The following is a 128881-nucleotide window of genomic DNA, read 5'->3' on the forward strand; positions in this document are numbered from 1 at the left end:
CTATACATTTACATCTCTAAAGTTGAAGTCTTGATTTCCCACACATACCTCTCCACATTTTAACAATGATATTGGGTCAAAACACATTAAGGGGGATTCAAAATTGTTCAATTCCCTTCATTTTAATATGCTTGTTGCCCTTTGCTGTCTCACTTTATATGCACATTATTCACATGAAATTCTGTAAAACAAACCTGTGGTGGCTGGGGCGTGGTTAGGCTCAGCTGCAGGGGGGGAGCGGGGAAGCCACCACAAAACCAACTCATTCTTCTTGGAAAACACTAATTGTAATTCCACTTTGTTTTCGATGGGTTTTAAAAAACCAAAATACACAATACGAGCTACAATGTATCGTTACATAACACATATTCATATTGACCGTATATTTTTGGCCACATGGATTACATTTAATTCAGAATTAAGTAGCACTGTGCAGCTTCAAATACACTAGCCCACTTTCATTTCTTTTATGGTCATTCAGACACAATCATGAGGTTTATATGTGGCTCCTCAGTGGATCCCCATGCCTCCTTTGAAAACATCTGCCACTGATTTGACATGGCGTCAAAGGCTTAATGAAAACGTCTCCATGCATTTGGTTTTGCCACTTCGTTTACAAAAAGACGTCTGGCACAGAATCTCGAAAAATACACATTTCTATGTGGCACACTTCTCAAAATTGCTCTCAGTCACAGCACAGCCTGTTGGCACACACCACCTCAAACATATGGAGGTGGCCAACTGCGTCATCAGAGAGCTGGATAATATCATCGTAGACCAGCAAGACCCTCACAGCCCACGGACCTTTATGATTAGGTTAACCGTGCAATAACAGAGCCATGAAATATCAAAAGTCGTCATTTGTGAACGCATTCTTTTATTTCTGGATCTGCTGAAACACAGTGAGGCTGAACACAAGACAATCCTCAGCGTCTCAGACATCATCTGAATGTTGGCATTTTAAGGTCATCAATAGCTCAGAGTGAAAACTCTGATCATATCCAGTCAACGTGTTTTATGTCCTGATTTTCTGTTGACAATGTTTTGCAACTTTGTCCTTAATTGCGACCTACCCTGTTTAGTTTATACCCTGCCTTGTTAAAGCAAAACAGTTTATTTCTTATGGCATGTTTCTAGCGGGCAGTTATAAATGAAAAATCACTTCCTGTCTGCCACAGTTGATGTGGTTCCTGCTTCCTCGTTCAGCTGCGTCGTGCTTTATGAAGACTGGTCTGTTGACTTTGCGGTGGGACACAGAGACTGGGTTTGATGTGGAGGCAGCGTTGCTCCAACACCACGTCCAGGTACTTTACCCAGCCCTGCTGAGTGTGCTGGGCCTTGCAGTTATTCTGGGAAACGCTTTGTTTTTATACCCCACTAAACTCTCACAGCAGTTTATTTTGGCTTTCCAATAAGTTTGTATTATTTCTGGTTATTCTATGTTGTTCACTTCATTATCACAATTACAGTGAAAAAGCAATTCACGACATGTCTCATGTATTGTCTCCAAATATTTGTTTGTATATATATATATATAATTTGTTATTAGACACTATGCTTGTGGGTGAAACTGGCACACAAACATCTTCAGAACGCAACAAAACAAAATGTATTGCAGCCCAAACAAAACCTGGTCAAAACAAGCAATTGCTAGGGTGGAAACCATGTTGTGCCTCCAGGCCCTCGAGTGTCACTCATATAACAGCTTGTCTGTAATGAGTCACAAGTCAGCATGATAAGTAATACAGAAATAATCCCAAGAACAAGCTCTAAACAGTTGCCATTAAGTAATGTACAGTCATCTGAATGGAACCGTAGGAGCACAAAAGGCCACAGCTTTGACTCATGTCTCCCTGGAGGATTACTTCTGCTTCACCAAACACTTCATCAAAATCTAGACTATTAGTCACCTATGGGAATATGTATTGTTTACTGTGCACACACCTCTTCATACGATATGTCAATGTAACAATGTAATAATCTGCTATAAAGATTGTGATATCGAAAAGATACGAATAACATGTGTATGCAATTATATGCTTCACAGTAATTTCAGATGCTGAAAAGGCATTAATAGTGATACTAATGATTATCATAGTGATGTGTCAGGCATACAGCCCAAGATGAACAATGCTGGGTTACAATTATACTGGGTTAGGTTTAAGTAGGTCACTCCAAAACTACATGTAGATAAAAGTTGTTCTCATCTTATTGTCTTCAAACCTTGTTTGAACACTTAATCTCAGCAGACAACAACTTTTCTCGATCTTGATTTGGGGAAATGAAGTTCCGCCACACTTCCAGCAATCAAGGTGTCAAGGTGATCGAAGCTGTTAAAAGATGCTTGTCATATTAACCATCACTGCTTATCGCTGTTTTTTTCCCATTGCTCTGGTACCGACTGTTTGGTAGCAAGCGCTTCTTCTCATGTACTCTACAGGATTGGGACACTCTGCTGCTGATGAGTGAAACAGGATAAGACAGGAAGTCCTGAAGGCATTTGTACTGATGTTTTGCAATGAATGGATGGATACATATGTGGTTATGGCACTTCGTTGACTAACTTGTGGCTTTATGAGAACACAACATCTTAGTTGTGCACATGGTTCATCTGTGTGATAAATTATCATGACAAGTGATTGATGGCTAAATACACATACTGTAATTACAAACTGGAACCCAACAGCACGACTCCGAGACAGGGGTAACAAAGATGAACATCTTTACTCTGTACAGGCAGGGTCAAAACCGGGAGATCAGTCCGTGAGGCAAACAAGTCCGAAAAGGGGCAGGAAATCGAAGGTCAGAACAGGCAGATCAGGAATAGAGACTAAAGTAATGCTGGAGCCCTAAGCACGAAAACACAAGACAATCTGTCAGAAGACAAGTAGTGAGTGACTAACGAGGGAATGGACTGCAGGTGAGATGGGCGTGAGAACCAGGTGAAGGGAATGAAGGACGATCAGGTGTGAATGACCGGGTCTGAAATGACAAGTTAATTAAACCAGAAAACAGAATGAAAACAACTAATAAGACGGGGAATTTGTGACACATACGCACATATATTTGGACGTCCACTGCCCTCTTCAGATCGTGACAGTAGATGCCAGGAAATGAGAAGAGTGGTTCATGGTCGCAGCTCAACCCAGATTAAGCCACTAGGCCCCCGCAGGTTGGAGGTATAATACTGTTGTGATACTGTAATGTAGACAATTTGTAATTATATAATATCACTATAAGCGGCAGGCGGGTTTGGCGGGGAGCCATACATTAGGCGTGGGCTGCAGAGCAAATCCAGGCAGGCGGAGTTGTGTTGACTTTATGGACAGCCATCTTTCACCACCACCGTTAAAAGCTAATTACTGCCAGTCATAAGCAGTGGCCTTTATGGGCGTTCCATCCTCTGCCATCCAAAGCACAGCCACAAGGGAGTGACAGCATGGGCCACGAGGGGAGCTCTGATTGCACCAAATATTATTATTGCTTTTCAACTGCATATGGAGCAACGCCTCCATAACTCTTTTAAAGAGTTGTTTTCCAAATCTGCGTCCTGTAAACCAAAACAAAACCGTACTCTTTTTTTACATTTTGTGTTATAATAAAGAGTCATGTATTTGGAAGTCTATTCAGCAGGTTTTTAAAACCAACATCCCAGAAAATGGGGAAAAGAATGGGAATTTCCCTTTCCTGATGAAGGAAAAGCAGCTGATAGCGTGCGGGAAGTGAGTCAGAATCAGCACTTCAGCGGCCTCGGCACACTTTGGTTCAGACTTGTTGAGGCAGGCAGTTATCCCTCCTTCTGATGTGTGTTTGCTGCCATTTGAGCTCTCTGTTACAGCATGTGCGGTTGCCGGAGTTTGAACTTGTGTGGCCTAAGATAAATACAACATTTCCCTCCTGTACCAAAACCCAGATCGTGGTGCACACGCTGTGTCACTTTTTCGGTAATGCAGCAAAATAACCTTCCTGACAAGACTGTTAGTGGTTATACATTTGCTGATGATGGTTAGCAATAGATCCAGCGTCATATTATCTCGGGGGAAGCGTTTTTACCAACCTGTTTAAAAGGCCCGAGGAACGCACAATGAAAAGAAAACTGAATTATCTTCAGTACATTTTCTCAAGCAATTTTGAGATACTTTTACTTTACTTGAGTATTTACGTCATATGTATTTAATATTTACTTCTTACTTCTGCTCCACTAAGTTTTGAAAGCAAATATTGTACTTTTTACTCCACTACATCCTTTTGAAAGATTTAGTTACTTTATGGATGTATACTATAAATAAAAAAAGGCTAATAGGTTATGATGTACTATTACAGGGTAAACTACCCAGCAGTACATCAAATAATAAAACAAATTGCCCCATCTTAAGCAGCTGAAACATTAAAGCCATCAAGACCTGTGGGAGAAGCTTAATGAAGGAACCAGATGTGACCTTGGTACCCTTCCCCAGACAGACGGATCAGCAGTGAGCGCTCCAACTGCTCAGTTTTAATCAGACATATCCAATTATTATTTACCAGCAGGTGGCAGTCTGTCATAAGGACTGTCAATGACACCAAAAGAGGGTTAGCCATAGGGCTCTCATGGGGAGAAATACAGCATCAAGCGTTAACAACCAGCACTGTAAGGGAAACCTCTCTTTTTAGGGGAAGTGAATAATGCTACAAACTATCTCCGCTCTACAAAAATGTATTTTTTCAAGTGAAATTCTATTAACCATTTTTTGCATCCTCTCTTAACTCTGGGTTCACACAGGAGCCAATATACCCAATATATGTTACTGCTTTGCTTCAAGCTGTTTTTCTAAATACCTCCTGAGGCAGAGATTTGATTAAAAAAAAGGAGATAACATATTTATGTTGTTCTAATTGTGTAAGCCTGTTTGGTGAATAATTGATTGTTAGGGGAAATTAGTTGGTTTAATTAGCAGATAGCCTAATGTCGTTTTATTGAAGGGTTTTCACACATGCTGTGAGCTGTTGGATGAAATCGTTTCTGACATTTGATTGATCTCATAGGTTTTTTTCCGTTATAGCACCTTTAGGTTCAATTCACAGCGAACGATAATGGCAGTTTATCTGCTCTGTGTAATCACTTTGCTATATTGCAGCTGTTTAACTAAAATATGTTTCATATTATTACATCCTAATAGACCATGTTCAGTTGTTACAGCATGCAAATATTCCATCTGCTGCCAATGTGCATCCACTCATTTGTTTTTGCATTTTCTCATTTTTATGCATATCAGTTTGGACGAGGCCTCTGAAGAGCTGTGAGGCCAACTGTGAACCGATGTCCCCACATTATATATCATAAAACAGATTCTGACACAGATGCTCTTCAGCAAAGGCACAACTGGTGGCCTTGTTTTTATGACTGATTGCTTTCCAACTGATTGTGGCAACAGTCAACTGTATACGATGGTGTACTGTACAGCTTCTTTTATGGACACATTATCCTTTAAAGCGCTTCATTGGAGCTGTGTTACAGCTGTTCCCAAACAGATGTTGTGATGGTACATAAAGCGTTCTGACAAGAAGCCTTGTTTCCTGTTGAGCAGCAGCACCGAGGGCACAACACGCTTGCTTATTCATGAAGCCCGATCAGAGCCCAGGTAGATCAAACCACTCTTCCATTTTGAATGAAAGAAGTCTTTTACTGGGACATAAATATCATGCGTTGCACTTTCCACTCAGCCTGCCCTGGAAGTGCAGAGTCTTTGGAGGATTGGAGGTTCAGTGTCGGTTAGATCTGCAGCTAATGTACAGAGCTACATTTTGACTTGAAAGATGGTTGAAACAAACCATTCTGAAGAAATATTGATCCAGGAGGATTTCACCAGAAGTGACAATGACAGGTACAGAGGTGTGGAGGTCACATGCTCTCTTGTTATTAAAATACTTAATTTCCCTTGCATGCATTTACAGAATCTAATGAACATGTAATAGTAAATGTAACATAAAATACAAGGTTACTACACCTTGAACCTGGTTTTACTGCAGAATGTGAATATAAAGTGATGGAAATAGAGGCCACTCTCCTCTCAGGATCTGCGGTTAGCACCCACATTAGCCCCAAGGACAGTAGGTCGCTGCAGGTGAAGGTTACCTCCGTTGTTTGGAAATACAAAACAGCGGTATTTCCTTTCCTCTTATTTGTAGTTATTATCTGAAGTCTCCTTCGACTTGATATTTAATCCTTCCCTGAAACTCAGCATTTTAGTGGTGAAACCAAGCAAACATGATAAAAATAGCCTCCAAGATTCAATAAAAAGTGTTACTCTGTATGTAAAACATGTCCAACATTGAACCAAACTATTGATTTACAAGATTTTTTTTTAGCGTGCCAATGTCTTGTTTAATTTCTACTTTATGGATTCTGGACAAATTATATCTGAAAGATGAGATTGAAGTGAATCTGATGTCAGATTGAAAGATGGAGACCGCAAGAGTAAGCAGTCCTCGGTAGGATTAATTAGTCTTTCCAGGGACTTTATACCTCGCAAAATATCAAAGGAACTCAGACACAGAGAGAAGAAAAATGGGTCGTCAGAGCTGTGACAACTCTCGACTGTTATCTAGAGCCACTGCATTATTGTGGCAGTAATGAGAACTCTGACAGCACTGCCAAACAAGGTACCAATGGAAAGTTGAGATATCTCGGGCTTAAAGTGTGTTTTGCAGTGAAACAATTACAAGGAATTGGTGACTCGCAGAGAGCATGGAATAGGTAGAAACAACTTTACTATCATTATTATATTTTAAAATATAAGAGTCGGTTGGTGTCTTTACTTGAGTGGATCCCCAGTTAGCATATAGACCTTATGTGAGAAAGAACAGATTGATAACAGGTATTGATGCAGGTTTAAACCAGATTTTCTTTTCTTTTTTTAGCCACTTCTGGGAAGCTGAAACAAACTGTAAGCACAACACTGCAATATCATATCCTTATCGGTTAATATGCAAAACAGCTGCTCGTTTACACAACCAGCTGATACGCAGCAACAATAGCATTCATTTGGAGTATGGCTACCTGAGAACTGTAAGTCCAATAATCTCTTCTTTAACAGCTGCAACATATAACTTGCTATAGAATGAAAAAATATTATATATCCAATATTATATATTGGATATATATTTTCTGGTCTTGTTTTCACATTCCTAACTGTCTGAAATAGCGGCCTGCTTCTGCTGGAAACAAAGATGAGAGCAGTGACACTGAAAAACTCAACAATGAGTTGAAAGACGCAATAAACCTCAATATAGCTCAGCGGATAAGTGGATTTGGGTGGGTTCGTCATTTGTAACGAAAATATAATCGCTACCTTGATAATGTTGAGAGGCAACAGTGTTTGAAGCTAATGAAGCGCTACATTCAGATACCAAAGCAGTGGGCATACACCATTTTGAAACCAAGGTCTGGAGTTCACATCCAAACACAGACTAGCTGTGGTTATAGGTTTAGGCAAGACGTCCCTTTGGGTCAGGTTAAGGAATAACTGCATGGCGAAAAGAATCCACGTTGACAATATTATCACGATTTCAGTAGAAAACTTTGTTTATTCACTCTTTTTTGGCAAATGAATTACACTCAAAATGTGAGTGAAGGGAGATGGAGAGAGTCTGTAATCATAACTGTGTTAACGTTACCACCGGTATATTGTGAAACCCCTTGTTCACTATTGACCTTATTGTGACTTGCCATGTACTGCTTATGTTAATATAAAGAGTATTTTTTTGTGGCATTAGGTTTTCTTCAAAACATATTTATGTTGCACATTAGTTGTATTTCAACATATTTCTTGGAGATAGGGAGAGACTGTGCTCAGGAGAACCATTTGCTCCAGAGGTTATTCATCAAGCTATAAATAATATATCACAACTATTAATATTTCACTATTCTATTGGAATCAATACTGTAAACACATCTTGAAACTAGCATTAAGCACATGATATCATACGTTTATTCATCCTCTTTTTTTCCTTAAGTGTGTGTTATATACAGTACATCTGGCCTATACACTTTGGTGTGGATTGCATTAAGGTTTCTGTCTTCTCGGCCATCCGAGCATCAAAATATTGAGTGACTGCCTGCTCGTGCCCCAGATGTTTTTTCTCAAGACTGCAATAGAAAATACATAAGAGATTGTCAACCACTCAGGAGAACATCAGTAAACTGTCTTGACCCCGAGCTCTGAGTCTTTACAAGAGACAAAACTGAATTACTTTACATTCATATACAGTATTTTGTCATTGGCATTAAACATAAGTTCTAGTCTACAGATGCCCCAAGTTGACATTTTGCAAAGTGATGATCTTACAGTTTAGTTAAGATACTCACAATCTTCAGGTTGCCTTTCCATCCCAGTCCATACTAATTACAATACTGAATAAGGCCATGGAAGCCACTGTTCCCCGTGGTATGTTATGATAATGTTATCAGTCCATGTAGTGTAAAAAAGGAAAAAACACAGCTCTCACCACCAGCTGGCGTGGAGGCTGGATAAACACAAGCTTTAAGTGCATCTCTGTCTTTCTCCCCCATGAGCTGCGAGGCTCCTGCACGCAGCTTCTAAAAGGTTCAAACCAGCCGTTCTCTCCAGATGCTTGTTTCTTATAGCTGTCCATCTCTTCAATAATGGACCAGTACTGCTGGATCTATTGAGGGACTCAGCTCCTGCTGAGAAGGGTAAGGGATTACAAAACCCTCCAGTCTGCACAGACAGCTCCTTGCTGTAAAAAGCTCTCCCATAGTGCCACTTGCTCTACCACTGTTGTGCAATCAAGACCCTGAAGAAGAGATGAGCGTTCAAAGCTGTGCTGCTGTCGTCCCTTATTTACATTATTACATTCATATTCTTTAGCTACAGTCCGTTTAAACATACACACGGTAATAAAATGAACCTGTTCGTACAAACTTTCATTCTATAGCAAATTATAACATTTGATAATCTGACACTGACCAACCACAATAACTTATATTGCACATTTTGTAATGTTCACACCAACTGTTTGACCATAATGAACAACAGTTCAAGCTGAACGTCTTCAGTCTGTTACTAAGATAGTCACTGTCAAAAAGACTTCCATTATTGCAAGAAATATATCCTTTTTTTTTGTGCTCTGACCAAACTTTCATAAAATCCACTCCTCTTGAGTAAAGATAAATTATCTTCCAGTATTAAGTCACCTTCATCCCTACAGCATCGTAGCACTTCATGCTCCTCATGAGACTAAATTAAAATGAGGAGAGAACCAATGCTCGTGCACTGATCATTATCTTTCAAGCCATCCATCCGCTTCATTCCTCGGATTAGACGGAGTTCTGCTCCAGTAAGGGCGGATGCTCTGTAGGTTGTTGAGGTGGTTTGGTCCTCTGGTCCTGCTGCTGCTCAGGTGAAGGTGGCTGATGTGGTGGTGGATCAGATGCAAGGCTTTCCTTCTGAGGGGGCTGTGGTGGGCTCGCTGGCTGTGACTCTGGATTGGGCATCTCTTTCCTGTCACTGGGCTGAATCTCCAGAGCCGGTGTGTCCTTGCAGCAGAAGTACTGCTGCCAGATTTTCCTGAAGGCCGTGCGGAACTTCTTAATACGGAAAGCGTAGATAATTGGGTTGACAGCAGAGTTGCCATGGGTGAGCAGGATGGCGACGTAGAGGAGGACTATAGGCTTCTTGCACTCAGGGCAGAAGAGCGTGATGCAGTTAATGATGTGGAGGGGAAGCCAGCTGATCGCGAAGAGAAAAAGAACCAGAGCCAGCGATTTTGCAAGATTCAGCTCCTTGTTATAGTACTTGTTGGGGTCTGCGTGGCTGGTGGTGAACTTCTTGTTGTTAAGTTGCTTGTGGATAACATAGAAGATCTCTGCATAGATGACCAGCATAAACAGCAGCGGCGGCAGCACCCAGCCAAAAAAGTTGAAATAGACCATGTAGTCCATGCTGATGACATTTTCGAACTGGCAGGTGATAATGAGGTCAGAGCTGATGGAGCCGTTCTGCTGTAGGCGCTTCAGGTTGTTCCAACCTAACATGGGGGTGAGCCCCACGATGAAGGCCACCGTCCAGCATATCACCACTGCCAGCCCTGCTCGCCGAGGGGTCACCACCCGCTTGTACCTGCAAACAACACACAAAGGTCAGCACTTTCTCTCACAGCGCTGTCAGGACTTGCATGGTTTCATATATGCAACATCTTTGTCTTTCTGTCGGTGCCCTTGGGCTGACAAAAGGTGTAATTCACAAGAAAGAGTTAGCATTCAGACCACACGCTCCTGGACACATTACACACTTGCAGCACCTATTTCCACTTGAACAGGACCGTGCCTGCAAACCTTTATCCGTAGATCTTTTCTTTTGCAGAACTGCTGCTTTTCATACTTCCTTTGGTTCAGGGCAACACCAAATCAGCCCATAGTTCATACAATTAGATTAATATGATCTAATAATTTATTACAGCAGACACAAGCTGCAGGACTTGGCAAGCTACAACCAGCTTTAACATATATGGCTTTGTCATTGTATCCAGTGTTTTATGGTTAAGAGACAGAAGGTAGAATAAGAAGGTGCAGAGGCTGTAAAATCTTATCACTGCTCTCCTTTGAACAAGAAATGGCACAGAGAGACAGACTGATAGTTGCCTTGAGGCAGGGAAACAGATCTGATCCCACTCATGTTGAAAAGTTTATGGAGCAACCAATGCTCCCTTTCGGATTACTAATGATGGATATTTACAACATGTAGAGCCTGAAGCAAAACAAAACCCTGCAATTTAGCCCATATCTTGGATTAGTATGGACCAAGAATTGTTGTGTTGAGCCAGTTCTGTGTCTGAAGCATGGCAAGGTGATCATCATTCACACACTGAGCCTGGGAACCGGTCTGCTCAGAAAAGATCATATGCTAATCTACCAGCAGGGAGAGTGGGAGAAACAATCCTCCCTCTTAATCGAAGCTGTGAGAAAGGAATGGCAGTAGCACTCCCTAGTGACAGCATTTATGATTTAAATAACTCAAGGACTGTATATTTAGGATGGAAACGTTGGAAGGTTTTAACAGACTATCTGGTAAAAAGCTAAAAACCCTAATAAACTGCTATCATAACCCACAAGACTGTGATAGCTTTGATTGTTAATCTATTGTCAGACTCCACTGACATTCTCAGACAATGAACAACTCTCTTCTACTAAGCTGATCTGTTCAGCCTTTCAGCACCACTGCTCAGTCTTTTGTTCCAGCCTGCCATGATAAACTACTTGTGGCATTAAAACTGAGAGGGATACCGAACATATTGACGGCAAATATTACCTTTTTTTGTGCCCTCAAGAAACACAGAACACATATTTCACCTGAACCCAACCCCATTCTGTCAGTGTGCTACTCTGCCACATGTTAGCATCAGGACAAAGGAACTAATTCAAGCTGTTGGTTGATCAGAAACGCCCTGGTTAGCTGTCATGTCAACTATATGCAAATAAAGGGACTGGGAGGATGGAGGCTGTGAAACGAAACAAGACCCATGAGGAAATAAATGCCCACAGCTCTGGAGCTAATATAAACAGTTCCTATGGTGTTGATAGTGCCATCCATTCCTATCACCGTCACTGTCACGTGTCCACGTGGCACAGATAGAGAGAATAACGCCTGTCCGTATTGGGTATTGAACACCTCATTACCTGGTCGGGATCTTGACCCTGAGATAGCGGTCAATTGCAATAGCCAGTAGGGCCAGGATGGAACTTTGCGTCAGCACCAGCACCGTGCACGCGACGAGCAGGCAGCTGTAAAAGTGAGTTTGGAGTCCGATACTGATAGTAATGGCCAAAGGAATGACCAGAGCTCCCACTGCAATGTCCGCCAGCGCGAGGGAGACGATGAAACAAAACGTGTTATCGCGCAACGATTTGTTAATTTTCACCGCCCAAACCACCATCACGTTTCCGATTACAGACGCGACTGCGATCACCACCTCCATCCCTATGTAGAGCGACTCCGCTGATAGAAGTGCTCCGGGCATCCTTGCAGATGATTATGTCCTTGATAAGAACAAGATTGATTTCAGAGAAGCCAGAACAGCAGTCCTTGATCTTTTCTGTCACACAGTATTTTCCAAATGAGCTGTGCGTCCATCCGTTTCATGGTGTCCACATTTCCTGGTTAAGAGATATAAATAGCAACACGATAATCCAGTTATTTTGAGGAAAGAAGTGCGTTAACCAGCAGCATATCTAAAGATGAGGGGGTTTCCTTTGGAGCAGGTGTTGTGGTCCGGTGGTCGCTGTGCGTCGCTTCCGCGCAGTGCCCTGCGCATCCACTTGGCTAAATACACCTGCTCCTGGTGAGAGCAGCATCCTTCCCGTGCGCTCCGAGTTATCCAAGAGGGCGCTTCATCTTCATCGGTCACCGTTTTTAATTCAACAAAGCCGGTTTTAACAAGGCAATAAGCTATCTCCTGGACGGAGGCGCGCACAGTGGCAGCTCCTGCGCAGGCGGGTCCCTCTATCTCTCCCCCTCACTGTGCTTTCGGTAAGACCAATAATGCCGTTGCCCAATATAGCTGCGGTTTTCTCAGCTTTTTTTTTGTTCCATTCAGATGTTTTGTCTTTGTTTCTGTAAAGTCAATATTCTTGGTTTCACTCGGAGTCTATCATTCCCTTTGGCGCGTGCGTCTGCTTCTTTATACATGCAGAAATACATAAATGCGCTGTTGCCTTCTGCGGGACCGTCCCAAGGAAGTCAGGTCGTGCAGAGCTGATTTGAACTCACTCTCGTTATAAAATGCCATGCACGCCTTCCCCCAACGCCTTTTCAAATGCTAATGGACTTGTTGGTTACCTATTGTTCTGATAAGAGGAGAAGCAGTGAACTGCCACAGCTGCCACATAATAACATAGATAACGCTATTGAAAAGGGCAGAGATCATATACACAATTCCTTTGTGACAAAAGAGAGAGTTGAAAGATGGAATCAATATGAATCCCACTGTTTCCTCATTTTACAGCAAAGACTTAATTTAATTCACAACACCTCAGAGAAACATCAATCTGATATACAAATAGATATTCAGGTCATTCTAAATATATGCGTCAGACTTCAAAGACCTCCACTCTGAGCCCAGCCTCCAAACTAAATATATAACAAGACTGGAAATGGTATGACTGATTTCGAAATATTGAAAATAATATTTCCTGCCTCTGACCATTCAAAAGCATGTTTTCAGTGACACAAGAACCCTTCCTGCCGCTAGAAACACGAGATATCCCCTGAGCAGCCGAAAAAACACAGGTGTGAACCACAGCGTAGGCATCTTGTGCTCCCTCGCTTTGGGTCAAAGGTTTACAGCCGCGAGCCCTCTGACTGGCAAGAGCTCTGTTATTACATCAGTGCAGGAAAGACAATGTAGACTTCATGTGAAGGCGTCCCAGATGGTGCACTGCGCTAACTCGCCGTAACGCACGTAGCCTGATATGGAAGAAAGCAGAATGATACAAAAACAGAAAGGCACTACTGTGGTCAACATACACACCAGGTGACCGTGTGTGATGGTATGACTGCCAACAGTCAGCAGGCACTCCGCTCTAACCAGCTTCCCTGAGTGACCAGCGTCATGGTCAGAGACATCAGCGTGGGGTATAGAGGTCAGCCAGCATACGCTAATGAAGGAAGCAGCCATATGGTCTACTGGAGGTGATTGGCACAAGACACATTTCTTTCATTATCATTTTAATCAGCACAAGTGTGGTGGTAATGTATGAGAAATCAATCTTTACACAGCAAAAGGTGTGAAATAACACATTTGGGCTGATATGGTTGACAAGCCAGAGCAATTCTGAATGCTTTTTAAAATTATTTGTTTCACCATCAAGGTTGTATTTTCTTCTATGCGTTCAATCAAGTGTCATTCAGCATACAACTTCCAATGTTATGTCAAGCCGTGAGAGTAGCAAAGGGATCCTGAACGTGGCATACATATTTCAGGCTGTTTCCTCACTGTGCTTTATCCTTTGAGCAGCTTAGCGACAAGCTCAACATCGACAGAGGTGACCAGCACAGACCTCGTAATGCTGCGTTTTCTTCTTCAGTCAGTGTGTTCACTGCGGGCGACTGTGGCTCGCTGGTAGAGCAGGGTCGTCCTTCAATCAGAGGGATCGGGGGTTCGAACCCCGTCTCCGCTAGTCCATGTCGATGTGTCCTTGGGCAAGACACTTGCCCCAAATTGCTCCCGTAGGTGCCAATGGTGTGTGAATGTTGTATGAATGTTAGTTAGTGGCACCTTGCACGGTATCCCCTACCATCACTGATGTGTTGTGATGACAAGTAGTGTAAAAGCGCTTTGAGTGGTCGGAAGACTAGAAAAGTGCTACACAAGTACAGACTATGTACCATTTACTAAGGACTGCACCATGGCGATGTGGGAACATTCTCTGTATCACACAAAGACTTCCTTAAATCTACTTTTCTCACTATCAAGGCCTTTCAGGGATGAGTTGGAATGAACAATTCCGCCATATCCACACAGTCAGGAAATAAGGGAACGCTTCAGTAAACGATTGTCATATTTTTGCCATTTGGGGACGTGTGACCAGTGAAGCGCAAGGTGCTTCAGTTTTCTGAGGCGGTTCAGAGTTCTTTTCTTGATGAGTCCCGATTCAAAAGATATCTCAGCAGTTACAAAATGTCTAAAATATGTATGTGTTCTTCACCCAGCTCAGAGTTTTTTGATTGGTGAAAGTAAAACAGCTTTGAACAAAAACCTCTTCATCAAACGCAGATCATCCTGGTAGATGACAGAAAGGCCCGTAATGGGCACAGGCACAGTGTGACGCCTTCACAAGCTTGTACAGTGTGTCAACCTTTTTATTCTGACACAGCATCATTTAAACGAGAGCTTCAACTGCCTGGATAAAGAACCAAGCACTGAGCATGTCCATATTCAAATGAGAAAAGATCACAGAGCGTCTTCCTCCCCTGTGTCTTGTCGGCTGAACTCGGTTCAAAAACAATATTGCTCAGTCATTTAAAAAAAAAAGCACAAGCCATGAACTGCAGTGGTGTTCCCAGCAGACCGCTGACCCAGACGGAAACAACATTATTAAAACTGACAAAAAGACTTGGGATCTTGGCCTATTGGCCAGGACTCAGTTTAGCCATTTCAAACAAAGCCGGGGCCATTGAGGAATAAAACTAAGGGCCATGCAGGAAAAACAAGACAAGATGGATAGCCTGGGCTTCGTCGCTCAAAAGACCTTCAATGAAATTCTCAGATATAAAAACAATATAAAAACATTCGAGCATTCACATGTATCCCCCTGAACAGTTGAACAAGCACACAAACAGCCTGTAAAGTATCATGGCCGCTGGGAATAGACCCTTGTAATTTCCATGGAAATTCTCCAGAAAGTGGTGCATCACAGAGAGAAAAAGAAAAACAGATGTTAGATTAGATGTACGTACTAATTACTTCCATGAAAGCTATTTGTTTATACACAAACACAGCAATCAAGTGTGCTTGTTTCCTCTACAATTAATATAAAGAAACAAACAGAGAGTAAAAGCATCTGCACAAGGCAGAATGTGTTGCTTCAGGAATAATAGATTTAATAGCATTGAACAGGTGACTTTATGGATAGAAATACTGCACATCTGACTGCTGGTGCCTTTGTTGCTTATACTGTAGATTAAAAATACTTTGGCGTACTTTAATTTTCTTCCTTAATCAGAGGAAACAACCTGTGGACCTAATTGTTGCGTACGAGCTGCCAGCTGACCCACAGCATTCTGCTTGCTCATCGTCCACAATGTACCCGTCAAATTAACCACTTGAAGCTCGAGCTGACAGGGTGAAAATAAGAAATGTCAAGGGCTAGGAAGCAATCATTGATCATGACTGGGATATTTTAAATGTGTGAATCTTTCCATTTGGCCTGCTGATGAGGTCCTGGCAGGGATGGAGCCATGAGATTTAGAAATACTGGACTATCCCGCACCTGTGCATCAAATACATAGAGATTGTTCAACTCATTCATTAAACCATTCAACCATGCATTTTTCTTCAAAGCACAATAAGCCTTAAAAATGTGGGAAATTGTGATCAGGTGATTAAAATCCGTAAATCCTCAGAAACAGAAACAAGTAGTTATTAAGTTAAAGAAGTGCTTTGACAATATGAGAAATGTACTTATTAGTTTACTAGCTCATCACCTCTTGTTGTTTTAACATTTTGGTTTAGTACCAATTAAACAAACAAGATATAGCATGCTAATTATTGCGCTCTAAAAAGGGACTGGGGGAGATTGTGTTGCCTTTGGACAGACCCAGCTCGCTCTTTCCATTTGTTGAAGAGAAACTTCTTTCAGGTCCAATTCTGTAGCTGTTTCAGATGAGTTTGATTCATTTTATTCTATTAAACTCCAAATTGTTAACATATTCTTTTGACAATATCCTACTCTTTAGAAATCTGTATGGAAAAGTATAGGCTACCAGGTAAAATAATCATGTCTTTATGTTGTCAGCTATTGCTCTTCAGATTTAATATTGTCCTTTCAGTGGAGAAAGTTAGAGCATAATAGGGGATTCCCCATGTGTTTGTATGTGTGTATGTTGGTAGGTGTGCTAAAATGAAAGGGCGAGGACCATTAAAACAGAAAAGCTAAACCCAAAACCGCGGTCTCTGTAATGCCGCTCTGTGGGGAGAGCGTCATCCAACACCAACCCCCAAATAAGATTACCGCGCAGAAAATACTGAGCCTCTCAAATGTTCCGTTGCATCTCCCACCGCTCTTCCCTCCATCTGTCTACACACAGAAAACCAGCAGACACTAGTGCCACTCACTGCCTCTCACAAAATATCAAGGTTAAATATATAATTCACACCTTGCATGTTAACATTTATATTGTTCATTCTGCATTGCCCGCCCTGCTCACTGATGAGCAGCTGATCAGGGTAAAAACATTTTAGATTCTCCCACAGACGGCTTAACAATAAAAAACGCTTTCCAGCAGCCTTCATACCAATCATATAATTAAATACAGAGCTATTTGTAGGCAAATGTGTCAATGTAAGTGAGGAACCCACATCCTGTTTTCGTAAAGGTGGGCGAGTTGACTTCGTATTGTGCTATTTTTGACATCATTTAAATTGGACTCTGTGAGCGCAATATAGCTGATGTCAACAATGTAGAAAAACTAGTTATGATTAGTCTTGACTTCTTCTCATGGTTACTCACTGTTACACACATATCGAAAGGCCTCGCATAATAAGAGGCCATATTTAATGTCTTTTTCCCAACATCTATTAATGCTGCACACCACTAATTGGAATAATTTTGACAGCAGGATGTACAGTAAGAGGATCACAGCTTGGACATGAAATATTGATGCGCGATATTATATCAGCCGGCAATTGCACATTTGTGTAATGTAAAGTTCTGCATAAACAAGGCTCACACTATATAATTAGATCACGAAGTGAGAGGGAATAAAGATGAAAAATTATGGCTTTCAAAACACAAGTTAGCACCTCCCTCTGAAATCTGCCTCTTGTTCGGCGCTACAGTAGTGAACTCTCTCTCTTGCATATAAAACAACATGGAGGAAACTGGTGGAGAACCAGCGAAAGGGAGAGAGAATATAATTTGATAGGAGTAGGAGAGAGGGATCGGTTAGGGCTGTGCACAGCGCATAGATAGATGAGAGAGGAGATGAAGGGAAATGAAGGGAGAGGTGGAACAATGTGTGGGTTAATGACAACTCTAATTCTAATCTATTTAAGAGGGGTGGTCAATCCCAAATTAAAGGTCTTGATGTGGCCTTTTGTGAATTGATTGCTCCAGAGTGTGTCTTTTAAAGTCACGGCTGTTGTCGGCCCACTTTGCTGCGATGTTCCTTTTGAAAAAGGCGCGTCCCGACGAGTAAAAGGAAACTGGGTCAAACGTGTAGTTTTGTCTCTCTGTGGATGAAGACGTTGTGCTCGTCGTCTTTGATGTTGGCTCGGTGATTTTGGAGGCTGTCAGGATCCAGTGTTGTAAAAGAAAGAATTCATAAATAAAGCCTCATAGGAGGATACATTGAGACGCTCCATATTCAGTGTGCGAGCGAAAGACTTACATCACGTATCGCCATACGACACAATGATATTGGGCTGGGACTGTGCACTGGTCCTGGTCTATCATGCACAACAGTTTGGATGCCACTAATCAGAGTGGCAGACTGGGGAATGATGCATCATTCACAAACATATTATGTATGCTGCTGATTAGATAGGTAGGGGGCATTTCATCTGTTAATTTATTCTGATGCCTCTGTGTTTGTCTAACTGCTTATTGCCTGTGTCACGCACACGAATGCTGTTCTCTATATTCGGACAAAAAGGTGAATTAGGCCAAACTCCGTATTTTAATGCTTGTATTCCCTGACCAGATAGCCATCAAGTTACATTATTATTTGTGTACATTAATCCTCCCAGAAAAAAGAATATTCAGATTTTGGTGATTTTATGGTCTCATAGAACTATTTTTTAAAGATTATTAATCCCTGGTTTATGAGCATCAATGTCTTTGGTGGATTCTCCTATCCTCCTTTCTATACCATGAACAATCCCAGAATGTTTTATACTTATGCCACTATCACGTGTGTGTGTGTGTGTGTGTGTGTGTGTGTGTGTGTGTGTGTGTGTGTGTGTGTGTGTGTGTGTGTGTGTGTGTGTGTGTGTAGATGGCACATGCGTTATTGAATTGGTCTTTACAATATGTGTCACCAGGAAGATATGTTCCCCAACACCACCACCAACAACTTGTGTGTTACTGTATAGAAGACTAACATCTGCTCTTCCCACAGAATAAATGAGGCAGAGTCCTTGTGCTACATTCACTTGCATGCCAGCCTGCACAATTATTCCTTTTCACCACCTCTCGATTGTAAGAATCCCCGGACTAAAACGTGATAAAGAGGGAGTTATGTGGGTCCTCTGAAGCTTTTAGAATATCCAACATTGTAAACACTGTGGGCAAGACAGCATCTTCTCCTTCACCGTTACTGCCTCCAGCAGTGACACATCTCTACGAATAAGACACTGATTTGTGCAAAAAGCAGTCCAACTGACTTATTTTCCTGTTCCTGTTATCCAGATGAAACTGGAGAAAATATAAATAGCTGCAGGGTTAGATGGAGTACAGAATGTACTCAGCTCGGAAGTCACACTTTAAATTAAGCACTTCAAAAACCATACTCTCTTTGGCTTCTCTATTACATTTGAACAGCCTTGTTATCAAGTATGTGTAATACTTGTAAAACAAACAATGACTCAAGTCAGAAAGAGGTTTGTCTGAATTGCTTCACCCGCAGACACAGTTCTTGTCAAATGTTTGACAGCATGTTCACCCTCTTTGCACTCCCCAGAAGAGAAACTGAAACTGAATGTTAAAGGGTCCCCTCCCTCTTCCTTTCAAACCATCTATGGCTGAGAGGAGGCATGATAGCTTATTAATGAGATCAATCCCTGCACTCTGTGGCCACTTGCCATTTCAATTCAGGAGTATTATTGCAAATTAAGGAAATTGTTTGCAGATCTGGAATTATTAAGCACCATTTGGAGAGTGGTGTGTGGGTTTACACAAATGGGACATCTACATATTGGTGCTATAGGCAGGAAATAATTACAGAAATGTGAAATGCATTATGCTTGCTTCTGTGTGGATGCTGGAAAGCGCTTCGGTCACAGTGGGAGGGAATAAAATCCCTATAAAAATATGTGGATGCATTAACATTCAGAAGCTAATGAGAGGCACCATTTTAGTCTGCCATTTGCATCGTCATGATTTAATTATAAAGGCAATCAGTGTAGTGTGTCCAACATCTTGAAAATGAAATAGACTTCATTGGGTTTAGCATCGATTGATTTAATGTAAGCAGTTTTCCATAGGCTTTTAAATCACAGGACAGTTTAATTGAAGAGACTGGAAGTTAATGAGTTTTAATGTAAGAGACAAGAGCGCAGTTTGGGAGATGAGGATGTAAACAATCTTGTTGTCGATCAACTGGTCTTGAATCTAATTTCCATAATTGTTCAGTTTTGACTTACTTTGCATCCATCCATCAATCCCCCCATCCTTTTAAACAATACACCCATCCATCCTGTCAAAGAATCATCCATCCATCCACTCAAACAATACATCCCTCCATCCATCCCTTCAAACTATATTTATCAATCCTAACAAGCAATCTAGCCTTTCAAACAGCGTTTACATACAGTATGTGTTTCCATATGCAGATTGGTTGATGACTTTGCATGTTCATAAGAAATGTCTTCTTGACCCAGTGACCCTAAAAGTGTATGTGACAGCCATGCAGAAGCTCTTGATTGAATGCTTTGTTCAGAGCTAAACCCATTCCTTCTGCACTGATTTATGCACCCTCCATCATCCACCAGCCTCCATATGGGAATTAATGTGTGTTGTTATGGCAACAGATAGCAATGCCGGAATTAATGCATTCTACAATTTTCAGAGGAGGGAACATATTCAGTGTTTAGTGATATAATATATAACCAACACAGATACACACACACTGAGCTCTTGTGGTGAAGTCAAGCAGAATGTTTTAGTTTTTGGTGGAAAGGGGCAGGGGAGGTAAACACTTCGAACAACAGATGAGACTGCTTTTGCAAAACCACTCAGTGAGCATTTTCCTCATTTGCCTTCCTTTTGCTTTTAACCCAGACAGCTGGACCATGGCTGCAAACAACTTAAATGTTCAACGCATGGGCAATTCAAGTCGTCACACACACACACACACACACACACACACACACACACACACACACACACACACACACACACACACACACACACACACACACACACACACACACACACACACACACACACACACACACACACGTAATAGATTAGGTGAAAAAGAGGTTGGGGATCATGTGAGGACTGCTTTTAGTTGTTGTTTTGTTGTTTATTAGTAGTGCAAGAGAAGTGATTAACAACTATGCACATGAGTAGGTGTGTGTGTAGGGGAGCTGTGTGAGTACGGATAAAGAGGGAAAAGAGAGTAGAGCGAAGAAGACAAAAAGCTGTGTGAAAAGTGGGCTGGTCGGTGGGGTGGAAGTTTTATTCATTACCCATTTCTAACATATATTCTCCTTTGTTTACATATATTTTTATAAATTAGTTTTGATTAGCTTGTTTTCCCCCTTGTTTCTTCCTCCTGCGTCCTCGTTAGTCGTAGGAAGTTGCTGGCCTGTTGGCGGTGTGTGGCACATGGTGATGTCTGTGTATTACTGTGCCATGCGGTGGAAGGACTGTGTGCTGCTGCAATAGAAAAAAAATGTAGAACATTTCAGTAAATAACATTAAATTGATGTGGAAAGACAAGTAAGCGTTAACATCAGGGTTTAAAATATTGTCCCTTAGAAGAACACCTTCAGGATTTCCTTCAACAGTTTCTTTTCCAGGGGCTGACTGAAAACCAAATTGTTGTCAATGCTGGCAGCATACCGAGTGCTGACAGTGTTTTCTAAAGCTGAGGTGTTACAAGACTGTGAAACAGCCAGTGGCATCGTCCTCCTTTATTAGCATATTCATGTGCAAGAGTTGATTCTGTCTGACACAACTGAACACACACAAGCTGCAGCTGCAATCTGAGGCTTAATGCTGCCTCCTTCAATTATGTTTTAAATGATTAAAACACAAATAATTTAATTCTGCACCTCAGCAGAAATCTTTCTATGACAATTGCTTGTCTCACTTTTACAGTGCATTAAACACCATTAGCCTGGCGAGCTGGTTTCCTCTGTGCCAATCTGAAATTCCTTCTTGACATGAGCTCACCCATGCCATACTTAGTATTCTTATCAAGATAAAGACTTGGCTGGCTAAAAGTGACCTATCAGATCAGCCAGGTCACCGCACATTACTTATATCAGGCCAGTGGGATAGACTGTCGTGGGAGAATTGTGTTTTAAAATCTATCCACTCTTTGTTCTAATAGCCAAGAAGCTTGTAATAATAAGTTATATTTCAAGCATCTTACAAAACAAGGTTACACAATACTGTTACACAATACAACAAGCAAAGGCTCATTAAAGGAAAACACATTGTTACCCTGAAAATGTCCTAAACTCTAAATCCTTTAGTACATGTTTAGTACAGAGTTTGGTCAGTGGAACGGAGATTACATCTTTGTTCATATTGGCATGCAATTTAAGCAGTAGAATAATTTTTCTTTGCTGTAATATTATACACATTTTAAAGTCGCTTCAAAAATGTTTTAGTCAGTCTGAACTAACTGCAGGTACTAAAGAGATCAGAATTTAGAAAGATATATCATCTTTCTGTATTCTGATCTCAGAGAAAAAACAAAACTTTTTCCACTTCCAGAGATGTATAGCTGCATTTGGAATAAGAGGGTCAGTGCTGTCCTTCTGAACCCAGCAGCATACAGACAGCAGTTTACAGATGTTGTATCACAACGGCTGAAAGGTCACGAACCACAAGTCCAGATAACTAACGTGTATATAAGTTGTAACGGTTTGACCCCGACCTGTGTCATTTTTCATCCTACCAGGTGTCTATAAGCAGCCTGTGATAAATGTACTTCAGAAGTGTGCAGTATTTCCTGTTTGGATTCCTTATGATGCAAATAAAAAAAATGCACAACAGGAAGGTACTATTGTTTTTGTTTTGTTTGTCTGTTTGTTTGTCTGTTGTGTTACAAATGGGCTACGACTGAATTTTGTTGTGCATCTGTGTTGCATAAAGAAAATAAATGATCCCTGTATGTTTAATGTTTCTGAATTCACAACAGAGAGATTTAATATTTTATACAGATGTTTTAGTCACATACACTATGGTTAACAGTCAGGAAGGAACATTCCTACAATGTGCATTGCAATAACTATTCATGGCAGAAGCTGTTGTTCAGTTATCTCCTTTCTTTGCTTCCCATTGAGTCTATCCCGTTTGCATAATGCAAGTCAACCCTACTTGCACCATGGCTCTGGAAATGAGTTGCAGGGGATTATGTGAACAGACACAGATTAATAAACATTTTAAAAACCTTAATTTTCTCAAGAGGATTGGGACTAGAACATGTCAGACAGCTGAAAGTAAAACTCCATGCTGTAGGGAACATGGCTGACTGAAGTGATATGATGGTAATAATTGCATAATGTCCAATTATTTGTGGTCATCCATATTCTGCAATAATTCACTATATTCCAGTAAAAAGCTTTATGGAAAATGTTAATGTTAAGTTGTCCGAGAGGTGTTGACTATACAGGCTGTTTGGATACATTGAAAAACAGTGAACAGGTGTTAATATTTTGTTCTGTTCAGTCTGTAGCTCAACAACGACAGGGCAGGTGGTGACGGAAGTGTCTCCTGAGGATGAATCCTAATGGTTTTGCTGATCCCTGATCTACTTCTGGTCTAGGCAGAATTTCAACTTGTACACAAAAAGTATTAAAGTAATCAGATTGACATTAAAGGAACACATTCATCCTCCACAGAGGACAAACCACTTACCATTAAGGGGGATCCATGAGCTTTTTTATGCCCGACCCGGTTTGTATTGTGGTAAACACGATTTAAATTTTAGTGTTGATTTTTGTCTGTCAGCTGGTAACTTTACAATGAAAGGGGACCCAGTCAGTGCCCCTGTGGAGGAGGAGTTGAATGTAGGCTGCAGTGTCATTTACATTACTTCTTAAAACCTAGAAAGCCTTTTATTACATTAGCCCAAGATTTTACTTAGTTCCACTAGGCGTTGTGTGTTTTATTCTGGGTTTTTTTCAATCTTATTTTATTGCATTTAGTTTATTGTATTCGATTCTCTGGTCAAAAACGTTGTAACGTTGTTTTAAAGTTTATCATTATATTTACATTTCACTTTCTATGAAGCATTAGATTTCTGAACTTGTTCACTTACAATAGATGCAAAACAAGTGTTTCTTTTTAGTTTGTTTTTGGTATCCAGATCTTTTGGAACCATATTTTGTGATTATCAATCGTAAACTCAACAGTAATAAAGAATGCGTGTTAACATTTTTTAGAATGAACAGAATTGAAGTTGGAAGGCACGTGACCAAATATTTACATTTATATTTCTGTGTATTTTCCTACCATTTGCCATTTCTACATGCTATATTAAAAATAATCTGTCCATCAAAAAGTTGTGCATTTATTGAGTTTTAGAAGTGTTTCTTCATTACCTTGTTGTAAATGCACATGAATAATACATGCCAAGGCCAAGGTCATCTATCAATTTTCCTTCAAGATCTATGAAGTGTCCCTGTCCTTTTCCAAGGGCAGGACATCAGGATCATGCTTCTGTGCATACCAAGTGCTTACAGGAAATTATCTTTCACAAACAAATCCGGTGAGATGAAATAGCAATTCATACCAGGCTATGTCTGATGGGTAGATACTGGGTTGGTGCCGACATGTCACTGTACAAAAATACATTGTTAGATTGCCTAACAGAGTTGTCTGCACAACCTTAGAAAATGTTAGCAGGCTAATGAGCTACATTAAAATAGTGAACATGGTAAACATTATTTGCTAAATATCAGCATTTAGCATTGCCACTCGTGTTTTCATTCAATTGTCGTGCAACTTTTGAAACAATTCAACCAATTCACACAATTCAACCTTGGCCTGTAGCGTAACTTCTGACCAAACTATGCTGGTTTGGTAAGCATAGTTTAGTCAGAAGTTACGCTACAGGCCAAGGTTGAATTGTTTTTCTTGGTTTCAGCTACCGTTGGCCATGTTTCATGTTGCCATGTGATGAAGACAAGCATTCAAGCGTTATGGCAGTTTCCAAGAAGACGACAACAGCGGATTGATAGAGTTAAATATTTGCTATATCAGAATTATTAGGCAAAGGTGTTTCCATAATCCATTTGAACTCTGTTTCATAGCAGTGTCAGAAAACAATTTTGGGAAGCAGTAACAAATGGTATTGTCCTGCCAATAGAGATGACATAAGAAAAGCCGGTATGTGTCACTCTGGAGGGAAACAATGCCCGTGGGCCAGATGTCAAGTGAATCTGCATAAAATAAGTTGTGTGCAACCCTCCACACAAAAGCCAAGCAGTATTTAACATGTAACCCCTTTTAACCGGTGGTAGTGAGCACAGCTGTGAATCCAGTTCTGTTCATCTGCATTGACCCAAACGCTATTTTTTATGTTGCATCAGTGTGTAAGATTCACCTGTCACTCGTCATTTTACAGATGCAGTCCTAATGAATTAGGACAGCAGTGCAGTTTGATCAGCATTTATTTTTCAATATACACTTCATAGCTTTCCAAGAAAACAGTTCATCTAAGAATCTAATGTGGTTGAACACACAAGTTTGACTTGGACACCCAAAGGTCAAATTGAGTTAATTAGACATTGCACCACAGAGCACTTGAGGGAACAACTGATCTAAAATCAAATCAACAGCACTTAACAGGACCACTCCTGGTTGAACCACAGACAAAGAGACCGGAGAGAGCACACAAACGCTCTAAAGTAAGCAACAGGACAAACCTGCTACATTATAGATGACCTGCATGACAACTGGAAGTGCAAGTTCTCTTAATGGAAAACTTTTTAAAAGAGAGAGCGAGAGAGAGAGAGCAAAGCTCTGTATCTCAGTGGAGAGCAGTGGGTTTGGAATTAATATTTCATCCCTCTCTCCCTCCGTCTCCACTCACTCTTTTACTTTATCACTTTCTGTTTCTGACAAGACAAGTTCTGCTCGAAAGTGTCTGCCTTTTGCCGAGGCATTTCACGGCCTTGGCCAAAGCCTCAATCGCAGCCATCCGCTCACAGCGAGCCAATCACAGGTCACGCCTGCCTTCAGGTCATGGCAGCTCTGTTGAATTTAAGATGTAGCACGGTAGAGATTCTCTTCCCATCCAGCAGTACAGTCTCTTTGTATCACGCTATGGAATTCAAAATTCTCTTAATTTTTTGGTTCTTATTTTCTCTGCTGTAACTTCTTTTTGTGTTTCACCTGTGTGATGTTTCTGCTCCGGATTCTCCACTTCAGTGAGCCTTCTTTTCGTTTGCTCTTATCTTTTATTTTCTCCATTTGTACCACATAGTAATGCTATTACTAGTCCTCCACCTCCCACACCAGCCACCCACAGGCACACATTTTTACACTTGTAATCCTGTTTTTCATATTTCACCAGCTGCCACCACGCAGTGTAGGCATTACGCTCACGCTGGCACGAGGGCGTTGTCAATTAGAAGAAGGCTGTACTGTAAAACTCTGGTGTGCTCACAACGGGAGGCTAAGCGCCATCTCAATCAGAAAATAATCAGGGATGACACTTAGCTGCACCACAAATCTGACAGTTAACATGCTATCAGAGAAATGACAATTTAATGGTGATGGTGGAATTTATTCTCCACAACTTTAGAGATCCCCCCCCATTTCCAATTGCCACATTATTTTGTGTGCTATTATGTTGTGTGTCTGTGTATGATCATGGATGTTTTATTCATTTCCTCTGTGCCCATATTTGCCCATCATGTCATGTCACCTGCTGACAGCCTTTAGAGAGCTAGCATTTTCCACCTTGCCATGCTGGCAGGCTGTAATGAGCAGCAGTCTTCCTCGGGGAGCTTTCACCTTACCTGTCTCACTAACCTGGAGGAACCTTGTGTTACAAAACCATCGCTCTCTCTAGAGAGGGATGGAGACGTTTCAGGGCTGACTGACAGCATGTCATCACTTCTTTTCTGCAGCTCTTTTCACCTGCGCAAGTTATCCGCTGGAGGATGAGGTGACCAGCGGTTGCAGAAAAGGTTTGAAAGGTTTCTATACTTAGAAAGTAGGTGAACTGAATAAGAAATGTGCTGAAAGAGGAGAAGAAGTCAGCAAAGTAAGAAGTGGTGAAAGCGTGTCAAATACTTTTTCGCTTCTTAAACAATAGTAACTGCGTTTACAAAATCCAAATCATGCTGCACAGCTACAGACATGAAATGTACATACAATGCATACATACAGCGTCACATGAATTATGAATGGCCACTCATGCTGCTCTCGAAATAGTCAACATGGCAGCTTGGCATGAGGATACAAAATATTGGATTGCATCTCTCATTGCTGCAATCAATAGCTGGCAGGTCAACGTTGTTTCAGTGTAAAGATCTGACGCACTAAAATAAAGGACACACACTTTCGGACCCATGCAGTGAAACTATCAACAACAGTGACAAAAATAAACTATCTTAACGTTAGTGAAAGAAAACAACGTAATAGTGTTTCTGCTACCTCACTACTCCCCTCTAGCTTTTATTCAATGAGAAAATCTGGCCTTAGAGAAAACATTAAATCAAAGGCAGATTTTTGTTTAAGTATGATTGCGGTCCCCCTTGTGGCCTTGCCATTCTGTGACGTTAATTGTGAAAGGGCTACTTATTAAGTCAAATGGTGTGAGTAGATATGAGAATGTGGGGAGTTGTTTCGGAAAGAGATGACGATATTGTTGAAGATCTGCTCCACACAGGTCATATTTGAAAATGTTGCCTCTGCAGAACTTTTCATGTCAGCCTCCTAAAGCGCTTATCTTCCATTACTCATGTTTGCATACAACTCTCGACCTCTGTCTGTCTGCATAAAAAGAGCTCAGTGAATGTCAAACGATCCAGCGACTGTCTTGAACACAGAGATACGGTTAACAGCCCTTTAAAAGTGCTGTGGTGCTGACCTTTCCAGCAATCATTTTCCCTTTAGTCTTTCCCTCTCGGTTTTTCTTTTCAGTTGTCTTGTTTTTTTCTTGCAAGATGAACAAGCATTTCTCCCAGTTTACTATATAGACTGATCGTTCAAATATCCCCGGCATGAGTTGTCTCATTGATGTCAGTAATTGATCCAAGTAGACAATATGATGACAAAGACTCATATATTTTAATAGTGTGTAGCAGCACAGCAACACTTGTTGGTTGCCTGATTAAAATATATTGTTGCTTCTAGTAATTTAGTTTTACACTGAGCTGTTGCATTTAAAATGGGCTTCAGTTTCCCACTTGCATTGATTTTTCTTGCTGCAATCAATACACACGTTAGAGGTCTCTCGAGAGGGAAAAAGATGTTGTGAATTTATAGTTTGGCTTGCCTAAAATGTACCTACCTGAGGGGAGAATGGCAATAAGGTAAAACTCTAATTATCTCCCAAATAGGCTCTCAGGTTCTTGATCCTGAGCCGTTATCAGCTCTGCAGGAAAGGTTGCAGCACAGATTTGGCCTTTTACTGACTGATCTCTGGACATTCAGTGCCTGCATTCGCAGCCTGAGAAGATACTAACAATAACTAGGGCAAATGTCTGAATCCTGTTTTAAGTTAATTCACTCCAACTGAGTTGGAGACGCACAGCACTCTGCCAACTGGGCCTCATAAAACGATAATGAGAAGGCTGCTGTCTGCTGACAATGTGATAGACGCAGCTAACGCAGATGCATTGGCAGCAGTTCGAGATTGGCTGCTTATTTCACAGTTTTGAAAAATTCCACATACTAGAAAATATGATAGTTTTTCTCTTTTGCTCAATGTCTACAAAAGAAAAAAACAATCACTCCGATCTGAGTGGTTTCTTCTGCTGACACTGAGCGCCACAGTATGGTGATGATAGCAGAAGTTGGGTACACGGGTCTGTCATATTTGACAAAGAGCAAAACTCAAAGCAGCAAATTAAATGATCATAACCTGAGTATGAAGGGATAGCTTTGTAAAATCTCCAGAGAAAGTGATCCGTTGGCTCTGATGAAGGGAGCTCCAGAGCGTAATCTAGCTGTCTCTGGCTGCAGTCCCCAGTGAATAGCAAACAAATCTTAAAACTTTTGAGACCTTAACTCTCTGGGGGCTTCTGAAGGTATTAATATTTCACTCACTGTAAATAAGAAGAAAGACCTTCCAACTGACAGTGTGTTTATCTAAAAGGTCAGCTCACACAGCATATGGATGTGGATAAATATGGATCCAAATCTGTTCAATCTCAGTGGAGGAGAATATGAAAATCTGCTTCCTTCCTTTTGAAGCAAGACGCAAATAATGAAATGCCTCCTACTCTGTAACCTAGAATCAGGATGCTACTGTGTCTGAGCAGAGCAAGGGCAGTATTTGATAACATTGATTCCTGCTCAGTTGAATTCAATAATTAGGGCTCTATAATCAATATTTTTAAACAATAGATCACATGACTAAGTATTTGTAAAAGGAGTCCCACGTAGAGACGCCTGATGTCTGCAGTTCCCCTCAGCAGCTAAAGAGCCAGATATGTAAAGTGTCTTTGAGTACCTTGAAAAGGGCTGTATAAATAAAATGCATTATTATTATTAGATATCCTCCACAGGAGTTGGTGTCTACAAAAACACAGCTCAAAAGAAAGTTAATGTTGGCCTTACATTCATCAGGTGTACACAACATGACTTCAATTGAATGAGGATGTTTCTGTTGGTCTGTTAGATCTGCCATATCAACTTAAAGGTGAACAATAGCTGTTTGTCACAGTTATGTTTCCAGCCCCCCCCCCCAAAAAAAATCTGAGTCTCTCAGTGTGTGTTGTTATCCAGATAACAATACACACTGATTTGTTTTCGGCCTTACGTGCTTTTAGTGCATGTTCATGCATGTGAGGCTGATCCACTGGCTAGCTCACGCCAGCTGCTCTGAACTGCAGTATGTATGTATGTATGTGTATGTATATATATATATATATATATATATATATATATATATATATATATATATAGCCCCCTTTTTCATTATTTTTAATGGGGTATGGAATACGATTATTTTCCTTTTAGAGTATTTATATAAAGCATGTATCACCCATTTACTGCAATATTCTACTTTAAACTTAATGACTTCAGTACTTAATTGAAACCCATACATACTATATATGACCTTTGATTTGACATGTTTAAACCTTGTCAAAACATTGGGTTCTTATCCTAATAGAAATTGTTTATTGAAGCTACTGTATAAGTGTGTGAGGCCTCTATTACTTAACCTGCTGTCCTGCTATCACATCGCTGAACGCTGCACTGCACTAAGTGGATTGCTAACTTCAGTTTAGTCTTTGAAGTCTGTTAACCAGACAAGAGGTAATAAAGACAAACAAAGGCGTGTTGTTTCGCCTCATTATCGGAAATCTCTCTCCTAAATAAATGATGATTTCAGTTCATCTGAATGACAGACTCACTTACATGTTTATTAGATATAAACAGTCTAATGCAATAAAAAACTATTAAACACAACTTGAATTTGTAATATTCTGCTTTTTTTTAATAACATGTAAGAGGGGAGGGTGAGTCCCTATGGTGTTGAAATGCATCATATTTAAAGATATTGTTGATGTGTTGTCCACTCCTGTTTATATTAGTGGTGGACGAGGGTCACAGAGCAGTAGACAGGCGTTGCAAACTAGCTTAGCCTATAAATGCTGTGGTATGTGGCATAGGTCAATGTCAATAAACATTAAATAAATTGGAAACACTTTTTAATACAGTGCAGTGCAGAACAACACCAATAAGCTTTAAAAATGACCATAGAGTTCGATAATCTCGTCTTTGCACACTGCCAACAAAGACTGAACGTTATAATCTCCACATATATAATACAGATTTACCCAATACACTGGTCATTGGTATCTGATTCAGTAGGTTTAAGGACAACTGCAGTAACTGTACAGTACTTCTACACCGTGTCAGATGAATACCTCACTGCATGACCTTTAAAACGGCTGTATCAGCGGTCTCAGTCCGTCATGGAGCCCTAACATGTGCACTGATTCACCTCAGTTTACAGTGGCTGTAATTGATGCTGAGTAGGCCATACATAAGCTTTACGTATTGGCATCTGGCTGGTGACCAGGGAAAGGGAGAGAGATGAGATAAACAAGCATTTTTCATTCACTCCCATCTCTGTGGTAGAAGCACTCTCCAGATGTTTACTTGAGCATTTTATTTTCTTCTTTTCCCTGTGTGTACATCTGGCTCTTTCAAAATCCATGCAAATGTTGTCAATTGTGGGCACTTCCCTTTGAGTTTTACAATCATTTTAAATGAATAAATACAAACAAACCGATCATATATTCATGCAGCTTTTCAGATTTATGAAACACTGTACTGTACATATACAGAAAATAACTTTTCTCTTTCATATAATCTACTATGTTTAAGGCGATACGAGATTTAAGCCAGTTGGATATGCAGTATGTGTTTTTGTGTAATCAATTAATGCTGCCGCTATCATGATGGGATTGTAATGTATTGTGTTTGTCAGGATGCTGGAATATTAAAATGTAAATTCAGAAACACTGTGAAGCCAGATGGAAAAGACAACACAGGCATCAGAAAAAAAAGAGAGCATGAAAAGAGGCATCTTGGGGGGAAAAGATAGGGAGAGATGCCATAAAAGTGTCTTTTATGTCATCCCAACTGGAGCTGCATGAATAATTTGAACTATTTTCTATTGCACTGTGTGAATCCACCGTTTTGTAAATTAGAACTACAGCATAACAAAAAGTGGGTTAGCCAGAAAGCCAGAGGTATCATCCTGTTATTTTGACTATTGGTGCCATCACTTACTTTAGTTTGCCTTCAGCCATCTCGTCACCAAAAAGAAAAACAGCCACTTATCCGCTAAGAAGCCGCAGCACTATTCTTCTATTGTATACAGAGATGGACTACATGAAACCTGCTCCCACTGAAACCATAAAGGACTTGTTCTCTTTCTCTCCCTTTCTGTGCAAGTATACTCAGCTACCTAATCTTGCTGGGGTGAGAAAAGTTAAACTGCTATCAAAGTGAGTGGTGCTGAGCTCATATTTGATATTTACATTTAAGTGAAAACCCCCGCAGGCACAAGGTCATGCTGAATACTGTCAGGACATTTGCAATAAAAGGCTGTGAATCTCCAGAGCCTCAAGGGCCTGCTGACAAGTCAAACATCCTGCGCCTTTAACTCATTGTTGCTGTAAAATGTTCTGTCATTGATAATATTATTATTTGTATACAGTAACTTATTAAATCCAGAGACTGTGCCTTGATTGTCTTGCAACCCCGCAAGAATACCGTTTAATTAACTGCAAATCCATTTGTAGTAGCAGGTTAATGGGAGCATCATTTAGAGTAGTGGTATTTGTACATATAGAGTTGTACAGATTGACATGTTGATACCTGGGTTCTCACCAACCGGTTGTTTTGCAGGATAGTCGCATCAAGTTAGTACACTCAGAGTGGGCTTCAGGCTTGCTGTGTCCATGTGTGTGTATGTGTGTGTGTGTGTGTGTGGGGGGGTGGGGTGGGATGGGGGATATCATTCTGACGGCCTTAAGACTGTAATAGGCCTGAACAAGGTTATCGATATTACTGCCAGCTACTCAGTGCCAGCCCCTTGAAGGTTGCTGTCAGCAACTAATATGCCCAGCTATTTTATTTTATTGTAAAAAAAGTTTTGCTGCTGCTTCAAGAAATTTCCCCCTGGGGATGAATAAAGTTAAATCTAATCTAATAACCAACTAAACACACCACACTCTCATAACTACTCCCATTGGCCAATCATACAGGGAACGTGTGAAACGAGAACGGAAGCAGCCAGACAAGTTTTCTTGCCGCTTCATGAGTGCTGCAACAGTGTCGGGAAACAATCGAACAGTTCTGAATGCAGATCCTGTTCCGTAAGGGTGCACGTGGGGAGCACTTTGTTAAATCATGAGCAAACGTATAATTCGTCATGCACATTGACACACCAACGCATTTTGCCGCCTTGCGAGTGCAGTTTCTCTGGGGCCGCAACGATCAATTATTCATCATATATTTTATTACAGTTTAATGTACCGGGTACCACTGGCACGAATAAGCACTTCTTTAGATCAGTGGCGTTTGTTCAGAGTAAAAGTACAATTCCATAATAAAATTTTAATTACAACTCTGAACATTGGTCTTTCAAATTCCCTTTGACACTAATGTTCTTCAACATGATTACCTCACATGATGATTTGCCATGAGCACAGTAATAGAGCCTTTTTTGTTTGTGTTCACCCATGTTGGACTTTCCCTCGAGCAGAAGTAAAGCTATTGATAAGACATTTTTCATTGTCTTTCAAGCGAATGATGCTTTTACTGCAGATTATCATTTGGCCAAACATCATATAGCCATCTCACTAAGGCACCTGCAATATTAATTATTTTTTGTAGAAAAAAAAGAGTTGTGTTTCTGCTTTGCACCTGTGAGACATTACATCTAAATGCAAAACCACTTCTATGGAATCCTGTCATGGTCTGGATGAGAAAGGAAATGGAAGGACGTCAACAGATCTCACGTTACAGCAGAAAAACATGCACAGACTGAAGCGATGTATTAATCTGATCACTGGATGAAAATGTTTCTCCTCGCTCATGTGGAAACACAAAGGATACACAGCTGGATGTTGTTGTTGACAGTACATTTTTGAGGACTCAGCTTGTTGTCATGTGAGGGACAACAACAAGAGCTATCTTTAACAAACAAATATGTCTACTTCTCAGGCAAAATCTTCTTTTTTTAGCATGGAAGCTTTTACCTTTTGCTCAGAGCAGAACTATTAGTTATGCCTGTGCCAGAGAGAAATGGAGTATTACACACAACATTACACAAACTCATTACAGCAGAAGAAACTGTGTCAGTGTAGTAAACATTGCTTGAATAACCTTTATACATTACCGCCCTTCACCACACAAGTTAGGCCAGAGCACATCAAAATGATTTGTGTATTTTTTGACATTTTAATACAACCAATATATAAAATTTAAATATATTACACGTTTCTTGTGCAATTTTCATACAGTTTTTCTTTAACGTGAGGCTGAGGATCAATACCAATATGTACACTTGTCTCTTCAGGAGCACAGGTTACATGCGTTTTGATTAAAGGCTGATATGACCAGGGCTTAGCTTCCACTCGAGGGAGAGAGAATAAATGACCGTATTCAGCCCCCCTCAGCTTGTATTATGGCACAATCTAAGAGAGCTTTCAGCCCTCCTAGGCTAGGATTTTCCCCACACCTACCAAGAGAAATTAAAAATTACTTGGAGCCCTCCAGGAAGACAATTAAAGAGTCATCTTCCTCTCCGTATGTAGCTGTGGCCTGCCTGACAGCAAGCTACGTGCACATTATGCATAATGCAGCCCTTAAAACTGCACACGTCACTGGTCGGTGGGGGATCCTCAGCAGGCGAACAGTGTGCCGCACCAGCCAGCCCGCTGCTGAAAGTCTAATGAACTGAGCTAATCAAATCCGATGAGTGGGGGAATCAACTGGCTCTCATAACCCACAGTATATTGTGGAACGTTACTGCTTGAAGCCTGGCCACAAATAGAAGCTCCTCCACCTCTGACACAAGGTGTTACAGCAGTGAGGAAAGGAAGACAATCACAAACACCGGCTGTAGAGAGGTTTAGACAGCAGTTGTGCGGCTCTGCTGTGAGTGTGTGCGTCAGTGTGTCGAAATCACAAACTACAATAGCACAAATAGAGTCCTTGTGAAAACCTTATTGTGGAAGGGGATGAAGTCAAGAAAATGTAAAAAAATGAGAATATGTGTACTCACTCCTTCTGTCCAGCAACTTGCTCTTTGCCCCCAAGAGACATCTTCTCACACGTGAACATCCATTCCTCTGCAGGAGTGTGTGTATAGCACCACTGCATCCTCCCTGGAGGGTTGTTAGAAATAAAGCTGCTACTGCTTTTGACTGTACTCATCTGTTGACTCAGATAAATGGGTGAAGTGTAGACAGCTCTCATTGCTCATCATTCATGTGCGATCAATAAGTAGTGATGCAAGAGATAAATGAATCCACAGTCTCACATGGGACAATTTTTTGATTTAAGGGACAATTTGGTAGTCACCCAAATTAATTTAGTCTTCAATGAAACTAATGAGAATATCACAGAAGTGTATACCCAAAGTACTTATAACTTGTTTTAGTAACATAGAAAAAAAGAATGAACGAGGTCACAGCGACTTACTTACAATAAAAGTGTATATGGAGGATTCAAAGGATTCAGTGGCAGATCACAGACTGTGCAGCCATCTGCCTTCGCAGCACCACTGCTGCTGTCTGACAGCACTTTTGTTTTTCTCTGCACAACAACATGACAAATAAGACAACTCATCCTCCTGACCTCAGCAACCTTTGCCTGGACGAATGTAAACAATTATGCTATTTTTATTCTTACCACTGCATTATTAATATAATTTGAATGCACTGCACCTTGTTTATGTGTCTATAATGTAGAGGGAACAAAGAACATTAGCTGGGACTGATAATTTAAGTCTTAATGAAGATACTTAATGATTTGCAGAAGTGTTCAAATCAAATGTTTCTGTTTATATGCTTACATATTGTTTTCCTGGGTTCAGTACTATTCAAGTATTACTGTACTCACTGTTCATATGCCAAAGACAAAATATGTGTGAGGATAAAAGTAGGGTTCAAATGATAAAAATCAACCTAAGTATCATGCAGTTAGGGTAACATTGTAATCAATCACTTGCCGACTTGTCTCTTGACGGTATAAAGTGTCCTCACAGTGTGCAATAATCTAAAGGGCATCCAGCTGTGTAACGTACCACAAAGCCTGTGAATAGTAACAGGACCACTCTGACTGTGCTCGACACTCTTGTTCAGTTAATCACCCTTTCATCTCTAGCATAAGGTTTCCACAGTGTGTGTGCGTGTGTGTGTGTGCGTGCGCGTGTGTGGGTATGTGTGTGTGTGTGTGTGTGTGTGTGTGTGTGTGTTGGGAAGATAGATAATTAACTGTAAGGCAGAGCACGATTAATGTGCTTGTGGATATGAGGAGAGGTTGCACGCTGTGTGATAAGAGGGGAAAGGGAATAAGCAGCAATCCCAGACTCCTGGAATGGTCGTGTGCAAACGTTGGAGTAGGAAGGGCTACAATGGATTGCTGTCACTATAGCAACGCCCACATTTAGCAGTAACATCCCCTTAGTATATTGAAAATGTACAAACATACAAATGTTACAAATAGCTGGATATGATGATGTTCAGGAACATTACATACAGGATTATAGTAGTTTATAATCCAACGTTTGAGAGAGGAAGCGATCCATCATCCAGCAGATGAGAACTATTTTGTACATTGTATTGATTTTTCTTTTCTTTTCTGTAATAGAAGAAAATACCCTTGCATATACAGTAAGAAATATTCAAAACATGTTTTCATATCAGCCATTAATTAAAAGCATATATGGCCTGTTGTTTTCTGAAATTAATCAAAGTATAAATCAAGAGGAACATGAATTGATGAATATGTAGCTTTTCCTAGATTTGCGGAACAAATAATATTGACATGCTTTCTGAATCTCATAATGTGGGCCGCTTGCAAATAAAGTAGTGTCGAGTAATTTTCTTTTTCAATCGGATCAAATCCGTTTCCCATCTCTTGGCGCCATCTTCTGGAGAATAAACCACAATTCAACCATTTGAGGGAGACGCTCCTTCCTTTACCTTTATTAATTAACCACCTCTTTGTAGATCAATAAAGTGCTTTAGGAGTGTTTGAATTGGTGGGATTGTGGATTATTAGTTCTGACAATTGTCTTTTACTAGTTTAAGAAGAGTGACAAATAGAGTTTTATCTAAAACAGCTTTAAAAACTGTAAATCTTTAAAAATTAGAAGCCCGATTAATTAAGATGCAATATGTGGTCGTCCATCTCTTGTGTGCTTAACTGTGTTTACATTCATGCAGCATTATTTTAGGTTTATCATTTCTTGCAAAGATATTTTTGAGTTTTTGAGAATTCTGAAAGATACAGATGACATTATTATATATATATAAAGAAATGTAAATATAAAGAAATAGCCACCATGGTATCACCTCTAGGTGGCAGTATGACACAACAGTTACAGTTTAACCCCGTAGAAGAAGAAGGAAAGGGAAAAGGAAGCGTGGCCTCCGTCCTACATGCATGAAGGGGCTTTGCGCGTTAACTTGAAAACAAAAATGGCGGGTCCATAACCTGCTGTCAGCACCGTGACGACGGCCCGCTGCTTGTGATGTCGAAGGTTGGACAGGAGGTTTTCTCATGGCACAATAATGTAACTAACTACAGCGAGCCGCCGTGTGTCCGTAGTTCACTCAGTTGTGTCTGTAATGTTTATTGTCAACGCTGCTTCCAGCTATCTCCGGTATGAAGGCAGTATGTTAACTGCCGCGCAACCTCCAGCCGTTAAAAAGACAAGCTATCAACTCACCTGTGTCTGGTTGCAGGACATCCAGGGGCACCTCAGACAATGCCAGTCAACGGGAAAGTCATCCCCAACACCCCGCTGGCCGTGGACTTCTGGCATGTGCGGAAGTGTCCGGGCACCCGGCTGTTTTTCCTGTCCCACATGCACAGCGACCACACGGTGGGGTTGACCTCCACCTGGAGCAACCGGCCCATCTACTGCTCTCTAACCACCGCCGCTCTGCTCAGGCTCAAGTTGCAGGTGAGGGCGACACACACGTGTGTTCCGTGATCAAATTAACATACCACCCAGTTAACATGTCACGTTATCAGAATCAGAATCAAGTAGGTTTACACCTACAAGGAACTTAGCGTGGTGGGTGGTGCAACATTGGACATCAGACATAACAAACAACAACAGTAGACAACAAATACACAATCAACAAAGTGCAGACGAGACATATAATACAATGTAGAATGTACAGTGTAAGATAAAGTGCAATTATAAAGTGTATGTAATGTTTAAGTTAAAGTGACGTGTGTTATTTAAGTGTGCTGGTATGTGCCTTATCTGCCTCATCCAGTGTGTTGGATGAGCTGAATGGAGGGGCTGTTTCATGAGGATGGGATCGGTGCAGGCAACTGGGCACGCTTCTGTGTCGTTGACTATTTGTAAAACAATATCTTCTGACTGTTTTTGCATCCATGTTTGGTTTAAATTGTGCTCATACCTCTTTTTCATTGCTAACATTAACTTGTGTTTTTGTGACTCCTCAAAGCCATACTGGGGTGAAATCAATATTAACTGAACTGTCCTTGGGCTCAATAATAATTTTCACTACACACAATGGATGGCAGTCCTCTTTTACTTTCTCAACATAGTGGACAAGCCCTTGTTGTGTTGCTTGTTATTTCCCAAGGAAATTAGGATAAAGGAGTGAAAAAAAAAATATATATATATATTGCTGTCTTGAGATTTCTTCTGCTGATCATTTCTATTTTTGATCAGGTGAAAGAAGAGTGGATCCATCCATTAGAGCTGGATGAGCCTTACCTGTTGCCACTGGATGACATCGGCAAGGAGAGGCTGACAGTCACACTGATAAACGCCAACCATTGTCCAGGGGCTGTCATGTTTCTCTTTGAAGGCTACTTTGGCTCCATACTTTACACTGGTCAGTGTCTAAAAGCACAATGAACATATTTTATCTGAAGCTTCCAAGATGTAGAAAAACATTGTTAATTGTTTGCTTTCCAACATTATAATTGGTATCATGTGACATACAAATATGTGCAGGTACTTTTTTAATTATGGAATCAAGTAACGATATTGACATTAATTAATTTCAGGTGACTTCAGATATACTCCCTCCATGTTGCGTGAGCCGTGCCTAAGGAGCAACGCAACTATAGATGTCCTGTACCTAGACAACACCAACTGCGACCCCAATCGCACCCTCCCCTCCAGACAGCGAGCCACTCAACAAATCAAAGAGATCATCCGCAGACACCTCGACCACAATGTTGTCATAGGTAATGTTATTGTATTAGACCTTTTCTTAACATGCCTTCTATACTTTCTTCTCATCTCAGCAGGATGAACAAATTGTTTCTCAACACTGACAGAAATCATAAACTGTCAGCGCTGTTAATGTCTGCAAGTCTTTGACTTTATTAAAAAAAAAAAAAGTCTATCCTTGTGACTATGTTGCTGTTGCTCCGCACACTCTGCTGAGACGGGCCCTCATGCTCTCCTGCGCTGCCTTGCAGGCCTCTACGCACTTGGGAAGGAGTCCCTGCTGTTGGAGCTGGCGATGGAGTTTAAAACCTGGATCGAGGTGAGCTTTGAGAGGATGGAGACCCTCAAAGTGCTGGAGCTGCCTGACGTCTTCACCACTGAACCAGGAGCCGGTCGTATCCGAGCTGTGGAACAGTCAGTGATTTGCTCTGCCACTTTAAACCAGTGGAACAAAGAACAACCCACTTTGGCCATAATTCCCACCAGCAGGCCCCTGGTCTCTTTTCACCCCAACGTTCATGTTGTGCCATACTCTGACCACTCCTCTTACCAAGAGCTGGAGGATTTTGTCTCTGCACTTAAACCTACTTCCCTTGTACCCATTGTAGGAAACCATGTACCTGGAAGTTTCTCTGCCTTACTGCCCAGCAAAAAGCACCATGAAATCCTGGTGCCTGAGTCAGTCCGACACTACATGTTGAGACGGCCTGAGAGCCAACTCTGCTCTTCCCCATACACCAGCCTTCGACGCAGAGGTTTCCAACCTCTTGTTCCCAAAGGGGTGGTATTTGAGTCTCCTGAAAGGGGATCCAAGAAGTCATGCGAAGAAGCCTGGGAGGCAGAGTGCCGAGAGCAGGACGCTTCTGGGGTAGAGATGGACACAGAAAGTAGTGAAAAGGACTCTGACTGCATCCTTGTTGACCTGAGCAAGGACCTCACCCCTAACAAAAACAGAAAAGGGACTGGAGATATGTGGAGCCTCGATATTATCCAAACAGTGTCTGAAGATGTGGTAATGGCTGAGTCGGTGCCTTTCAGTCAACTTAGCCAGAGTAACTTTGCTCCGATGGAGATCCTGACAAACACCAAGGCCTGCTTGAAGTCTGTCAGAAAGACAAGAGGGCCTTTTAAAAGCAATGCCAAAATAATCAACAACACAATTTCAAATGAAAAGTACAGCAGCCAGGGTAGCAGACTCGGTAATGTTCAGAACAACTACACATTGTCAGTGAGTGGTGGCATGAGTCAGCACAGTGGGCATGCTATTGATCAGGACGGTGACATAATGTCAAATGACCAAATGAACAACATCGTGACAACATTGCAGAGCAGCCTCCAGAATGATTCCTGTTCTTCATCAAGCTCAGAGACTGAGCTGAAGCAGGAGTATTTAGAGGAGCTTGAAAGCCATATTTTAAAGGCTCTCTCCTTCACAGAGGAGGACATGAAGGTGTGTGGCCTCTTGCAGCAGAGCTTTGTGCAGCAGTTTCCTCTCTCTCCTGTCTGTGATGCACAAGATGATCACATCTCGGCTGAATAGTGTGTGTGTGTGTGTGTGTGTGTGTGTGTGTGTGTGTGTGTGTGTGTGTGTGTGTGTGTGTGTGTGTGTGTGTGTGTGTGTGTGTGTGTGTGTGTGTGTGTGTGTGTGTGTGTGTGTGTGTGTGTGTGTGTGTGTGTGTGTGTGTGTGTGTGTGTGTGTGTGTGTGTGTGTGTGTGTGTGTGTGTGTGTGTGTGTGTGTGTGTGTGTGTGTGTGTGTGTGTGTGTGTGTGTGTTAAAGAAGAGCACTTTAAAGGCAACACATAATGTATGTGTGGCCTGGAGTTTAGAAAAGCAGGCTTGTGATCAGTGTTTAGAGCTGACCTGTGAAGTGAATAACCTTTGCTCCCACCTTTCAACATGGTAACCTTGGCTTTGTATGCCAGGGCTGCTTTCTTTGGTTAGAAAAAAGAGAATTATTTATTTTGTTCTAATGGAAGACACTAACCAGTGACCTTTAGTGACCGGTATATGTGGTCAGGGCTGATGCACAGCTTATATCTGTAATGGATGTTTGTAAAGTCACATTTCCACAAAGATAGACCAGTAAGCTAGTTACTCTTGTTCTTTTGTTTTTAGCCTTGAGAACCACCGGTTTCGTAACAGCGGCTGTTTTTACATTCTTTATTTTGAGGAGTTGAAAATTAGTCTTTATGTTCGATCTGCCTTTTCCACCTTCATTTGTATATTTCCTGTGTTTCAGTAATGGCATTGTTTAAGTCAATTGTGAACCCTTAAAGAATGTTTTCATTAGTTTTTTTGAGAATCAAGTTATCAAAGAGAAATTGTAATTTTGATATCATCTGTATGAAAAATGTTTGAGAAGATACTGTTACAAATAAAGTGTGTTTTCCTATACAACCAACCATAAGCAGCTGTGGCAATGTTCTTTAGTCAACTACAGATTAGTGTGAAAACATTTCTTAAGTTGGTCATATTGATTATCGATCCTAAGTATAACTGTCAAGGGGCAAAACACACTTCTTAAAGTGAATTTGAATTGAAAAGCACGATTACTTTAGATTGTATTATTAGGTTGATGAGTTTCATAGTTGTTTTTGTCCCCATGTGCACTTTGTCAACTGCAAAAGTAGCTGCTATTATTCTTTTTCATGTTTTGATTAGATATGACATAAACCAGCTGTGTGCAGCTCGGCTGTCCTCTGTGGCTATTCAACAACTCTCTATGATGGTTGTAATCCTAAATCTTACTTGTTGGACTACAGTGCTTTATAACCAATTATACCCGAGCATTGTGCAGCATCAATTCACTTTTTTACTTGTATTTTATTCAAACGAATAAAACAAAGCCACATATTACAATGTCACCTTTTTCTGTTAATGTATTATGTGTATTAATAGCAGACTTATGCTTTATGTGACACATTTCATTTCTATTGATCTCATATTTGCGCCAAGAAGCATTGTTTGTTTTAAAAAAAGCAAAATGTTCCTCTTCAGAAAGATTCATTTCTAGTGAAGGAAAGGTAGTAATACTTTACTGTAATATTTATGTTGAAAACCGGCTCCTTGTATGTGGACTGTTTCCTCAATAAATTGCCATTTTATTTGCAAATCAATGTGCTGTGATGTTGCTTTTTGAAAATGATTTTACAATGAAGTCCACACACTTAGATTATATCTAAACTAAGGATTCACAGCTGCTTGTTGTTGCAATGCTGTCATTCCTCCTGTAGATGGCAGTAGTTTATTACGATGCTTTTACTTCATTTTGCTTCTCGTTTTTTTTTTAGGGTTTTAGTTTTTCTGCAGTGTCTGATTCCTGCAGCAAAAAAAAAAAGTATCTTTGGTAGTGAAAAGCATGCAGAGCAGTAATGTCTTTGATCATGTTTTTTTGTAAAGATAATAAAAGTTATATTTCTACAATGAGCACATCCAGAAACATGCTGATTCTGTCAGAAATGAACAGAAGCCTGCTATGCTCTTAATGTGAAGGTCTTACTGCATTGTTGAAAATCTGCGTATTTATATTTGCAATATCCTGACTACAGAGCTGTCGCTCATTTTAGCCACCATAGATGGGTGGTTTGTGAAGTTTGTGTCCGTGTGGCACTGCCAAAGCTCTCAGGCATCATGCTGACACCGTCCCCATCAGGGGCGGTCACACTGACAGGCTCATAAAGGATGAATGACCGGCTCCTTCATGTGTGAGGGCAACCTGGGACGAGTCAGAATATTAAATAAAGAAACATTACCCTTTTGACTTATGTATATTTCATTTCATTAGTGTTGCAGCTGATCGAGGTGGAGTTGGTTTTTAATTAATTTGCTTTCCGTAAATGATTAATCTCCCAGTTATACATTTTCACAATTAATTGATTTAAAAAAAAATATTTATACAATTATCCAGTCTCCAATTAATTGTCTGTAGTTTAATCTATGAATCATAGAAATATAATTAAGATAAAAAGATGTGAATTCACTCTGAATTGTAGTGTAGTAGAAGTAGGAAGTGGAATGAAAAAAAAATACTCAAAATATAAATACCTCAAAATTGAAATAAAATACAGTACTTGTATAGTAGTGAATGTACTTATAGACCACCATTGATGGTGGCTGAGCGCGACAGGGTTCTTCACACCTTCCTCACATGACCAGCTTTACAGGGACTCCAGGTAATATGACACTAAAAGAGCACAATACTGGATTGTTTTATTTAGCTTACATTATAATCAGTTGTAATATTTCTTATGATAGCAGGGTGACAGACAGAGATTTAGTTTGCATTAAGATTAATGCATATTTTACACGTCTGCTTTTTTTCAAGTGCTGCAAATAACAAAAACATGTTTGAGACCAAAAACAGAATTTGGGAGGAAAAAAAAAATATTTTCCACTATGAGGTTATATGAAGCTGTGGCAGCGAGGCCAGAAAATGAGAGGAAATGGAGTGTCACATACTCCTACCAGCATCCCAGCAGGTATTAGGGCTGGAGTAATGGATTTCTCACACATGCTATTACTTCCTCAGGAAGCTGCTGCTTTTACCTGGAGTGAAGCTGCACTTGAATGAGGGGACTATTGCAATGGTCAGACAAGTCTCCCTTCAAGTATCTGTTTCCGTTCAACATGGTGATCTTATTGGCGCAGACTCTTCCTACCTCATCATGTATTCTACCTGCAGAAAGAAGGAATATGGCATTTGGCAACACAATCCACCCGGGATCAGAGTGTGGTGTTGGATACATTTCTTTTCTCTTTGCACAGTTCTGTTCCAGTAAGGGTTACTAGGGACAACAATGTGCACCCACCCAAGACCCACACATTAGTTGCTGAGCAAAATTAGTCGATACGGATTGTTTTTGTGTGTTTTTTTTCTTATACCAGCTGGTATACAAGGCTCAAGACTATATTTCAAAGTCAAAATCAGAAATGTTATATTTTTACTGGTCAGTGGTTATGTGCATGCAAACACTCAATTCATTTAACTAGGAAAACAAAGATTGTAATTGTATTGATAAAATTAAGTGTTAGAAAGTTAAACAGGTCACAATTACCTCTAATATCTATTTAATATTGTTGTGAAAAGATTTTTTCCACACAAATGTATTTATTCAAGTTTCTCGCAAAAAAATATATTTTACAACAATTGAACTCATCATAATAATCTTCTAATTCACCATCGTACTACTGAAGGGAACCTCTGCTGTTAGTGGTGCTGCTACAGTTAATAGCTTTCCAGCAACAATATAAACATTATCAGAGATTGGCTACTAGAAACTGTTTACAGATAACAATCGACCGTAAAACGTTATTTCACACTATGATGGTTACACTGTGTAATTAGTCCACGGTTCACATGCATGCCGAATTGGGATCCGTACAGCTCACAAATCAACTACGCTGACTTTAATATCATTTTTGTTATTTTTACAGTTGCGCACATGTTCATTGATTTTATCATTTTGTAATATGTTATTTGCTCTTTTATTTATTTACTTATTAATTGTCTTTCCTTTCCTTTCACATAGCTCATACACACACACACGCACACACACACGCACACACACACACACACACTGACTACATTATGTTAGCTAGCCTGTATTCACTTTGTGCTCCTGTTGTTCTGTGAATGTATTGTCTCAACTTGCAATAATGAAGAATTTAAAAAACGAAATCAACTCCGGCCCGTTACAGCATTTGACATGATTTGACACCTCATGAACAAAACACAGCCTGTCTTCATCTTTCATTGGTTGAAAAAAAAGCCGATACAATCCTTCAGTGCTCTTCTTCAAATGAAGAAATACTCTTCTGATATAACTCACGCTATTGCATCATCTTCAGAAGCTGCCATTGTTGTCGCCTCTCTGTGCCGTCACACACCCACAGGACACTGATGGGTCATGCAATGGACACTAAAAGCCAAATCCAGAGTTATTTTTCTTCCCCCGTTCATGTTCAATGAGTCTGAGACAGCGGCTGGAGGGCCGTGAGATGGTGTCAGAGAAAATGCTTGAGCGCTGCTCAATGGGCCCCATGGAAGAGAAAGATTCAGGTATTTTCATCTGAATTCTATACTCGGATGTCTGACTGTTCTTTGCTTCATGCGCCACTGAGCAATGTTAATAATAAACATAATTAATCAAAAGAAGACACTGTCATTGTGTGGTTAGACTTTGTCTCTGTTTTTTCTTTTCTACATTTTTTCCATCTGGTTTGCATGCAGACTAGTAAATCAACTTAGTGACACATGGACATTTGGACCATTTACTATTACATTAAACTATCCATTCAGCCTTATTTCTACATATTTCTTAACTGCAACACGTGTGTGGTCTTACAACGAGTTTGGTGGGAAACTGAGGTGTAAAAATCTGGAAGGTTACAGATTATAATAACGTAAAATAAATGCATACAACTTATATAAAAAATCTGCTTCAATATAATAAATCCCACCATGCAAGCTCATATATATCATGGTAAGTTATTGCTGATGAAAACCCAACATTTCATGATTCGTTTAATAAAAAATAAAAATAACAGGGTATTTTTATTGGGAAGAATTTACGTTAGCAGAGCTTTGTTCGCAGCTATTGTTCAATAAAACAATACTAGCATAGTCTACTAATACTGGGACGAAGAGTAAAAGTGCAGAGGCGGCTGATTTACAATCTGGTGCATCCAATCACAAACGTTGCATTGAAAAGACAAATGTAACCACAGCCTCAGATATCGTATACATGCATACAGGCTTCTCAGCATCACTACCATACATCTGAATAGAACATCTAAATTATTGTATCATACTCTTGTTTTTAGAGGGTAAGGTGGGCTCGAAAACATTGTTAGCATGCAAATTAACCTATTTTCGACAAGGTTGGGTTTTAGATGTTTAGAGAAACATTCATCCATGATGCAGAAGGTTTTATTACTGCAGTGTGAATAATCACTTTGATCTGACAAGGTAAAACCATGAATCAACTTGACATAGCTGAAACAAAGACAACGCAACAGAGCGGCTTTTCAACTCAGAGAAAACCTGTTTTCTTTATTCCATATCCACTTACAAAATGCTGACTTAGTTTCAGCTGTTCTTCAGAGACGACGTCTTTCAGGAGCTCCAGCACCGAGCTCATATGTGACATAAGAAGAGCAGAACCAGGATTGCTAATAAGAAAGCCACTGGTTTCTACACTTTGTAGTGGTTTCTCTCAGTCCCTCTTTCCTACATTGTTGCAGACAGTTGGACCAATGACGCTGAGCTGTGTCACACCCACACAGCAGCAGAGGGTTTTATCTTTTTGCTCACAGTCTATTGCTATTTCTGTTGCCTCTGCCAGTGTTTATGTGAGGGGTTACACACACACACACATATGGCAATGTATTTGTTTGTGTGTCTTCTGAGGGGGTAAACACACAACGATGAGATGAACACAGCAGTCCCAAAAGAGAGAAAAAGAGGATTTGGGGAAAGCTGCCAAAACAAAGAGGAACAAAAAGGAATGTATCTTTTGCTTTGTGACTTTCAGAAAAAAAAAAACATCATAAAAACATGTTTTCCACAATGCTCAGGCTCATACGGGAAACACATCAAATTTCTGCATGTGTCAAGCTTGTGAGCATCACAAGAAACAGTCAGAAGCAGTCATTTATTACTCTCTTTATTATTATCCTATAAGACAATAGGAGGGAGTCTGGTTCACACAGGCCCCGATCCAGCTGCTCGGGGATGACTCACAGCACAGTGCTTCCCTATGGGGGACTCCTCTCTTCTTCTGTAGTCCTTGTGCTCTCTCATGCTCTCTCCCCTTGCTACACTGTGCTCTTGCTAATCTTCTTTACTCGTTCCACCTTCTCCCTCTCTATCCTCCCGCCACCTGCCAGCTTTTCTTCTCCTCTGATGGCCCCCTCTCTATGTTTTAATGTCACCACTCGCCTACCTCCCCTCCATCATGCCCTCCCTCTCCTTCATCTTACACTCCCTCTCGTATATATCCTCTACTCCTTCCCCTCCAGCCACAGAGATTACAGTCCCAGTTCTGAGCCACTGAAAAGGTAATCTAAGGTGTGGAGTAAATACATGCGGAGGGCGCAGCAGAGAGAGCAGCTGTCAGTGTTATCTGAGCACTACTTGAAGCTACCACCTACTTTCCCTTACTTGAAATCTCCAAAGCCTTTTTATTGCTTGACAGGGTTGGTAAAGCTGGGCATTGTGTGCACTTTTCAGCCTTGTACTAAATGGCACGCATCAACCAGGGAATGGTTTTCACCGCTGACAATGTTTATGGCTGCTGGCGATGTAACAGCTTTGGAGACAGCTATTTGATTTGTGTGAGGTTGCGTCAGCCTGGAAGTCTCACAGTTCTGTTGGGTATGCGGAGGGTATATCTGACTTTTTTTTAGAGATCTAAATCTATAGAGTACAACAACCTATTTCCACAAGGTTTTAAAGCTAGCCTGCTCCAGATGTGATATCAGATTACTGGTCGTGTTATGTGTTGGGGCAAAGCCGTCCAATTAAGATGATCCCTTGTGTGTCTATTCTCAAGCACTGGTGGACCTCCGAGCAGAACCATGTAGAGGACTGCAGAGATTCTGCCTCAGGGTTAGATTAAATTAAAAAAAAAACTTTTTGGTAATTGTAAACTTGTCATGTTAAAAAAATGATATTGTAGAAATGTTCACCTACTACAAACGGTTTGCACTCACCAGATCCTGTACAATCTGATGAGTGCAAAGGGATGATGGGTCCCAACAACATCTTACAACCGTGAATTATGGTTCACATTTTTCGGACACAATGTAAATTATGAACTGATGAGTGCACACTGCATTCAATTTTTTCACACCTCACATTGTTCAGGTTGCATTTAGATATATATAATGTTATGTTCATTCATTGATTCGTCAAATGATTTTCTTCTAACCCCGTTTAATATCTCAAAATGTAACACATTCTACCTGCAATACATATCGACTGTCACACACAGGCTACGGTAACATGAACATGAAAGTTCACTCAGCAACAACATGTGAAAAGTATAATCAACCAAGGGCACACAGGTGTCTGGAAGCACTATTTTTGTCGGTTGTCCTCAATCAACGTTAAAAGCCCTGTTTGAGATGAACCAGCATCGATCACCGGTCGCCGCACAATGCATGCCTGTTAGATTTGTGTCCATTTTGAAACCCAACTTGCTCTGACGTCATGAATACACGGGCAAGGATAACCTCGACGTCAGAAATGTGTACAATTGTTGGTTTATTTTATATGTTCTACTCCTTGATTTAAATGTATTCCAGGCTCTTTCCTAAAAATCTATTTACTTGTTTTTGTCAAAAACGCTTTCTCAACGTGAGATGTTGCATCAAAGGGATGTCCCACTCACATGTCAAGCTCTTGCAAATCTGGTTTTTTTAATGACGTTTATTAGTCCAGTATGGGTAATATCAAAGTCACAGAGAAATCATTTACACACAATGACATCTATGTTTTCAGATTAATATTTCCCACTATGAACAATCATTTGTCAATTAATATTTCCCACTAGATCAAACCATATTTTATCAAAAAATAATACAAATTTAGTTTGGGGAGCTCTCCGCAGTAACAGTTTTCTTCTCTTTTCTGTTGTGGACCTGTCTGTTAACATATTAAAAGGTAAAGGTGTTTAACATAGCTCTCACAACTATTTCATGTGGGATACAGTATTTTCTCATAACCCATACATGTCTTGCTTTCCATACACTTTCTATTAATGCCAAGCATTTATCTTCCTTAGCTGTTGGATTTCTTTGTCAGCAGCCTGAAGCTGTGTCATCATAACAAACAGGAAGTCTGTACAGAGCTTGGAACCATGGACTAGCCACTGGTAACAAGTCACGTCTGGCAGCAGGACTTTGTCGGAGTTGCAGCGTTTCATGTCATCACAGGAAGGCCTCTGGCATGTTGCACCGCGGGTGCATTTTTTCCCCTCAAGGAACGCTCTTGTGGGCAAACACTGGTTTACAACTTGCCAGGCCACATCTTTATGGTTATTTGTTAGTATTGAATTATTCACATTAGACCTTACTATTTCTGAGTCATTTTCATTCCTTTAATGGAGCGGTGACAGAACATGCTCTCCTTCTGTTCTTGTGATTTTGTCACACCTTGTTTTACACATGACAACACTTCTGGCCAGGTTTAGGAATATGGGATGATTTGTGGTGGCCTTTTGCCCTTTGAAGCGAAGCCCACCACGCCCCGACCAAAACAAAATGAGCCCAAGTTGGGGCTACAGCTTTCATGATTGGGCTCACAAACATAGCCGTTAGCTCACTTTCAATGTCAGGGACACCTTCTCCCCCCTTCTCTAAAGGCATGCACATTATTTCATGGTTTCATTTCTCATGTTGCCCTCTCCATATAAATTGAATCATGAACATCATCATCGTCATCATGAACCTACAGTACGTGGCCATGAGTCCATGATTGGATACGAGAGACTCAGAACATTTTTGGAAAGCTTTATAACCTTTTAATTTCCGGCCTTCCTCTGAATCTGTTTGGGAGCTCTACGGCCTCCTTAATGCCATTTGATAGAAACGTTTTCTGAGAACATAGGGAGCCTCGGGAGGTGAGTATTACTATATACAATTTATATTGTATTTTTTGCGTGAACTATTATTTTAGGTTATGGAAGTCATGCTTAAAAACAATAACACTGTTTGCTGCAAACGAGAAAGGAACTGTGGTCTCCCGAGTTTGATTAACTCGTAGATGGGATGCTGATGAGGAAGGTGAGAGGTCTCTCTCCCATCCCTTCGCAGTCATTTTCATACAGTCCATAAACATATGAATGTTCTTTTTTCAGAATACTTTATTTTTATGATTCTCCCCCTTATTCCCAAAGGATTTTCTCGCAATTCATAAATATTTAATAACCCACTTTGTAGTATAATAATTCACCCAAGAAAGAAAAAACAAATCCTGATCCCTCTTCTATCTTTCATTTTTTATAACAGTGAAGCATGCTGTGTTGCATTCATTTGTATGAAACTGTATATTTTATTCTAACATCATTAGTATTAAAAGCTTGTGTGAATTTTCATCAACCTTCGCTCTCTTTCCCACTCGTATATATGCATGAATAATCTATCGTAGTGTTTTTAAGGCAGCAATTAACAATAATGTCATTATCAATTATTCTGAAGATTATTTTCTATTTATTATAAAAAATATAGAAAATTGTAAGATCACAATTTTCTAATGCACAAGTTACCATTTTGTCCAAACAGTCGAGTAGCCAAGTAATATGCCGTTTTCTATAAGAGAAGATTAAAAAACACAAAATATAAAAAATTAAAAAAGCTGGAGCCACATATTATTTGGGCATATTTGCTTAAAATAGGACTCAAAATTATGACGGTTCACTTTTTGTTAAACATCTAATTCATTAAACGGTGACTTGTTTCACCTTTAAATATATTCTAACATATAGGCAGTGGTCTGCTCAGTGAACAGGTCATTAAAACCTGCATTTGCATTCAGACTGGGTTATTTGCCTTCTCAGTATTCTGTTGTTTTGCGCTGGCATGCCGAATCACATAAAATCACAAAGTTATCTCTCTTTTGTCTGTAGTGGGAATTTATTTTTATGGGGAACAGGCTGTTCCTGCCTGCAGCAAACATTAAATATGGCTCCCTCTGAGAAGTCAGCACTGTGATACTGTCGGTACTCAGCTCTTCTTTATTAGTTGTTATTAATGTGTGGTCAGTGGTCCGTTCAAGGCAGAACATGTGATATTAATTGATGTGATGTAGGCTACTATTCCAAACTAAATATCACCAATCTGTCCTTTAGTGCGCTCAGTGTGGAGGGACAATAAATAAGACATGTTTTTGTTTCTTTTCATCACAATTATTTTTCATACGACCGGTTCTTCCAGCTGACAACTCTCCCAACAACCATTAGGTGGTCATGAGAAAGCACCTACCGGCTCCATTACAGTGCACTGAAAACTCACTTGTCTTGTAATATCTTTACTGGTGACCTAATGATGATTTATAGCCAATACAACGGCAGCTGGTGAATTGTAGTGGTGAGTACATTTGTTCTGCTGAGGGAGTGTAGCCACGAGGTGAGTGGAGTTCATTATGAACAGCAGAGTAGAAAGGATACAACAGAGAGTTGTACCATGCAGTTAATGGGAGCTGTGAGGATTAGAAGCTGTGGGAAAGTAGAAACCTTCCCACTATAACTGCAAATTCAGATCTAAAGAAAAAACTCTTTATGTTTTTAATTGACCTGCGCTCTACTAATTGGTGGAGGTTGTTCCACTCACCATCAGACATGAAACGGCCCACCTTACTGCTGGAGACCCTGGAGTCTGTTTTAATTGGGAAGTGCTGTTACATACCATGAAGAGATCTTCTGTTCAGTTTGCAGCTCAATACTGAAACCGTGGTCAACACTGATCTCAGATTAGAGTGGGAATTGCTTCTGCACACCTCCCTCCGTGCCCTGTTGAACACTCTAAAAACAGACAGAGGGGCATTTGGTGGCTGCTGACCACACTGACAGCGGACCTTATTAATTCACAAATTGTGAATGTTAAAAACATGAATCGTAGTTGTTGCTCTGCCAAATTAAAAGTTGGAAGCTGCAGCTAATACATTCAGTTAATTTCTTTAGATGATTTAATATAAATCTGTATATATATCTGTAGTTATTTATCAGCTTTATGTATTCTTGTTGCAAATAAAATGTATTTTACAGTTGATACTTTGCATTGCCAACCACCCAGACAGACATTAATTAACAGAAAGTCATACTGTCTATGTAAGATACTTTTAGTGCGTTCACACTCAAATATATTTTACCAAATTGATGATTTAAAAGAAATTGTTTTGGGAAATACAGTTATTTGTTTTCTTACAGAGAGTTATAAGACTAACACTGGTTTAATAACTGTTTTTCATGCTTATAAAACGTTGCTTGCCAGAACACCAGAGTGATTGGTGCAATTAGATCTTAGCAGAACTATTTAGCATGTTATACATGTGAAACGTAACATAGAGGGTATAATTCTATGTCATTAGCTGATGATTTTCTCCCTGGCTGCCAGTCAGGGGTTATTGTTCAGGCAGTAAGTGGGTGGGCGAGGGAGGTGTGGGCTCCGTCTTAGGCTGGTAATTTATGGCTCCAGCTGCTGTCTCCCTCTCCCCAGGTGGATAGCTTGATGAGTCAGCACTGCATCTCATTAGGACAAAAAACATTTCTAAGGTGAACACATTCTGCTATAGAACGACACTCGCTGCTGATTGGACACCATGTCTCTCACGGGGATAGATTTGTAGCTACAAATCAATCATCTTGTTGATTGTTAAAAAGCTGCAATAAAACTCTCATGACAGCAGCTTTCCTAATATATGATCCCACACTGACAGTTGGATCTATCAACATGAAATGAAATGTAGATAGCTGAGCTTAAAGGGGGATTTTTTTTCTCATCAAAGTCTGCTCAACTCCAAGATAATAAATTATTCGGTTAACTCAAAACAGCAAACTTCATACGAGTTAACGGTATCCGTCCTTCTGTTTATGCTGCATTCATGTGGAATCAGACGGCCAACACCTTCTGGATGGGACAAACAAACTGTTTGACGAAATGGCAGGAGTGACAATGTGTTGCTATGGTGATGTAATAAAAGATAGGAAACATAATAACGAAGTGCTTACTAATTTATGTAAATATTCTAGAAATACATGGAGCTATAAAATTCAGCTTTCTGTACTGGGTAGCAAACTTCAACATTTTCTCCGATGTGAGGGAGCAACGTAACAGCCGGTTGTAATTTCGATAAAACATTTTTAACTTTGGACGGCAATGACGTCTATTGTTCACTCACCTCACCTAATTTTACCAGCTTGCTCTTGTCCACTAACATTTCATCTGGTTTGCCGTCTAAAGTCTCCCTGATACCATGTGAACGCAGCATTATACTGGCAAACCCTCCTTGACTTAAAACATGTTTAAAATCCACCAAAACAAAGCTGGACTTGAAGGTCATGAGGGCCCTTCATGTGGACTTAAATGTTCAAAGTTACTGTTCCATCTCACTTTATTCATCTCATTGAGACCAAACAAACAAAACGTCTTGCATTCTGCCAAAGTTGTCAATTGTTTATTAATCTTCAGTTAAGGCAATCCATTACAAAGCATTTCACAAACCACACAGTATGACGACAATATCATGTCCAACACCTGGTTTGGTAATTATTCAGCATGCAATTCAGAGACCAAGAGAGGTATGTAAACAACCTGGGATAAAACAGGAGTAGTGGCAAGAAGAACCCATACAGAATGTGTCTCATAGGAACAGAATGGAAAGAAACCAGAGATGCAACATGCTGCAGGCTGTAATCTCTAAATAACACCGCAAGTAACAAACGAAGCACATGGCAGATGCACTAATCAAGTGAAATGAAGGTAGACTACCAAACCTCCTGGCATTTTGGCACACACATGCACATTGTCTAGAGAGGCCAAGTTCAACAACTGAACACATTTTGGCACTGTATATTCTTTATATGGGGCTTATGTACATAATTAGATTTCAGCCTCAAAGAAAATTCTAAATGAAGAGATAATCAAAGTAATTTCCATCAAGAAAAAAAAAATATTAAATGTATTATTGGAAAGACATCTTTTAGACCGAAAAATATATTTCATAATTGCATAAGTGTCATTACTGTGCTCATTTCGTATTTATTGATTATGTGTTTACTACTGAGGCTTGTAGTCTTTGATTTCCCCATGGAGGAAATCTCAAAAAGTGTAGTTTGTTATAATAATAGTAAGATATAGTAAACCGGCCCAAATAATCTTGCTGTATTAATTACATGAAATATGTCTGAAAAGTGCACATAACATATGACCCCAACTCCCTGTGTTCATGTAATCTTTTCACACTCACATCGTATGAGCTGCATGCTGATGCTGACAACCTGCCTGTTAAATGACAGAGCCCACGTTCCCTAACTGATTTTCAGTAATAATCAACTTGTGATTGTTTTAAAGGGAAAATGTGAAGATGAAAGACAAATCACATTGAGAAATACAATTTAAAGAGGTTACTTGCAAAGTAAATATATCAGATACTGTATATAAGTCAGTAATAATAATACTTCTTTAAATATATTTCACAACAATTGAATTCAATGTATATTAATGATTTCCTTTTGGCTTGAATGGCTTTCTGTAGAGGTATTCTGGTATTTATGTGTGTTATGTAACTAAACTTTATGGCCTCAATTCATTTCTGATGAACAAGTGGATTTGGCAGCAGATTAAACGCTTCTTTGTCATTTGAGGGAGAATTGTCATGACAAATTAAAAACGAAAAAAAAAAGAACGCCAAATATGGATCTGGGCGTGTGACAGAAGGAGTTCACTGCCTCTGGACTGAGTTTCTGCAATATCATCACTCTATATCTTCTCTCTGATCGCACTAGAGCAAGGGAGTCAAAGAACATTATGCGGCTAACAAAGATCGTAAAGCAACATGAATTACATAAACACGTTTGCTCTCAGCACAAAACAAATTATAACAATGAGAAATCTAAGCGTCATATTCTCTGTGACACATAACAACTCTTCGTAAACGTTAGTTTAGACTGTGTCATTCAATGAAACTTTCTTTAATTGCAAAATGATCAAAAATAAACTCACTTCTTAATGAATGTTTGCTGTTAATCCTTGAGACAATGTTAACAGCCACAGTTGAGTTGTAAACAAGTCTTGACTTTGAATATTGTACAAGGCTCAGCGACAGTTAATTCTCATTATTTCAAGACAATTAGTGGAGAGCTGCAAGTATAAAAAGTACAGGACACTGGTAGAGACAGCGTGTAATAGTCTGTGATAGTCCTAATCTTGCAACAGTTTTACTGTCACCAACATTTTCTGTGTGTACATCTTAAACATGAGACCTGCTTCTGCTGGCAGAGTAACACCTGGGTAACTGAATTTGGATATGTTTCCATATAATAGGCACATTTGGATCGAGATATTGAGTGACGGAGAGATGCTTGTGGAAATAATGGCCGATATAAATAGATAGGATGTACACAACTAGGACACAATGTCCCTAACTGACTTTAAAAGAAAAAATAAATGCAGAGAACAAACATATGGGCAGCTGTCTTGAAGTAAATTGTCAAACAGAATTGTTATATTGTACCTTAGGTATTAAAATGGTATTCCAATGTTTTGCTATAAAATGGGCTGTTGTGCATAAGTGCAAAACAATGTTATCTGGGAACACTCAATTCATTTGAAAGAGTCACTGAATGATCAGAAAAGATAGACTGGTAACTGTTTTTGTTTCGTGCAATCAGTTATTGTTTTCTTTAAAAAACATTCAACACCCAAATATCTTACTGCAAGATTTGTGATTGTTCATTTTACATTCCGGGGAAACAAATCAATATAAGGAGGATAAAAATAAATTGGTATTCGTTGACATCAGTCTTTCGAAAGTGTATTTGTAGGGTCCTTTAAAAGTACAGCGTAAAATCCCAGACAACAAACTGTAACCACAACAAATATAATGGAAAGAAACACAAACAGCGAGATGACGAATGAGATATGGCAGCATGACTAATAATTTACCTCTCCGCAAACAGGGAAAGTAAGTACGTGCTTTGAATTCTTCTTCTATTCTTCTGTAAAACATACTGTTTTTGTGATGCAAGTTAATTTTAATATAACAGGATAGTCATTTCTTTATTAACATTATTCCAGTTTCATACGGTTTAAAATAATGCATGACATTAAAGCTGTGTTGAAAACATAACAAGGGGTCCTTTCCATTATTTTCATTGTGGTAGCGGTTGGTTCCTTCAAAATAATTATTTTTGAGCTTATTAACATTAGAATCTTTGTGCTTTTTGTTAGGACAGAAATGTGTGCATTCCGTTAATATAAACACTAGAAATAGGTAAAAGACATGGTGCTGGCAAATCAGTATGGCAACAGCTCACAGCAGGTCCTCTACATAACTGCTGGTAATTAAATTATCTATCAGTGAAAATGATTCAGAACTGTTGAATAGCTTTTATCACATGCGATTATATTACAGTCCTTATCAAAGTAGAAATGGGGATTTCTTTAAATACACTGGTCATACAATATAAGATGGAAAACTACTGGAAAAATAGGACTTTAATCCCCCATCTTTAAAAACCCCTCAAAGGAATTAATGATTTCTGCAATAAATAAATAAATGAGTATACCTATGATTTCCTAGTTCAACACTTCCAAAAGGTATCACAAACATGATACACACTGGCACATTCTAATATATGTACGCCTTCAAACAGGCTCTCTCTATGAGTTTACTTGCTATCCATTACATCAACACTTTGACAGGTTTGACAGTCAACAACTAAAACCTCCTTCAACACTGGCCTCCTCTCAGCGCTCTGATCCTCAAGCACTCAAAACTTCCTGATCATCAGCAGGTTCACCAAAAGCAGTCGGATTTCTCCAAAACAATATGGAGTCTCACCATCTTTTTGTTCAGCCAAATTAATATTTATGAAATTGCCTTAAAAGCGCATATTCCCAAAGGACGGTTGTGAAGGCCGGTTCCCGTCGAGCACAACTCAACGCAGAGCCGTTTTGGGCGCTCATACGAGATTGGTCTGCAGTTGGTCTCCAGGCGAGTAACCTGGTGGGACGGGGTTGGGTTTAATGCCTCTGCTCTTCATGGAGGAGATGAGCTGGTCAGGGATCTCGGCCAGCACGTCTTTAGCCAGCCGCGCCATGCTCAGCACGTGGTTGCCTGTGCGGTCCATGTAGTCTCTGAACGGGACAAACTGTAAGAAATGTGACTTAATGAAAAGGATGTATCACGTATACGGCAAGTCTAGTTTAGATTTAACTTAGTGGAAATACACAGCAAAGGTACATACAATACACATAACACAACATTTGACAATATGAACGTTTTGGACCAAACAATTTAAACACCTCTTGAGGTTGCCACATCTGTATGTGTAGTAGTTTTTGAGCAGGTATACTACAGGGATACATGCATATGCTATGTAACTTAACACACAGCCATAATTGAAGCTTTAGAACATTGGCATTACTGAGGCTTCAAAGAAAAGAGCATATACAAAATTCCCTGATGCTGGTGCAAGATGAAAGTCCATTAAAATCTCAAGAGTTTACCCTGTATCGAGCGTGAATGTTTGAGATCATTTTTCAAACACTTGCCAATTAGATTATGATAATTAATGTTGGTAAAGTTTACATATCATCCTCGCTGTGCAAGTAAAGGGCAAAGGGTCACCCAAGCACTGTGGTTGATCCTCTGATGATGAAGAACATGCACAGTTAATTAATTTGAAATCCATCCATCTGCTTTCTTGTGTAGAAAGTTGACATTTGAGTGTGGACAAGAGAACTCTTGGAGTGGGTTCATCCGCTGGGGAGCATGAATGTGTTCAGTACATTTAATCACGATGTGCTTACTGGATTCTTATTTATATATTGACTGTTTGAATGAATCTGAACTATTCATTACATATTTCCAGAAAATGTGGCCTGTAGCTGATGAGATGAGATATCTTCAACCAACATGGCTCTCTGTAAGCATGGCCACTAACACAGCAAACATTTAACTTTTCACCGCTGTGCCTTTGTAAAATGAGCCGTGTCCTTCTATTGCAAGCTGAGAGCGGCAAACACATTCTCACCTGAACAATGTCTCTCTCTGCCAACTTTCCCCGGGAGGAAATCCTGATGTCATCACCATCCAGCTCAACCATGGCTACAGAGAAAAGGTATTACAATAGTTTAACATAAATGTTTATGTACAATAATTGCTATGATTAGGGGCAAACCTAAAGAGTACGTTTTACTAAAACAAACCATCCTTGATGCAAACAGACCACAGACTGGTTTTCACCTGTTTTATTTTTACACATTGGTTCCCTGAATACTGTTCTCACCATCAAACTCAGCTTGGCCAACTCCAACAATGATGATAGACATGGGGAGTTTAGCTGCCTGTCGTGAACAAGAAGAACAAACAGTCAGTTGGCGTTACGTTCACAGTTTGTATTTTTCTCCCAATACACTTCTCATTCTGCAAAGTCAGTCAGTTACCTGGACTCTTTTCTCCAGTGAACAGAAACAATACAGGACAACATAAAATAAACACAACTTATACAAAGCTTTTTCTTGACTGTGTTTCACTTTATGGTGCATTTATGGGTTGTAAAGGGACTTAGAGAAAATACAACATCCATTATTTAACTCATGGGCCCCAAGTTACAACATCCAGCATATAACATCATATTTTAGCTATTACATATTTTGTACTTTTACAATCAGGAATACCTAATTAGTTCATTATTATTAGTTAGTATTATTGTTTCAGTGCACAATGTTACACACAGTTCTTTACCTAATGGTTACTAATGCTGCGTTCATACCAAACACGTTGCGAATATTCGCAACGTGTTAGGTATGAACGCAGAATAAGAATAAGAATTTTTTTTTTTTTTTTAAATGTAAAAAAGTCAAACACTTCAAACGTCATCCTTCACACTTGCATCACTCAATCTAACATTATCTGTTCATGATCTTTACATAAATAAATGTTTCAGCTCCTGTTAACGTAAAGGCCACATGTGCTGCCTACTTAACACCAATGAACAACACTAAATAGTAAAGATTGAATAGGGCTTATCTTCCACCCTGTGATGGACAGGTTTCTCCACTGCATGGTGAACATACAACACAGTCCTGATGTGGAGAAAGTAAAAGCTCTGGCATGAATGAATGATGTATGCTGTTGGTAGAAATGCATTTAAAAGGGTACAAGTAGGTCAGATTTGCTGGAAAAATCTCCCGAGAGGAGAGATAGACTGAGGAGGACTATCCTCTCTCTCATGTGCTCTATCATCCGTACCCCTCCATCTCCTCTACCATTTTATCTTCCCCTCATTCCTCAAGACCTCTTGCTCTCACACTAATTACATACATTCTGTTTGCCCCTTTCAGGCAGCAGAATACCACACAGTAAATATTAATATAACCTATAAATGCCAGAACAGATTCTGTATCAAGGGCTGAATTATTCAGTCTACACCATTTGTTACTTTGCTTGTACTGTACAGTCACTCAGGGGATATAATCCATCAGTCTGCGTGAACACACCTTACTCTCACTGCACAGAACCACAACAAATATACAGGGACTGCTAGCAGATACATGTTCTCATAAAACCATTTTGCCTCATTGGTCACTAATCAATAATCAAGAGAAGACATTACCACTAGATTGGAAGATAGATGTTTCCGGAACAAATGCTATGACATCCCGGTTGTTTGGTGCATGTATCTAAGGACTAACCACCTAGTTTTCACAGCAAGTCATTTTTTGTTTTTGAGACATTGCTCAGCTTGCGTCCCACAAGCTGTGATGGGGCAGTTAGCTCGTCACTCCAAATCACATTTGATTTGATAAATATATGTAACCACAACAAAGTTCATAAAAAATATTCGGACAAGAAAATGGTTTGGACTTTGTTATAAAGAATACTCAAAAAAACACATTATATACACAGGGATATAGAATTATAACTTTCTCTGTTTCATTAAGTAACTTAAAGGTTAGAAATCATCATCAGTTCATCATCAATGGGTTCCAACTCCTTATTGAAGCAAAATGTTTATCCAAAACCAAGACTTCATGTTTTCTATGGCTGCCTTCGATACCTCATGCATGATTTGATTCACATTTCCCCAAAATCAAGTCGGACATTTCTGGCATCTTTGTAATCTCCTAGTTTTTTTGGGTTTGAATAACATGTGGCTGTGGGATTGAAAAGGTCAATGATGAGAACAATGAGAAAAAGAGAGGGAAGTTATAGCAGCTTTAAGATGGATAGAGCTCATTTTAATAACAAACATTGAAACATGCTGGCTTGCTTAGGAATTTGGTAAAATAAGAAATAAAATCTGTACAAAATAAGTACAATCAGTAGCAGAGCATCTCTTCTTTTGGAAATGTATAGATAAATCAGTCAGTAAGTGTCTAAAGTTGGCCAGACACGTGACACGTTTGCTTTGTTGATTCCAAGTGGACAGATGAACTCAGCCAAATGCAGTTCTTCTGGTGTCTATACATTTTAAAGGAATCATGGGTTTTATGAAATTACTGGGGGAGCCAGCCTCCTATCCAGACAACAAACTGACAACCAGAGAAATAATCCAATACCTGTGAAACAAATTGATTTATATTTTGGCCTACCACGTCAGAGAGAGACTCTCTTTCATAATTTAAATTCCTGGAATGATATTTTGAGTTTATAGGAATAACATCAAAGGGAATATGACTCAGAAGCTGTCTTGTTAGATGAGTGGACACATTAGTCACTGAAGGCTAAGCTGAGCTGGTTTGGTTTGACCATGGCAGTGTGGTCAGCAGCAGTACTTACACCATTACAAACATATATCTGCTATGTACGTGAAAGATAGCTCTGAAGATACACTACAGCACAAATAAGAGACCAAAGGTGCAGAGATGAGCATTGCACGTAACTCTTTAGTTATGATTCATCTCTCTGGTGCAAAGGCTAGATGCCAAGTGAAGAAGGTCAATCAGTCCTTTTTTCTGTGGGCAGAAGAAAGTGTAGCCAGGTCCAAACTGAGTTGAGAGGTGGCAGCAGGACACAGCCGGTTCGGGCAGAGCAGTGCAGAGCAGCAGACAAGATCTTAAAAGGAAGGTGTGGCTGTTCGAATGGTTTGATTAACAGTCGCAAATTCCCTTTAAACCCAGTCTGCTGGGGGTCAGAGCACCGTGTTGCTGTGCCTCAGACAGACCACTGTGTAAGACCATTACCTCTAATGCAGTGAACCTGTTGACCTGAGAGCGAATCTCAGCTGAGCCCTTCAGCCTTCTGAGAGTCTCAATAAAAAGGACAAATATTGGACAAACAAGGCACCCAAGCTCAGGGAGGTGAGACAAGTGGAGGAGAAAACATCCTGTAAAGCCTTAAATCCTCGTGCTACCGGCTTATAGACAGCTCAAAGTAACAGGTTGAGCCACAGCAACCTAAAAGTACCTGCAATGCCAATGCAAGGAGAGAGGGGTGGGGGTGGGGGTGGGGAGGGTCCTCCAGGCAATGTTAGATCAGCACTTACATTCACTATGGCCTCCTTGGTCTGAGCCATGTCTGATATGACGCCGTCAGTAATGATGAGCAAAACAAAGTACTGAGATCCGTCCTGCACTGCTGCTGCATACCTGAAACAGAGAGATCGTCAGCACGGAGTGGTTTAAGTTTATGTTTAAAGGAAAGCAAAGTTTAAAACAGATGCACACAACATGTTCATGGATTTACATACAACTCTGAGATTGGTTTAAACAACCACGGAGAAGAGCAGCAGAGTGGCAACCACTGTCAACAACAACTACAACAAATAATTTGGAAACAAAATTGCCCCCTACCCACCGTATGACACAGAAGCTTAATATAGATATGTAAAGAAGTGAAATAAGTTGTATAGCGCTTCATGTCTCAGAGGTCTATCCAGACACTATTATGAAACCCATCAGAGACAGCACAGCGAGTGTGGCCTAGTTTCAATCGTCCATTGCTGGCTGCACCATGAATAATTTATTAAACTATTTATGCAAGTGCTGCAGTCTTATTCTTTCACAGCATTATTGAATGCCTCGCACTCAACTGACCACATTGGATGAGTGAGAGGGGGTGACATGTGACAGATCATTGGGAGAGCCAAGGACAGGTCAGAGGTCAGCCCTTAGGCATTTTCATCAAAGAGCGTGACCAGTCAGTGACAAAGGCAAGAGCAGTGGCTGGTGTTCAGGAGATTAAAAAGACCTTTGTCTTCCTCATTTGCCAGACAGAAATGCAGGCCACACTCATGGAGACATTTGACCACATTAACAAAGTAATAACTGTAAAAAATAATAGTGTATTATAACGAGTCTACCTAAGATTATGATCCCTCCATGGATGAGAACATAGAGCATTTCACACGTAACCAATTTAACATCATCTTGTACATCTAGCATACAGTATATATTATGCATCATTACCTTCAAGAGCATTGTCTGCTTCCATTAATGCCCCAGCGTTCTGCCTGTGCTGCATGCACAACCCACAGTAAATATAAACGTCAAGGAAAGGATAAATATCTGGTCCCATAAATGCCTGATTTTCATTTATATTCAACTCAGCTTGAAAGCCGATTGTTTATTTTCCCTTCATTAGTTCTGCTCGATTCATCGAGAAACCATCACTCGTTGTCTTAAAACCTCTGACGGCGTGTCTACCCGCCGAGGATTATTTACCGATTGACTTTCAAAGAAAGGACAGCTGTGCTCTGTGATGTTCACTGGGACAGCTGTTTGTTCTTGTACCTGGCCACATGATTAACAACAGGAGAAAAGTTGGTTGGTCCATATAGCTGAACCGTCTTAAGGCTTTGATGGTAAGCTTCGAGAATCCCCTCCATGCCGTTACAGTACGGGTTCTCAACATTGCCGTTCTGAGAGAAACAAAAACATGAACGGTTGTCAGAATGGAAAACAACAGGGGTTGACGTAACAACTGATAGTTGATCTAAACAACAATTAGTGTTTCAGTAGTACCCTATTGTGTCTGGGATTAAAGTTAAAGAGTAACTTGATACCACGCTGAAAAGCAGTGTTTAACCTTCTGTCTGTTGTTACCTGACAAGTCAGTTAGTCAAAGAATATTCAAAAATATATAAAACATCTTTCCAACGCTATCTGGGTTTCTGAGCTGGATGAAAATGTGCAACAGTTATATAGCAGCTGGTTGTGTTCTCAATAGCAACACATCACACCCAGCTGTGGTGACGGGTGTGCCGGCTCATCATCTTAACCTACAGAGGTCCGTGAAGCTTCTCCACCATAAAAGATGGAGTAGAGTGAAGTTGAATAACGATTGGAACACAGTCTTTCCTCCCAGAGATTTCTGACCAAATATTTCACCTAGGACTCTAACTTTACTTTTAAACCAACTTACAAGACCAGAGCATGAAAGGATGAGACTTCAATTATATAGTGAGATGAATCTTAATTTGCAAATTGAAACATGGAGTGATGCAGATGTTACCCAGCAGACAGACTCCTCATTTGGCTGTACTATGGAGCAGCCAGAGCACATTAGCCGGCAGAGGGAAGCCAAATTGATTTAAGAAGATCCTTCAGCCTTATAGAACCTCATTTGCACTATAAAAGGTAAATGAAATTCACTCAGAATGTTGGATATCAGAGGTGTAGCAGCAGTCATCTCACAACGCACACATCCATGTGCAAAAACAGTTATCCGTGCCGGCTGGAGAGAGCATAGAAACACAAATGAGTGCTCACACTCAAAGATAAGATCCACTGGGAGAGGTAAATTAATTTTAACATAAAGTCTGATTAACTTTATGAACATTTCAGAGGGTGAATTACAACCTGAAATAACCCCATAATTTACTCACCAGAGGGAACTCATGGGAGACCCTCCCATCAGGGGGAAGCTTAGCACCGAATCCCAGGGCAGGGAACATCTTATCACTGTCATAGTCCTGGATGATCTCTCCAACAGCCTTCAAGGCCATGGCATAGGCATTCATCTGGTACGGGTTCATGTAGTGCAGTGAAGTGGACTGTGACGGATTTCCTTCCAAGACAAGAGAAGTCAGAGTCAGTAATGCAAACCATCAGACTGAGGCTGAAGTGACAGCTGTGGGCTGAGCAACATGAGCCAGGACTAAATTGGATGTTCTGAATCAGAGGAGGGCCTCTGCATTATTTGCAATACATGAAATCAATGTTTATATTTCCCTGTCCATGTTTTGAAGTTACACTGGCATTGTAAACACTTCTGGGTAGATATTAGTTTCCAGGACTCCCTTTTATACTGGCAGGAATCAGTAACAGTCAAAATATGACATGCAGTTCAGTGAAAGAAAAAATCCTTTCGATTGATCTCATTGGATTGACGATTTGCAATGCTGGACAAATATTTACATTTATTTATAGAAATGTCTATATTCTGTTTACAATCACTTTAGCTATGTCTTCTCTTGTTGCCCTCTTTTAAAAATGTATTACATGTACTTTACTTTGTTTATCATGTGAACGTGTCAAGAAAAAAGATTAAAACAAAGACAAGCAGGAAAACTCCAGATTCTCTTTGATTCATGGAAAATGCAATAGTCATACATCAAATGACAAATGGAAGTGAACACACTCACCGTTTGATGCAGTGAAATCAATGGCCACTGTGAAGTGAATCTGAGTCCTGAAACACATGAATGGGGAAAGGATGCTGTTCACAAAAGAGAGGCAGAAAAACACTGCACCTTTATTGTCTGGGCAACATAGGATCTAATCAGGTTTTTATTATTACATCTCATGAAACATTGAGAGCATAAATTTACTTATGGCCAATCAGCATCCGAAGTACTGCTTTGATCCTGAAATAACATGTGTATTTAAAGATTTAACAGCACATCAGTAACATCCAAACCACAAACCCATCCCATAAAAGACCTAGAAAAACTAATAAATGCAGAGTAAATTCACAAATGGCCATGTTATGAGTTGCCGCAGGCGGCGTAATGATTTGACTGTACATCGCATCGAAGAAAGATTACATTATTAACACGGCTCAAGAGCTGTAAAAAGAAAATAATACCAATTTCATACTATCTGTTTTTACTTTTCACCTTCTGTGTTCAAGATATATGAAGGTTTCCACAATCCTGTACAGTGTGTATGTATACTGTGCATCTGATTGCCCATTATAGTCACATCATAATCCTTACTATCATTGCAATCACCGTTTTTGTCTTTGTTCCACCTGGTTGCTACTGTATGAGCAATGAAACATTTGAGGTCTGCGTCAATCTGAAAAAAGCAGCCTCACAAAATGTAAAAAACGACTGAATATGTTTTATTCATGAGGCCGTAATGATAGACAAGACCTTGAAAATAAACCAAACATGGCCTGACTAGTCTGCTGGATTTATCCGTTTCCCCAGTGAGACTAAGGAAGAGCGAAAGGGAATGGGAGTGAGATCAAAGTGTTTGCTCTTTCATTGTGATTAACACTGATTGCCTTTCCTGACTTCGACTCCAGTGGGAAAATTCCCACAAGCGCAGCATCGGAGATAATGGCGGCTTCCTCCTGGAAACTCTGAACCCAGCTCATTAATCAGCATTGAGCTGCACCGCTCAGCTGACAAAGGGAAATTATACTGCCTCAATTTGAAAATGTCTTGCTGATTTCTATGGTTGGTTTCTAAAGTTTAGCGAGTAAAGCAATATGGTGAGTTAGGGTAAAGGCAGAGTATATACACTAAAAATGGTCACACAGGAACTGTCAGTCAAACTGGCAATTACAGTCGGTCATTGGAGCACTACCTGGGAATTCATCCTCAGAGAGAAGCTGTTAAACTCTGCAGTTAAGTGGGAGCACCGCCAACATGGTCCTATACTTTTTTATCTGAAGGTTTTTAAGAACCCTGTTAACAAGTGTCACATATATAGCATTTATATCCTAAACAATTTACATTACATTTCATTTAGCTGATGCTTTTATCCAAACTTACAATCATGTTACATTCATACACCGTAGACACAGCTACAGGTTAAGTGTCTTGCACAAGGACACATTGACTAGAGTGGGGATTGAACCGCCAACCCCTCTGATTGAAAGACGGACCTGCTCACCACTGACCCACAATCACCCCAGTCAAACTATTTCCAATGCACAATCCCTAAAATATAAAATATATCAAAGACAGACACACAGTTTGTCGTGGTATACCAAGAAAATGCACAAACATGCACTCAACAAACACTGAACCCATTGATCAAATTTACAGTAGCAATGTATAAGAAATGTAGTGGTCAAACAATTAGTCAATTAATGGACAACCACTGATTAAAATAACCATAGTTACCATTACCTTAATATTCAGTCATTGAACAAAATCATCAAATATCATTCTGGTGTTTGGGTTGTGAATTTAATATCATATACAGTATATATTTCTAAAGATATTATCTTAGGCATCTACAATACAACCAGTGTCTTCCTAAAAAATGTCAAACCTTTGCTCTAACAGCTGCACCTTATAGGACTGGGGATCGGACTGGGGTTAGCGTTAGGGTGGCCGCTATTTAAAAATCCATTCATCAGTATTTTGACTATCTGTCCGTGACTTGCTGCAAGAAGAGTTGCATCTCACATCCCACATACGTACCTCTATGTTCAGCTGACTGACTTTGGTTTCACTAATTGGTTGTTTTTGGTTTGTTTTTTTCCACTTGTAATGCTCTGTGAGCTCACACATTATTTTGAGACTAAAACATCGATAAGGATTGAGTTTGACTGATGCTGCAGTGTTGTCGGTTTTCTTAGTCTAAAACCAGTGGCTGGTCTGGGGTTGCTATGTTAATCTCTGCAATCTAAAGTCCTTGAGACCGGGCAATTCTTCAGTCATCTTTCAATTGTCAGACTCTTCTTTGAGTGACGGATTGCTGTATGGACAAATTACTAGACCATCATTTGTTGCTACATTTTATCAGGAGTTCATAAATCTGACACCAGCCTTTAATGGCCTATCAAAACCTGATTCAGAACAAATCCTTCAGAACAGGTAGTCCAATAATTCCCTTTGGGCTTCACTCTGTCCTTTCATATCTTCACTAACTCGCTCAGCATCTCTTGTTTCTTGTTTTGTTTGCAGCTAAAATGACAGCTCCTCAACCACTTTGTGTGCATCACCTTGAATTACTTAAATAATATAAAAATAGATTCAAATGTATCGGTGTCATATTGACTTTCCCCTTCCAGTTAGACAAACACCATATGGCACGAGTCTTTGTAATGTGAAACCCCATGCAGTATTGGCAATCTGGGATTTGGAAACAGAGTGACAGAGAATGCAGTGACTGTACACCGCCAAGCTCATCAGTATGTGCTGTAAATTGGCCAAGCCAGACCACATCAATGAGCAGAATGGCACGATGCGTTCTTGTGTAATGACATGCAGGCAGATATACACAAGGGAGATGGTTTGGTTTCAGAAGTGTGTGTGTGTGTGTGTGTGTGTGTGTGTGTGTGTGTGTGTGTGTGTGTGTGTGTGTTTGTGGCACAATTAAGACAATATACAGTATTTATTGTTTCTCTCATTATGAAATGTACTAGTTTATATTATGATGTATAGTATAAAAGAAACAAGATCAAATGTAAATCATATATTATTTATGCACTAACCTTACTAGGTAATTACTAAGTAATCTTTAGTTTCATTTAAAATAGATTTATTCAATTTAAAATAGATTTATTCCAAAAAAAAGTTTATTTAACCAGCAAAAATAACACATTGTGTAAAGCAAAAGCAAAGTCTGCAGGCGTTCTATTCAAGGCATACAGCCTTTACAGTTTGTGGCAGTAAATGGCAGTAAAACAAAGTAAAAGAAAGGTCAGGGAAGTCTACAGTGAAAAGGACTCCAATTGCAGAAAACTGTCATGACAGTTTCTAGTTGCAGCGATTCCCTGCACAAAACTGTGCCACATTTAAAGTGAAGTGTTCTGCCTCTGCTTTCCTGTAAGCAGGCTCAACGGTGGCCCGATGCCTGAATGAAACACCAATGCACAAAACCTACCAAGAACCTTTTCACATCAATATCTTCTCTTTCCTCTATTTTTGTTTGCCAAACCACTAAGCATGCAGTGAAATATAAAGCGGCAGAAGAATGAAGAAATATTTCCCAATTTTCAAGAATCAAACGGCAGTATAAGAAGAAGACAAGGAAAATAAAATGGTTTACCCACTCTGCAGTCTGACCACAAAGCAAACCTAAAGGAAATGAAAAGAAAAACACATCACCTTCTCCCATATCAAGACAACAAGATATTTTTTTGGGATGAAACTATTAAACCTTAATACGATCTCCACACAACAGAGACTCCACACAAGCTATTACACGGCCGATCACACTGCGGATTTAATTTAAAAAGAAATATTTCAACATGCGATGAAAAGAATATAAATCTTTCATCAGAGCAGCATGTGGCTTTTGGATTAATTATCTCCGTTTGACATATCTCTGCCCTAGTTGAACCTTAATGAAAATGTATGAAAAATCAATTTATTGGGAAACCAGTAGGGATGGAATGGTGTGTCTGGAGAAGAAATTGCTTTTTTCACCCACTGCTTCAGAAAATCATCTAAAATGCATAATTTTAGTTGTCACCTGTTAGAAAGGGAGCAGTAGAGCAAACATTTATGAAAGGAGAGGAATCAATAGAAGAAATCAGAAACATCTAATGTGGGTCTTTGGATAAGATGTACACAGCCTCATGCAGGTTTGGCAGGTTTAGCTTTTTTTCCCAGTTGCTTTTTATACATTTGTAGGATTTTCACCCAATTACTACAGTAATACAGATGCCAAATCAAAACCTAACAATCCATTGGACAAGCACTGAGTGTGCCACAACCCCTGAATTGCAAATTGTGTTCCAGCAGAACTGAATACAATTTGAGTCTGATTCAAAAATATAACTTATGTTTGTCTAGAAACATCTGTGAATGACTAGGAACTTTCAAATTGCACATACATTTTCAATTAAGTAAGACAATTGTTTGACGATGTCAATGTAAGATTAGGACAGAACAACGATTTATTACAGTAAAAAAGTTATGTTTTGTGTGTTCATGATTTGCTATGCGTTCACTCAGACTGCTAACATCTAATTTTTCTATCTTGGTGATAATAGCTTCATGTTTCCTCGAATGCAATACAGCCAAATAAAACAGCATAGATCTGATGAGATGAAACAATCTTTTCCACCATGTTCAGCTTTCACTGCATGTTTGACCATCCCAGTGGGGAAAATCCTATTGTTTCTTGTTACGTGTCAGTGATGTGTGTTCTCCCCTCCCTCCTTGTTTTCCCTTCAGGTGCTAATGAGTTGCCACCTGTACCGGCCAATCCGGCTGCACCTGGGTTCCAGAAGGCAAGCTGGCCAACGGGCCCCGTTTTAAAAAGGAGGAAGCCTGAAAAGTTCAGGGGTGTGGTTTTTTTTGTTGGATGTACACTGACACTGCTAGGTGTGCAGGTTTGTGGTGGGAGGTTGAGGACAGTAATGTTGGGGTACCCTGTACATTTGTGCACACACCTAGGTACTTTGTGTCTAGAAACATTAAACTATTGGTTATTGTTATCTTGATTTCTATTTGTTTGGCACAACCACAACTGTCCCAACCTCTCCCACTTCATAACCTTTGGTTTTTGTGTTAACCGCATGATAATACATTTTATTTGAAACCGTTACTAATATACTTTTGACCTCTTTTCACATATTCTTTGACTGCCATGTGTACGTCCCCTCCACGTATCCCCTAGACCGAGAAGGGGACGTAACATTTCTAATGCGCTTAGTTGTTCTCATCCTCAATTGAAGAGTTATTTTTCAAAATGTCAATTGCCATTTGAGAACATGAGTTTTTAAGGGTTACTCAAATAAACCGTGATGAATATTCAGTGGAGAATAGGCTCTAGCTATAAAGACTAATAAGAGCTCAAAGTTGCCTGAAGGTTTTTAACTTTAATTGACAAAAATAGCAGCTACTTTTCCTGAACTCCTTTTCAGTTAAACATTATCTGGTGTTTCATTTTCATGGATACAGTTAATCTGGATCTCATCATGGATAAGCAGCACGCTCATTGTTTCCTCCATCCAATGCCAGCATTAGTAATCTTGTTTATTTTCTTCATCCTTCTGTCTTGCAATCTGCTCCATAAAGATAAATCTGTTAAATACTTCTATTTAGCTATTTTATACTTGATAAATCAGATTGTTCAGATGATTGTAGAGATTTGATGTAAATGATGTCTTTGCAGTTGTGTCACAAGCCTCTTTGTTACCATAAGAAGGAAAGTGCACACATATTCTGGCTAATAACATAAATGAAGCAGGGGATAGCTGCACACTCATAAGATATACAGCCTTTGTATCTAAAATCATTTCAGTTTCGTTCAGTTTCGTTTCAGTTCAGAGGGCTTCTACAGAAAATATATCCTGGATTAATCTGCATGACTGGAACACCACAAACTGCACACTCCAAAATATCACAAAGTGCTATTAACAAAGCTCTAAAATGGGTCGCACCAAAAACTGTACATTATAAGCATCATAAAGGACAGATGTGTTTTGTGGCTGCTGCATGAGAATAAATAACCCATTACATACCCAATACACTGGAAGCAGAGAGTACATCTAACTAACTGTGGTTATTGAGATGGGTTTTTACTCGCAAACAAACAAAACTTAATAAAAAAGGATTTGGAGAAAAAAAAGGAGATACATTTCTGTGATTCTCTGTATGGTACATTTATCTTTACACATTTGCTCCTCTTAGCTCCTTCTTTACTTGATCACAGATATACGTGTAACATGGACATGGATACATATTGTGGACTTATTACTGAGTTTAAACTTAATCATCACTTCGGTTTTGTGTGCTGGTTCCAGTGTGTAGACATACACACTTATAGTATTAATGTCAGAGGTCTTGAATGACCTCTCGCTGTCATATTATCTTCAAAACCAAACAGCAGGGCATACTGAAACAAGGAATGCAAGACAGTGATTTTGTGTTTCATCAGTCAAATCAGCCACGAGAGGACACACAATACAGGCTAACATTGAGAAAGTCAATGAGCATAGGAATTCATTAACAATAATAATCATTGAAATTATTATAAAGTTCATTTTGAACTAAAACATAGGGGTGCTGTGAGTAGGTCAAAACATTTACATAATGAGTAATGTTATTACGTAACGTTGCCTTAAATATCCTGCATGTAGAATATTGACATCAATATGTCATTCTCAAATTACTTTGACAGCACAGTTTAATGATCACAATAAATACGCATAAAGCATCCATTGATCTCTGCTTTCAGAGATAATTTGGTCCAAAAGCCAGTTTAAGCCAAGAAAAAAGAACGAGGCTCAATTAAAAACAAAAAAACACAAGGAAGAGACAGAGATGGCACAAAGCGAGAGAAAGCATTAGGAGATATTTCTGCATCCCCCACAGCTATTGTTTTTTATGGCATCTTCCAGGAAATTCTTATCTCTGCTGAGACTTATGAGACTTTTCATACACAAGCACTCCCATTGTTGAGAGCACTTAGGGAGAAAGTGACAACAGAAGAAACGAAGGCTACAGCACGTCTTTCATGATGATTTAAAATACCTCGAGAGACAATCTCAGTGAGAGGGAATTTTCTTTTAGGGATTTCTTCTTCTTTTTTTGTGTTTTTAAAGGAATAGTCTTTGCCATCAGCCCCTCTTCCAAGCACAGCCCTGAAACCCCTCTAAAGAACCGAATGAGCTTTAAACATCTCGGAATGTCTGTAACAAAAAGATTAAGTACCACTCTACATAATGACACATTAATTAATGGGGTAATATCTCTCTCATTTCTGTCTGAAACAGTTTCATGTGAAGATTACCATTTAACAACATGGATAACAAGCTGTTTCAAGCTTCAGACTGAGTTGAGAGTTCAATTTGACTCACATTAAAGCTCCTGCAATGAAATTCAATGTTGTAGTGATTTTATATTTGTTTATTATAATAATAAGTAGGATGTGGGTTGCACTTTTAGAAACCATTACAAAGATTAAAATATGTCAAATAAATAGTATTTTTTATTGTGCTCAGGGGAATCGTCTTTGAATACACACTGTTTACTAGTTTAATAAGAATAACGTATTTGACCGAAGGCAGCAGTAGTATTTTCTCAACTACTTTCCCTATAAGGATTATCAAAATATGACTTCAATGGAAACACACTGTACCCAATTACAGCCAGGATAATGGTGGGAATAATGTGTCTACATGACCCAGTACCAGCAAGTCCCAGTGCTCACAATTGGGTTATACAGAACATGGATGAGAGTTAATGGGGTTTCATATTCACAAAACCCCAGATAAACAGAAATATTTATCTAAATGGCTCGCAGTGTGATTTGGATTCATCGTGTGTCTCAAGAAACAACTAAATCAAAAGCAAACTGGTAGTAAAACTAAGGATGAACACTGTTACCTTGAGTTCCTGTAAGTCTGTGTATGTGTGTCCATTTGTGTGAGCTGGAGAGTCCACAGGACAGATCTGGGACACTCAGCCATCGGTAGCGAAGCAGCAGAAAGCTAAAACCAGGGCAGCCACTGATCCACTGAGAAACATTTCCATATGTGGCAGGTTGTCCGCCTTTCAGATCTTCTCCATATTTTATCAGTCATATTCATCGACAATATAGTTGTGAATGTGGACAACATCGTCCCCTTTGGGGCCACACTTACTCACATGAGGAGACTTCCAGGCCACTGAGTAACCAGAGTCAATACTACCAGAGAATGTGGGCCGGTGCGGCGATGAGCAGTAGGGTGGATTGGAAAGAGGAGGAGTCAGGGGAGCACACAAGATGTTTTAAATCTACTGTATTAAATCTCACTCCTTATTTCCATGTTTACAAAGCCCACAACACACTTAGGTCCTCTGTATTGCCGTTGCAAGTTTTAGTGAACTAAACTTAATAGAGTTGACTAACAATAGTTGACTATTTAATCTGAGAAGCCGGATTTTGCCAAGTTTGTGTTAATGAAATCAAGGATAATTCATAAATAACAACACGGCTGTTTCAAAATCAAAGAACAGGCCTAAATGTATTAACCAGAGCACTCACATAAGAGCAAAGCATTATCAGAGTGCTAAATATATTATATATTCTATAAAATCATTTGGGGAGTCGAGACATCCCTGTTTGAGGCTCGCTTCTCTCTTTCTCCTGATGACTGTTCCCTTCAGAAAGTCTAACAACATAAGGCTACGAATACATGTATACTTAGAGCACTGGCATTAAGACATAGGACTATCAGAGCGCTAAATATTAGTGTAATTTAAAAATGTCAAAAATAAAATACATAAATATATATATAAAAATATTATTTTGCATACAATAGTTGAACTACTGAAAACAAGATGTCTCCTACTTAACCGAGAAGACTATTCTCTGTATGTTTGCAGTGGAGGTTCTAAAGTTTCCACTATGACACATACTGGACCATGATTGGCTGAGTTGTGATGGCCCGTACATGTTGTGAGACGTGAGCACAGAGAAACGTTTCCTCTTCAGCTGATTTAATGTGAAAACAGCCTTCCAATGTCACCATTCTGCACAGTGAAGCGCAAACATCATAGTGCATAAACAACAAGCAAAATACATTTCAGTGAAGGGAAACTTTGTGTGTTATTGCCCTCCGGTGCCTGGCACAAAGGTAATATATTAAAATACTGTGTATGTATATAAGCATCATTATCAGACAAACATTAGACTCACCCTCCTTTGATGTAGTCCAGGAAGGTGTGCTCTGACTCCACATTGAATGACAACAAGGATACCTGTGGAATAAAATGGCCCAAACAGATTATCTCATGCTCGGTAATTAAGGAAAGCTAAATCTACCAATCTACACATTAACACTGACCTCTGAGCTAACCACCCACAAAACGACTTATCCACGCTGAATGATTGTGACGCCTGGGCAGCATTTTAGTATTACAATCACTGAGAGAACATCAGTGTGGCAGTGCACCGATGGATGTTCAGTTTAATGGAAAACTAGCAACATATTTTAATTACAGAGTCACAGCACACACAGAGAGCAGCCAAAGTACTCAGGCAGTAACAAAAGCTCATCTATGAACATCCATCACTACTCTTCACTAATTGGACAGACAAGAGTCCCTTTATGCATCACTATGGACTTGGTCATTCAACCTGTTTCATTCTTATCGACTTAAATTCACTGTCTGAATCACTGGGAATGGAACAAAAACATTTAACAGAGCTGAAGTGCCTCATACAATCCACTTAGAGAAAACTTCCTGATGAACACAAAAGCAAAGGAGGGTCGGGTGTGTAAGCAGCAGCTTTGCTCTTATCTCAGAACTCACCGTCCCAGAGTTGATGTATCTCTTTTTCTTTATTTTCTTCTTGGCATTCACCACCTGGTATGCAGGCAGAGAAAATAGGGACGGTGATAATATAAACGTGGAGCACAATTCTTTTTAGCAACCCTTGGGCATGTAATAAAAACATATTTGTCCTCCTACTCCATATCTGTAAGGGTAATGGAGCATAAGGACTGAATCCAATAACTGTAGTAGGTGAGAATGAGATAGCGTTGATCATCCACTGCAGCAAGATACAGATTGTATAAGCACCGACACTGTGCTGTACATTTTACATGCACATTACCAATCTTGGTGATGACGGGACACATATGTCTGTCCCAACCATTAATTTGTAATAAATAATAATAAGCCAACGGTGCAAACCCCAACAGCAGGATTTGATTGCGGGAGACTGTCCCGACTTTTTGTTCCTGGTGTTTCAAAGGTCAGATGCAGCGAGGCACAAGCCGCATGCTCTTCTTCGGACGGGGTGGTTTATTGTTTTCTACATTGGCTACAAGCTCTCTTGCCTTTTATTTTTTGTAATATAAGAATAAATAAACAAAAAAGTACCTCAGTTTGAATAGTCTGTGTTGTTCTTGGGCTCAGAGGATGTGTTTTGGGCTACTGGGTTAGCCATTACTGATGCTAACGATGGTAAGCTGGCTGAGCACCAGCTCTCACTCATTATCCAGCTCCGTGGGCAGGTGCTCATGAACGAGTTGAAGTCAAGTGTATTTTTGTTTTTGACCAGCTCTCAGAGTTTCAGCAGTTTGGTTGAATTGTGTGTATTCTTAGCCTGCTGTTAATTAGTAGTTGGGTTTTACGTTAAGTTTGATGGTAAGTTTAGATTGTATGGACCCAGCAGTAGAGGTAAAATACTGCACTCTTCTTCTTCTTCTCTACATCACACATCGCCCTTTTAAATGAATGTTGCTCTGAGAGCCTGCAGGCAGTAACATGTGGAACAGTGAGCCATTACAGTAAAAAATCTCTATTGCTTATTATATGGGTCTGCACACAAACATAAAGCACAGGCCTGGAGGAAACTGTGCTGTACAAAAAAGTAAAAGGAATCCCACTCGCCCTGTCTCCTCCTATCTGCCTCTGTGGTTTTTGATGCTACTCCTCAACTCCTCCTACACAGATGATGGCGTATAGCACCGCAGTCATCACTGCCATATTCATATTATGTCACTCAGACATCACCCTCAATTACACCAACCTCTGTTGGCATTAACCAGCTGTCACCTCAAATCACAGAGCTACGGTTTGCAGGCCCTGTACATGTCAGGTTAAGTACACAGGAATCTGCCAAGAGTCGAACACCGCTGACGATGACCTATTCAAATTCTTTATTTGTCAACAGTGATAAGGTGGCTTCATGTCATTTTTGACCACATCTTGAAATGTATGAAAGTGCACTGACATGTCACAGGGTGGATGAAGATACTGCTGTGTTTCATTTTCTAATTAGAATACAGAAAGGTTTGGTGAAGGGTAATGGATACTCCTTCTGCCATATCAGCAGTGTGAAAGGGCAACTCTGCATGCTACTCACTAATTCTGTCTCTCTTTCTCACTCTGTCTCTCCTCACCTATACCCATCTATCCCACCACTCCCTCTTTTCACTTGCCCTGTTCTTTCCTTAAGCCACCTCCATGACTTATTCAGAGACTAATGTAACATGGCAAGTGTTTTAATGAGCAGGGACCAAAAGGAGTCCCCCAGCGCCCAACAGTAATACCCTCTCTTACCCTCCAAGGACCATCCCAAAAAACTCTAATCAGCAGCATGGTTCCAATGTATTCTCCCCACAGAAACACTCTTCCTCATCTGGTGAGCTGCACCACTTCACCTCTCACATGCCTAATGCGGTGTAGGGTGAGGAGAGACCGAGGAGGCTGGCTGTTAATCTCAAACAACCACCGCCTCTTAAAGGCATTAAACTTTGGATAACAAGACCTTGAAAAAGGGCGCACTGATTTGGTCTTAAATCAAAGTTTGTTTATCACACTTGTTCCTAGAAATATAACTCCATGTGCTTCTTCACTTGACTTTGAAACACATTACATTTGGGGGGTGGACACACAACAAATATTTAGAATCTGATACACAAAAGATCAGGTTTACATTGTGACTTGGATTATACTCAAAAGTAGTTTAAAGAGACCAAAGAGGAACATCAAAAAGACATAACATACAATATTTAGGACAACCATTTTCTGGTCCTCTGATATAAAAAACAAGTTTTAAACAAGTCAGCAATTAACAGCTTCAGTATCGACTCTCTTTATCTCCACTCACCTCATGGACATTTAACTGGTTCTGACCTCGACATAGCTCTTTATAGCTGGTGGTGAATTCACCAATGAAATCGTGGCTGGAGAAAAGAGACAAAACCTGCATGATATAATGTTCATTCAGATGCAGAAGGTAACCTTGAGTGGTAATAGATTAAGGAATTATACCACAACCATTGACCCACAGATATAATCTGATAGTCTCTTGTTAATAGCAAGTAAGAAGACAATATTGTGAAAGTGATAAAAACATTTAATTTATAGAGGAGTTAAAGGAGAAATCTGTAGACAGTGGGTAAGACATGTGGAAAAATTTAGAAATTATATGAATTATCACTGTAATGAAAATGCTGTCTGTGTGTGTGTGCATCCATTACCTCCCGTCTCTGTCCCAGTCATACACCTCCACTTTGATTGTCCTGTAAAACCCATTAAAGGAGAAGACAAAGTGTTGAGCACATTTATCCTTGAGGGGAATTTCTGAAATAACGCAGCAGAAAAAGCTATTTAAACTCATTCATTATTAGTCAAAGCTGAATTAAATGAATCAAAGAGAGCCTGCTTTGTATTTGCATACAAAACGTGTTTTTACATACAATGACAAAACATTCAACTTAAACTGAGACCAATATCAATTACAGCTGAACTTCTGTCAGTCTCGCATTCAAAAATGTTTTCAGAGCCGGTTGGTAAACTTCCATCAAGGATTTATTCATTTGTGTACTAGTTTGTGTTTCTCACAGAATAGATGCTTTGAGGTTAGTTGCCAGAAGTTTGGCATTTCAATCTTTTCCCTGCACATGCCAAAGATAGAAAACTATAACCTCGTGGGACTAAGCATATTTTGCAAGTTCCTGAAAATAAGTTGGAAGGCAAGAATCCAAATAAGTAAGCCTGAGATAATTCACTCAGAAAGAGGAAATTGCTTCCTCTTTTATTCTTTATCTGATGGAAAGATCAGTGGCTCCCCTCACCAGCAGCTGTCAATCATGTGTCTCTGGGTCCAGGAGGAGGGAAGGTGCTGGAGGGCGGCCCTGTTATCCTGACCTGAACTCGTTCAGTCTGCACTTAATGTGTTTCCCCTCCAATAACAAACGTGTGCAATCCATGCACTGCAGAGAGAGATAAGGCAATAATTGTAACGTCAATCTGTCGTTTACTCACTAATTGAGTTCTCTACAGAACTCAGTGTCTATGATTGAGGAATTGCTTCCACATGGCTCTCAACATGGCAATGGCTGAGCCGGCAACAAGAAGCTAACTGTACCAACAGAGTGAGACACAATCAGATATCAACGCTGGTCAGTGGCCCTAAGCTTCAAACTGCGACACTCCGAGCACCCCGCTAGCGTTCTAAATAGCTTATAGAGAACCTTAAATACTGAAACAACATTTAACAGATATTCAGATTTCAGAGTACGAGTGAGAGAACAATGAAATCTTCCTTGTACTCTTGACTAAAAAACAAATGTGTTTTGACGCTCAGAGCAGATGATTCCCCAATGTCTGTCAACATCAATTTTCTCCAATGTAATTTTCTTGCAACTAATAATCATGGCCTTGAGCAGCCCAACGACACGATCAAATTTACTGGTGAAGATATAGCGAATTAGTTTCTGGATCAATCTTATTTCGGTTCCTGCACCCACTGCATGTTTTAGTGGAGATGGGATTTCACTCTCTGATTGCTATTAAAGCCAGATGATTACATGAGATCTGACAGATTCAAATGAGGCTGAAAGACGTGACTCAAGCGAGGATGTAAACACAATCATTCCTGCCTTAGATTTACAGGTAAAAGATCGGCACGGAGGAAATACAAGGAGCAGGCGTTATTGCACTGGAGCATCGGCCGTCCTAGGACCTCTCTCGCTTCCCACCTGCTCCTTCCATCTACTACGTATCACCTCCTGTCTCTTATAACTGTGTGAATGGTATCCTTGAGTTTTGACTCTTGAGGGTATGTGTAGTCTGTCAATTATCCAGGCTTTTGTGGAAGAATAATCCATCAAATATTATTATTCTGTGATCCCGTAATTTTGCTAATGTTATTGCTGTCTACTGCTGCCAAGTGTAATTATTACAATGCAAATATATGTTTAACAGAGTGTACATTTGACAGTTTGACAGAGTTAACATGTGCTGAGAAGTAGTGATTTTGGAAATTGAGAAAGCCAAAAATGCAAACTGCAGATATTTCCCCGGAAACATCAGGGAGACCCCTAAGTCGCTGAAGATTTATCTCGCCATCAAAACCCTCAAAGGGAATCAGGATTCTTTCATGCTTCCGCTCCATCTGTCTGACCCAATTAGCTTCTCCAGGCAGGTGAGAGACAGGATCGAAGTGAAGAACCTCAGTTGACATGCTCTTTGACGACTTCTACACATTCTCATGACTGCCTGGCTCTGCACACTTTCATGCTTATGCTCACACACATAGCCAGGCTCTGCTGCTGTTCTAGCCACCCGTCAACATCTATAGAACGACGAGTTCAGCCACTTTGAACTCTCTCTCTCTCTCTCTCTTTCCTCTGATATTTGATGTTCCTGCCAAAACTCCTTCAGCTACTCAGGGGTCCCGCGAGGCCTTTTACTCTGAAGAGATTCAGATAAGAGAGGAGAGGCCACTGTAGCAGCCAATCAGAAACTTGAAAATCCAGCTGTAATATTTCTCTCTTACAGCAGCAGATAAAAGGTATGAACTCAATGGTCTAAATTTAACATTCTAAAACTATTTTGAAAGAACTTCCCAGTATATTAAAACACTGTGTGGCTTTGATTTCTACTGGAAAATCACACTACTTGTAAAGCATGTGTATGCTGAACACTTAATTGTACATCATCATTCATCCTACCTGTCATAGTCTCCGTTGCAGAGCGCTCTGACAGGGATAGAGAAGGGTTGCCACACAGGGTTCAGCGTGTTCTTCACCACTTCAGTCTTGTGGCAGATGGTGAACCTGGAGACGCAGGTCAATAGGGATTTAAAATCCTACAAGATGAATCTCAGTGATCAAATCTACCTGCTCTGCTTTGCTTTGAGACCATGCCTGCATGAATGTATCTGAATGCGTCTGAGTTCAAGTGATTTCAATTGTTTGTCTTTCACTCCTGGTTCACTTGCTCTTTGACCTCCACACCCTCCTACCTGTCTTTGATAGGTATACACACTGAGAAGCAGAGGCCAGAGACAAACTCACGTGCCATCTTCATTGCTTCTGTAGAAGACCATGAAGGGGTCCGACTTTCCAAAGAAGTCCTTTTTATCAAGTTTGTTGGCACAGAATTGCATGGTTGCGTAATCCTACAGACAAAGGAAAATAACAGAGAGTCAGAGCAATGAAAAGACAAAAAAGTAAAGGACATTGCAAATCCATGCTTCTGCCTCTGTTTGCCTCCTGTTGTTTGTTAATACATGCCGTGTGCCAAGATAAAAGAGCACTGAAGCACCAAATAAAAGCAAACTGCTGACTGAATCCTAATTAGAGCAGAGTGAAACCAGCCAGTGGGGGCTTGTTTCCAAAATCTGCAAATGCATTCATTCATTACCATTTCTTTAATATGCTTCTCCTGTATAAGAACAGTGGATGGCATAAGTGGTATCAAATTGAAAATGCCTTGTTGTGCAGCATATAATCAGTATGAGAGACCATGCAGAGACACAGGAATGGATTCTAAACCCTGTATATGGAAGAGGATGAGAGGGGGGTGGGGTAAAAAAGGATGTGGAGGGTGTGAGTGCAGCTAATGACACATTAGAAAGGCTGGTATTACCATAATTATATTCATTTAGGCAGCATTTCAATGTGTGCTGCCATTACAAGGACAATGAACATGCCCCAAAATGGTCTTGGTACTGCAGATAGTCTCCCTGAGGTCAAGATATTAGTCTGCATCGTATAATAATAAAGCATAGTGGGCACAGTTTGGACAGGAACAATGTCAATATTGGAAGAAACTCCATAACTGACCGTTTCTAGACCCTTGGCATACCATAAATGCAAGTCAAGATTCTAATTGTCATATTATAAAGAATGAGATGTGATACCAGGAGACGTTTTGGGGCCTTCAACTGGCAGAAAGAAGAGCTGCTTTTACCCTGCAGCTATTAGAACTGAGTCAGCATGGTGCTGCACCGGGTTTCCATCGATTGCTTTGACCCAGATCAGCGTGGTGCGCTCTACCTCTGACCTGCCTCTCACTAACCCCCATCACATCCCTTAATGTGTTGGACAGGACGCAGACCAGCCTCTGGGGCAAACGCTCAGAAAAAAGATGGATGTCCCCACATGGATACTTGATAAAATCCTAAAAATTTAGTTAATTTGATTATCGCCTTTGTATTGTCTAATCACACTTCATGTTAAGACGAAAGCAAAGTAAAGAATGGATTGAAACTAAGGCACTGGTGACTAAATGAAGCAGGGCTGCTCTATATTATGTTGTTATTCCCCATTGTCATCATCCCTGTTGTTATCTGTGTTTCTACTGTACCATTTCCACAATATCGGTAGAGCATATTTTTTTCCATTTTGTATCCCTGGATACGGATCAATAAAGGTTTAGAAGAAAGTCCAGATCATCAGTGGAGTGGTTTTCACAAGAACATCTAATTTGGAAGTTTCCATTGTTTGCTCCGGTCAGTTATCCAAACCCTTAAAAAAAGAGGCATCTATAACTGTCCTGCTTAACGCAGACACAGCCTCTGCATTTGCTGTGTATTGGTTTTGTTTATATGTTGTTGTCAGTTTGTCTATGAATTCTATTTCCATTTTTATTTTGAGATTTTGTTATTTTAGGCTGCCTTAAAAACATCTGGCCAGGGACAGCAGATGGAAATTAGCCTCTCTGGCTAACTCTGGCTCACTTACAGTCCTACTGTTGATTAGTGTGCATTGTCCCTGCAAAATAAATGAATAAATAAAAAAAAAATGTACACTATCATGGCAACACTATGCCTAAAGCTTTCATTAGGCACGGATAACACATACCCACTTTGGTGCCTTGCAGTGTTCTCTCATTAAGTGTGGAAAAAAAGGCAGAACATTCATTTCAGCCACTGAGGTTTAAGAGCAGCAGGGGATTGCTGAGTGCAGTCTGTATCCTCTTTTCCATTTCCCTGCTCCCCAAAGATATCGCTGCATGGGGCAAGTGTTAGAGCAATGCACATTGTCACTTTCAGAGTCAGACTGGTCTTTCAAAGAAATACGAAGCAATTCCTGAAATGAGGCCTTGGGTGAAGGATTTCTATCTATGTGAGGAGCAGTTTTATATATCCAGAAAAAAAGAAAAATTAAATAAATTAAGTGATGAACTGAAGAATACTTCCTTGAAGGAAAGACATCATACAATCCAAAAAGTCAGTAGTATAGAAACAGATGGTTCATCTATATATGTGTATGTATATACTATACATACACTTGGAAGAACTACAGTATATCCTTTTTTTATTTAAATCTCTTTCATATGTAAAGTGTTGTGTGGTTTACTTCGATTCAAATCAGCCTGAGCTGCAGCTAGACTGTGAGGATGAACTGAGAGAGAGAGCCAGCTGCTGCTCAGCATGCTACTTGTGCCAGAGTTAACGATAGCCAAGAGGAAGCCTTTGATCCATGCAGAGGCTGTTGCTATCTCTAATGATACCTGGCAAATCCACCACCAAGGTGAGAGCCAACCAGCCTCTTGGTTAATAATCCCTTCAGAACTTCCCCAGTCGATTCCCACTCTGCTGATTTCAGTTTCCCCAAACAAGAGTTGCAGTGTTTCCCTCAGGCGAGGCAAGAACTCAGCTGCCGCCATTTATTGGTCACATGTGGATTATAAAATAAACACCATCCAGATGGATTGGAAGCAATTCCAAACTGCTATAATTCACAGGTGTGGGACTTGTTCTCACAGTGGGGTCTTCAGATTATTCAATTATAGTACATGTTTTCTCTCAGTTCCCTGTTCTTTACTCAAACATGAGGTTTGTCCCATTCAGGCTCAACTTCTGTGTAAACAGGGCAGGTCTGGAGTGACATGTAAAGTCTGTGTCTATCTAATGGAGTCTGGGAGAAAGGAAATGGTCATTCGTACCAGTTCTGATCATTTGCATTTATATTACAAAACCCTTCTTGAAATGGTGCTTTGCAGTGATTATGTTAACTTCTTTCATTGCAGAGCCACTGCACCTGGTGACTCACAGCAGCCCCTCAATGTCTGTGCTTGCTTCAATCCAGCAAGAAACAAATCAGTAATGTAAAGTCATAGCAGTTTTATTAAAAGAATAGCTTATCTGTCTCACTCTGATCGGGGGCTGTTTATTAATCAGGAAATAAATTGTGCTATTTATCAAACTTCCTCAAAGTCAGTCACAACAACTGTGAAACCAGGGGCTTTTTTACAAAGTGTTGAACCATTAGATGCCTACATGCATATCATAAAACATCCACACTGTAGTTGCTGCTCAGTGACTTGTTTATAGCCTCCGAGGGAGGCCAGTTGTTCCAACCAATAAGTCTTGATACTTATACTGGCAGCAGTAGATTGAGATTACTATCTTCATTTAGCAGTGCAGAAAGAAAGCCAATGGGCATCAGTTGACACAGGCTATTAACACAGACTCATGGATTACCACATCACACATCGGAGGAAAAGTCTGCTTCAGTGAAAGCATGCTCATTAAATAGGCATTCAAACTCATAGTATATTTACTATGTATACAAGTTCCATTTGACAAACGTAATTGAAAAGAGACATGGCGTATCCTGCTGGTTTAATGGGGGCTACTATGACACAATATATCTAACTGAAGCCAAGGCTATTAAACAAGCCACTTCACCCAGTATTTGCATTATGGGATTTACACAAAATGTACCATTTCCCTACACTGTGTCTCAAACTATTTCACATCGATATGCCATAATCAGTTGCACTCAATATGTTTGATTGAACTCTAATGTGCCATTGTTAAAGGGCCCAATTCAAATTAGATCAGTGAACATTGCAAAACATGTATTATGAAACCCATGTTGTAGGCAAATTGCAAGATATAGGGATTAAAACAATTTAAACTTACTCTGCAGTTTCCCAGCTCCTCAGCAGACAAGATAATGGTCCCACATTTCTTCCCGGGTATGCCGCTGAGAAAACAAATAGAAATCATTCACACTTTTATAAATATTGTACAGAGCAGAACAGTGAAGATCCACTTCATCGTGTTTGTGGCTTAAATGGCATTAAGAATCACCGTGTTGACTTTTGCATTTACCACAAGTCATGCAATGCAGTAAATTGCCCACATATGATCTCAAGTTTCTCACTGCTTGATGGAAATGAAGATTGTAGTTATGTTAGCAGTCCAGTTATCTTCTGAAAGAGCATTTAAGTACACCTGTGAATCTGTGATTATATTTCCACAAGAGAGTTTACCAGACACTTAAATAATAAAAATGAGAAAACTATGATTGTATTTTTACATACAATCACAGCTTAGATTGTATAATTCATGACAGAATGTGACACTAGAGTGAAAGTCTCACAGCTCTAATGAGCACGTTATTTTGTTCCATCACTGTAACTGAATCAAAAAACAGTTATAAAAACAGGCTCTTGAGTTTTTTAGTACAATGTGGAACAAAACTGCTGAGAAACAAAACCCCTCTGATCCCTGTTTACTGAAAGTTTAAAGCTCCGCGGGTCTGCAGTTGTTTATCGCTGACTCTCGCTCCAGCAGATGATCAAGACATATCGCAGCACAAGAGCGTTCCCCGTGTGTCTGCATTTCTCTGCTTCACCTCTTCAGTAGCTCACCAAGCCAATGGTGCTAACAAAATAGAGACAGAGTTAGTTGTTCCAGTTTGTTCTAAATGGTTTCGGGCTGTAGTTTTTGAAGCGAAACACAATTAGATCTTGTTTATATCCAATCTCTCCAATGCTCTGCATCCACTGAAGCTGTGCTAAAAAGGCAGAGCCCATTCCACTTCACATAGAGCAAGACAGCATATCTACTTTCCCATCATACAAAAGCACTCCACCTGCTGAAACTCCTGTCATCTTTCCGGGTAAAGAAGGAAATTACACGGGAGTCCTGCTGTGGCCGTAGCTGGAGAGCAGTCATTAGAAGGTCAGACTTTCTGCCTATCCTCATTAGCTACGACAGTTCATCTGACTGCCAGTCCTACTGGATTACATATTGCTAAATGGGGGGTGGAATTACAACATCAGATGCTTGCAATAGCGCAAACCTGCGATGGCTGAACATACAGTACTGGGTATGCCAGGGAACCTACAGTATTATGATATATAGCGTTACTAGCCTATTTCAGGTTTCCAAGGCCCTTAATGCATGCAGTTTAACGCTCCATAAAAGCAATAGTAGTCCCTCAAGTATCAACTTTGATCAACCTTAATATAAATCCATTGACCACCACCAATCCATCAATTACCAATGTACCCCACCAACTACATTGGTGCAAGGAAACTTCCAGCCTTTAATCACACTCTGAGAGGGAAGGAACACTTCATTCTCAAGGTCCTTAAGTACCAATTTCAAGGTTAAATAAAAATTACCTTGAATAATTTATGTTTATTAAGTTAAGAGGTCAAGTTATCTCCCTCGGCTCACGATAATGACCAGTACTCTTTTCAAACTCGGAAATGAGATCCAGTGATTTATAAAATATCCTCTCCAGACAGGTTAAGATGCACCACCCTGATCTAATCTCTGCTGCTGGAGATGAGAGCAGGTACCAAAGGGGCAATGGTCTTTTTAAATTAGGTGTGCATTATTTAGTGCTGCATTTTCTCTTGACAATGACTTGTTAAGTTGAAGAGCAAATAAGCACTGTCTGCAAAAATACAGTTCCTGTGGAACAAGAGTTCCTTTTTATTGCAGACTGACACTTTTTACTGGCAGTTCTAACAGCTTTTGCACTGCAATGTGACGCTGGTGACAACAAGCAAACACTATAAGGATGTGTTGTTTGTGTTGTGATGTTTAAAAGTCAGGCAATCCCCAGCTAACAAACTTGTGTCAACAAAACGATGTGACAACTTCAGTTGTGGGGTTACATCATCAAGTATACACACGTCTAAATACAGTATAATGTGGAACATAACGTATGATAAAAAATAGAAAAGTATGTTAAATTCCACATTATATATTTTGTGTCATAGGGCTGTGGATTACGGAAGTGTATCTCACTCAACCTAGGGGTCGGGACACCCAAGGAAATGTATATAACATGTCCTGTACCAGTATAACTTGCCTCAGAAATATAGACTTAATTGAGTGTGTTTGTGAGAGTCAAAGTGTGCATTCAAATGAGTTTCTGAGGGGGGATTCGCAGCAAGTCAGGGGAAGAGAAAACAAATCCACAGTGGAACTTGGAACCCATTGGACAACATCTCGGCGCAAGCTGTTCAAACTAACACGGACATGATTATTCTGGTGTGTTGCGACTCGAAAAAGGTTGAGAACGTCATCACAACCAGTAAAGCCAAGTAATGTGCTGCTATGATGTCACTTTGTAATTGTGTCATTTGGTAGTGAGAATGTTGCAGTAATGTGATTAAGGATGCACAGATAGTTATTTAAATTATACCATAAATTGTATTATTATCAGTTTTCATAAGCAACACTGACACATTGATAATCATCAGCATTATTAATTATAAGTTGGTCAAGTTAACCTTATTTTAACATCTACAGATCTTTATGGTGCTTTACCAAATAATGCTGATCTATTACTGTTCATTTTGAAATATGTTGCTTTGATAGTTTGACTGGTTGGACAGTGGTACATATTTGCTTGAATATTAACTGCCTGAGAGGATTTCTAAGACATTTTCTACAGACATTCCTCTGAACCGTACATGGGTTTCAATAATGGTTTGCCATGCTCGCCTTCGGTTCCCTTTGCATTTAATATTAGGTAGCACCACCTAATAAGTGAGGTGACAGGTCAGAGGGGGGCAGAGGATTTGAAAAAGGCCTCTTTTGCTATCATCTGCAGACAAACTCCACAAATACTATTCAATGATTAAATTAACTGATATAACGTATGTCAGTCGACACCACGCCATGCATGCTGGGTAGTAAGCACAACTCCCTCGACCATCAGAGTATCGCTCTCACAGAAATCCACTTGAGTTTTTACATTAATAGAACTTAGCGAGAGCTTGTTAAGCCACTATTTTAATGCATTGCGTATGCTTATAACAACTGTGTGTGACCCCCTGAGCTTTCCTTTACTTTCACTATGAGTCACAAAGTTCCACTTGAACACAAGAAACATCAAAGTGTAATCGGCATATTGGATGACATTTACATAAATAAATGCTGCCCAGCAGGATCCCTTTCCATGTTGCATACACCTTGAGCTTTCTTCAGATGTTTAGCCCCAGCACTGGGCAGGCTGTAGGAAAAGCAAACTCAGTGGTATATTGTACATTTCATCCAACACATTATACCTTGCTGGTGATTCATGATCTCTATTGGGTTTTCTCAAACAACAAGGAATTGAAACATGTTTTAATTTTCAAAGCAGAAACACCCCTGGTGAATACGGTAAAAATACAACAACTAACTAATACATACCTTTCTGAAATTCTATGTCTAAATATGCAAATTAGGCATTAATTGATGCTAACGTCTAGTACATTTAGGAAAATTCTACAGATGCAAATAGACAAGTTAACAAAATAAACACATAAATATGCATTTTGGTTTAAAAAATGCATGTTATGCAAGCAATATTCAGAGCAGTGCATACAAATCAGGGCAGTGCATAACAAAATAGATATTTCTGCCTGTGATGTCTTACCCTAAATCCAACATAGATTATCTTTTTTCTGCATTATGTGACGTACACTAACAAGTTAAATAACAGCCCAACAACCTCCAGTGGTGTGGAGCTACACTGTGCACTTCCACAAAGTATAATAGAAGACAAATTAAATATCAAACATTACCTGTACAATTGGTTAGAAATACATATTTCGTAACTTTAGTTTAAGGCTGCAGTACCCTCCATCTCCTCACGGGCCTGACTGCGGATGTTCGTCTTTAGAGCATATTAAACCTTCACTGTATTTGAAGAAGAAAATTCAAGCTTTTATGCTATTATATTACTTAATTATTTTAATTTAAGATTGAATGCAATTTACAGTTAAAAGGAACAATAGTAATCATTGTGCAGAAACAATAATGACAGCTAAATTCAGCATGTGAAGAGCAGACATGAATTGGAGTTTTGACAAGGAGTTCTTGTTCAGAGAAGACTGATGACAGCCTTTTATCGTCCGTGGCTTCTGTGCTACCAGTGAATGATTAATGTGATAAAATGAAGGCATTACGGTAATCTGAGGAATGCAGGTGAGCAGTGACTGCACTCGCCACATGCTAAGTAGCTATGATCCCTAACACCATTCCCAGCTCTATATAATGAATACAGTCACTTAAAGGCTTCTCTTGGCACAACAGACACTGTGTCTAATGGTCCTGACCATCCAAATGGCACTGTAATATTTACAATTAAATTAGCATCATCTTAGCGAGGCCGGCTACCTCCTCTACTGTCCCTCCTATTAACAGAAACCCAGAGGATCAAACGAGGCATCATGAAAACAACTAACAAGTAGAGACAGAAATGAAACACTGCCTTGTAACAGAGTGGCCTCCTTTACACGGAAAGAAAGAAAACCCTGAAACAAGGAGCTGTTTTGCCAGATCCCCTGATCTTGAACTGAATGGAAAAAGATCAAGCAGCATATTTCATCATCACTACAATTGCTTGGCTAAAGTTTTAGATACTGCTGTTCTGCAGAATACCAATGATATTATCTCTTTTCCATTGGAAAAACACATTTGAGTCATGTATGTATCATTGTCAATGATGTATAATATGGATTATCCAGGCTCAATGTACGGGCTCTATAATTTCCCATCTAGAGGCAGGACATTGTGATTCACAATTTCTGTATTCTCCATTACCTATCAGTGCGGAGGTGGGGTGGATGGAGGTTGGTGAGATTAAAGTCCGAAGAGGGACAAGGAAGCAATTGTTGATGTCATTCACTTAAAGTCATTAGGATGAGGAATGGCCTTGATATTTAACTAACGCAGCAACGTGTCGTACATATCAAAGTGGGGGAGGGTTATCTGCCTGACAATATGACTGAGAGCCCAAGAAGAAGAACATTATTTTTTTCTCACTGCAGCTGTTGTAGGGTGGGTCTCCAGTACATATTTTCCTATACTCGACAAAATGACTGCAGTGTTATCATGCTGACAAGATTGTTACTTTGCTATTTCACACCTGGGGATAAGAACATTAAAACATATTATTTAGGGAAGTGTAACAAGAAATAGGCTCCTTTCACTGCAGGAAAGAATGATTTCAGTGAGATTGCCATGAATAGAGAATCCAATGAATCTTACTGGTTGACTGTGGGATACGGGTAAATGCTGGTTTGAGACCAACAGAGATGGTGGGTAGACCACAAACGTGGCTTTGTGCCACTGCAAACGTTTGGGGGCAGTGGGGAGATCATAGTTGAACAGAATTAGCAAGGTTGCCAACAGTCTAGATGGGTTTAAATGGGATTATACCCCTAATCTCTTTGATCTTTATACACCGATAAGCATCCATAATCCCTCACCTCACCAGGATTAAAAAAGAGGATGCAAAGTGCACCGGCTAATTTAAAAGGACACCAGAAAACCTAACTGTTCTCCGAGAGGAAAAAGAGAGCTGCTTCCTACTGGTGCTGCAAGAGGAGCTGGTGCTTGTGTTTAGCTACAGGCAACCTGTGCTAAACTCTTTGAAGCATTGTTAGAATGAGCACAAAGCAAGTAAATAGGGCAAAAAGATGCTTTGCGGAAAACGGCAGAAGGATATACCAAACAACCAAGAGTAAAGAATGCGTCTGCTGTTCGCGGTGGAGAACGAGGAGACGCGGTGCATGAATTATGTTCGCTAATAGCAATTATTGAACACTAAATATAAAATACACTTACCTTTCAAATGCACTCCATTGTAGTATCAATGTAATGAGACTGTTGTTGATGTTTTGATTAAATAAATTATGGCGCAGGCTTTAATCACTGTAACAATGTATGACTTATTGTGGTTTTAAACAAATGAGACATCCACCAACCACCTGCAAGCTAAAAATTTGACAGAGAAAAAAGAGGATTAGGAGAAGTTGTCAATCAGAGAGAAACTTTCTCTCTCGGGCTGTGAGTTCACTTCCTCTCTTGTGCTCTCTCCCACCAACAAAAACCTTCTAGAGGACATAACAAGCACATTTCAATTTCCCCACGGCAAGAGCAGAACATCCCATTCTATCAGAAGCTAAAAGAGTAGCCCAATTCTCGTGAAGTCAAAATGTACCCCACATTCTCTCCATGGGCGCCTGCCATTAAATCACAGCTGATTCTCGACTCTATCCCTGCTGTGTCAGAAGGCCACGCCCCCTTTGGCCCCCTCTCCTGGTGCTGGGCAGCAATTAATGGCATTCATACCATCTTACACTGGGGCGCCCTGACCTCCTCTGTGGCGGTTACTGCTGACTTTAGATTGCAATCTGCTTGTCGACAGTTCGCTTTCGGCTGTTAAATAGATTACTAACGAGGGAGTATTAAACTGAGGCAGCAGAGCACTCGCTGAGAGGCTCTTGGGCTACCTTTCCATCAGATGAGCCTGTGGCCATGACAGAAATTAACACTTTGAGTGCAAACAAATCAGCTAAGCTCATCCACAGTAAAAAAAACCTTTGCTGCCCTTGGCTGCTCTTGCACTTGAGGTCTCCATTATGAGTCTAAAGACAAAAATATATTGCCTTATTATCAACAGAGCTTTAAAAACTAAGACCGTGAACAACATTGAATACCCTGTCTCTTTTCAATGCAGAAAAAAAGGGAGAGATTTCTTTTGATTTTGTGTGACATTAAAGTCCTTGAAGAGCAATTCAACTGAATGATGAAAACAAGTGGTGCTACAAGTGGTGTTCTGCTGAAAGGGGAGTCTTTTGCCTCTTATGAAACCAGAATGGTAACTAATAAATACCTCTTTCACCAGACAAAAAGGTTTTTTGTAGAATCAGCACGGCTGGGTTTTTCCTCACTAAGCAGGACCACACATTATTAAAGAGGGACCCTTGTTAGTTTTCAGGCTTGGAGCCCATATTGGCATTTAGTGAGGCAGCAGAAAGCTCTAATTGTGTGTGATGTCCCGAGGCAGAGGAGGCTGATTACTGTAAGCCATCTAAAACATTTCACCTCCCAGTTAAGTATAGGAAAACGTTAAGCTAAACAGGCATAGAAACTATCTCAATGCAGTAGTAAGAGTACTTAGATTTAGGAATTTTAATTCCACCAAAAGATGAAACTTCTTTCACTCCCACTCATTATTTATATATGGAGGGGTTTTTTTCATCTCGGAGGAACTGCCGCTGAGTATCCCCGAATAAGTCAGCCAACTACATTAACCATCATCTTTAAAAGCACTACGAGTCTCTGAAGTCGAGATGAGACAAGTGAAGTCCTCTGATTCAGTTTTCTCTGAGAAATTCTTACATCTCTGCTACTTGACACAGAGGTTTGACATCTGTGAGATTAACATTGTAAAAATGTATCCAACCCTTTTATGTTCAATTTGATTGTCAATTCTGATGATTGTGGGGTGTAGTACTTTGGAATTAGGGTTTGTAAAGATGCATCTTAGAACTACTTGTGTATCTCAGTGCTAGAAGGTTCTAACTGATTGCTTACTAAACCCGTCCCCGAGCAGGTTTACTTACACAACAGAACTACTCGTTAAGTTCAGGAAAAGATCATGGTTCAGTTCAAATAAGTAGTCAACAGTTGTAACGTAACCGGTATTAGTTATGTAGATTATGCGAGTTAAGTAACACAACAATGGTAAAATATGTCAACATTGACTTGGTTACACAAGGACACGAATAGCAGTCACCAGGGTGAAAGTCTGGTGTTTGTTTGAACCATCCACCTCCCCAAATTATAGATGTTGCTTGTTGCTTCTGTCTACCTCTGAGTGTCAGCAAGGACCTTTCTTTAAGGAACGACTTTCAAGTGTAAAGCTGTCACTATTATCATTAATAACTGTATAGATGAAAGGTGTAACAGAAGAATCTTGTGAAAGTCAGTGATGATGATATTGTTCCACTTTTTCCTGACAGCAGTGCAAAGTGAGGCTTTTTAGCACAATGGAGTCTGATTAGTTGCACTACAATACTCATGGAAACACAGGACTGAAGAGAAAAAAGTCTATACTACAGTGCATGGAAGAGAACAGTACAATGCAGTTTATTACTGTATGTAATATAATAAGTGCAACCTAAAATTGTAAAATGCAATCTAACAAAACGCCAGAAATCACTTTTAAAGAATAACGACAGAATTGAATCAACACTGACTCAGTTGCTATAGTATTTATAACATCGCTATTGTGTTGAATTGCATTACATTGTATTGCTGTTGGTGTATTCAATACTTAACTTAATTTTGAAGCACACTTAGAGATGTATGAGCACATATGTAGTGTTGAACTTGTGTCTAGTCCTCAATGGGAACACAATGATGAGAGTCTGATGGGAGTATGATTATATTTCAAGTTTACACTAAAATACCGAAATGTATTGGATTTTATGCAATCTTGTTTTTCAGTTTCAGATCTCTTGTGTTTTGACTTGTTTTGATAATTAAAACATGGCTGATATGATGAAAGCAGAACAAAGTTTCATTTTTTTAAACATCATTATCATTCATCACTCTGTTCACTGTTCATCATTCATCATCTGCACTGGTGTGAGCAGTAATCATTTAACATGTGCGCGACCAATGCGTCAATCAAAGATTCATTTTGGAAACTCAGAGTTGATTGTTTCTGGTTTGGAGCCATCTGGAGTTTTGATCTGCACCAACAGTGTGAGATGGACCTTTTGTTTAATTTTCTCTCAAGACTTCCAGATGCTTTATTAATGTTGATTGTTTATTATCATCAATAAGCAGGTTTGACATTAACGCAGTCTGTGACACTTTGACCACTGCACATATTTAGTCGTATAGATTCCCACAGCAGAGAAAACAAATGATTAACAGCAAAGCTGTGATTTAAAAAAGAAAGGAAAAGATGATTATCAAATCAAGCTTCTGTGATTTTGATTTTATTTAATCTGCCATGTTTTCAGGAAATTACATCTCTGTGAAAACACATAGAAATTCAAGAAAAGATTTATCAGTTTAACTGCACTTTCATCTTGTCTGTTTTTGACATTTATTTAGTTGTGGTCTAATCTAAATCTAGAATCTGCTTGGCCATGAAGGTTTGCCTTGAAAGCACCTCTGTGTGTGTGTTACAGGCTCTGAGGAGCTATGAAGACACATTTCAACAGTTTATGGTGAAGGTTTTAATAAAATGAAGTAACCTACCGTTGTGCTGATAGCAGGACACATGGCATAAAATCAATATTCCATCAAATTGCCATCTACAACCAGATTACATTCTAAAAGTGCACACATTTTACTTCCTATGAATTGAATGTGTAGACTTTCTGTAAAGGACTACAAAATTACTTGTTGTATTGTCTTTTCTCATAAATGCAACTAGAGACAGTAGCTGACCTCTTGCGTTAGCTGAAGAGTCACATGAAGTGCACTAGAAGGTGCTTACTATATCTGGCATTTGTGTAAATATTTCCTCAACTTTCTATTCAGTTGCCACTATGAAGTGTTGTAGAGACAAATAAAAGACACGAGTATTCCTTTTAAAGATGGTTTGGTTCCTACAGGTAGGATATGGTTCAGATGAGCCTCTGACTTGAGTTACAGCTATATTACATTACATTACATATCATTTAGCTGACGCTTTTATCCAAAGCGACTTACAATAAGTGCATTAAACCATGAGTCCAAACTAAGAACAACAAGAATCAAGCAAGTACAATTTCTTCAATAAAGTTAAACTACAAAGTGCTATCAGTAAGAGCAGCTCCCTTCCCTATTCAAGGTATAGTCGAAAAAGATGTGTTTTTAGTTTGCGACGGAAGATGTAGAGACTTTCTGCTGTCCTGATGTCAATGGGGAGCTCGTTCCACCAATGAGGAGCCAGCACAGCAAACAGCCGTGATTTTGTTGAGTGTTTAGCTCGAAGTGAAGGAGCTACAAGCCAATTGGCAGAAGCCGAGCGAAGTGAACGAGCTGGGGTGTGAGGTTAGACCATGTCCTGGATGTAGACCGGACCCGATCTGTTCGCAGCACGGTACGCAAGTACCAATGTGCGGGCGGCCACCGGTAACCAGTGAAGGTCGCGGAGGAGCGGAGTAGTGTGGGTAAATCTCGGGAGGTTGAAGACCAGTCGAGCAGCTGCATTCTGGATGAGCTGTAGAGGTCGAATGACATTAGCAGGTAGACCTGCCAGGAGGGAGTTGCAGTAGTCTAGCCGTGAGATGACCAGAGCCTGGACCAGAACCTGTGCCGCCTTCTGAGTGAGAAGGGGTCGTATTCTCCTGATGTTGTACAGCATGTACCTACAGGAGCGTGTTGTTGCGGTAATGTTGTCAGTCAGGGAGAGTTGACTGTCGAGTGTCACACCGAGGTTCCTGGCAGTCGGAGTCGGAGCCAACATATTCAATTCAGCATGCACGTTTTATTAGTTATTTTCTATATTGCTACAAAACCATCTCCTCCCTTGGCTCCCATGGGTGCAGCCATTACACCCACAACAGTCATTGCAGTTTTGCATATGGTTCATTTCCTGCCTCAAGCATACAGCAGCAGGGCACAGTTACAGTAGGCTAATGGGTTTGACATGCTAATGTTGTGCTGCATTCATATGCTCTAGTGTGTAGTATAATATACCATATCAACACAAAAGGTTACTGCCATTTGTATAATGAACTTTACTATGCCGTTACCTATACAACCATCATATGATTGCCTCCCACAGGCTATACACATAATCACAGCCATGAGAGCAGCTAACACGGTTTCTCTGTAAAAGATGGCATTCACCTGCATCAGTCAATCCTTTAGCTTTGCATTGGCTCAGCTACCAATGACTTGGATACATGCTTCTCATTAAAACCACATTATAAACAGAAATGATCTGCACCACTGTGTCTGTTCAGCACTTCATAGCTCACATTATTTCTACTAGTAGACCTTTCTGTCTTACTGTAATAAAGACACAAGGGTAAAACCATACATCTCATCTGTCCCGTTATTTTCCCCAAGTCAAATAAGTATAAGAAGATTTTATCTCAGCGAATGGTGCAAAATGACATTTGTTCCCATGGGCACAGCACTTACAAATTCAGAAATGATTGAGGGGAATTATTGAACCAAGCGGGAGTAGCAGGTTTCTGCATATATGAAAGGGAAAGAGAGTGTGTGTGCGTGTGTGTGTGTGTGTGTGTGTGTGTATGTGTGTGTGTGGTCTCAAGTAAAGTCTCTTCAGCATGTTGTGTGGAAAATATTGTGTTGAGACTCCTGGGAGTGAAAGGAAGTTAATGTGATGTTCAACCTAGTTTCTTGAAACTTACATTCCTGTAAGTATATACAGTATATATACTTTTTCAGAGTTGATTATTCAATACATGTACGGTTAAATGTAACAAAGCTGCAAACTGCAAAATGTTAATAGTGACTGTGTCCGTAAAACATTCTTCGGCAATGACATGTTGACATTTGTGAACTTGCACACCAGCAATTACATTTTCTCCAAAATGTACTTGAAAAGGAAAATGTGTAACAGACTGTGTAACAGACTGTGTAACGGCATTTTGAAGGAGACCAGGTTGAAGCTATCTGTTGTGAGTGTGGGTTCACACTGATAGTATATGTGGACTCCACAACTATCTGAGCACAAAGGTTTGGTGAAGGTAAAAGAAAAATCAGAAGGTTTAAGACTTTGAAGTCCAGATCATAATTATAATTTGGTTCATTCTTAGGTAAGAGTTTGGGAAATATGTATCAGTTATGGTGAACACTACTAAGTAAATAAAATGGCTTCAAAAGTACACATTTGTATGTTTGTGCTGGTTGTAGGAGGCAGCCAAATGAAGGCAGATTGAGAGAGTAGTAGAGGTTTGGGGGAACAAAAATAAATATAAAACACAATGAGGAGAAAGGGGGTCAGGCTACAGAAAAAAAAAAATCTGGTGGATAGAAGGAGGGAGAATAAATGAGAGATGAATTGTGGAAAATAGGGAACGGGCTGCTGATGTGCTTCTTAAGCAGGTCATTGGATGCAACGTGCCTCGGGAGGGCTTGTTAAAGCATGGCTAACAGATTTCCTCAGTAGCTGTGGGAGCCGTTCCTCGGCTCTGGTCCGGAGAGGCACTGTCACTTCAGGACGCATGACAAGGAAATGGAGCACATTGCCATTAAACGACTTTTCAGCTATCATCTACCACAGGAGGCGAGGAAAACTCCATTACCCATGGATGCTGTTTAGCTATTTAAACAGGTCAGGGCTGAATACAATTGTACCGTTAACTGAATTATCAGGAAAATAAAATGTAAAAGAAACCTATTCTTTTCCTTTATTTCCTAATTGCTACAGGTACTTCCTGACATAAGAGTGATTGAACCCATTAATAGCAGCATAACTGACTGTTTCATAAGGACAAATTTCTGCAGTTCAAACTGCGTTCTCTGACGACAACCATATAATCTCTATCACTCTGCTGCAGAGGTGTCTCAGTGGTGATCAAGGTACTGAAGCTACAGAATCAATACTTTTTTCCATCGTGTCTGCCTGGGGCTCTTGAGTCTTCTGCCTGTCTCTGATGTGTGAAGCCTAGTTTACAAGCATACTGGTGAACACTGTCTCTTGATCCTTATGCTCTTATTCAGCACTGAAGCTCTGTAATCCACCACCACCAGTCCCTGGCAGAGTTCACGGTCGTCACCAAAGCCCTGTTATTCACACAAGCCCCCCACTGCCAGGGCCAGCACTCATAGTACTTCACATAGAAGCAGGCTTCACAGTCTCACACACAAACACAAGCTTCGTAGCTCGTCAAACTCTCCTTCTCTCTTGCAAACAGACACACATAACTCAAAGAGCCATGCACAGGTCTGTTGGTGCTAATGGCTTCAGGGCTTCATATTTCCCAATTTACGTTGAAGGGGTTGATAGTGCCATGTGTCTCACGCTGACTTCAATCTGCTCTCCGTGCTAGATGGCCTCCCTAATGACAGTAATTGCATCGAGGAAGCCCCCGGTCCTGTTCAATTACCCATTCTAATCCAAGCACACGGGTCTAATCTTGCAGTATAATGTACAATACAGATGGCTCGAGAAGGCAGACATATTCATCACCGCCTCATCTTTGCAGCAACATGTGAAATCCAGTATGAGAATCATGTCGCATTTGAAATGGTTGAGAAGTGAGAAGTTTTCATTATCTGATAATATCGGAAGACTTTGTTATATTTGTCTCCTTCACAAGATAAGTAAAGGAAGATTCTCTACCGGGCTCTGAGTGGCTGTTATTCTCACAAACTATTGTGCAAAATCAGAGAGTGAACACAGTAAAATGAACACTCACCCTAGAGGTTTCTCCAGGCGACTGGCAGGTGATCCCACGATCTCCCCCAGTGTACAGTAGACCTGTCCCAGGAAGTCCTGCCATGAGGGGGAGCATAAAGTGGGATGGAGAGAGACGTAGGATGGGGGCGTCCAGGTGGATCACGGGGGTAACAAAGAGAGTCGTGAGGAGTTAAGCAGCGTTATAAGAATTGTACAGTTATGAATTAGGACATCTGAGGCAGACACGTACGTTAACGTCGGTTGGCTTCCAGGGTGAAGAAGGAGGAGGAGCAAGAGAGAGAGACCAGGCAGGAGCAGTGACAAGACAAAGCATATCATGGAACAGAAGGCACACAACTCAAATACCAGACTGTCATCAACCAAGTGCAAGAAAGAAGAGCAAACGTGGATATGTGAAAAAGCTGAACAGCAGAGGGTGCAGAGTCAGAGTCTCAGAGGAAGAGAAAAAAAAAGTGAAACATCACAAGAGATGGGAAGCTACGAGGGCCGAAAGAGTTTCATTCAAAGAAGTTTCCAGACCATGCAGCACAAAAACACAACAATTAAAGCATTACACTGATAGACGCAAACTTACTGCTGAACATTTTGGTACTATGCAAACCAAGTGCTGCAAATATATTCTGTATGTGTCTATGTAGAATGAGTAAGAATTTATTTATCAAAGCTTTTACCATAAATAACAACACAAACATACATCATCTCAATGCGTTGTTTACCTGAATATATGTTCTACAATAAAGTGCTGTCCTTTTCAGACAAGTTAAATACATATATTGTTTTGAAATACACATTTATATGTGTATATGCTGGCTATCTAAACTGCTAACAACACTACACAGCACATAATAAATTGTGTTGAAAAGCTTTAATAATGATGTGCAATGCTTCATTTCTCATTTAAAAAAAGGTAATGAGGGTATACCGGATGCAAATGAAACTCTTAATGTTATAGCTCTGGAGGAATAAAATATCTAATTTACAACCAGATTTAAGTTATAATATGAACAATATGTTGGCAGATGAAGCATAATTCATTCCTTATTCCAAAATATATTTGAGCATTTAGATGCCCCAAACTTTGGTTTGCATGAAACCTAATGATATACACATTAACAACAATTCTAACTAATATAATATAAAGCCTAAAAAAATTAAATACATTTCTTCACTTACATGTTTTGCCAGATCTGGACTTTTAGAATCAATATCATACCTGAAATTACAAAGAAATCACAAATCACAGGAGCAAAGATGTGGGCAAAACATCATGAGACATTACAATTTAACTACCGACTCCCATAAGAAAAATACTGTCTGCAGAGTGGACATTTTCTGCCTGTCAATCACACACCTGGGTCATTGAGGAAGCAAAGGGGAAAGGCATGAGCAATAATGTTACAGTTAATTAAGGAAGTCATTCTATAGTTTATGAATGTAATTTCCGTACTATGCCGAGGGGATCATGTTGAAACAATCTACCAAGGCTGACCAAGTTTCCAGCATTTGCCAGTCAAACTTAATGTAAAAGTAATTAAACCTCAGTATGCCCGGGCTCCCACTTCTGTGATGAAAGAAAGATGTAGATGAGCAACACTAATTAAGAGGGGAGGCACTCCCTCCTTTCCTGTTACTGAGTCAAATCATGATAGCATGCCAAATTCATTCAGTATGTGTCTAAAAATCCACAGAGACCTGCAGCTCTGTCCTGGATACATCACTGAGGTCCACTAGGGACTTCATGCTTGAAGCGAGGAAAAAAACAAAGGATGTTTTTATGGAAGCGTAGCTGTTCTACTTGGGGAGGGGAGAAGAGTGTAGAAAATGATCCAGACTCTTTTCTGGGAGATCTCATAATGAAACTGCACCTTCCTGACCCTCTTGCTAGCCTGGCCTTTACAGGAGGAGGAAGGCAGCTATATGTGAGAGAGTGGAGGAAAGGGGTCTTTTTATAGGACTTGGTTTCAGACATTTGCTTAACTGAGCAGCAGGGAGATTAAGGATAAAACTGTATATGAAATATGTATCACCCTTATACCAATCTCCCTTCAACAAATGACTACTGAGACACTGCACCAATGAATAATTCCTCAGGAGAGCCGAGCAGGTGCCAAGGGAGGGAAGAGAGAAAATGAGTGACAGGAAGATGGAGAGGCGATGAAGAGATATATGGAGGGAGATAGATCGTGAATGAGGGAGAAGATGTAAAGCTTGTGGTGGGAACAAAAGGAAGAATTGGGAGGACTGGGTTGGAAGAGGACGGCAAATCTGCAACACGCACACCACGTTGTGTGAATCCCAGAGGACCGGATCAAACAGAGTAACTCACACATCAAAGCGCAGGTTCTGCTTCTCCTCAAAGAAGTAGTCCAGGATGTACTTCCTGACAAAGTCTGGGTTTAGTGTGTTGTCTATCACCTCTGTTCTCCCAAACTAGATCAGAACCAGGAAAGAAGAGGAACAAGATAGAAGAGGAAGAAGTAAGCCCAAAGCTTTGACACAGCACATCATGCAGTCACTCAGAAACTACATCCACTGCTCGATTACCTCACCCCACCCCCATTATTTTCCCCCAGCAACCGTGCGAGTTCACAGCTTCAGATAAGCTCCGATTTGATTACCAGAAGTCAGTGATCGCACAGTGTCAGCTCTTCTTCTCCACGTCTGGGGTTGAGCATGCCTGAGGAAAAATACTTTATGGAGTCCAATTGCACTTATTTAATTAATACCACATTCACACCACTGTCGCTCTCACAACCACTTCAGTAACACTGGGCAGAGGAAGGGGGGACGAGACCAAGACAGAGAAAAATAGTGATTTTCACATTTTTGTCTTTACACAGGGGAACAAATGTTGGAAAGATAGAAAACTATCTCCTGGCGTTAGGAAGAAAACCAGAAGCTGCCAGCACAAACACTGAAAACAGAATGTCAGCGTTACAGAGCAAGACCTTCTGATGAAGTGATGCGCTGATAAACAAATCAAGACAAAAAAAACATTGCACCTCCTGCACAAACACATTAATTTGATCCAAAATGAATAATTCAAAGTCAGAGAACTGATGTTGAGCTGCATAATTAAAAGAAAGTGTAACCATAAACCGACACGTTGAATTAATAATAGCAGTGTTAGAGCTTAATAAGTAGATGAGACAGCTGGATTATAGGCTCACACCTATGTGATTACATCCGATGGGGATAAAACTCAAAGTGGAAATTAACAAGGGAGCTACACAGAGTAACGTTACAGCAGTAGAATACTTTTACCGGATGGACGCCTACGATAATGCAAAGACAGTCAAGCTGGAATGTGTGTAAGATATGACAGTTTGAGAGTGGGTTTGCTGAAGTGTAACCTGCCAACACACATAGAAGTGTGTCTAAGCCTAAGAAAGTTGAACTGCTGTGTGTGGCAGCAGCTCTTCCTCAGAAAGTGAGAGCTCCTGTCCAGCTGATGCAAAGGAGGTGAACTCCCCACCAGGCGAACAGACGGTTATTTAAATGATAAGAGCTGAATGTGATGGGAGGGAGCCAATGGCATATTCAATTTGGTTTAAGACCAAACGTAACAGAAGAAGTAGAATGAGCACCAGAACAAAGAATAGCCACCCGAGGATTTAACAGATCTCCCACTCCACATATTATTCTTACCTTCGGCAAGTACACAGTCGACCTGTAAAGCCAGAGTTGCAAAGCATTACAATTAACTGTCAACCCTCTCGAAGAGAGAACACAGGGATACAGGGATACAGGGATATCAGGGCGCTGGCAGCGTGCACTTATTTCCCTGCAAAAACCCCAACTAGGATAAATTGTGAGCTGCAATGTCAGAAAATGAATCTTGGTAGAAAGATTAATGTCTCAGAGTCTGACTAGAAGTGTAACAACGAGGGTTTGAATTTAACAAGGTTTTGTTGTGTTAAGTGAAAGCAGTAGAAAGAGGAAAACCTGCACTGTCGTGCACTTGGAGTAATTACAGACGAGGGAGTCAGAGGGAGAAGATTAGGACTTTACGGTCATGTAAAAGTGCTCTGGGCACATGTAGCAAGACCAGAAAGTGCTTTGTAAACCAAAAGGAGGATTTAAAATCTTATCTGAAATCAACAGGTAACCAATGGAGGTTTTGGAGGCCATATGGTCTGACCTTTTTGTCCTGATTAGAAAATGTGCAGCTGAGTTCTATGGATTGTAAATATATCCTGCACACAACAAATACATGCATGAGTTTCTCTGAGTCAGGTTGTGAAAGAAAGCCTCTGATCTGTCAGTAAGGATGCTGATAGATAAGTCAAATGGAGTTCAGGTCTCATGTGAAGCCTGGAATCACAATACTATCAATCCATTTGTTTTGTTATTCTTCTCTTGATGGATGAATGTGAAAGACTCACAGCCGATGGTGGAGTTTGTCCCCGAGAAGAGCAATTGGATTACAGACAGTTGATGGCACAGTGAAAGGTTCTCCGACCAACCCTATCTACTCTTGGGAGCACACAACCGCATTAGATGACAGAGGGGCAAAAGGGGCGCTTAGCTTTATCAATACTGAACAGCTTGAGTCTGCTGCTCACAAAGCCAGCTGTCCTCTGCACTGAAAACACAAGCCTGTCTCTCTTTTAGGGAAACACATTCAGGCTGCACTCAGCGTCCGTAAGCTTGAGGCGGGGTTGTGTAGCCAGTGGTGACAAGTATAAGAGGCTCTCCCCGCCTGAACTCTGAGCTTAATGCCTGTTTACAATGCATGTCAATGAGTAAAGCTACTCTCTGGCTTAACTCAAAGAATACCGCTGTACTGATGATAGTTTTACTGTGAGCCGAGGCCAGATGACCGCTCTTGATAGAAATCTGAGCAGAAATTATAATCAGCCACCAAGTGTAAGTAGTATTCACTCTCCACTGAGAGTGTTCCATTGCTTTAATTTAATCACTAGTAAAGTAAAGCAAAGGAACACTCAGCTCACTCAGTTAATCAACAAATCAATTAAGCCATCAAACAAACATCCAACCAGTCAATCATTCAGTGAATCATTCAGGTTAATTGTCCCTGCTGGGAAATGTATTATGCAGTCAGGTTAGCAGGATTGACGAGCGCAGACACATAACACACAAGACGCGATAATACAGACAATTAACCACCATTGAGACATGGAGACAGACAGATGACCCCAAATGCATTCAAACAAAAAATATTAAGCCAACAACAACTCTCAAGAAAAACATTGTGAACCTATTTAGGATGTTAATTTAAATGTGAATCAGTTGTGAGTTTTAAAGGTTAAGGACATTTTTGGAAAGCGAGGATATCTTGACTGCTCCTCACTTCACCGACGACCAGTGGAGATTCTGTAACGGTACAGTAATCCGGCACACGAAAACCCAGTCTTGTTTTTAGACTTTGTTTTTTGTAAGGATGAAACAAACAAAATACACCTGGTTACTAAATGAGCTTTAGGGGAGCTGGTGGGCAGATATTTGCACATGTGGGAAGTCAATTCAGCCCAGTTATTTTTGCTAAACTAATCATATCTTGTCCCTGGTTTTATAGTTACCTCAGACATTAGGTCTTCTCATCTTAGATAGATAATCGGTTTACCCAAAATGTCAAACTAGTCCTTTAAGACTTGCTTTTAGCATTAGGATATATAAAATTCAACTCAACATGCATGATGGTCAGAGCGGTGGCCATTTTAATGTGTCCCTTTGCCACTGCAAAGAACTGATATTGTTGTAGCCGGTTAGCTCTCAAAAGATTCTGTATAAACCAACTTGTGGCTAATAGCGGCCTCACTAAGGTGAGGTTTTAAAGTGACAACCAAACGAGCATCTCTTTTGTGCACAATCTGTTGCCTTGCTGCTTGACATAAATTGAGGCTTGCTGGATGTACCTGATTCATATTTCTAAGTCACCAAAACAGAGCTCTTTAACTAGTGAGTGTGATACACTTTAAGTGCCCACTCACCATAACTAACAATTTCTTCTTTTTTTTGTGCAACTACTCAAATTAGATGAAGCTTGTGGGAGCACAAGTGAAATAATAATTTACTCCTCTAAATGTAAGTTTAGAGTTATGTCAGTGATGGTTCTCATTCGTATAGCAGGTCAAATATTAGTATGCGTGTGTGTGTGTGTGTGTGTGTGTGTGTGTGTGTGTGTGTGTGTGTGTGTGTGTGTGTGTGTGTGTGTGTGTGTGTGTGTGTTTTGCCATTTGAGATTTAGTGTATCTCATGTTGAAATTCATGCAACCTGCTCTGTACCACTGAAAGCTGATTTAAACCGTCCTCCATCTTCAAGAGACCAGCAACACCGAAACTGAAACCTTTGTTTCTTGGAGCCGAGTGTTTCCCACTCTTAAATCTGTGTGTCACACCGATGTGCATCAGCGTGACACCAAGGTCTCTGTGGAATCCATAAACATAGCTCCTATTGAGCCACATTGTGAAAGCAGAAGCAAATTATGTTGAGCTCTCGCAGTATCTCTCTTCCTGTTTGGCAGTGTGTATATATACAGTATTGATTGAACTGGATACATTTTGGACTTAGTTGGCTTTTAGCTTTTAAAAAAAAAAAAAGTGATTCATGGTCACAAAGGCTGGATGCCGTAGATCAAAAGAATATCCGACAGCAAAAAGAATCTGGAATTAGCAATTTACAGAAAGTTGTTGTTTCTCTGTGTGTTATCCGTTAAGATTACAGAGACAAATAATCCCAAAGGGATCCTCTGTCTTGTCACCTAATATGCCTCTCTTAATACAAATAGCTGCCACCTTAATCAGTCACAGCTAACACAGTTCTGACCAGCGCACGGATGTTCACAGGGTCAATCAATTGCAAATGATTGACACTCACAGTATTTACCTCGAGGGAGAAGAGGGGAGGCTTGGGAGGAGGGGGTGTAAACAGAGAGCGAGCTGTCATGGAGAGGAGACTGAGGGCCTGATTGAGTTGCCTTGACAGAGCGACGGCTGCGATCTCTTACCTCTCTCCACTGTTTGGACTCGACGCCCTGCGTGTACAACACCACCACTGAGGAGAGAGAGAGCAGAAGAATACATTGTCACTACACAATCTCAATCAAGCATCCTGCTTCTTTAAATGGTGTTTGGTTTGTTCCCTCTTTGCTCACATCCATCATTAAGTATCCTGCAGTGCCCTGACAGCATAATTAAGTGCAAAGCTTGATGATACTGCGTTGCATGAGATTCTGGGTTTCATTTCCACATGCAAAGGACAACGCTATAAAGCCAGATCTCAGGCTGCTGGAGCACAATTTAAGCTGTGCAATCGAAATACAATTTCTTAACGGCAGGATTCTGCATATTTCCGTTTGATTTTGCGACTTCAAATGAGGCTGAGGCTGGTGAACAAAACGTGACCTATCATATATCCCAGGGTTCATCTTCAGGCGAATATAAAACAGGGCCAGTGTGATATTTTCCCGGTAGCTTATTTACACAGGGCTTGAACCTCCTCCCTATTATAATAAATGTGTCATCCACTCTTTATCCCTCAGGGAGTATCAAAGAAAATGCCTTTATGGAGGTTCCCCATGTGTCCCACCAAAAGATACCCATTTGTATTCAAAGGATGACTTTTATTCCCTGCATGCATTAAGGTACTTTCAGTGAGGAAAGGTTGTCACATTACTGTGCAAATGATATGCAGTTATTGAACGAACACTTTGAAATAGCAAAGTAAACTAAATCAAAGTTAAGCTCAGCAAAAGTAAAAAAGTATAGCTTTGCAAAAAGGAGAAGAGGTGTCATTGAACCGTATTCTGAACAAGGAAAAGCTAAGCTGCAATTAGCATTGGGAAGAATTGTTGAGAACTTACATGGGTCGGATTTGGAGAAAGTGTCTCGGTCCAAGAGATTCCTGAATGAGAAGGAAACAGTCACATATTAAAATTAGGGTCCGGCATGTGTTTAAGTTGGTTGAATTAATTTCACTGAATTTTAAGACCACTGTGTAAAAGTTGGGGAAAATCCCATTTGTAAAGATCGACACAATAATTGCATGGTAATTCATAACCACACTTTACTTCCGATAAACCATACTGACTTTATTCAAGCGTAGTAGTTCAAGACAGAAGAGCAAGACATTTTAACAACTGCTAATCTCAAAATGAAGCATTCTTGAAACTATTCAAAATACAAAAATGTGGCCTTGTTCTTTCGTTTATTACCTTATTTTCTACCAAATTGCATAATTAATACTGAACTGATAAGTAATCAAAAAATATATGACATTGATGAACAGGACAGAACAGATGTGGCTGCTGCAACCTAATATGATTCATGGTTGTACTCGTTATTACAGCAACAAGACAACAGGAACAACGGCAGGCTAAGCAGCCATTGTGTTGTAGTCACAGAAACAACAGAAATACAATGAAGAAAAAGACGCATATTCAGAAATTATTCTTTGTACTATCATTTGAGCCACTTTGTCCAAGTCAAATCAGTACATTATTTGTGTGCACCCTACTTGACCACAGAATGAATTAGAGCTTTGATGATTATTTGATTAACTGATCAACAAAAAAACAAAACAAAATCAGCAAATACTTGATCATTAATTAATAATGTAAGTCATTTTTCGAGTAACAATGGAAAACCTTTTGTGGTTGCAGCATCTCAAATGTGACAATGTTCTGCTTTTCTTTGTCTCGTAGGATAATAAACTGATATATCTGTGTTTTGGACTTTTGATCAGACAAATAATTAATAGTCGAAGCATTAACTCATAATACATATCTGATATTGGTCAAGAAATCTTTCCGGCACACTTGAGCAACTTTCATCAGAATGAATAGTGTGCTATTTGGGAGTGCTCTTCATATATGCTGTGGAGGTGCTATACCATTCCCTGAAGCTGATCATCATCTAACACCTTTATAAGCAGCCAGACACTCTGATTGGCTTACAGACTCATTCAATATAAGAGACTCGCAATCAGCATTAACATTATACATTCAATCTCTATTTTTAGCCTGTTCCAGACTGGAGTTTGCATGTGTTTCTTTGGGAGACATGAACAACTCGAGTCATTACCTTTAGTATTCTCTGTACAAGATCTAACACAGCAGATATTACCTTTAAAACATAAGGCTACTGCAAGTGAATCAATCACTTAATGCAACATTTTAAACGAGAGACATGATCAGTAGCATATCTGTATAGTGAAAAAGACTATAAATATATGTCTTGTTTCTGCTCCCTGATTGTGAGCAGCGTCAATAAATAACTTGCATGTAGCTCAGAACAATGATCATCCCTTTAGGGACAGCAGGATTCCAGGAATGAACACAAGCAAGAGGGCTTCATTCATGTGCACATAATGCTGCCTTCCTGGACACAAACACCTCTGTCACAGGGAAACGAGGGGATAACAGATGCAGCTTGGTTAGGTATTAGCCTTGGGCTGACCTGACTACAGTTGGAACATTGTCAGTGTAATTATCATTGGAGATAACAAAGCCATCCATGACTAACTGTCTCTTTGTATCCACCTGTAACCGTCTGGCATCCATTACCCTCCGACAATTAGCTCGCCCATCACCTCATCCCATCTCTCGGTGGAGAAGAGAACGTGCCACGTGAAAAACATGACATCCTATTTTTTTACATTTACATAATGTACTGCAGAAAACAAGCCTATTTGTGTTGCTGGACCTCACTTTGGTCTTGCAGAACATTTCTATTCCAAGGAGAAATTATTAGTTTACAGATTTACACACCAATGCAAATTAATCCACCATCGTACTGTTCACTTGGTCAGAGAACATACAATGGTGCCACATAATGGGTATTACCATCTCAGATAATCAGTCTGCTTTCACTGCCTATTTTAAAAGGGAACTCCTTCTCGCTACGAATCTCGGCGGGATAAGAGAAGATCATTATCCCGAAAGTTGATGTAGAACAAGTTTGTTGAAGATAAAGTTCATTGAAAGTAGGACAAATGTAATTAGATCCAGCTCCTTTTCATCCACACCACATTTTATCTATCACCCTTCTTTCATACTCTAGCACTTGTAATCACTATGGACGTCTTCTTATTTGAGACACGTGAATGGCAAACACCACTCTCATTCCTCTTGATCTCACCTTCATTAAAACTGTGCAAAAAATCACTGGAGCCTTTTATATTTTATCACATGTGAAGCAAGAGTCTGGAGTGCATTATTAGATGTGGAACAAACAATACAACAAGATATTAAAGTTAATTTCACCTGAAATAAATAAATATATAATTTAAATAGATTTATATCTCTGTCAAATCATCCCCAACAAAGTAATTTGTTTATTCGTCAGTGAATTAAGCTTGCAGTTATCGTTTATGCACACTTGATTAATAAGGCAGTACCAGGAAAATCAGCAAATGATGAATTAGTATCACCCAACCAATGCATGAAAAGAAATCTGAAACTCTTTCAGGCTGTATAAATGTCGATAAATGTTAAATATTAATATACATTTCCAATAGAGGCCAAGAGTAAAGGAAATTTGACCTCTAAAATTTGACTGCTGAACTCAAATTTAGAAGAGTGTAATAGGAGAACACGTTCCCTCTCGGTCAGTTCCCTGGAGATATTTTAGCAGCTCCTCGGTCCATGTGGCCGATTATTAAACTGAGAAATGGAAGAATTAATTCCTCCACCTCGCAGTGTCTTATTGTCAGAAGTCCCTTAAATCTCCTCCACTTTCTTAGAGTTGTTGAAATCATAATTGGCACACATGAATGGCATCTAATTCAGTGGAAAGTGTTTTTAAATTGGCTTGAATCTGGCTTACCAATTCCAGTACTGCTGCCTCATTGTGTTTTAAAAGGACACAACAAATACATGCTTGAAAGTCAAGTCTCTGACTGGTTCGAGGAAGGAAAGTCTCTTTATCACATTAGAGACAATGGGAGATTGCTGGGAGGAGAAAGTGAAGGACAGTTAGCATTTTCAAGTCACTTCACTTTCACTACTGCCCTATGGCCCTCTCCAATTTGATTGAGGACAGACATTGTCTTTCCACTCATACACCACGGGGTCAATAGGTCTAACATTTGTTTAATATGGCCTTAAGCAGCCTCTCAGGGGTGAAATGGTCAGGGAAGCAAACACGTGAAATATATGCTGCAGCAGAGGTCAGTGGACCCTTTATAAACTGGACTGAAATACTCCTTTCCTTGAGGGTATTTTTGTAATTCTTAAAAAGAAATATCAGCAAGATATAATGCAGGACAGACCATCAGATACATACTTCAAGGAGCACTACTGCTGAAACAACAACTGATACAATATAATGAACTCCTGCATTTCATAATTGGAAATAATGTCTGCCTGCATTGCATAACTAAATCCCCTGAATAGTGATAGATGATGATACACATTAATGTTGCTTTTGTCTGGATCTCAAAAACTCCCCTTCGTTTCATTCAATGTACAATCTGGTCCCTTTATTGGTTACAAACCCATCTGCTGACCTTCCCTGTGATGGCACCAGGTGTCTTCTCCGCCTCCATCTGTTTAATTATTCCGTTTCTGTTCAACCCGGGAACTCTCCCGGTCGACAATACCTGCAGCCGAGCACTCCCTGGGCGGCAGTCTCGCAGGCAGTGATAAAATCTCAGTTATAAAGCTGCTGGTATAATAGATGAGAATTTGCATACGCCGTGACTCCCTGTTTTAGAGTGTCTTTTGGTGTGTGATCAATGTCTGACCAGGGAATAAGATCATCGCTAATTGCACAGTGTGACAGCTCAGGGTTTGTGCAGGTAAAGGTCTTTTTTTGTGTAGATTTGAGGGAGATGCACACACTGATACTATGTGGTTGTTAAAACCCTGGCAGAGAACTTTGCACTTAGCCGACTGTTAGAAAGCCCAAGCTGCTGATATCCTTGCAGGCACACACTAACCATGTACTACACAAACTGTCAAATTAAAATCACATTAAATTCTACATTAGAAACCCAATAAAGGACAGTGAGGTATTTCTAAGCTCATACATATTTTGGCTTTGTAATGACAAACTGATCGTTAACTTGAGATAGAGAAAGTAAGCTCTGCTTGGATTCAGTCAAGTGTGGAGTGGAGAGAGCAGGATCAATGTGTTCATGATAATAAGGCTTTCACAGAAACCTTCTCAGAGTATAACACTTGCAGCTATCTCATCCCTTGCTAACATCAATGTTAGCAAGGGATGAGATAGCTGCAAGCGTATAGCACAAAGGGTGGAAAGTAGTATGCAGCAGGTAGAGTCGTGGTAAACCATAATGATCACACACCTCTTCACTCAAACACACACTAATTAACCTGACATGTGAACACTGGGCTGGAAATACATGGTGTCTGCAGTTTCCAACAGATAGTCTGATAATCAGACTGAATTGTGTGTGTGTGAGGAGGGTTAGGTGTGGGCATTGGAAATGTACAGCAGCTGTGAATGCTGTGAAACATTGCATTGGAAAATTGTTGTGCAGTTCTCTATGTATATTGAATCCTAACCAAATAAACTTGTAATGAGGTGGGTGTCAATTCAGAGGTCTGGAACCAGGCGACAACAGATCTGGCTGAAGGTCCCTCCTATAAGGCTGATATAGATTTTAAGCCAAATGATTCAAAGAGTTAAGAGATAACATTCAAATCATGTCAACAATCTGTTGAGAGTTGTTACTGTCACTGTCAATTAAATCTCTCTTTTTGTGTTAAACTCTAATACTGATACTAATTTTGTGTGGTCGTTACTTTAGAATGAGACGTTTCTATCTTCTTCTCCTCTTCACAAAGCACAACAGACTAGACTAACTGACAGCTTCTACAGAAGGCTATAATCATTTAATAGTTTTGTAGCTTGTGGTTACGTTTATCTTGCACAATTCACACAGTTTGGCTCATAATCCACTTCCCTACAGGGAACATTAATTGTATTTGCACATTTTAAGCCACACACACAGCTCTATGGCAAAAGCACACACACATATTCTCCACAACACAGCCACAAATGTCCCTTTTGGCTAAAGTATAAAATCATACACTTGAATGTATCTCGCAAAACAATTACTCTATCAGATATGTTTAGAAATTACAATAACCTGACATTTGAGGCCTGCGGCTGAGACTGTCAATGAGGGAGAGACCTTCAACAGATGCAACACAATGTGGAGAAGTCTTCACAGAGCAACCTGTCGCACTTTGTACTAATCTGTCACCAGCTCGCACATTTCCCAGACAAGCTTGGATGTTAGGTAATATATCCTTTGATACAGAAATCCACCAATATTCTGCTGACCCTTCAGGTTCTCCGAAAATAGTGACAGAAGCAGCTTGATACTTCTGAGCCAAGAGGGACAAGATGTCTTACTGCTGCACCACCCTCTTGACTTTTCCTGTCGTTCCAATCAACACTTTCAAATGACACAGACAACATGCAGAGTGTTATACACCACTGGCATGGCACCGCAACTGTGTATCCATGGGATCCCCTTCTGCTGTCATCAATCCAAAATGAGAATATATTAATAACACTGACACCAACACAAGCCAAGTGTCTGGGATCCAAACTCATTTTCCCTGTGTCAGGGGATCATGCATAATCATCCGCTTCATCGACCTGTGAGACTCGCCTGCTGCAATCTTAGCATCCCTAAATTGGAATGAGAAAAAAAATCTACCTCCTCTTGGCACCCTTGTGTCTCTGAGCCTTGATCCCCAAAACAGATGTGACACATCACTAACACACCGCGCACACAAGCCATCCTGCGAGATAAAAGCTGCGAGCTCGCCCCAGGTCCATCTTAACCCAGAACACAATATGAAAAGAGCAGCACAGTGAAAACACTGCAAATTTAAATTTCTCTCCTACTCTGAGATCTTTTATTAATATGTAATGCTCTTGTACAATGCAAACTAGTTCAATTCAAACTTGCTCTCTGCCAGAGAAAAACAAGAGGATGTTTCAACCACACACAAAAGCAGGTCACGGGGTTTGATTGAATGGGTAACCAAGAGTGAATTAGATCAACAACTACAACAGCATTTAACAAAACAACAACCGCAGAGTTACAGTCAACAAAGCATTTGGAATAAACAAAAGGTTTTCACACAGCTTGAATCCCAATTGCTCTGCTCACGCAATTGTTTTTGACAGATTGAGCGACGACGCCACATCGGCCTGATGATTCAATTAGGCTTCCCCCCTCTGTTGTAATAGTTGCCTCAGGAAAAGTTCCCATCAGGAAGCCATATGTTTTAAGATCGACCCCTGGGAACCGTATCGGGTGGCTTTTTTGCGGAAGGTATGCTCTCCTGCTAGCATTTGTCACAGGAAGCTGGCAGTCATGTGACCTCTTGTGTGTTTCACGAGGTAATGCATCCCTCGGCAGCAGAGTGGCCCCGTTGAGTTAGATCCCCTCCAAGCATTGGAGTGCATTGATTGGATGCGGTGCTATACTCTAACCAATCTATCACAGCAAATAAATGGTTACAGCGAGCACTGAAGTAACAGCAGAGAAGAGGAGGAGATGGACATGGTGCATTGTCTTCATCCTGATGAAACGGGCCATGGAGGCTGATAAAGTTCACTGTTCAAGCTGTCAGGTGGGAGGCTAAGCAAAGTGGAAGAGAGAGTGGCTTTGTCAGCTGATTGCACTTTTAACAGCATATCTGTGGTGTGATTCGACACGCTGCAAAGGACTAATACATTTCTATAATGTGTCTGTTGACGTGTTTTTAAGTGGAAGGGATATACAAATTGAAGCTATGTCCTTGTGCTTGGTGTATATTATGTACTCACAATGATATATTGTTAAAATATGGGCTTTTCATCAAATCATTGTTATTGTTTTACCTTCAGTCTCCTCTCAATGGTAACTTTCTAACAAATGAGATACCAAAAACTACTCTTTCAGGAGCAAGAAATAGTGTGTTCTTCGCTCTACTCTGATAAGGGTTGTAAACCTTTATGGGGCTTGTCAGGCTTATCAGCTCTGGTCCCTCATTCTGGTCACAGAGGCACATAGAGTAAACAGGCCATGGCTCTGTACTGTGACGAAGAGAAACACATACAAAAAATAATCAGGAACTGAAGATCCACATATCAAACCTTTAGGGGCTTTTAGCTGTGTGCACATTATTTCTCTGACATTCATAACCAAAAGTGGAACCACAAGAGCTGATGCCCCAGTTTCCCATAAGTCATTGTCCATGAGAACTCCAAGACGGTCTGGTAAGCTGGTAGAAAGAAAGGGCACATTTTACCAACCAGCACGATTCACATTTACTACTTTGGTCATAATTTAAGCATGATGTAGCGAACCACATAGACACCATATGAAATATTCATCAGAGCTGCTTCAGTATTAACTAATGAACACACTCACAACTGCTATACGTAAGAGGTGGGATCAAGGTTGTAAAAGCACACGGGACCGCTGGCCTAAACCACTGGACTGTATTAGCTGGCATGCATTTGGTAAGGCACACGTAGAAATAGTCGCCACTTGAGTTTGAAGAGCCATCACATCGCTGAGTTGGAGCTTGCAGCTAAGAAGCAGATGCTCTGGACTCGGCTCACTGGCCGACCTGTGAGCAAAACCAATCAGAGCTATAGACTGCATGGGAACAATGTGCTATCACAGTGATATGCACGTGTTTCGATAAGGGGTTGTCTGCTTCAGTCCCTCCAGTTTGTCAGCGGGCTTTTTGTGATATTGGCAGAGGGTTATGAAAACGCCTACGGGGCTGCATGCCACAATTCAATTCCATGTGCGCTGCAATCTCCAAGCTTTCAGGCTTACACAATTACACAGAGTTGTGGAGCCTGTGCCTCTCACCCACGTCACACCTATTGTTTATATTTGCTTCTATTGCTTGATAATTGGCATCGGCTGCACGGTGGTGTAGTGGCTAGCACTGTCGCCTCACAGCAAGAGGGCCGCGGGTTCAATTCCCGGTCGGAGCGGTCCTTCTGTGTGGAGTTTGCATGTTCTCCCCGTGGCAGCGTGGGTTCTCTCCGGGCTCTCCGGCTTCCTCCCACAGTCCAAAGAAATGCTGCAGGTTAATTGATCTCTAAATTGCCCATAGGTGTGAATGTGAGAGTGAATGGTTGTATGTCCCTGCATGTGCCCTCGATGGACTGGCTGCCTGTCCAGGGTGTCCCCTGCCTTCGCCCTATGTCAGTTGGGATAGGCTCCAGCGCCCCCGCGACCCTAATGAGGATAAGCGGTATTGAAAATGGATGGATGCTTCTATTGGATGGATCAACTTGAAGATAGATAGCATCGCTACGTGTTTAACTTCTCAGCTGTCCAGTGTTTGATCTTTGAAGCAATCCTCTGAGGTCAGACATGAGCAAAACAAGCAAGTCACAAAGAAGAACTGACAGGACCTGAAGCATCTAAAACAGACAATGTTTCAAGGCCCAATGGAAGCAGAAGTGATTTTCTTCTGCTCTATCAAACTGTGTCCTTGAGCAAGTCTTTGTTTGGAGAGACATTAATGACAGACAAGGGGCTGCAGATTGACCGCAGGGCATTAACACAGATCCTAGCTTAAGTATGAAGGTCTGAGGGGAAAAAAACATAAGTGTGTACCAACAGGGAGTCCAGATGCAATTTACAGCATATGCCCCACAATGGACAAAACACACACAACCTAAGCTCCAAATGCAAACCTTACACACATTCTCGCCACACACACACACACACAAACTTTCTCTTGCCTCAGTTTTACAAACAATTTAATACATTTTGGTTACATAAAGCCCAGACCCCAGGCCTTTGTAGTGTTTAATGCTGTTCATTTTCTTTTAACAGCCCCCCTCTCCCCATAGCTGCACCATCCGCCCAACCTGCCATCTCTATAAAGGTTAACAGATTTCTTTTGAAAGGTGACTTATATCCAAAATGGGTTAAAAGGTCGCCTACATGGCAGCAGCAATGTTGGGTTTGTTGAACAACTTGAACAAGAATTTCAAAATGGAGGACGTAGCAGCGTTTGCCACCAGAATGAGTGAATGCAGATTTCAAGAAGATGTCAGATGAGAAAGAGAGAGAGAGAAGAAAACGTTTGGTTGTTTAATCTCTGGCCTGAAGCTGAACATACATTATTATCTGAAATCTCTATGGGACCCTTTTTAACAGCAGTGCCCTTGGGAACACATCATTAATATGCATATAATACTGATGCAGCCAGGAGTTACAAAGAGTTAAACACTGTGGATTATGGCAACATTACGCACAGCTGGAAGCACAAGAGACATTAATTAAAATTGTACCGAATGTCGTCGTCGACCTTTATAACGCCTCCTATGTTGCAGCAGCATACTGTATACAGTGGCTCTACCTGCAACAGCGCGGCCCCGCCCTATCCAGCCGAGGCACTTGACATCTTCGTGGTATTTGGGGCTGTGGGGGAGCTGTGATTCACTGAAAGCTTCATATTTAGTTCCAATTGATGTGTTCACGTTTCTGTGGTGTTGTTTTCGGAGCCTGTAAAGCGGGTTCACTGCTTCACACACGACAAGTTTCCTCGGGGGAAACCTCTCGGGCACGCCAACAAACTCTATGACGGTCGATATATCGTGGCACGCGACTTATTGGCGCGCGCAAAACACACACACACACACACACACACACACACAGCGCTATACCCACGAGACTCGCTGAGAGAGAAATGGATTAATCTTAATAGACACCAAAGCGTACATCTTTACCCCAAAGTAACAAAGAAAAGTACAGAGAGTGTCAGATTTACGACACGTTGTTTGTTTTACGAGTGATGGACATTCTGAACATCCCTGTGTGTAATGACAAATGGGTGCTGTGGTATTATTTATTGTAATGTCTTATATATATATATATATATATATATATATATATATATATATATATATATATATATATATATATGCCTTTCAGAAGAGCAATACATTCTGAGAAGATGTTTCCTACAAAGTCATTTTACCTTTGTAGTTTTTTATTCTTCAAAATGTTTAACGTAGTTCTTTTTAGCACCAACATGTTAAATGGCACGTTACTTGTACAAACACTGTCCTGTCTTCTCACGGCAACACGCACGATAGCGTGCGGAGCTCCCCAACCCCTGGCGCAGACACAGCAGCATCAGCACCGGACTCACCTGCAGGACACGGTGATCTCCACTTTGGTGGCCGGGATGCTCCCACTGATGGGATCGAAGTCACGGACCGTCGTCGTGGCCTCCACTTTGTCCATAACGTCTCCCTCCATGTGTGCAGGAGAGCCTGGCCAGCTCCCCGAGCTGCGTGAGTCCCTCTGAACCGGGAGAGTCGACGGTGGAGAGCCGGAGCGCAGCGGGCAAGCGAGCAGGAGCAGACACGGTCCAGCCAAACCTCCTAAGTGCTGTCCATCGGACGGGCAACACCATGGAAAGTTTAATGGGAGGCTGCAGCAGTGATGCGATTGATTTGACGAAAGTATCGGATCACATGCCAGGACGCATCAGCACCAACTGCGCTGTTGGCAAAGAGTGAGCTCTTTTAGAGCAGCGTTTGAAAAGTAAAAGCTGTGAACTCCACCCCTCCTGTCTGCATTATCCTACATGCTGGGCTGCGACGGACACAACTCGTTGCAGATTCAAGCTGTCGCTCTCTGGCTGGGCGGATCGTTATTTCTCTCCAAATTGGTTTTAAGAGCAGCTTAGAGAAAATAAATTAGCACCGAGGAGCGTGAATATAGAGTGCAATTTTCCTTTCTTGCTGTTTTGGTATAAGAATGGGTGGCGGGTACCCTGCAAATTAAATAACCGCCTCAAATTAAAGACACATTAAAATGTTCAACCTGAACCTTTAGGTCGCACGCAAACGATGAATAGTTTATATTCACCTATTGTTAAATTCACATCAGTTCCTCCAGAGCCACCAGCTGTTATAATTGAAAGGCGGCATGGTCCACTTTCAGCATCTGGACAGCTCCTTAAACTACTGCAGCGTCAGTCACAACCTTGTTCCTCGCTTATCTTGCCAGTAAAAAATGACGTTTTTTTGTCTTCTATATACACATACACATATATATATATATATATATATATATATATATATATATATATATATATATATATATAGGTCGCACGCAAACGATGAATAGTTTATATATATATCGTTTTCTTGATTAGTTCAAACTGAATCTGGATAAATTCACCTATAGATTCACCTGAATCTGGATAAATTCACCTATATCAAACATATAATTCACAGGTAAACTGCTATACCATTAGATGCTGTGGACATTTGTGCAGTGTGTGTGAGTGTGTGCGTGTGTAGGTGTGTGTGTGTGTGTGTGTGTGTGTGTACGTATCTCTTTGTGTGTATGAGTGTGTATGTATACACAAAGTGATTGCTTCTCCCTTCTTTTTAAGAAATCACCTGAAACCATTCACAGTTATGCAAATAGAGAACAGCAAATGAACCGTCGCCAATTTACACAAAGGTATTAAGACAAATGCAAATCATACTCTATACTTGCTACATACTGAAATAACTAGGCTACATATATTCCACAGATCACATGTGAATCATGCAGCCATAGAAACTAAATGAGGTCCATTACTTTCCAAAGGCCATTCCTGAGCAGCAAGCATTGTGGAAGCTCTTATTGTAACCCACTAGTTACATTCAAGAGTGAGTCTTGGGCTGATGAGGACTGTACATTTCGGACACAGCACTACCAGAGTGCAGCTTCATCATTAGTCATATTCACTCTGTAATTAGGCCGTGTGGCGGCCTTTGGTTGGTTGATTTTCAGCTCTCTTCAGTACACTGTCCCCTGCTGCCTGCTGTGAGGCGCTCCGCTGTTCCAACCCACAGCCGCCCCACTTCCTATAGCTGTGGCAGGAGTGTAATTACAGCTGTATGGACCCTCTCTGCGGGTGGTCCGTGTGTGAGGGTGCAGTGATGCAACCCAAACCTGCTCAGCAGCAGGCCTCAGTATCAGCAGAGGGAGGAGGCCAGATGACAGGGTACAATCTCCAACATCACTGCTGTTCTGCAGTAGGTTACAGCAACGAGAGCAGATGTTGAAAGTTAGACATATATTTATTCAAACATTGTACTGAGAATTATGAAACATTTGACTGTACTACATTTGTCAGACAGCTGTTACTTTTCAGGCAAAGATTACATTCACAAATATGTATATGTATATGAAGCATATGATATATTGGTACATATGCAAATAGAGTATGTAAATCATTTTAAAGTTATAAGCTAATCGCAATATTGTTCAAACTGGAATAACAGCTCGAAGTTTTGGACAGTCTTTTCCTTATTTCATACTCATCTGTACAAATGAAAAGTGACAGAAGTAGTTGTGTGCAGAATGAAACTTGAGAGACAAGCTCAAGCGCTGCCTACTCTTACCTCCACACACCTGGCCACCTGTCAATTATGTTGTGAGGCGAGAGGGGGGAGAGTTGTGATGCTGTTTGATCATCCAACAGTCACTTCAATTGCAACATATGAAAGCCTTCAAGCCACATTAAGATGACATTAGCACTGCATGTGTTACTCACTCTGAATAATGATGTTAGGTGGCAAATACTTCCAGTACCTGCAAAGACAAAAAAGACTACAGGGATCTTGGCTATGTGTAGACTGGTGTAAATGAACACTAATACATCACTATATGCAGTCCATGTGCCGTCTTTACATCATAAACATCCAGAAGAAATAAGCGGAACGTATTTCTCAACTACATTTGTAAAAAGCACAATTTGTAACTACTTCAAATGTATGTGAGTATTTCCATTTCCTGCTACATATATTTTCATCATGCATCTGGAGTTACTTGTCAATTAACAAATAACAATGATGTATGAAAACTAGAATAACTCATAACATGATGTATGCTTTTGCTAAAATGAACCCAGTTCAGCTCCACCTTCAACAAGCATTGAAATACTGCTTGACTCTTTAATAAGTTATATAATAATTATCCAATTGTATTATATTTAGTAGTTCAACATTAACATGGGCAATTATTCTGCATAATTGGGTACTTTTACCTTTGTTACTTGAGGTATATTTTGCTGGTAATATGTACTTAGCTAACAGCTCAACCACATTTTTAATGCAGGACTTATACACGTAACATGTTTTTCTTTATTACATTCTCTTACATCTTAATTAGTTATTCCACCTCTTCAGTGCCAAAACACGTTCTATATCATCTGCTCTCCAGCCTACTCATGTCAACAAAATAAGTAACCCATGAGCCACTACAAGTAAAAAATACATAGACTTGCCCACCAAAACTAGCCAGGAGGTTATCTTTACCAGACATTTAGACTTAACATGGCGTTTTCACTTTCTCACTTTCAAACAGCAAAATTAACAGTTTTGTATGCAATTTAGATGAGATGAGTACAGGACTTGTTGTTAGCGTTAACGTTAGCTCTTATTATGACTGTTCTACTCTTTCGCGCTTATAGCGTCAGTCGCTGGCAAAACAGCTGCTACGGACATCGATTGGAGAAAACTGATGTCGCAGTAGAGCCGTTTTACATGAGAGCAGGAGAGTTGACTAAAAGTGATTAAATGCATTGAAAATTCTAATAAAAAACAAACAAAAAAAGTGTTGGGGTCCGAGATAATCAAACGTACTAACACACAGATAAATGTATACTACGATGGCGACTTTCCAGAGTGTTGCATTCAGTTTCATTCCTTCAGATAATCAATACTATTTTTCATCTTTTTCCCAGCATCGGGTTGTGCCTTCAAATATGTATTTTTGTAAGGTTTAAATTTCCACAAAATGGTGCCACACCTGCAATTGTTGTGCAGGCCGGGGAGACAAGTGTTAAGCGTTCTTCATGTGTAAAGATTTAAACGTTGGTTTCTTCCGAAGCAGACATGATATCTTTCAATTTTGTGGGATCAGAAAAATACCTCTAGAGATAAACCCATCGAATACAACCCTATGCGGGCTAATAACAGGTAAGCAGAAATTACTGTTTTACAATGACTAGGAACCCCTGTATGATCGTCTGAATTAGCTAATGTGTGGCGCCTGTATCTTAGCGTCGAGCTTGTCAGTCTATTTTACTCAAACTGTACTTTTCTGGATCATAAATGTCCCATCTGTACCTAAAGCAACAATCATACATCGATGTACCTCCTTCTGATTCTTAACAGTGTTTTGGTCATCTTGTGAGGCTGTTGTGTCTTATGTTGGAAAACTGTTAGATATCCTACACAGGACACCATTGACATTCATTTGGAGTCTGTTGCTGAAAGTCCAATATGTACAATGCCTTGTAGCTCTGGTATGAACCAACTTCAGAGATAGGGCAGGCCAGATAAGGTCAGTTGGCATCAGAGCTTTTTCACTGAATATGGCTGCTGAAAACAGGGCTGCTGGTGAGAGCAGCGAGACTCAAAAGTTATGTAGTAAATAATTTACGATAATGCTTGAGTCTCACTGCTCTTATTTACTCTAAATGTGTCATAAAACCCAAACAATTAGTTTAACAAGACTCAAAAGTTGCATATCCTCCTGAGGGGCAAAGTTGGGTGATAATTCTCAGTGAATTCATCATTACTCTTTCACATTGTCACACAGTCGTCCTATTAATTAGAATGATAACTAGAAAAGGTGCAGCTCTCTTCCAGGTGTGGTAACTGTGTCTCTGGCTGCAGGACAGCATGTGTAGATCTGTTAGCAGTTAGCTAAACACACTATCAAAAACAATAAAAGTGGGGATACAGTCTATGGCTTTCCCCCACTGTGTCTCTGGCCACAGAGTAGTGGCCAATGTTCGCCAAGTAACTAGCGTCTCCTACAGGCCAGGGGTCAGCAGGCAATAAAAGCATAAAACATGCAGGCAATAACAGAGACTCGGGAGCAGAGGAATAGACAGGAGTCGAGGTGAGGGAAAAGCAAAGTCTTTTACTTAGGCAAAGACACAAAACAAGGGAAAACCAATACTGGCAACTATCGCTGGAAGGCGATGCACACATTAGCAGGGGCAGCTATATATATACTGCCCTGCTTTCCCTTGTCCCCTGCCAAATTGTCATTGTAACCCTAATGTGTGCATCGCCTTCCAGCGATAGTTTTATATATATATATACTGTATATATAAGAGGCGAAAACACAGGTGTAGGTCATGAACAACCAGGAAACACACAGGAGGCAGAGGAGTGGCTGAGGGCAGGTGAAGGGAATGAACAATCAGGGGACACTGGGAAGACACACACACACAGGAAGCACACAGGGTGTTACAATACTTCGAGTTACGACATATACTGAATACTTGTTCTCCCATGAAGATTACAAAAAAGCATCTTGTACAAGCTGCTGTCATTTCCTCTTATTATGAAGAGATAGACGTTAGAAAGTCTGTCATCTGAAAACATGCATTTACTTGGAAATGAACATCTGTGAAGCAACATACTGCAAATGTACCATGAAAGAAATACTGGATATAAATTCTCAACATTATTGTTGCCAAAAGTGGAATTTAGTTTGTTTTGATTCCGTTTTTCACATATCTGTTGACACTTTTCAAGGACAAGTTTGCCATCTGTGGCAAAGTTTCTGTGTTCGAGTGCACAAAACTTGACTAAACTGAATGAATAAACTTTCCGTATTTTGTTTTCTTTCTCACTGAGAATAAACAATGTATAGACAAAGAAGCCTTTGAGGGACTGAGGAACTTTACCAACCGCAGGAAACAGGGATTCAATGTTGTTCCCCTACGATCATTTCAGGTGTGAAAACAAGTTTGTGCACATGATGAAAAATCAGCAGTAATATGCAAAAACAGAAATAAATGAAAATCAGTACCAATCAGCATGTTTTTGGCAGACCCAGAATGTCACACCGTGAACTCTATATCGTATAAATTCAAAATGAACTTCTGAGCATTAATATAACAAGAAAGAACTACAAATCTATGTAAATATATAGCAGAGCAATAGCGTCCTGAGCAGTCACTCTTCCTCTGTGTGTGTTATAATCCAAGCCTTTCTGTACTTTTTTTGGCCGCACGGGCCTATTAGTGCATGTAAATCCTTGAGTGCCCCACTGGCTAGCTGATCAGCACTCTGACCTGCTCTCACACAGCTGATAACCCCCTCCCAGGTAAACACTGTTAGCTCTGTCAGCACTGTGTGTGCAGTTAGCCCCGTTAGCTGCTCGCTGGCGGCTCAGCACTCAATTTCAAATTTAGCACCTTTAACACAAGTCTTTAATGGTCGTAGTAATTATGACGGGTGCAAAGGAAGGAGGGAGGAGGTTGGAGCAGATGGAAGGAACATAGGACTTTCATCCAGGAGACCGCAGTTGTTGCATATACTACTACGTGACTTAAATCAACAATTCACCTGAGTCAAGCTCAGATGATGATCGCACCACTTTGTAGAAGAGAAGGAAACAGGGAACATTAAATCCCTCTGATGCAATGATGTCCAAGCAATAATGAGGAGAGCAGTGAGTGGCTCTACAGTCATACATGAAAGTACAGAGAATATTTTAACTCAACAGAGAATTTCAATTCAATTCAATTCAATTCAGTTTATTTTGTATAGCCCAATATCACAAATTACAAATTTGCCTCAGAGGGCTTTACAATCTGTACACATACGACATCCCTGTCCCAGGACCTCACATCGAATCAGGAAAAACTCCCCAAAAATAACCTTTGACAGGGAAAAAAGGGAAGAAACCTTCTGGAGAGCAACAGAGGAGGATCCCTCTCCCCGGATGGACAGAAGCAATAGATGTCATGTGTGGGGAAGTGGGGTTTAGTCCAACTCTGCTCCATTGTGCTGTCTAATAGAGCTGCACTGGTGTGAGATGGCTGGAGCTTCATCAGAAAGGGGGGGGAATCGTTTATATGACTGGAAAATGATGAAGCGTGAAGGAATGACAGGACAGAGTTTCTTTATGTGGGAGTGTGTGTATATGCATGACAGGTACGCATACATGCGTGTGTGTTGGTATCACTGTCTGTTGCAGAGACTCATTCATTACACTGATTGAGCACCAGGAAATGTAATGTCGGCAGCCGCTCCGCCACCATCATTAAAACATTGGAGCGTGTCTGTTTTCAGTGGTGGCATCAGGAAACGGCCGTGTTTTACTTTGGTCGAGCCTCTCATTATGTTGAGAAAGAGATTCACGACCCCGTAAAGTGAAGGAATTTATTGTTATTGAGTACGGTGGAGATATGTCTGCAGAATTCACACATAACATATGTTTTGTGGTGTGAATCTCTGATAATACGTTGAGAAGACAGAGTTGCAGTTCTGTAAGTGTGCTTACAGATTTGACTGTCTGTGGTTTCCCCTTTAGTTATGCTGCACATACACGGGTAATTCATTAAAATCTTTCTTCCTGAAAAAACAAAAAAACAAAAACTACATTGCATTTATTGAGAGCTGTCATGCATGCAGGAGTCTTAGAATATTTCATGATTCCCAACTGTGATTGCAAGTCTTGCAAGAAAAAAACTTGCACATTTAAATAAAAGAAACATATTGCTAGGGGCTTTTCTCATATTCTCCGACATATCTGTTTGTTAGGCATGTGTGACAGCTGTGTAGCGGGCTGGCTGCAACAGACAGGTGTTTTCTCTTCCACCCCATATCCAAACAAGCACACTTTAACCATGAGCTCAGCTTGTTGGGCTATTTGCATTATGTGTGCTGATGATGTAAGCCAAAGTAATTTGTTGGTTGCAAAATTACGAGCTGTGAAATGTGTCAGCTGTTGTAATGATCCTGAAGAGAGAGATGAACGCAGAACAAATTAAGGCATCATTAACAAATCTCCCTTTGTCTTAGAGACCATGGAAGGGTTGCTGGGATACCTAACCCAGGACGGTTCAATTGTTACCATCTTATTTCAGACTGTTTCTTCTTCATTTGGGTTCACAGACTCTGAAGGGTTTGCATATATTCTCTTTACAAACTCTTTATAATTTACACAACAAGACTATCACTGAGCTCCAGCCACATACTGTATGACATCACTTAACCATCTTTGTAGAAATATCCGTTTCACATTCTGTTTGCCGTGTGAATAGATGGACCAATCAATGCATCCAGTTGCTCTATTTAAATGTCAAGCTGTAACAGACAGAAATGATCCCTAGAGAAGTCATTTAGGGCTCCTCAGCTGGATGAGACAGCCTCCCTCTGAATGCCAAGAGCCCATAAATTTGTTATAGGCATAATCTGAAAAAGTTAAGGTCCCTTACATCTGCATGCCTCTTGTGGGTGTTTCTGAATAGTGTGGCGTTGCCTCACAGCTTCCTGCTTCACTTCACATGCAACTCATCATCCACCAGCAGCCTGACCTAGATCCAGCCATCCCTGTGTTCACATCGTATACATATTCATTGGGCGCTTTTAATCATAAGACATCCCCTTGAGTAGAAGAGAAAACTCTCTAATTACTTGCTATCACCCAATGGCAGCTCTTTGGGCTGCGTTTGTCTTTCCTGCTACATGTTTTTGTGTTGCTGTCTTTTTCATACAGATTCAAGGTTAGCTGTCATCTGCCATATACCTGTGGTCACGTAAAATTAAGGTTGTGATGAGTTTCATCTCATTCTGATACAATAGGTTTAGCCCAGTAAACATCATGTTTGCTTGAAGCTGCCTGCTATGTCTTGTGTGCACTTTGCTGCTGTAATCCTGTACATTTCCCCAGGGGGGGGTAATAAAGGATTATCATATCTTATCTTAGTAGTTCAGATCCCACACCACATGAACAAATCAAAAGTATATTTGCTTTCTTTAGATTGTGTTATTGTTATCCTCGAGAGATTTACCTGTCTTTCATACAAAATGTTTCCTGCAATAAGAAATGACACTAGGACAATAACGAAATTCATAACAGGCACATTCTCCTTCTATTGTTCACAAAATGACTGATTGCAGTGTCAGTTGTGAATGTAGGCTGGTCACATTGGTAGCATATAAAAAGTAAAACCAACAGATACAGAGAATTGCAACAGATTTCTGGTTGTGAGCCAATTAGCTCTTTGTGATGTTGGGGTGTACTAATATATTTGACTCTGCGACAAACTAAATTATCTTGAAAGAACACACAATGACAGTTAGAACAAACACTGCATTTCATCGTTATGCATCTAAATTAAAAGGGTTTTCCAGTTTAGTATTTTGTATTACCCTTCCATAAAGTTAATGGACTTCAAATAAGTGTCCGTCAAAAACACAGAATCCGACAACTCCCACGATGCATCACCCCTATCTGGTCACACAAATGCCACATCTACTCTGTAATGCAGTATTTCTGTTAAAAATGTGTAATCTCAAGCCAAAGGAGAGTTACTTTTACAAAGCTCTGTTCAGAGCCATAATACAACTGTTCAACTCCCAGAAAGTATGTCCATGTTGACCTTAACCTGTCCAATGTAGAAAGGGAGAATTGTAAAAGAAGGTTGGCATTGAGTTTGAAACAAAAGGGAAAAAAAAATATTGTCATTAATTCTGAACTGGGGATTTGTACAACTGTCCAATATCAATGTTCTTGTCTGGTAATTATGTTGAGTGTTCCCTCTGACATGAAAAATGTGCCCCTTTAAATTGTAGGCTATTTTCAGCAGCTTTACTCAGGTCAGCACTCTTCTTCCATATAAAATGTATGAAAAGCCTCTTGAGTAAGCTTTTGGTAACTGGAATCAGACTTCATGAGTTATGAAGCCCAAGCACCTATGTCCCTAAATATATGAGTGTGTACAACTGACAAACCCAGAAAGAGCCACACTTCCTCCTGCAAAATGTGATGCAAAATAAAAGAGAGCTTCTAGCCTAAAGTTTGACAGACAACGGAGGGTTTCATTAAAAAAAGTCCCAATATCTTCAAAGGCTGAAGAAGGTAAAAAACGTTAGCAGACAAACAAAAGCAGCGCAAAGTTGACAGCTTCCTCCTTTGTTCTCCAGGGAGAATTCAAAAAGAAATTCAGGATTGTTAATAAACACACACATTTCTGTACTTCTATACTTATGAGGACACTCATTCTCTCCTAGAGATGAACCCAGGGGGAATCATCTCTCGACACTTCAGCTCCACAGAGCTTTATAGTCTTTCGGTTCATGGTTTGGTTTTTCTGATTGAAAATAACTACATCCCAATGTTGTTTGTTGATTTCAGCTCAGCATTTAACACAATTTCCCCCATGAAAATTATTGAAAATGATTGGTAAACTTCGCACTCTGTGCTTGAGTACCTCACTCTGCAACTGGTTATTAGACCTCCTGAACCTACTGTGATCGGCCGGATTACAAACAATGATGAGACTACATATAGAGAGGAAATCAACAACCTTGCAGAGTGATGCTCAGAGAACAGCCAACTGCTCAACGTCAGTAAAACCAAGGAGCTGTTTGTTAATTTTAGGAAAAAGGAGGTGAAGACACACACCGCTGTCGACATTCAATGGCACTGAGGTGGAACAAATGCTTGTGAATCGAAATCCCAAACAACATGACATGGTCATCACACATCTCCATCCGGGGGATTTTTTAAATGGCTGTATTTCTAAAGGAAGCATAATAAGGCAAAATCTACAGAGAATAAGCAATATTGGTGACAAGAGGTGCCAGCGAAGAGCTCAAGGGATATTACCCCAGCCACAGCCTGTTCAACTTGCTGCCATCTGGCAAGAGACACAGAAGTATCAGCTGCCGAACCACCAGAGCAGCTTCTTTCCTCAGGCTGTAAGACTCAAGCTCCTCCTCCATAAATAAATAAATAAATAGTTGTTTTTTCTTATGCATAAAGGGAATACAACTGCATTTTATTGTGCAACTCGGTGAAGTAAAATGATTGTTGCAGTTGTCTTCTACTCGCCTTCTAAAAGACACTTAAGTGTCTTGCTGTGGTGACTTGTCAGACTGGCTTGATGTTGTTAATAAAAAGTAAATCATGGTTATTCAAAAACACACTCAACAAAGAAAATAGGCCTTTACAACAATCAAAACCAAACCAGATCAAAGAGGCCAAACTCAGATACAATTATAAGCAAACTTTAATTTTCCAGAGGTTTAAGTCTCTCGTCTCCATCTTCAAATTGCTCACAACCAACTCTAATTAACTGGCTCAGGTGCCGTGGAAATTGTAGTCCTATAATTCGTTCTTCTTTGGCCTACAGAGGTTTCCATTAAGTGGCAATATTGTTTTTGCTATTTAAAGAAAACAAAAACTGACTAACAATGACAAATGAACTAAAACACCATCTACATCACGAGATCTACTACACCTCAAACATGCAATAATGAGCTCCAATTAAAATCTCTTTAAAATGTTTCTTACAAAGATATACATGCATTAAACCACATACACACGTGCAACTTCTTGGCAGCTTCCGCGGAATACTAATTTCATTTTAGGAGCCAAATTGCAAAGAATGACTGCTGCATGCTTGCATGAACTGCAAATGTCAAGGTGTCCAGTGTCAATCAATGAAAGAAAGGGAATTGAATTACCTCAGAGGCAGTTGAGATAAATGTATTACCTGTTCATCTATTGAATCCCAGGCAACAGCTTCATCAAAATGTTCCATTTCAGCTTCTTCATGCAGCAACACGCCCACTAATCATTCATCCTCAAGATGCTAACGGAAGCAGTTTAGTTTGTGTTGAATGAAACTCTGCAGCTCCACAGCTGATCTTAATCAAAATAAGAGTGATATAGATGCTTAAAAAAGTGCTTTAGTTAGTTGCATCACAACCAGGGGAGAGACTACTTTTAGGGACAACAGAAGAAGCAAGCCCCTCCCACAGGATTTTGACCTCATCTATTTGTTGAACAAGCAGTGGGTCTAATCTGAAATGCTGCAGTCTCCTGCCCCGACGATGCCTTGAGGCATGGAGACATTTTGCTCCTACCCCTGATCAAAGTTTGCTTTCCAGTGTGGGCGGGAGAGCCTTTCATCAGTATTTTCTCAAAGCTATATCCATGCAAATCATTACATTTATCCCCTGTGCACTGTATGCAGTATGGGTGGGAATGAATACACCGCCAGTGATATGTGAACGTTGCAAGATAAGACTCAGAGCAGACATAGTACACCACCAATGGCTCTCTGAGGAGAAATAATAGGATTCCTCCCACACAGAGATCAGATGCAGGTGCAGAGGGGCACCGCTGAGCCGGAGCTGCAAAGGAGGACAACCATTACAACACAAATCCCCAAATATTATCAAAAGGGATCTGTCAGCAAAATCGAAAGCTATAGAGTGCCATAACCCTGTGGCATGTGCTTAAATTGCACTGCGGTTGAGTGAGGACACTAGTTGTTGTCATCCTCATAGCACTTGCATCCTGGGGCGTGAACTCCTGTCTCTGGAATGGACCAGTACATATGTGACAGTATGATTAATGCGACTCCACACCCTCTGCATTATTCAACCCTCATGGCGCTCACATCTAGATAATGAGGAAAGGCTCATAGCCAGCTGAAGCACCCCCTCTCTATGCACATGCCCTTCGGTGCAGCCATCACAGCCAGAGGATGCTGCGAGCAGTTTTTGTCATTATGGTTTTCCTCATCACAGCAGTGTGATTTTAGGAGTTGATGGGTTTCAAACGCTCACAGGGAACCGGGGATGTCATCGCTGTCTGTGAAAAATCTCATCAGTGGCGAGTGCGGGTAGTTGTACAGGCCTGCTGTGGTGTCGTTAACACCAGCAGTCTTTAACCCCTCGAGCTATTCCTGACCACTCCACCACCAGCAATTTTGACAATTTCCATAGAAATGACAGCTCACCTCCATTATACTCCACAATTGAGCCAGCCGACAGGTGATGAAGTGACGGGAATCATTACTTACATGTTGTGAATCACACATTGTTTACAGTTACAGTTAGTCAATAACTTTACATTACCTTCATATGGTACATATGAAAAAGAGACATATCTTTAGTATGTGTTGCTATGAGCAACTTGAACATCTGGTGGTGTAAAGGGATTTAAAACTAAGCTGTTATTTTAATCAACTAAAAAACCCAATTCAAACTATTTTCCAGGGTAGAGAAATCTAGTAGAGACAAAATACACAAAGAAAAATATAGCGACACCAAATAGTATTTAAACTGATATGTTAAACGAATAGAATAAAAATGTTTTTGCTTGAACAGAAACAACCTTTGAAGCTCGATCCAGTCCCAGTTTACAGTCAGTTTACATGAACTGGGATCATCAACAGTCACTGTTTCATCAGTGGTTGATGCAACAGTGTTTGTTCATCTTCAAAAAGTGTGTGAAGAAAAGGGAGCAAGGCACAGAGACTTTGCACCAACTCCATTAAAGCTGTTGTTGTTCACACTGGAAGATTAAATATCAGAATGCTCTCTAAATTCTCTTCATGAGTGTGCTGTTGATGGGCATTTCTGTCCCCCAGTGCAGTGCTCAGGAAGTCGAGGAACAACTCAACAAAAAAAACAAGTATTAAATCTAAAGAAAAATATTTAAACTTTTAAATATTTAAACATTTTGAGAAATAGGTTAATACACTTTTTTGATTGAAAGTTATAGATGAAACTATGAATATCATTCTTGAGTCTGTATGAAGCTGGAACCAGCCGTTGATTAGCTTAAAGACTGGAAGCAGGGGACAGTGATGCCAGATTTGATTGAATTTAAGGAGCAATCAAACATTAATTGTATTTGCTAAATATAATATTGGGGCCTGTAATTGTAAAGTTGTGGATAGGTGATGGAATGAGCATATAAACTTTGGAGTATAAGTCATTATATTAAAGTTAACGGTACACAATAATAAGACAAATATCTTTTTGTGATACAATGCTACTAGTAGAGCTTTAGAGAGCATATTTGAGACAATAAACAAGTAACATAGGGTTGAGTTATTTTAGACGTTGTTGACTATCACTATCTATATTATGTTGCAGCTCAGGAGAACCATGTGAGATTGAAAACACAAGGTAAGTTTAAAATGCCGCAGAAATTTTGTATTATAGTATTATATATCTACATTATATAAATAATCATATTAGACATGTATTCTATTACTGTAGGGAATCTTGTTAGTGTATGTTAGTTACCTATTCGAGGAGCACTGGCTGCTGCAGGTCAGGAGTGCTAAGTTAACCTTGGTGAGTTTGAAAATATTCCAATAAGTT

At 40.2% G+C, this 128881-nt stretch overlaps 3 protein-coding genes and 1 long non-coding RNA gene across 5 annotated transcripts; 1 reads left to right on the forward strand and 3 right to left on the reverse strand.

Moving 5' to 3' along the window:
• Positions 1-7665: 7665 nt before the first annotated feature.
• Positions 7666-12018, reverse strand: adora1b (adenosine A1 receptor b). The gene is made up of 2 exons (XM_034537521.1): positions 11678-12018; positions 7666-10121 (listed from the first exon to the last, which is right to left on the reverse strand). The coding sequence occupies exons 1-2, from the start codon at positions 12016-12018 to the stop codon at positions 9320-9322; spliced, it is 1143 nt and encodes a 380-aa protein (XP_034393412.1). The 3' UTR covers positions 7666-9319.
• An 8845-nt stretch (positions 12019-20863) lies between these two features.
• LOC117733698 lies at positions 20864-37388 on the reverse strand. Its single transcript, XR_004609764.1, has 3 exons — positions 37278-37388; positions 34605-34707; positions 20864-21319 (listed from the first exon to the last, which is right to left on the reverse strand). It is a non-coding gene; the product is annotated as an uncharacterized LOC117733698 (long non-coding RNA).
• On the forward strand, positions 36942-41179 carry dclre1b (DNA cross-link repair 1B). Of its 2 annotated transcripts, none has more exons than XM_034537518.1 (5): positions 36942-37088; positions 37294-37514; positions 38262-38427; positions 38603-38785; positions 39023-41179. In XM_034537518.1, exons 2-5 carry the CDS (start codon positions 37317-37319, stop codon positions 40309-40311), a joined length of 1836 nt encoding a protein of 611 aa, XP_034393409.1. In that variant the 5' UTR covers positions 36942-37088; positions 37294-37316; the 3' UTR covers positions 40312-41179. The 2 variants fall into 2 exon arrangements, with proteins under 2 accessions (XP_034393409.1, XP_034393410.1); XM_034537519.1 differs by having other exon boundaries at positions 36965-37121.
• A 15274-nt stretch (positions 41180-56453) lies between these two features.
• On the reverse strand, positions 56454-114974 carry cpne5a (copine Va). Its single transcript, XM_034537209.1, has 21 exons — positions 114865-114974; positions 104569-104609; positions 103714-103760; positions 99069-99172; positions 97916-97955; positions 96972-96986; positions 96741-96817; positions 83239-83302; positions 79379-79482; positions 79034-79138; positions 76556-76597; positions 76183-76258; positions 73875-73928; positions 73258-73319; positions 64083-64129; positions 63324-63505; positions 62230-62357; positions 60984-61086; positions 57783-57840; positions 57528-57601; positions 56454-56642 (listed from the first exon to the last, which is right to left on the reverse strand). Exons 1-21 carry the CDS (start codon positions 114972-114974, stop codon positions 56454-56456), a joined length of 1722 nt encoding a protein of 573 aa, XP_034393100.1.
• Between the last annotated feature and the right edge of the window lie 13907 nt (positions 114975-128881).

The sequence above is a fragment of the Cyclopterus lumpus genome, chromosome 7 (assembly GCF_009769545.1).
Source record: "Cyclopterus lumpus isolate fCycLum1 chromosome 7, fCycLum1.pri, whole genome shotgun sequence".
Classification (NCBI taxonomy): Eukaryota; Metazoa; Chordata; class Actinopteri; order Perciformes; family Cyclopteridae; genus Cyclopterus; species Cyclopterus lumpus.

Bases quoted from the DNA above. Each gene is read 5' to 3' on its own strand.
- cpne5a (XM_034537209.1), bottom strand. From the start codon at position 114,974: ATGGAGGGAGACGTTATGGACAAAGTGGAGGCCACGACGACGGTCCGT. The intron at 103,761-104,568 runs GTAAGTTCTCAA...CTCTCTCCTCAG, and splicing joins TTTCTCCAAATCCGACCCAT to TGGTGGTGTTGTACACGCAG. The intron at 76,598-79,033 runs GTAGGATGAATG...TGGGTTTTACAG, and splicing joins TGCAACGGAGACTATGACAG to GACAATCAAAGTGGAGGTGT.
- adora1b (XM_034537521.1), bottom strand. From the start codon at position 12,018: ATGCCCGGAGCACTTCTATCAGCGGAGTCGCTCTACATAGGGATGGAG. The intron at 10,122-11,677 runs GTAATGAGGTGT...TGTTGTTTGCAG, and splicing joins AGGGTCAAGATCCCGACCAG to GTACAAGCGGGTGGTGACCC.
- dclre1b (XM_034537518.1), top strand. From the start codon at position 37,317: ATGCCAGTCAACGGGAAAGTCATCCCCAACACCCCGCTGGCCGTGGAC. The intron at 37,515-38,261 runs GTGAGGGCGACA...ATTTTTGATCAG, and splicing joins TGCTCAGGCTCAAGTTGCAG to GTGAAAGAAGAGTGGATCCA. The intron at 38,428-38,602 runs GTCAGTGTCTAA...AATTAATTTCAG, and splicing joins TGGCTCCATACTTTACACTG to GTGACTTCAGATATACTCCC.